General features: G+C 43.8%; 3 protein-coding genes and 2 pseudogenes across 3 annotated transcripts; 4 read left to right on the forward strand and 1 right to left on the reverse strand.

Annotated features, from left to right (window-relative positions):
• The first annotated feature begins 13,591 nt into the window (after positions 1-13,591).
• LOC145346396 (small ribosomal subunit protein uS14 pseudogene) lies at positions 13,592-21,209 on the forward strand (annotated as a pseudogene).
• A 2,404-nt stretch (positions 21,210-23,613) lies between these two features.
• Positions 23,614-54,199, forward strand: LOC145346859 (leucine-rich glioma-inactivated protein 1-like). The gene is made up of 8 exons (XM_080194703.1): positions 23,614-24,026; positions 24,311-24,382; positions 38,469-38,540; positions 38,632-38,703; positions 48,132-48,203; positions 49,956-50,125; positions 50,216-50,380; positions 53,002-54,199. The coding sequence occupies exons 1-8, from the start codon at positions 23,845-23,847 to the stop codon at positions 53,820-53,822; spliced, it is 1,626 nt and encodes a 541-aa protein (XP_080050829.1). The 5' UTR covers positions 23,614-23,844; the 3' UTR covers positions 53,823-54,199.
• Positions 54,200-60,058: 5,859 nt separating this feature from the next.
• rnmt (RNA (guanine-7-) methyltransferase) lies at positions 60,059-92,265 on the forward strand. Its single transcript, XM_080194704.1, has 10 exons — positions 60,059-60,254; positions 63,145-63,280; positions 64,664-64,789; positions 66,545-66,660; positions 70,054-70,235; positions 72,821-72,985; positions 74,192-74,309; positions 78,719-78,820; positions 87,960-87,993; positions 90,493-92,265. Exons 1-10 carry the CDS (start codon positions 60,129-60,131, stop codon positions 90,528-90,530), a joined length of 1,143 nt encoding a protein of 380 aa, XP_080050830.1. The 5' UTR covers positions 60,059-60,128; the 3' UTR covers positions 90,531-92,265.
• A 34,527-nt stretch (positions 92,266-126,792) lies between these two features.
• Positions 126,793-127,770, forward strand: LOC145347093 (melanocortin receptor 5-like). Its single transcript, XM_080195005.1, has one exon. It carries the CDS (start codon positions 126,793-126,795, stop codon positions 127,768-127,770), a length of 978 nt encoding a protein of 325 aa, XP_080051131.1.
• Positions 127,771-138,114: 10,344 nt separating this feature from the next.
• Positions 138,115-141,131, reverse strand: LOC145346398 (kelch-like protein 36 pseudogene; annotated as a pseudogene).
• Positions 141,132-144,179: the final 3,048 nt, after the last annotated feature.

Consider the following 144,179-nt stretch of genomic DNA (forward strand, 5'->3'; position numbering starts at 1 on the left):
ATGGACCCTTGGCAGTTCAAGAATTTGGCTCACCGTCAGGTCCAGTAAGAGAAATCGTGGGCCCCGGCGCTTCTCCTGTTTCTGAGACCTTTATCCCGCCGCTTGTGTTTCATAGAAAATAGCACCCCACTCCCTGCCCCACTCCTTGTCCCCACACACCCTCAGGGTGCCCAGAATTAGGAATCACAGTGATGGTAGAGTCAAGCTGTTTCTTATACATTTAACAAAATTCTTGACTTTTGCCTTCTTCTGTCTGGAAACACATCAAAAGCTCAGATTTTAGTATGATACACTTTACTTTGTCAAGCACATGACGTGGTTGTTGTATTATTCAACCAACTCTGCTTCTTTGATCCTGGCTCTGTGCAATATCCAGACAGCCACACTCAATGACTTGAACCTCACCACCATCTTCTCAAGGACAATTCGTTCACATCCATGGAGTGAATAGGAATGACAACGTTCAAAGCTGGGAAAACGGAACCTTAAATTTCTGAAGAACATTGCTTTGTTTTTATCCTTCCATTGGATGTGGATGTCACTGGCAAAGGTCAGCATTTGTTACCCACCCCTGAAACTGAGTGGCTTGCTGGGCCATTTCAGAGGGTAGATAAAATTCAACCACATTGCTGTGCACCTGGAGCCCCATGTAGGCCAGGCCAGGGACGAATGGAAGATTTCCTACCCACAAAATGATAGCTATCTTTGTCACCATCACTAAGACTAGCATTCAATTCCAGAATTTATTAATCTCATTTAATACTTTTCACTGTACGCGTATGACAAAAATAAATCAAATCAAATCAAATCTGCTGCTGTGATGGGATTTCAGGCCAGATCTCCAGGGTAATTTGAAAGCAAGTTACTACGATGCTGGAAAATCTCAGCAGGTCTGACAGCAACTGTGGAGAGAGTAACAGACCTAATGTTTCAAGTCTAGATGATTCTTGGGTCATTTGGATGGCACGGTGGCACAGTGATTAGCACTGCTGCCTCACAGCGCTAGGGACCTGGTTCAATTCCAGCCTTGGGTGACTGTCTGCGTGGAGTTTGCACTTCCTCCCCATGTCTGCATGGGCGAGTTCTGGGTTCCTCCCACAGTCCAAAGATGTGCGGGTTAGGTCGATTGGCCATGCCGGAGTATGGCGACCAGGGGATTTTCACAGCAACTTCATTGCAGTGTTAATGTAAGCCTACTTGTGACACTAATAAATAAATAAAGTAAATAAATAAATTGCCCCTTAGTATCAGGGGGATTATCAGACTAAATATGTGGGGTTATGGGGATAGGGCCTAGATGGCATTGTTTTTGGTGATGGGTCGAATGACCTCCTTCTGCACTGTAGGAATCAATGACTATGAAACAAAGGAACTCCTGGTAATTGCGAAGTTAATGCTACCACGGACATTCTCTCTTCCACATTCTTCCTTCAGGAAAAAGATACAAAAGTCTGAGGTCAAGTATCAACCGACTCAAGGACAGCTTCTTCCCTGCTTCTGTCAGACTTTTGAATGGAGTTACCTGGCATTAAGTTGATCTTTCTCTACACCCTACCTATGACTGTAACACTACATTCTATACCTTCTCCTTTCCTTCTCTATGAACGGTATATTTTGCCTGTATAGCGTGCAAGAAACAATACTTTTCAGAATATGTTAATACACCTGACAATTACCTGTGGTAATGGCCCTGTAACATTCATTTGTAAATTATCCCAGTGTCCTTTAATCTTGTAAGAACATCCTGGCATCATTAGGGTGCACTGCAGACTCCTCTGACAATACTAATATTTGTTCAATAAACCAAGCATTCTGTCCCTGCTTGTCTGTGCTATTCCGAGATAAATCCTCAGCAGTGAATGCTGTATTATTTTAGGAATTATTATTTGCCCTTCTCCCATCCATATTAAGAACATAAGAACATAAGAACTAGGGGCAGGAGTAGGTCATCTGGCCCCTCGAGCCTGCTCCGTTATTCAATAAGATCGTGGCTGATCTTTTCGTGGACTCAGCTCCACTTACCCGCCTGCCCACCGAATCCCTTAATTGTTTTGTTCAAAAATTTATCTATCCTTGCCTTGAAAACATTCAATGAGGTAGCCTCAACTGTTTCACTGGGTAGGGAATTCCACAGATTCACAACCCTTTGTGTGAAGAAGTTCCTCCTCAACTCAGTCCTAAATCTGCTCCCCCTTATTTTGACCATGCTCCCTAGTTCTAGTTTCACCCGCCAATGGAAACAACTTCCTTGTTTCTATCTTATCTATTCCCTTCATAATCTTATATGTTTCTATAAGATCTCCCCTCATTCTTCAGAATTCCAATGAATATAGCTCCAATCTACTCAGTGTCTCCTCATAAGCCAACCCTCTCAACTCCGGAATCAACCTAGTGAATCTCCTCTGCACCACCTCCAGTGCCAGTATATCCTTTCTCAAGTAAGGAGACCAAAACTGTATACAGTACTCCAAGTGTGGCTTCAACAGCACCTTATACAGCTGCAACGTAACCTCGCTGTTTTTAAACTCCATCCCTCTAGCAATAAAGGACAAAATTCCATTTGCTTTCTTAATTACTTGCTGCACCTGCAAACCAACTTTTTGTAATTCACGCACAAGGACACCCAGGTCCCTCTGCACAGTAGCATGCTGCAATTTTTAACCATTTAAATAATAGTGCATTTTGCTGTTATTCCTAACAAAATGAATGACTTCACATTTACCAACACTGTACTCCATCTGCCAGACCCTTGCCCACTCACTTAGACTATCTATATCCCTTTGCAGACTTTTAGCATCCTCTACACACTTTGCTCTGCCACTCATCTTAGTGTCATCTGCGAATTTTGACACGCCACACTTGGTCCCCAACTCTAATTCATTTATGTAAATCGTAAACAATTGTGGCCCCACACTGACCCCTGAGGCACATCACTAATCACTGATTGCCAACCAGAAAAACACCCATTTACCCCCACTCTTTGCTTTCAGTTAGTTAACCAATCCTCTATCCATGCTAATACATTACCTGTAACACTGTGCACCTTTATCTTATGCAGCAGTCTTTGGTGCGGTACCTTGTCAAATGCCTTCTGGAAATCCAGACACACCACATCCACAGGTTCCCCATTGTCCACTGCACATGTAATGTTCTCAAAGAATTCCACCAAAATTAGTCAAACATGACCTACCCTTCATGAACCAATGGGATAATTTATATCCAGTCTCGCTATTTCTTCCTTGATGATAGATTCAAGCATTCTCCCTACTACAGAAGTTACGCTAACTGGCCTGTAGCTATCTGCCTTTTGTCTACCTCCTTTTTTAAACATTGGCATCACATCTGCTGTTTTCCAACCTGCGGGAATCACCCTAGAGTCCAGCGAATTTTGGTAAATTATCACTAGTGCATTTGCTATTTTTCCGCCATCTCTTTTCGTACCCTGGGATGCATTCCATCAGGACCAGGAGACTTGTCCACCTTTAGTCCCATTAACTTGTTCAACACTACCTCTTTCATGATAATGATAGTTTCTTGGTCCTCATCTGCCTTCCTGTCATCAATTTTTGGCATGTTATTTGTGTCTTACACTGTGAAGACCGACACAAAATATCTGTTCAAATGCTTCAGCCATTTTCCCATTTCCCGTTATTACATCCCCCTTCTCATCCTCTAAAGGACCAATGTGTACTTTTGCCACTCTTTTTCGTTTTATGCATTTGTAGAAACTTTTTCTATACGTTTTTATATTCTGAGCTAATTTATTCTCATAATCCATCTTGCTTTTCATTATAGCTTTTTTGTGGCTTTCTGCTGACCTTGAAAGATTTCCCAATCCTCTAGGTTCCCACTAATCTTTGCCACTTTGTATGCATTGTCTTTCAATTTGATACCCTCCTTTATTGGAGGGAGTGCAGAGGAGGTTTACTAGGCTGATGCTGGAGTTGAGGGGGTTGAGCTACGAGGAGAGGCTGAATAAACTAGGCATGTACTCGTTAGAGTTTAGAAGAGTGAAGGGAGATCTCATTGAGACATATAAGATGATGAATGGGATGGATAGGATAGAGGTGGAGAGACTCTTCCTGCTCAGAAAGGACAGTAGGACTAGGGGGCACAGCCTCAAGATAAAGGGGGGGTGGTTTAGAATGGAGTTGAGGAGGAACTTCTTCACTCAAAGGGTGGTGAATCTCTGGAATTCTCTGCCCGTTGAAGTGGTGGATGCTGCCTCGCTAAATATTTTTAAGACGCGGGTTGATGGGTTTTTGATAAGCGAGGGGATTAAGGGTTATGGGGAGAGGGCGGGAAAGTGGAACTGAGCCACGACAGATCAGCCATGATCTTATTGAATGGCGGGGCAGGCTCAAAGGGCTAGATGGCCTACTCCTGCTCCTATTTCTTATAAGAACATAAGAACATAAGAAATAGGAGCAGGAGTAGGCCATCTGGCCCTTCGAGCCTGCCCCGCCATTCAATAACATCATGGCTGATCTGTCGTGGCTCAGTTCCACATTCCCGCCCTCTCCCCATAACTCTTAATCCCCTCTCTTATCAAAAACCCATCAACCCGTGTCTTAAAAATACTTAGCGAGGTAACCTCCACCACTTCAGCGGGCAGAGAATTCCAGAGATTCACCACCCTTTGAGTGAAGAAATTCTTCCTCAACTCCGTTCTAAACCGCCCTCCCTTTATCTTGAGGCTGTGCCCCCTAGTCCTACTGTCCTTTCAATGTTCTTATTTCCTTAGATATCCATGGCTGATTATCTCTTTTTCTACAGTCCTTCCTTATCACTGGTATATACTTTGGCTGAGCACTGTGAAAGGTCGCTTTGAAAGTCCTTCACTGTTCCTCAATTGTCCCACCATAAAGTTTTGCTCCCAGTCTACCTTAGCCAACCCTTCCCTCATCTCTTTGTAGTCTCTTTTGTTTAAGCACAAGACACTGGTATTGGATTTTACCTTTTTAGGCTCCATCTATGTTTTAAATTCAACATACTGTGATTGTTTCTTCCAAAAGGATCCCTAACTGCAAGATCTTTAATTATTCCCGTCTCATTACACAGAACCAGATCTAGGATAGCTTGCTCCCTTGTAGGTTCCATTCCGAACTGTTCAAGGAAGCTATCATGGATACATTCTATGAACTCCTCCTCAAGGTGCCTTGACCAACCTGGTTTGACGAATTGATATGTAGATTATGGTCCCCCGTGATATTTGCTGTACCATTTTTACATATATCAGTTATTTCTTTGATTATTTCTCACCCCACCATGATGTTATTATTTGGTGGCCTATAGACTACACCTATCAGTGATTTTTTCTCCTTACTATTTCTAATTTCCACCCAAATGGATTCAACCATTTTTCTGTAAAACCTATATCATCTCTCACTACTGCCCTGATGTCATCTTTAAATAGAAAGAAATCCCAGCCACCTGACAAAGGGACAGGCTGTCCTGAAAGCTTGCAGCTTTTGCTACAAATAAACCTGTTTGGACTTTAAACTGGTGTTGTGGGATTTCTTTCTGTTTTACCCCAGTCCAATGCTAGCATCTCCACGTTATCTTTAAATATCAAAGCTACACTACCTCCCTCACCTTCCTGTCTGTCCCTCCGAACAGTCTGATACTCCTGGATATTTAACTCCCAGTCACGACCATCCTGCAAACATGTCTCTTAATGGCCACCAAATCATACTTGTTTACAATGATTTGTGCAATCAGCTCATTTACCTTGTTTCGAATGCTACGAGATAAAGTGTCCTTACGCTAGTTTTTGTACCTTCTTTTTGAATTGTAACACTTCCATTAATAACATCTCCTGAGTTCTCCTTCCTTTTAACTTTTTTCCTGATTTTTTCGACGTAGTTGGAACATTCTCCCCACATTTTGTCCTTGCTGCCTCCTTCTCGGGCTCCTTAGATAGGTTCCCATCCCCCTGGCATATTAGTTTAAACCCTCCCCAACTGCTCTAGCAAACACTGTCCCTAGGATATCAGTCCCAGTCCTGCCCAGGTGTAACCTGTCTAATTTGTACAGGTCCCACCTCCCCCAGAACCTGGCCCAATGCCCCAGGAATCTGAAACCCTCCCCCGACACCATGTCTTCAGCCACGTATTTATTTAATATATCCTGTCATTTCTGCTCCGACTAGCATGTGGCACCAGTAGGAATCCTGAGATCACTACTTTTGAGGTCTGATTTCTTAACTTTCTTCCTAGTTCCTTGTATTCTGCTTTTAGGACCTCATCCTTTTTTTTATCTATGTCGTTTGTACCAATGTGTACTATGACCACTGGCTGTTCGCCCTCTCCCTTCAGAATGTCCTGCAGCCGCTCCAAGATTTCCTTGAACTTAGCACCCTGGAGTCTTGTTTGCGGAAACGCCTGTCCATTCCCCTTACAGTTGAATCCCCTATAACTATTGCACTGGCACACTTCTTTTCCCTCTCCTCTGCAGCAGAACCAACCATGGTGCAACAAGTTTGGCTGCTGCTGCTTTCCCTAGAGAGGTCATTCCCCTCAACAGTATCCAAAGCGGTATATCTGTTCTGCAAAGGAATAGTCACAGGAGATTCCTGCACTACCTGCCTATCTCTCTTGCTCTTCCCTTCCCTTCCTGCCTGCGGAGTCTGGGCCTGCGGTGTGACCACCTCTCTGTATGTACTATCAACGACACTCTCTGACTCGTGGATGCTCCACAGTGTCTCCAGCTCCTGCTCCAGCTCTGAGACTTGAGATTCCAGGAGCTGTAGCTGGAGACACTCCCTGAACACACGCTGACCCAGGGAACTGGGACTGTTCCCAGCCTGCCACATGGAGCAAGAGGAGCAAACCATGGCTTGGAGGTCTCCAGTCATGTCTTACCTCTTTAAATTAAACTTTTGAAAGATGTTTTGTTCCAGATTTTATCCAATTTCCTAGGGCCCTTTTTTCCTGCTCCTTGTTACCACCAGATATAACCTTTTCAAATTATAAACCACAGAAATTACATAGAAAACTACAGTGATGTACAACGCCAAGAGCAAAAAGAAACAATAACACTTACTCACCAATCAGTACTCTCGCTTGTAGCCTCTGCTGCCTATTTCATCTATTCCATCATAGCCTTACCGTCCTCCATGTTTTTTCCATTGTTCCTTTTCCTCTTCATTGGCTTGTTCCTGCGCTTACTCTACATCAATATCTGGATTGTCCTCAACTGCTACAGCTGCCAACCCTACAGGCTGTATCCACTCCCAATCCTGTTTTACTCAGGTCTTTGCTGCCTAGTTGGCAAAATGATTTCCTTGCTGCACTTCATTCTCAATTTTCCTGTGAGCTCGAACTTTTATCTAATATTGCTGCTTCTAAAGGAGCACTGGCTGCCCGGAATAAATTCCTGAGTATGCGGGCTGTGGAGGATCATTTTTTTTCCCATCAAGGTGAGGGGCTCTGAAACATTGACCACCCACGAGGCACAAGTGAGTGCCCTCACACACCACTGCATCCCTCTGGCAACTGAGTCTAACTGAGCAGAATAACACCCCATCAGTCTCAATCTGTCCCTGTGCTGCTGAGCACTTACAGCTGCCTACATTCCATCATGTTCCTCACCAGAAATGTGGAATGGTTTGGTGACTAAAACTGGGCCTTCACCAAAGCCTGCTTCAAATCTGAAAAAGCCTGTACTTCTGCTTCTCCCCACTCTACCTTTTCCTGACTGGCTCTTCCTCCCTTGATCAACTCCTGTAAGGGCTTTACCACTCAGGCATAATCTTCCACAAAATTCCTACAATCATTAAAGAATTTTCAATACTCATCTTACCCCTTTTCAGGTGAAAAGCCTTTGTACACAAATAACCTTCCCCCGATCCTCTTGGAAATTAGCTATTTTTTCCCCTGAATACTATAACCCATTAATATCTTTGAAACAGAGATCAAATCTTTCAATTTGATCCCAGGCCATAACTTATTTTAATTGTTTGTTCTTGTCTTAAATAACATCATTTTATTAAGGTAACTTGCTTATAGCACATTTTCTTATGTCAGAACCATCCCAAACTTGGGCTTTCAACTACCTATTACTGTCTATCGTATCTCTTTTTTTCTTTAAGAAAACTTTGTTCCTTCATCTGTAACTATCACCTAAACTGCGTTCAACTTCCTAGAAGCCCTTTAAATGCCGCTCTTGTATCCAATGAATCCCACTTTTAATTCTGTCCTCCTCTGTTTACTATCAGCTCCTCTATAGCGTATCTTATACTACCCCGTTCATTTTCCTTTCTCATTTATTCCACTGAATTATTTCCCTCCCTCATCTCTAATTATATTAATCTGTCAATTTGATGTTATAGGCAGGTCTCCCTTTTAGCCCGTCTGACAGCTAATATAGCTTTCAACCTTCCCATTTTCAAAATTTACAACAGGATGTGCTTAGTGTTCAGAACTACTCCTCCAGTTTTGTGGTTGATTCACTACTTCTGCATATCCATGTCACAGATTTTAACTGGAATGCATTATGGCAGTATAATAATTCCCATCATCAAGCCCTTATTCTATCTAATGCAACTCCCCTTTCTGTTAGATTTTTGATTTTATGTCTTAAAACTACTTCAAATCTTATAACACAAAGATCCATTCTGTCTGGGACAGAATAGGTTAAATCTCTGCTTGTGGAAGCTATTGAGAGGGTGCAGAGGAGATTTACAAGGATGTTGCCTGGATTGGGAGGCATGCCTTATGAAGATAGGTCTCTTCTCCCTGGAGAGACGAAGGTTGAGAGGCGACCTGATAGAGGTTTATAAAATGTTGAGAGGAATAGATAGGGTGGATTCTCGGAGGCTATTTCCCAGGGCTGAAATGGTCGCAATGAGAGGACACAGGTTTAAGGTGCTAGGAAGCAAGTACAGAGGAAATGTTAGGGGTAAGTTTTTCACTCAGAGGGTGGTGAGTGAGTGGAATCGGCTGCCGTCAGTGGTGGTAGAGGAGAACTCGCTGGGGTCTTTTAAAAGACTTCTGGATGAGTACATGGCATTTAATGGGATTGGGAGTTACAGATAGTTCTATGGCCTGGTAGGTATGGATATGATCGGCGCAACTTGTGGCCGAAGGGCCTGTTTGTGCTGTAGTGTTCTATGTTCTATGTTTCAGCAGGGGCAAAGTAAATTCACTCAGATTTACATTATCACTTTAGACATTCCAGAATAATTCTCTCTGTTTATCTTTCCATTGTCAGTTCAGTCAAGAATACATTTTTGAAATTAACAACAAGCCTGATCCTGATTAAATTTATTTTTATTTTTATCACTTTTAAATATCCCTACTAAATTAAAACTTCTTCATTTACAATCTTTCCAGTTTAGCTCAAAATTTGCATGATTAATTATTTCTACAACTCTGCCTCCGTAACCAATACAGATAGATATAAAATCAAATCAGCTGTGTGTCTAAATGGTTAACTCTCCTTACAACTTTTCAGACATAACATCACGCCATCATGAAATTGATTTTTCTTTCTCTACATGGCAGAACTCAAATCTCTGTTGGATTCCTATTCTTGAAAATGACCATGAATCACACAATTACATCCTCTTTGTCTCTGTGCCATACAGAGTCCATGCCTGCTTTTAACCCTTTACGTCCCTCTTTGATCTATGACGCTTTAGACCAACCAATTAAACCTGCCTCTTTCTCTCTCTCTCTCTCACAGGAGACCTGTACCCCTAGGACCTCTCCTTGCTGGTTCTCTCACACGGCCTTGTCCCTACCTCTGGAACCCCTCCTTGCGAGTTCCTTGTGCCCGAGCCAGCCGTCGTCTGTACGCATGGTCTAGCCACTTGACACTTCTCTAGCTACGCGACCTCTTTGGCTCTGTGGCATAGAAGTGTCTGAGAGTCCTTCCCTGGCCCTCTATGCTTACACAGTAAGAAGTCTCACAACACCTGGTTTACCCCAGTCCAACGCCGGCACATACACATAACCTCTATGTTTTAGCACAGCTTCTCTGCAAACTCCTCTTCTACCCATGCAGCTTTTTGCTCCACTCCATAGGAGATCCAAGGGTCTGTCCCAGCTCCTGTCCCAGTGTGTAAGCGTGGGCTCTTTACACACACGCTGTTTTCACACCACTGCCCCAGTCCAAGATACTCAACTTACGACTTCTGGCTGCCAGATGCATAGTCCCCTAGCTACTGGGTGGTATTTAAAGAAAGTACTCACCCACCTTTTGGGAACACATCTCACTGCCAGTCACCGGTGAGTATCCTGCTGTCGCAGTGCCAAATTGTAAGATGAATTTTCTGAAGGGTGTTCCCTGTGGGTGCCCTGTATTTGTTGAACCTCATTCAACCAATATATAGACTGTGAAAGACAGCATATATTTAAAGAACAAAAAGGAATTTATTTGGTAATGCATGCATCAGGAGAGAGACACTGTCATTGAGGGTTGACTGTGCTCTCTGATCTAATACTGCCTGGTAAAATTATGATATTATTCTTAACATTTCAATATCCCGCCTAGACTCATCAATCAGACTAGAGGGTCCAATCACAACATTCAACATTATTACCTTAGCCAATAACATTCCACATGTCAACAGGAATAGGTGATTATTAGCTTATTGCCCATGTAAGCTCATTCCCCTTTACCTGGGAAATCTAACCCAGTAACCAAGGGCATTATTAACATCTGTGATTTTTAATTGGTGAAAGGAGCCACTCTTTCGCTGGAACCTGGGCCTCAGCTTGAGAGACTGCTCCAGCCTCACTACCATGAACAAATCCACTCCCTTAAATAGCAGGCCTATGATTCAACTTGTTTTCGTGTATCCAAAAACAGATAAGAGAAGCAGCCTTTCTGTGCTGTATTGTATTAAAAGAATTTGGCCTGTCTACCACTGTGTTTCCCATCATGCTGCATTCAGAACAAAGTTGGCCAAGGCGCACAATACAGGGTTGAAAATACAGTTGAAGTTAATAATACTTGGTTAATTTGTGAATATACAGTTTATAATATCTTTGCAATTTGTTCTAGGCACACTGTGAATTCTTACTATATATGGAAGGCACTTTGTAATTACCTTAACCTAGTTTACTTATTATAGTATAATTAAAAGAAGGGCTTCATACTAAGCATTCTATACTACCCCACATCAGTGAGGAACGTACATTTGATGGTGTTCTCATGTAACTGCTGCCCTTGTCCTTCTAGATGGAAGTGTTTGTGGATTTGAAAGGTGCTGTCTAAGGATCTTTGATGAATTGCTGCAGTGCATTGTGGAGATGGTACATACTGCTGCTAGTGTGACAAGGGATTGAATGTTTGTAGATGTGGTGCCAATCAAGTGAGCTGCTTTGTCCTGGATGGTGTCAAACTTCTTGAGTGTTCTTGGAGCTGCACTCATCCAGGCAAGTGACTTGGAGATGGTGGATAGGGTTTGGGGAGTCAGGAGGTGAATTATCCTCTGCAGTATTCCCAGCCTCTGACCATTGTATTTATGTGGTGACTCCAGTTGAGTTTAAGGTGTATGATGCAGGAGGTCAGTTTCAGAACTAGCTCTGGATGTCTTATATTTTTGATTAACTCTGCTGTGTTGAATCATGGCAAAGTGTGCATTTGATGAATAAAAGTAATCCCCAGATGGCCCTGATCCAGATTTCCCAGAAATGGCGGTGAACATACAACACGGCATAACCACTGAAGACACATCTATGATCATTAAGATTACATTCCTTTCAGCTAACTTCACATTGAACAGAATTTAACCAAAACCACAAAAGTGGGCCTCACAGCGCCAGGGACCCGGGTTCAATTTCTGGCTTGGGTCTCTGTCTGCGCAGAGTCTGTATGTTCTCTCCACGTCTGTGTCGGTTTCCTTCGGGTTCTCCAATTTCCTCCCACAGTACAAAAGACGTGCTGGTTAGGTATGTTGGACATCCTAAATCCTCCCTCAGTATATCCGAACAGGTGCTGGAGTGTGGCGATTAGAGGATTTTCGCATAACTTCATTGCAGTGTTATTGTAAGCCTACTTGTGACAATAATAAATAAACTTAAAAACTTTAACTTAAAACTTAAACTAATAAATAAACTTTAAAAGAGGGCAGGATATCTATCAAGAAAAATGGAACAGCTGGAAATTTTATCTATACCATAGAGAAGGCTGACAGTCAACTAGCATGTCTTCAAAATTTTGAAAGGTTTTGATAGATTTGACAGAAAGAGACACTGATGTGGTCGGAGAAAGAATGGTTACGACAATGATTTAACAACAATAAGAACAATAGTGGCTTTAAAGTGGCTATTCTGGGTGAGAGCTAAGCATGCTGGGAATTTTGGTCAATTTATAGATTAAAACCAGATGCAGGTGGTAAAGAGGCTCTGGCCTTGGAGCTGTGATCTGAAGCTTCCTGTGTTGGTCAGATCAGGGAGGTTGTTCACATTAACTGAGACAGCATGGCTCTGATTTATGGATGCTGTGTATGGGACATGTAAATGAACTAAATATCATGGGTTCGTTCAAAAGTAGTTTCATTGGATGTTTGAGCCATGTGATTGATTTCTGGTTACACAATTGGCTGGATGACAGAGAATCTTCTGGAAGCAAGTGGAGAATTGTGGCTAAAAGACACGTGAGTCCTTTGTTTGGCAGCAATAATTCGGAAGAGACCAACCATCGCAACAAAGCTTGTCCCCTGAAGAATGCTTCAGAGAGAAGACTGATTCCACATCAAGGATATTTCTTGGCCAAGGTTTTCCTAACTTGGTAGTATCTATTTTCAGTTAAATAGTTAAAATTGATGTTCAGTTAGGATTAAGAATAGCACAGCATGGGAAACAGGCCCTTCGGCCCCACAATTTTTTTTATCTGCTACTGTCTAGAAGGGCAAGAGCAGCAGGTGCCTGTGAATATCACCACCTTGAGGTTCCCCTCCAAGCCACTCACTATCCTGATTTGGAAATATATCACTGTTCCTTCACTGTCCCTGGGTCAAAATCCTGGACCTCCCCCTTACAGCATTGTGGGTACACCTACACCACAGGGACTGCAGCAGTTCAAGAAAGCAGCTCACCACTACCAACACAAGGGCAAGTAGGGATGAGTAATAAATGATGATCAACCAGAGATGCCCACATCACATAAATTAATTCAAAAAATCCCAGATGTTATCCAAATGAACCTGATTAAGGTTTCAGGGAGACACGCTTCATTTTTATTTATTACATTTTAGATGTAGTATTGAGATTTAAAATATCCTTGAAGAGGTAGTGAGTTGATTGGGTGTGTTACAGCTGTGATGGGTGTGTATCATCATTCATCTTGAAGTACAATTGGAAGTGGACATTCTGAATTGCTTTTCAGGAATTGGGTGAGAAAGTAATTGTGGTTAGAAAGTTAAAGTATAATTTAAGAGTTAAAGTTCAGTTGAAAGTTGATGTTCAGAAAAGAATTAATGAGTTGCAACTGTTTATGTTTGACTGGCGGGCCTTCCCCTGGGATTAAGGACCCGGCTGGGGGGGAAGCGAGGGGGGTTAATGTCAAATGCTGATGAATCAGAGACCAACAATCTTCTGTACTCATCAGTGCCACTGGGGAGGTGGTGGCTACTGCTGGTATGACACTGGCCCAAGGCCTAGGAATTGAAGAAGGCCCACACTCAGGTAAATGATGGTGGAAGGGTCAAGGGAGGGGGACATTGAGGGGGTTTGTTAGCACATGCAGGGTGGTGACTTTCAGAGGGGCTCCCCCTCTCTCTATGCTAAGCCCCTCAATCAGGTATTGAGCGGCTTTGAATGAGGACCCATCCTGGGAGCCTGTAAGTCCTCTTGTCATGCTGCCTGTAAAGGTTAATAGCAGTGGCGGCAAAATGAGGCCTTTAAGTTGTCATTAATGGCTTCCTGCCACAGACTTAATGGGGGGAGGTGGGAAAGTGGCAGTACCCCAACCGATTAAATGCCCCAATTTAGTCCAATTAAATGCTTACATCACCAAACCCCCACCACAAGATTCCACCCAATGCTTTTACTTGTAGTGAATAATAAAACTAAGTGCCACAAATATATGATACTCACCAGTACATCTAATAGGGAATTCAGGAGCAACCTGAGAATGGTTAGAATGTCAAAATCACTACCATAAGGAGTGCTTGATACAAATTTTACAGATAAATTTAAGACAAAGTTGATTAACACATGAGGAAGTGTGATAATACTGTTCCTTTATGAAATGTATTTGTGTCTTGTGCAGATTTTTTTTAGCAGTCATATCTATGTATTGGTGCCATTTTGTCTGTACACAGTAGTCCCTATTGTTACTGCAGCAGCATAATTGATCATAATTGCTGCAATGTTTCTTTTAATCTGGACTAATGCAGGGTTATTAATTTAGTGTTTTTTTACAGTGTGGGACTTGATTAGGTTAATTGACAGGTGTGGTCATAGGGCGGGACTAGGCTTACACAAAAAAAAACAAGTCAGTGGCTGATTGGAAGCGGCAAAGAAAAGTTGCTCTTTCTCTCTCTGAGGTCTGGAGATTGGGATCTGCCAAAAACTAGATTTATTTCTCTGCAGTTATGTTGTTTGGGGATATATCCTTCTCTGAAAATTGCTGAATGGGAGTCAGAAGGCTTTTTGATGTATTCTAACTATGTTCTGAAATAAAGCTTGTTTTAATGAAAGCTTCAGTCATACCTGGAGCACTTTATGCTTGCTATAATGCCAAAATCAAATAAAGGGTTAGGCTAACTTTATAACATACATTGGAGTTTCTGATTTGGTCCCTAACAGAAGGGAGAACTAGAAAAATGTATATTTTTTGCTCATTCATGGGACATGAACGTCACTGACTGGCCAGAATTTATTGCCCATTCTGAGTTGCCTGAGGGCAGTTGGGAGTCAACCACATTGTTGTGGCTCTGGAATCACAAGTAGGCCAGACCAGATGAGGATGGCAGATTTCCTTCCCCAAAGCACATTAGCGAACCAGATGGGTTTTTCTGACAATGGCTTCATGGTCATCATTAGACTCTTAATTCCAGATATTTTTTATTGCATTCAAATTCCACCATCTGATGCAGTGGGATTCGAACCTGGGTCCCCAATATATTAGCTGAGTTTCTGGATTAACAGTTTAGTGATAACACCACTAGGCCATCGCCTCCCCTGAGAGACCGAGTGACCTGTTTCTGCGCTGTAAATTCTATCTTTATAAGGTTACCTCTCCTGTTTTGTTTTTCATAGAACAAGAAAATAATAATCTGCTCAATCGATTTTAATCAGGCATCTTTGTGCCGATGGAGTGAATTCCTTATTTTGAGCCACAGAGTTCAGTCGGATTGGCCAGTATTCATAGAACATAGAACATAGAACATTACAACGCAGTACAGGCCCTTCGGCCCTCGATGTTGCACCGACCAGTGGAACCAATCTAATGACCCTCTAACCTAAACTATTCCAATGTTATCCATATGCCTATCCACTGACCATTTGAACGCCCTTAAAGTTGGCGAGTCCACAACTGCTGCAGGCAGGGCATTTCATGACCTTACTACCCTCTGAGTAAAGAACATACCTCTGACATCCGTCCTATAATTACCACCCCTTAATTTAAAGCTATGTCCTCTTGTGTTAGCCATCACCATCCGAGGTAAAAGGCTCTCACTGTCCACCCTATCCAATCCTTTGATCATCTTGTATGCCTCAATCAGGTCACCTCGTAACCTTCTTCTCTCCAATGAAAATAACCTCAAGTCCCTCAGTCTTTCCTCATAAGACCTTCCCACCATACCAGGCAACATCCTGGTAAACCTCCTCTGCACCCTTTCCAATGCCTCAACATCTTTCTTATAATGCGGCGACCAGAACTGTACGCGATACTCCAAGTGCGGCCACACCAGAGTTTTGTACAGTTGTAACATGACCTCATGGCTCCGAAATTCAATCTCTCTACCAATAAAAGCTAACACACCGTATGCCTTCTTAACAACCTTATCAACCTGGGTGCCAACTTTCAGGGAGCTATGCACATGTACCCCGAGATCTCTCTGCTTGTCAACACTACTAAGAGTCCTTCCATTAGCCCTATATTCTGTACTCCTGTTATTCTTACCAAAGTGAATCACCTCACACTTTTCCTCATTAAACTCCATCCGCCACCTCTGCAGCTTATCTATGTCCCTCTGCAAACTGTAACATCCATCCTCACTGTCTACAACTCCTCCAACTTTGGTGTCATCAGCAAATTTACTAATCCATCTTTCTACACCCTCATCTAGGTCATTTATAAAAATGACAAACAGCAGTGGCCCCAAAACAGATCCTTGAGGTACACCACTTTAACTGCACTCCAGGTTGAATATTTCCCATCAACCACCACCCTCTGTCTTCTATCAGCTAGCCAATGCCTGATCCAAACTGCTAAATCACCCTCAATCCCATGCATCTGCATTTTCTGCAATAGCCTACCATGGGGAACCTTATCAAACGCTTTGCTAAAATCCATATACACCACGTCAACTGCCTTACCCTTATCCACCTCTTTGGTCACCTTTTCAAAAAGTTCGATAAGGTTTGTGAGGCACGACCTACCCTTCACAAAACTGTGTTGACTATCCCTAATCAATTTATTTCCCTCTAGATGATTATAAATCCTATTCCTTATAATTCTTTCCAAAACTTTGCCCACAACAGAAGTAAGGCTCACAGGTCTATAATTCCCAGGATGGTCTCTACTCCCCTTCTTGAACAAGGGGACAACATTTGTTATCCTCCAGTCTTCTGGCACTATACCTGAAGCCAATGATGACATGAAGATCAAAGCCAAAGGCTCTGCAATCTCCTCCCTAGCCTCCCAGAGAATCCTATGGTAAATCCCATCCGGCCCAGGGGACTTATCTATTTTCACACTCTCAAGAATTGCTCACATCTCCTCCTTATGTACGTCAATCCTGTCTAGTCTACTACCTGGTACCACAGTATTCTCCTCGACTACGTGAATACTGCGTGAATACTGACAAAAAATACTCATTCAGTGCCTCTCCTATCTCTTCAGGCTCCACACACAACTTCTCACTGCTGTCTCTGACTGGCCCTAATCGCGCCCTAACCAATCTTTTATTCTTGACATACCTGTAGAAAGCTTTAGGATTTTCCTTGATCCTATCTGCCAAAGTCTTCTCATGTCCCCTTCTAGCTCTTCTTAACTCTCTCTTTAGCTCCTTCCTGGCTAATTTATAACTCTCCAGTGCCCTAACTGAGCCTTCACGTCTCATCTTTACATAAGCCTCCTTCTTCCTCTTCACCAGAGATTCAACTTCCTTAGTACACCACGGTTCCCCCGCTCAACCACTTCCTCCCTGCCTGACAGGTACATATTTATCAACGGCTCGCAGTAGCTGCTCCTTGAATAAGCTCCACATTTCAGATGTTCCCAGCCCTTGCAATTTCCTACTCCACCTTATGTATCCTAAATCTCACCTAATAGCCTCATAATTACCTCTCCCCCAGCTGTAACTTCTGCCCTTCAGTATATGCCTATCCTTTTCCATCACTAAGGTAAACGTAACCGAATTGTGGTCACTATCACCAAAGTGCTCACCTACCTTCAAGTCTAACACCTGATCTGGTTCATTACCCAGTACCAAATCCAATGTAGCCTCACCTCTTGTTGGCCTATCTACATACTGTGTCATGAAACCTTCCTGCACACATTGGACAAACACTGACCCCTCTAACGTGCTTGAACTATAGCTTTTCCAACTGATATTTGTAAAGTTAAAGTCCCCCATAACAACTACCCTGTTACTTTCTCACCTATCCAGGATCATCTTTGCAATCCTTTCCTCTACATCTCTGGAACTTTTTGGAGGCCTATGAAAAACTCCCAACAGTGTGATCTCTCCTTTCCTGTTTCTAATCTCAGCCCATACTACCTCAATAGACAGGTCCACATCAAATGTCCTTTCTGCCACCGTAATACTGTCCTTGACTAATAATGCCACGCCTCCCCCTCTTCTACCACCTTCTCTGCTCTGACTGAAACATCTGAACCCTGGAACCTGCAACAACCATTCCTGTCCCTGCTCTATCCATGTCTCTGTAATGGCCACAACATCGAAGTCCCAGGCACCAATCCAGGCTGCAAGTTCGTCCACCTTATTGTGTATGCTCCTCGCATTAAAGTATACGCACTTCAAACCACCCTCCCGCCTGCCAATACACTGCTGTGACCTAGCAACCTTATCCATGACCTCCCTATTCTCATCCTCCTGTACATTGGAGCTACAGTTCAGGTTCCCATCCCCCCTCTGAATCAGTTTAAACCCACCCCCCCCTCCCGAATAGCATTGGCAAATTTTCCCCCCAAGATATTAGTTCCCCTCTGGTTCAGGTGCAGACCATCCCTCTTGTAGAGGTCCCACCTACCCCAGAATGAGACCCAATTGTCCAAGTATCTGAACCCTTCCCTCCTGCACCATCCCTTTAGCCACGAGTTCAAATGTTCTCTTTCTCTATTCTTCTCCATGCTATCCCACGGCACAGGTAACAAACCAGACATAACCACTCTGTTTGTTTTAGCCCTAAGCTTCCACCCTAACTCTCTGAATTTCTGTTTTATATCCCCGTCTCTTTTCCTACCTATGTCATGGGTGCCTACATGAACAACAACTTGGGGCTGGTTCCCCTCCCCCTTAAGGATCTCAAACACTCGATCGGAGGTATCATGGACCCTGGCACCTGGGAGGCAACATACCAACCGCGAGTCTCGCTCATTCCCACAAACTCTCCTATCTATCCCCTTAACTATGGAATCCCCAATCACTAATCCTGCTCTTTTCTTCCCCCTTCCCACCTGAGCATCAAGGACAGGCTCTACCCCTGAGACCTGTACTCCATGGCTTACCCCAGTTGAGTCTTCCTCCCCAACAACCCTTCTATTTGTACCTGCCTGACTGGCTAGCTTCTGGATGCCCGAGACCTCTGCTGGGTGTCAATTCCTCTTGGTCTTCATTGGGTATTGGATACCTGGCTACTCTCTACCTGTCAACATGGGCAGCATGGTAGCACAGTGGTTAACACTGCTGCCTCACAATGCCAGGGACCCAGGTTCGATTGCCAGCTTGGGTCACTGTCTGTATGGAGTTTGCTCCGGTTTCTTCCCACAGTCTGAAAGACATGCATTGACATGAACAGGCACCGGAATGTGGTGACTCGGGGAATTTCACAGTAACTTGATTGCAGTGTCAATGTAAGCCTTACTTGTGACTAATAAATTAACTTTAACTTTATTCAGTGGATAGCAGCTGCCTTGCCACGTGGGGTTACACTGTGTGTATGTTTGTCTGCAAAAGAACATAGTACAGGCCCTTCGGCCCTCAATGTTGCACTGACCTGTGAAATCAATCTAAAGTCCATCTAACCTACACTGTTCCAATATCATCCATATGTTTATCCTATGACCATTTAAATGCCTTTTAATGTTGGTGAATTCACTATTGTTGCAGGCAGGGCATTCCATGCCCTTACTACTCTCTGAGTAAAGAACCTACCTCTGAAATCTGTCCTATATCTATCACCCCTCAATTTAAAGCTATGTTCCCTCGTGCTAGCCATCTCTATCTGAGGAAAAAGGGTGGACAGTGTGAACCTATCTAATCGTCTTATATGCCTCTATTAAGTCACCTCTTAACCTTCTTCTCTCTAATGAAAACAGTCTCAAGTCCCTCAGACTTTCGTCATAAGACCTTCCCACCATACCAGGCAACATCCTAATAAATCTCCTCTGTATCCTTTCCAATGCTTCCACATCCTTCCTATAATGCAGCGACCAGAACTGTATGCAATACTCCAAGTGCGGCCTCGCCAGAGTTTTGTACAGCTGCAATATGACCTCATGGCTCCTAAACTCAATCCCTCTATCAATAAAAGCTAACACACCATATGCCTTCTTAACAACCTTATCAACTGGGTGCCAACTTTCAGGGATCTACGCACATGGACATCGAGATCTCTCTGCTCAACCACACTACCAAGTAACTTACCATTAGCCCAGTACTCTGTATTCCTGTTACTCCTTCCAAAGTGAATCACTTCACACTTTTCCACATTAAACTCCATTTGCCATGTCTCAGCCCAGCTCTGCAGCTTACCTATGTCCCTCTGCAAACTGTAACATCCTTCCACACTGTCCACAACTGCACCAACTTTAGTGTCATCCGTAAATTTACTAACCCATCCTTCTATGCTCTCATCCAGGTCATTTATGAAAATGACAAACAGCAGTGGCCCCAAAACAGATCCTTGCGGTACACTAGTAGTAACTGAACTCCATGATGAACATTTCCCATCAACCACCACCCTTTGTCTTCTTGCAGCTAGCCAATTTCTGATCCAAACCACAACTCACCCTCAATCCCATGCCTCCATATCTTCTGCAATAGCTTATCGTGGGGAACCTTATCAAACGCTTTACTGAAATCCATGTACACCACATCAATTGCTTTACCCTCATCCACCTCTTTGGTTACCTTCTCAAAGAACTCCAATAAGGTTTGTGAGGCACGACCTACCCTTCACAAAACCATGCTGACTATCCCTAATCAAATTATTTCTCTCGAGTTGATTATAAATCCTATCTCTTATAAGTCTTTCCAAAACTTTGCCCACAACAGAAGTAAGGATCACTGATCTATAATTACTAGGGTTGTCTCTACTCCCCGTCTTGAACAGGGGGGCAACATTTTCTATCCTCCAGTCTTCTGGCACGATTCCTGTAGACAATGATGACCTAAAGATCAAAGCCAAAGGCTCTGCAATCTCCTCCCTAGCCTCCCAGAGAATCCTAGGATAAATCCCACCCAGCCCAGGGGACTTATCTATTTTCATATTTTCCAGAATTGCTAACATCTCCTCCTTATGAACCTCAATCCTGTCTAGTCTAATAGCCTGTATCTCTGTGTATGGCTGCCATGGTCATCAGCAGCTTTATTGGTCTCACCCCAGGAAATTCGACCAGGGCTCCTGCTCATGCCGGGTGTGTGCGAACCAACACGGCCTGATCCGGAAATAGGGCCTCAACATGTGCCACCAGTTCTTCTGACAATATACTAAAGACATCGGCTTCGTCAAGCTGGACTAAATTGCAAAAGGAGCAGGAGTGCATTCTAATGCAGTACGAAATAGAAAGCAGTATTTATTGAACAACTTTTACTGTCTTCGCCTGAAAGAAGCAAACTTGTGATACTTCAGTTTTTGTAAATAAAATTTACAACTCAAAAAAAAGCCTGTATCTCAGTATTCTCCTCGACAACATTGTCTTTTTCCTATGTGAATACTGACAAAAAATATTCATTTAGTGCCTCTCCTATCTCTTCGGACTCCATGCATAACTTCCCACTACTGTCCTTGACTGGCCCCAATCTTACCCTAGTCATTCTTTTATTCCTGACATACCTATAGAAAGCTTTAGGATTTTTCTTAATCCTAGCCGCCAAAGACTTCTCATGTCCTCTCCTGGCTCTTCTTAGCTTTCTTTTTAGGTCTTTCCTGGCTAACTTGTAACTCTCAAGCGCCTTAAATGAGCCTTCACATCTCATCTTTACATAAGTCTCCTGTGTAGGTACATAATAGAAGGCATATCTTACGTGATTTGGAACTTCTGGTCAAACCAGGGTATGCGCTCGTCTGGCATACGGATGACATGACCTGCCCATTGGGTCTGTGCTTTCATCAGCAGTGTGTGGACTGATGGTAGACTTGCTCTAGAGAGAACTTCAGTGTCTGGTACTTTGTCTCGCCACCTGATGCGTAATATTCTGCGAAGACAAGTCATGTGGAAATGATTGAGTTGACTTGCATGCCTTCGATACACTGTCCATGTTTCACAGGCATGCAGGAGGATAGTGAGTACCATGGCGCTGTAGACCTTCAGTTTTGTTGCATAAAATTCCTACAGTGCAGAAGGAAGGCATTCGGCCCATCGAGTCCACATCGACAACAATCCCACCTATGCCATATCCCCATCATTCCACATATTTACCCTGCTACTTCCTCTAACCTACACACCATGGGACACTAAGGGGCAATATAGTATGGCCAATCAACCTATCCCGCACATCTTTGGAGTGTGGGGGGAAACCGGAGCACCAGGAGGAAACCCACACAGTCATTGGGAGAATGTGCAGATTCCGCACAGACAGTTACCCAAGCTAGGAATTGTACCCAATTCCCTAGAGCTGTGAGGGAGCAATGCTAACCACTGTGCCATCGTGCCACCCTATTCTAGGTAAAGTTTAAAGTTTCTTTATTAGTCACAAGTAAGGCTTACATCAACACTGCAATGAAGCTTCTGTGAAATTCCCCTAGTTGCCACACTCGGGCACTTGTTTCAGTCAATGCACCTAACCAGCATGTCTTTCAGACTGTGGGAGGAAACTGGAGCATCTGGAGGAAATGCACGCTGATACGGGGAGAACATACAAACTCCAGACAGTGACCCAAGACGGGAATCGAACCCATGGCAGCAATGACCACACTTCAAAACCCACTTCATTGCTTGTAAAGCACTTTGAGATGTCCTGAGGTTGTGAATGGAGTTTTAGAAAGAAAGACTTTGTAATTTTACAAAGAAAGACTTGTAATTTTAAACCTATTTTGTATCATATATTATCAAATCAAAATGTCTCAGAGCGCTTCGCTCAATTAGTTATCTTTGGGATGCATTGACTTAGTCGGTGTATAGCCGACAGTTACACTTCACCCAATGCTGGCCTTGAGCTGTCCCATCAGAAGCTAGCGAGAGTCTTCTCCTTGTGAGTGTCTCTGAGCTTTGCTTACCCCTCGCCTTCTGCTCACGGGTTCAAATGGGAAATCAAGGACATGAACCCTTACTCGTTCTGCTTGTGGGCACAACATTCCCTGCATCACAGTGTTAACGCTGCGGCTAAAAATAGAAATTGCTCTGTGTATGTGTTATGTAGGTGCACCTCAGGAAAATGCTGCATTAAATTTAGCTCTGCAAGCAGCAACACAGATTAACATGAGTCTGATCCTTCTCTGTTCAAAGCAAAATATAACTTTGCACGTGTAAAAAGCTGAAGCATGTAGTTGGATTTTTACAGGGATTGCAATTGTAATCGTTAAGCTTAGATTTGAAATCAAATGTTATTCCCTGGGATTGACAATATATTTTAGAAAAATATTGAAATATTGCACAATTATTTAATTGTTAGTTTATGCAATAATACATTTTCTCAGAAAGCTCTGCAAACATAAGCAGTTTTTGTCTGTTGAAAGCACTTCTGCAATAACAGTACTAACAGTGCAGTATGCTTTCCATGGTTACTGTTGTATTACAGTATGCTCTGTTTAATTTTTATAACTGCGCCTCCCCACATGCAGTGTACTGGGATTGGAGATCCATCCAACCATAATATTTCCTTTAATGAATTCCAAGAGGATTTCAGCACATACCATTTTATTCCAAAGGGTCCACAGGACATTTTCCAAAAAATGTAAAATGCAGAGAAGCAGCTGGGGTGGGGCGTGTGGGGGGAGGAAGCTGATTCAATAAAGGCAACGCGAGGTTACAAAGATTTTAGAAAAGATATCTACGAAAATAAACAACAGGGGCTGGCGGTTTTGTGTTGCCATCGGTAATAAATGATTCCTTTGGTTCACCCTCGTGTTGGTGAAATGGAGGCAGACCAGTCTATGAGGAGCACTGCTGCACTGGGGAGATATAAATCAGTTCAAGTGTTGTTGTAGGCGTTGGAGGAGCTGAGTTTGTCTTCACGGGAGCAGGTTAAAATCAGCAACCGGTTCATGATCTGGGACATTCTTTGCACCGATCGCACCAGCAGTGTATGGAAGAATGGGAAATGCCACAAAAAGATTCTGCTTGTTCTTGTGGATTATGCATCTGTTGCTCTTAATTGAAGCAAAGACATCCAAACAGACGAGATGTCCTGCAGGGTGCACTTGCTCTAAGGATAACGCTTTATGTGAAAATAGAAAATCCATTCCTCACAGTTTTCCTCCCGGCGTAGTTTCCTTGTAAGTACCATCATTTTGCGACAATATTTGTCATTTGACATTAACGGGGTAGCAGAGAAGCCAGGCTGTGTTTATTATATAATGTTGCATGAAAAGATTTCGCCTGTGTCACAAAGCATCTAAAAATAGACTAGTGTGAATGCAGATTGTCGAATTGTTAATGGTGTTGCGGGACATTTGGACGATATTGACAAACGATGGTGGACGTGTAGTCAGTCAACAATGGGTGCGATTGGGTTGATTGAAAGGGCTCAGAATTCTGACATTGTTAATTTTGTTTACAGGTCGTTTGTGAAGTCTGGTTTCAATGAAATCCCACAAGGCAGCTTTTTACACATGCCCTCTCTGCAGCTCCTGTAAGATCACAGCTCCTTGTCTCTTGTTTATTCGGTAGATTAATGAAGACTGTTTCTCCTTTCATATTCTGTGGCGTTGAAGGGGATGTCAGGAGGGGTTTAATGTTGCAGCACTAGCACCCTCTCCACCCGCCCCCCACCGAAACAATTTAACACAAACTAGCACAATAGTACCGAAATTTCCATTGGAAATTGTGGAACAATCAGCAAGACTGTTTTGAATCGTAGTGCAATTTAAAAATGAGAGATTTAGATTTTACATTCATAGATATCTGTGTTGGGAAACGCAAAAGCAATAGGTGTAAATTTTCAGTGCTAATTGTGTAAGGAACATTATGGTTTGTATCTCCAAGAAGTGTATTCAAAGAACATCATTATTGACTTAGGTCTTGGTCATGGGATTCACAAAATGTATTGGGAAAATGACACCCTTCCCAATATTTTGTATTATTTGGAGAGAAAGGGATGTTTAAGTGTCTGGGGTGCTGCATCCAACCTCCTGGGTGGCACAGTGGTTAGAGTGCCAGGGACTCTTGGGTTCAATTCTGGCCTTGGGTGACTGTGTGGAGTTTGGACTTTCTCCACTATGGCTGTGTGGGTTTCCCCCGGGTACTACGGTTTCCTCCCACAGTCCAAAGATGTGCAGGGTTAGGTGGATTGGCCATGGTAAATTGCCCCTTACAGTCAAGGGAATAGAAGATTAAATATGTGGGGTTGCGGGCATAGGGCCTGGATGGGATTGTGGTCAGTGCAGACTTGATGGGCTAAATGGCCTCCTTCTGCACTATAGGGATTCAGTGAAAAGGATCATGAATCTTCCTTAGCTCTTCAATTCTGTGAGAACTGCAGGAAGTATTCCTGCAGCAAAAATTTGTAACAGCGTGGGATTACTTTCTCTTCAGAAGAATGACCTTAGTGCTGCTGTGAGGGAGGGTTGGTTGAGTAAGGCATTGTAAAAACAGAAATTTCTTCAAAAATGGTGGGTGAGATTTTGAGCGCACTCTCTCTGTCTGCAAGACAGGAATGAGGCCTTAAAGCTTGGAGAGTTCGGAGAAGCATGATCCTCGTCAGCAAGATTGCCTTTTCTGATTTTGAACTAGCCGCGCCAGCGGAGTGGTGTGGAACATGCCAGACAAGGGCGTGAACCTAATCTGAATGCATTGGCACATCATGCCGGATATTGAACCTGCACTGAATAGTCAGTGGGCATCAGCGTGACATTGCCTTGGCACCACTTACAGTAGGTCTACGCAAGCGTGAACCTGGCGCCATCACTTCCGAGGGGGATATCGGAGGTGAACTGCTTCCCAGACAATCCAAGACTCAAGGGGTAGCAGGAGGAATGCTGAGGATGCGTACAACTACAGCTTGGGGTTGGGGGCGAGGATCATGGTGGCCATCATGAGGGGGCAGGGTCGCACAGAATCCTTATCTTCCCCATGTACCGGGTCACTCCTTGCTCTGAGGTGATGTGCTGGCTGCCAAGCTGGCATCGCTTCCAGGTTCCTCCATGAATGGCCTCCTTTCGCAGTGCAGGGATTCTATGTCTCTGCCTTTGTCTATGATGAGTTATTGTTCAAACAGTAGCTGGGTGGGTGCCCTTCCTGTTTGGAGCTGCAAACTGGGTGGGAGGCGGCCAAGGGGCAGCACTGGTAAGGCCAGAACTCTTGCTTTGGGAGAGGCTGCAAGGGCAATGTGGGGGTATCAATATTGGGGAGCTGCTCTGCCTCATGAGGCATAAAGACCCTCTCCCTTGAGAGAGGGCGAATTCAATGAAACCTGCAACCCTCACTCTGTCAATAGTATGAGACCAGAGGGGCCTATTGGACAGGTAGTTCAAATCCACTTCTCTGTAAACTCTGACTCTCGGGTCAAGCAGTGAGTGTGTGTTTATTGTTCTCATGCAAGGCTGCTTAACTACACAACATTGAAGAGCCGGAAGAATGAGGCTATCCTTGAGGGAATTGCTTCAAAAGCTAATTGCAGATCTCTCAGGGTTCAGCTGTGTCTCATCAAGATGAATGTTGTTGCCACAGCAACTAACTAATGAATCTTGGAGGAGTCCAGCAAGCCAGTTTAATATCCAGAGCTAGATCTAGTTAGATTGAGTCTGGAGATAGAGGCTGACCCTTTGGAACACTCAGCCCAAGAATGCAGAAGCATCTTTCAATCCAAACCTTAGTAGTGCACAGCTTGCACTGTGGACAACCCCCTGGCAAGATAGGATGGTGATAACAGGCATCATGTCCCTGTTCAGTATCAGGACTGGCACCATTTCTGAGGTGAGCAGACCTTGTTATCATGCATTTTTTTGGATGCGCTTTAGCAGTGTGCAGGGTCGGGGCACATCCTTTGGCATAGGTGAGTGTGGGGAGGGGTGGGGGGGGTTTAATGTGTGGGTCAGATACCATGAGATAACAGAGGCTCAACACTATACATCCTGCTGGAGTTCAGGGGAAGCTATGAGGGGATTTGACTGTAGTATCAGAGGGGGCAGTGTGAGGGAGGGCTGAAATTCACACAGGTAATGGGAAGCACTGCGGGTGGAGGTCACAGACACATCGAGCGATGAGGATCAGGGCTCTGTGCGACTCCTTCACGCTCACTGTTTCAGTGCATGATTCATCAGAATCCTGGTGTCTGTTGACTTGGCCTTTTTACTGATCAGGATTGGCCAACAGCAGAGGCAGCTGATGCACGTGGTCAGGACCAGTGGTACTGCGACTCAGACAGCAGGACCACAGATGGTGATGGCACCATCTCCTTGGACAGAAGGCAATGGGACTGTCCCAGTCAGCCTTGCACACCGAAGGGTGATGCTGCCAGCCTTCCTGATATTCTATGCCTCGTCATCTAAGTAGTGACTTAGGAGCTAAATTAAAAAGCGGAACCAAAAAGGTGGTAATCTCTGAATTACTACCTGAGCCATGAGTGAATTGGCGCAGGGTCAATAAGATTAAGGAGATAAATGCTTGGCTGAGAGATTGGTGTGGGAGGAATGGGTTTGAATTCATGGGACATTGGCACCAGTATTGGGGAAGATGGAATCTGTTCTGATGAGATAGTCTTTGTCTGAATCGTGCTGGGACCAGAGTCCTGGCAAATTGTATAATTAGGGCTGTGGACAGGGCTTTAAACTAAACGGGGGGGGGGGGGCGGTGTTCAGTGGTATGGGGAATTACAAAATCAAAGGTAAAGGACAGGGTATGAGTGCAGGTTAATGATGAGGTCATTCAACTAGTTAAAGGAGTCGAGTGCTCAGGAGAGGTTAGTAACGTTTCCAGACCACGTAATCGGACAGAGAGTATAGAAGGTGGCAGGAATCTAACCTCAGGCAGAGTAAAAAAGGTGACAAGCATGAGAAGGGAGGTCAACACAGTGCAGGGAGATGGTCTGGGGAAGAATAACCAGTCTGCGACAGGAAGGGACAGAGCGTGCCATCAAAAGAATGCACTAACAAATTGGGTCCAGATAAAGGCTAGTATAAAGACACTTTACCTGAATGCACGTAGTATTCGAAACAAAGACAATGAGTTGATGGCACAAATCAGCACAAATGGGTATGATCTAGTGGCCATTACAGAAATGTGGTTACAGGGTGACTGGGACTGGGAACTGAATATCCAGGGGTATCAGACATTTTGGAAGGATAGACAGGAAGGAAAAGGAGGCAGGATAGCTCTGTTAATTAAGGATAATATCAGGGTGGTAGTAAGAGACGATATAGGCTCCAAGGAGCAAAATGTGGAATCAATGTGGGTGGAGATAAGGAATAGTAAGGGGAAAAAGTCACTGGTGGGTGTGGTCTATAGGCCCCCAAATAATAACTTTGAGGTGAGGTGGGCGATAAACAAACAAATAAGAATGTAAGAATGGAACAGCAATAATCATGGGGATTTTAGCCTACATATTGATGGTCGACTCAAGTCGGACGCGGTGAACTTGAGGAAGAGTTCTTAGAATGCTGTTGGGATAGTTTCCTCGAACAGTATGTTACAGAACCTACGAGGGAGTGAACTATCTTGGATCTGGTCCTGTGTAATGAGACAGGTAAAATTAATCTTCTTGTGAGGGATCCTCTTGGAATGAATGATCACAATATGGTTGAATTTCTAATTTCAGGTGGAGGGTGAGAAAGTAGGATCCCAAACCAGTGTCCTCTCCTTGAACAAGGGGGAGTACAATAGGATGGGGGCGGAGTTAGCTAATGTAGACTGGGAGCACAGACTAATTGGTCGGACAGCTGAAGAACAGTGGAGGATTTTTAAGATTTTTCTCAGCACTCAGCAAAAGTATATTCCAGTGAAAAAGAAGGAATGTAAGAAAAGAGATAACCAGCGTGGATAACTAAGGAAATAAAGGAGAGTATCAAATTAAAAACCAGTGTGTACAGAGTGGCCAAAATTAGTAGGGAACTACAAGATTGGGAAAGCTTTAAAAAACAACAAAGAACTACGAAGAAAGTGATAAAGAAAGGAAAGATAAATTATGAAACTAAACTAGCACAGAATATAAAAACTGATAGTAAAAGTTTTTACAAATATATAAAATGGAAAAGAGTGGCTAAAGTAAATGTTGGACCCTTAGAAGATGAGAAGGGGGATTTAATAATGGGAAACGAGGAAATGGCTGAGGCCTTAAATAAGTTTTTTGTGTCGGTCTTCATGGTAGAGGACACAAATAGCTTACTGATAATTGACGTGGGACTGTAGGGGGTGAGGACCTTAAAAAGATTACTATTACTAAAGAGGTAGTGCTTGGTAGGCTAATGGGACGAAAGGGAGACAAGTCCCCGGGTCCGGACGGAATGTATCCCAGGGTACTAAAAGAAACGGCAGAAGTAATAGCAGATGTGTTAGTTGTAATTTATCAAAATTCTCTGGACTCTGGGGAGGTGCCAGCTGATTGAAAACAGCTAATGTTATGCCGCTGTTTGAAAAAGGAGATAGACAAAAGGCGGGTAAATACAGCCTGGTTAGCTTAACGTCTATAGTTGGGAAAGTGCTGGAATCCATTATTAAGGAAGAAATAGCAGAACACCTGGAAAAGAATGGTTCGATCAAGCAGACGCAGCATGGATTCATGAAGGGAAAGTTGTGTTTGATGAATTTACTGGATTTTTATAAAGATGTGACTACTGCAGTTGACAGAGGGAAACCGGTGGATGTGGTGTTTTTAGATTTCCAGAAGGCGTTTGATAAGGTGCCTCACAAAAGGTTGCTGCAGAAGATAAAGGTACACGGAGTTGGGGGTAAAGTGTTAGCATGGATTGAGGATTGGCTATCTAACAGGAAGGAGAGAGTTGGAATAAATGGGTGCTTTTCCGGTTGGCAGTTGGTGACTAGTGGCGTGCCGCAGGGCTCGATGCTGGGGCCTCAACTATTTACCATATACATAGACGATCTGGAGGAGGGGACTGAGTGTAGAGTAACAAAGTTTGCGGATGACACAAAGCTGAGTGGGAAAGCAAATTGCGCGGAGACGCAGAAAGTCTGCAGAGAGATTTGGATAGGCTAAGTGAGTGGGCGAGGATTTGGCAGATGGAGTATAATGTTGGCAAGTGTGAGGTTATCCACTTTGGAAGGAATAATAGTAAAATGGACTATTATTTAAATGGTGAAAAATTACAACATGCTACTGTGCAGAGGGTCCTGGGGGTCCTTGTGCATGAATCGCAAAAACTCAGTTTGCAGGTGCAACAGGTGATCAAGAAGGCAAATGGAATGTTGACCTTTATCGCGAGAGGGATGGAGTATAAAAACAGGGAGGTCTAGCTGCAATTGTACAAGGTACTGGTGAGGCCGCAATTAGAGTACTGTGTGCAATTTTGGTCCCCCTATTTGCGAAAGGATATATTGGCTTTGGAGGGAGTACAGAGAAGGTTCAGCAGGTTGATTCTGGAGATGAGGGGGGTTAGCATATGAGGAGAGATTGAGTAGACTGGGTCTGTACTCGTTGGAGTTTAGAAGGCTGAGGGGGGATCTTATAGAGACATATAAGATAATGAAGGGGCTAGATAGGGTAGAGGTAGAGAGATTCTTTCCACTTAGAAAGGAAACGAGAATTAGAGGGCACAGCCTCAAGATAAGGGGGAGTCAATTTAGAACAGAGTTGAGGAGGAACTTCTCCCAGAAGGTGGTGAATCTTTGGAATTCTCTGCCTATTGAAGCAGTGGAGGTTACCTCGTTAAATGTGTTTAAGTCACAGGTAGATAGCTTTTTGACCAATAAGGGAATTAAGGGTTTTGGGGAGCAGGCGGGTAAGTGGAACTGAACCACTATCAGATCAGCCATGATCTTATTGAATGGCAGGGCAGGCTCGAGGGCAGGCTAAATGGCCGACTCCTGCTCCTATTTCTTATGTTCTTATGAATGGATGAATGAGACTCCCACTGTCCCTACCTACTGTCTAGCAAAACCACAGCCAAGGGAATGGCTCTGCCTTTGCAGCTCCATCAACTGTGGGATGACTGGACCCAGAGGCACATCATTGGGCAGGGTGCCAGCAGAATCCTGGGGTTCGGCATCCATCCGGTTCCCTAAGATGTGCCTTCCTCCCCCTGCTGCGGATTTCAGCTATGAGGTGCTCACCAGTGAGTGACCCAGAAACCAATAAATTTAGTGATTCCACTGAGGTGTGAGTATCTGCACTGGTGCCGGGTGACAGCTGTGATATATCTTCCATGGTGGGGTTGGAGAAGTTCCTCTCGGAGTTGCCTGAGTCCAGTGTGGCCGGAGGATGCAAGGATGATCTGGCCTACTTAGATGCTTTGCTTGAAAGAGAAGGGAAGGTGGCATTAATGCATTACAGAGAATGAAGGAGGGAATACTGATGGGACTTAAGGAATGATAGTGTGTCTTGAGGATTCTCGTTTTATTTGCTGCCCCCACTTCAGCATCAGCGTGGTTGCTACTCTTCCTCCTCCCCACCAGCTCGAGGGCTATCTCCTCAAATTGTGTGAGTATTCTGAGCTCCGGCGTGACTCAGGCTCGGCGTGACTCAGGCTGGGCGTGCTGACTGATGCTTGTTGTGGTTGAGTTTGTCTTGCAATGACACAGATAGGGAGAGTGTAGGCAGGAGTGTTGACATTTAGGATGGTGATGAGGTGTGGCCAGCGTGGGTCTTGAGTGGGAGCTGGAGTGTGAGGAGCATAGTGTGGGGGTAGAGTGCATCCTGCTTCTGCTCCACTCCATCAGGAAGTCTGATCAGGGTCCCTCTGAGAATTGAGGGGCAGGTGTCCTGGGTAGCATCCGCTGCAGTTGCTTGAGTGAGATTCACTCCACCAGAATGACATTCTCTCTATTTGACATATTTTAATTGGTCTACTGCCTCCTTCATGTCTCCATAATAAAGCATGTGGCACAGTGGTTAACACTGCTGCCTCACAGTGTCAGGGACCTGGGTTCAATTCCAGCCTTGAGTGACTGTCTGTGCGGAGTCTGCACATTCTCCCCATGTCTGCATGGGTTTCCTCCGGGTGCTCCGGTTTTCTCCCACAGTCCAACGATGTGCAGGCTAGGTTGATTGGCCATGCTAAGTTGACCCTTAGTGTCAGGGGGATTAACAGGGTAGGTATGAGTGAGTGGGTGAGGACCTGGCAGATGGAGTATAATGTTAGCAAGTGTGAGGTTATCCACTTTGGCAGAAATAATAGTAGGAGGGATTATTATTTAAAAGGCGAAAAGCTGCAGCATGCTACGGTGCAGAGGGACCTGGGGGTCCTTGTGCATGAGTCGCAAAAACCCAGTCTGCAGGTGCAGCAGGTGATCAAGAAGGCAAATGGAATGTTGGCCTGTATAGCGAGAGGGATAGAATATAGAAGTAGGGGGGTCTTGCTGCAATTGTACAGGGTACTGCTGACGCCGCAGCTGGAGTACTGTGTGCAGTTTTGGTCACTGCACTTGCGGAAGGATATATTGGCCTTGGAGGGAGTGCAGAGGAGGTTCACCAGGCTGATACCGGAGATGAGGGTGCTGGACTATGAAGAGAGACTAAATAGACTGGGTCTGTGCTCGTTGGAGTTTAAAAGGATGAGGGGGGAATCTTCTTGAGACATAAGATAATGAAGGGGATGGATAGGGTAGAGGTAGAGAGATTCTTCCCACTTAGAAAGGATAGCAGGACTAGAGGACACAGCCTCAAGATAAGGCGGGGGGGCAGTTTAGATCAGAGTTGAGGAGAAACTTCTTCTCTCAAAGGGTGGTGAATCTCTGGAATTCTCTGCCCATTGAAGTGTGGAGGCTGCCTCGCTAAATACATTTAAGTCACGGGTAGATAGGTTTCTGATAAACAGGGGAATTAAAGGTTATGGGGAGAAAGCGGGAAAGTGAAACTGATCCATTTCAGATCAGCCATGATCTTATTGAATGGCGGGGCAGGCTCGAAGGGCTCGATGGCCTACTCCTGCTCCTATTTCTTATGTTCTTATGTTCTTATCTCCTTCCTTGAAGTTACTTGGGCAGTCGTGGCTGTCCCAGCAGGATTCCTCCTGTTAAGAAGCCGCTATCGCAATCTACCAGTCAGCCGTTTAACGATGTTCAGTTAGCACAAACAGATGAGGTTTGCAATGTTTGCAAAATAACATTCACATTTGACTATCTGTCTTTATGGAAATGAAAATTAAAGAATGAAAGACATGAACAAGTAAGGAAAACATGAATAAATAATTTATATTGATACCAGGAGCGGTATAAGCTTAAGGAGATCAGCCATGAGGAAAGGTTATGTTAGTGATATATGCTCGATACAAAATGCATTAAATTCATTAACCCTTTCCCTACTTCAGTAATGTTGCTCCTTGCCCCATTTCTTTAAGAAGCTTCTTTTGACTTTCTGTTTTTTTTTTCCTTCCATGGTCATCTAGCAGCTTACTAAGTGGGTGTTCATCGGGTCTGTTGAGAAAACTGGACTGGAATTCTCCAGTCGTTCATACTCTGCCGCCACTACCAGCGCACATGGAGAATTTGGCACTCAGCCAAATCTCTGCTCACTGCAACGGGACAGGAGAATCCCACTGCAAGCGAGGTCAGTGGCTGTGGCTCCTGCTGTGCTACTTTCAAAGGAGATCCTCCCACCTCTGTGTGTGACCATGTTCTCATTGACTGCACACATGAATAAATGCCCAATGTGAATTATTGTACAACCATCAGCAGCAGAGATCCTCATTACTTTTTCTACTCCTTAAGGATTTTCCGGTCGTGCCCATCCTGAGACCAGAAATTCCCGCCCAAGGTCAATGAACCTTTAAATGTAAGTCAGGTTATTTGTCCCACCAGTGACAATTTCTAAAGGATTTGTCGTATGAGGAGCAGTTGCGGTGTCTGGGTCTGTACTCAATGGAGTTTAGAAGGATGAGGGGGGTGGGGATCTAATTGAAACTTACAGAATACTGAGAGGCCCATATAGACTGGACTTGGAGAGGATTTTTCCACTATTGGGAGAGACTAGAACTTGAGGGCACAACCTCAGAGTGAAGGGATGCTCCTTTAAAACTGAGATGAGGAGGAATTTCTTCAGCCAGAGGATGGTGAATCTGTGGAACTCATTGCCACAGAGGGCTGCAGAGGCCAGGTCATTGAGTGTCTTTAAGATAGAGATAGATAGGTTCTTGATTAATAAGCAGATGAAGGGTTATGGGGAGAAGGCAAGAGAATGGGGATGAGAATCATATCAGCCATGATTGAATGGTGGAACAGACGCGATGGGTCAAATGGCCTAATTCTGTTTCAATATCTTATGGTCTTTTGGAAAGGGCCAGAAAATTTGTCCCATAGGTGTTCTTGTTTTCTTGTGAACTAAGCTAAAATGGTACAGATCAGCATGCAACCCTGGGGATCTCCTGATCTGACTGGGTCACTGCCAGAACATTCAGTACAGCTATTAAGCTATTACACAAATTAGCTTTAATTGATGGACAAATCTTACTGGAAATGAAAATCAGCACATTTAAGATCTTCAAGAAAAGTCTGCACATTGGATTGGGGTCTAATATATGACATAGGGTTTAACGTTTTGCCAGGCGACATGGTGGCACGGTGGGCTGGCATATTAGTACAGTAGTTAGCACTGCTGCCTCACAGCGCCAGGGATCCAGGTTCAATCCCGGCCTCGGGTGACTGTCTTTGTGGAGTTTTTGTGTTCTCCCTGTGTCTGTGTGGGTTTCCTCTGGGTGCCCCGGTTTCTTCCCATACTCCAAAGATGCGCAGGTTAGGTTGATTGGTCAGGCTAAGGTGCCCCTCAATATCAGGGGGATTAACAGGGTAAATATCTGGGTTTACAGGGATAAGGCCTGGGTGGGAATGTTGTCAGTGCTGGCTTGATGGGCTGAATGGCCTCCTTCTGCACTGTAGGATTCTATACTATTCTATTCATTCTAAATCACAGAGTCTTTAAGTAGAGAGGGCTGAGAAGATGACTGTTCATCATGGTAAAAAGTATAACACCCAAATCTAACCCCCTGACTCCATGTTAATAAGTCTAGAAACTGGTACATTTGTTCAAGTCCATCAAATACATGTTGACTTGTAAAACTCAAATGTATTTACTGACAACATTCAGGAAAAGGACCTGCCACATCTCATGGGCCTGGCTTATATGTGACTCCAGTCCCACGTTGTAAGATTTACTCATTATGTTCTCGGGCTGGGGAGGCAGGATGAGAATCCTCAGCACTTCTTTTTTGGTTGAAAGAGTCCCCCTCTCTCACCTACCCTGTCAGCCTTCTTTGCTGTCGCTTTCTATCTGTAACAACAATACAGATTTTGCCATGACAGAGAGGCTCTCTGTCATGGCAAAAATAATGGAAGTGTCACAACATCTTAGGTCCTGCCCCCAAGTACAACATTTGCTGTTTTTGTGGGGGCAAAAATGGAGTAGGGCTGGGATTTGCCTGTGTGTGTTTTACGGAGGTTGCTGGCAACTTAAATCATTAGCTGCCTCCGCTGAAGTGGCATTTTGATAGGCCAAGAGCGTGAATTTTGGCACGTGCAAATTAGACCAAGTAAGAGAAGGTCTGAACTTGACGGTTTCATTTGGATAGCCCTTTGGAGAAGGAAAGTACCACGGTGATATGGTCCAGGAGAATTGTGGGAGAGGTAAGCCACCCTTTGGAATAGGTAAGACACATTTTAGTAGATCAAGGGATTGTTAAAAGTAACATGATTGTGCGTTAAAAACTGCATATACTCATTGGAACTGTCAACACTGTCAAGCAACTGTCAAAGCTGTGACTGGATTTTACTCTTCTGGGATTTAAATCTTAAAAACCATCTGGCATTTTTAAAAATTATGTTTGGCTGTTGACATAAGCCTAAGGGTTATCATTATAGGATTAATGGCATGCATTGGACCTGGGGTGAGGGGTGAGGACTGTAGGGCTTTTATTTTTGTTTCAATCATTTTTTTTATTGAATTCTATAAAGGGCTGGAGCACAAAGGCAGGCCTTCCCCACAGCCCGCTCCTGCACCCAGCAGCCTCCACGCTTGTTTGGGAGGTGGCGGGCCAGACTTCTACTCCACACTACAGCACCTCCCAAAATATAATTGAAACTGCGGGCCATCATTTTTAAATTGGGTGGGCAGGGCCTGGAATTCTCCCATCTCCATGCGCACAACCGGGGAGTGAAATTCTGGGCCAGAGAGTCCAAATTCCAACATACCTTTGTAGGCCTCAGCTGTGCCTCAGTTTCTTTACATCATTAATCATTAATAATCTTTTCAAATTTGCTGTGTATTAACTTTGGATCTTCCAGTCTGATTTATTTTGAACTATTATTTGAGGCAATTAGACAATGTATTTATAGACCCAGAGGACAGAACCATAGGGCATTCGATTAGGAGCAACTCATGCCTCTCAATGCCATTCTTAATTAGATATAAAGTGATCTGCTTTTTAATTGGCATAGCATTAGCTTTTGTGGGGAGTTTAATCTGCTGTTGTTTGCTTTTCTGTAGGAAAGTTATTTAAAACCTTTAATGTTTGAGGCTTTCTAATTCTAAGTGCTCCAATCCAAAGTTCTGTCAGTATTCTTTCAGTACTGAACTGCAGTGTCAGCCTAGACTTTTGTGTTCAAGTCCCTGGACGGGAACTTAAGCCAAGGTTAACACTGCTACACAACACTACACAACAGCAATAACTGCAAATGCTTTTATTCATGTAGCACTTTTAACATAATAAAACATCCTAAGGTTCTTCACCAAGGCCCGATAAAACAAAATACAACTCCTAGCTACATAAGGAGCTGGACAAAAGCCTCGTCGAAGAAGCAAGTTTTAAGGAATGTGTTGAAGGGGGAAAGTGAGGTAGAGAGGTAAGTAGTTTAGGGAGGGAATTCAAGAGTGAAGGCCTGTGGCCACCAATGGTTTGAAGTTTTATTTATGGGTGTCACCAGTAGGCTTACATTAACACTGCAATGAAGTTACCGTGAAAATCCCCTAGTCGCCATACTCTGGTACCTGTTCGGGTACACTGAGGGAGAATTTAGCATGGCCGATGCATCTAACCAGCATGTTTTTTGGACTGTGAGAGGAAACCGGAGCACCTGGAGGAAGCCCACTGGGAGAACATGCAGACTCCGCACAGACTGTGATGTAGCAATTCAAATTGTGGAACGCACAGGAGGCCAGAATGAGATGAATGCAGCTGTCTCAAAGGGGTATAAGGTTGGAGAAGATGTCAGAGAGAGGAAGGATTTGAAAAGAAGGTAGAGAATTTTAAAACCAAGGCATTATCAACTTGGATACTATGTAGGTCAGTGGGCACAGGGATAGTGGGTGATCAGCAATTGCCCTTATTTGCTAACACCATTATCATTTGCTTTTACCTTCAAGCATTCAATCATTTTTCTTTTGGAAGTTGCTTTTGAATTTGCTTCCACCTTCCTTTCAGGCAGTGCATTCCAGGACATTACTCACTGGGTGAAAAAAAAGGTTTCTCACACTGCCTTTGGTTATTTTGTCAATCGCTTTGAATCTCTGTCCTCTGATTACAGGCCCTTTAGCCATTGGAAGTAGTTACTCCTCATTTGCTGTATCAAAACTGTTGATTTTTAACACCTCCAGCTGCAAGAAGAACAGTCCCTGATTCATTAGACTCTCCACATAACTGAAATCCCTCATTCCTGGTACCACTCTGCTAAATCTCTTCTGTCCCGTCTGTGAGGCCTTGACTTCCTGCCTAAAGTAAGATGCCAAGAATTGAACACAGCACTCCTGCTGAAGAATGAAAGTGTGTTTTAGTATACAGTAAATGTTTGAGCGTAACCTCCTTGATCTCATTTTCGATTAACTATGCCTTTTTTAATAGTGTACGTTAATAGAAATGCATTTGAGGGCAATGTGGGGAGGGATGGGGGGGCATGGGGGGCTGGTGGGGTGGTTGTGGTGAGTTGGAGGGAGCAATTACCCTGTACATAATTACAAACAGGTTACCAGCTTTGACAAAGGGTCATCTGGACTCAAAATGTCAACTCTTTTCTCTCCTTAAAGATGCTGCCAGACCTGCTGAGATTTTCCAGCATTTTCTCTTTTGGTTACCATTTGCAAGTTCATATCAGGCTGCCATCACTTCTGAAGGAAATTTATGAATGCAGTGCTAACCATTGGCACGGTGGCACAATGGTTAGCACTGCTGCTCACAGCTTTTCAGGGACCTGGGTTTTATTCCTGGCCTGGGTCACTGACTATGTGGAGTTTGCACGTTCTCTGCGTGGGTTTCCCCCGGGTGCTCAGGTTTCCTCCCACAGTCCAAAGGTTGAGTGGTCACGATAAATAACTTAGTGTCAGGAGGATTTGCAAGGTAAATATGTGGGATTATGGGTTTAAGACCGAGGTGGGATTGTTGTTGGTGCAGGCTTGAAGGGCCGAATGGCCTCATTCTGCTTCAAGTTTCTATGTTTCTATGCAAGTTGCTAATTGCATCTTACTCCACTACACCCCTCCCTCCCAACAGATAGGGTCAACTAGCAAAATACACCCATCTTACAGTGTGTGATTGAGAATTGCAGAAATTTTGTCAGTATCAATCATAATGTCAGATATTTTCTGAAAATAAAAAATATTCTTGTTCTGATTGTTACTTCTCTAACAGCTTGTTCACTTCAAACTCTTTTGACACTGTTGGGGATGATGCCTTCCTTGGTCTTTCTCAACTCGAGTATCTGTGAGTAGATGACAAATCTGGACGTGTTTGTGTTTCGGAATAATTGAGTATGATTGATATGAGAGCACTGAAATGCTAATCTTCCCCCTAGGTTTGTAGAAAACAACAAAATCCAGTCCATCTCCAGGTATGCTTTTCGAGGACTCAAGTCTCTAATTCACTTGTAAGTATAACCTTTCTCACTCCATGTAACCTATGCATTTGACATAGCATATGACCCTTATACCTTAATTACAAATGCTCTTGAGGAAAATTAGTGAACAATTCTAAAACTGTAATGAATGTCAATAATATTATTGTGTTGTGCTGAAATCAATGTGTTTGATATCATCTGATCTAATTAGTTCCACCTCCTCTTTGATCATGCCTGTTGTTTATTACCTAAACCCTTCTACTCTCATACGTGCTCTTGGTATTTCTAATTTCCCCTTTTGCTTCACCTTCAATGTTATTATGTTTCAGTTCTTTGCAACCTTTTATCTAGCACATGCCTTTTTAATGTCTGCAAGATGTGGGATATACAATAAGTCTTCGGAAGAAGAAGTCCCTTCACCAAAACCCCCTTTATTTACAATTCCAACAGCAGTACACAGAGTGCTCGCAGTGAGCAGTCTACCTCCGGGAGTGTCAGAGGAACTGACACACCCAATTAAATACAAAGAACAGACTCCCTGATTGGCCCATCAATTGACTTCTTAATCAGGGAGTTCATAATCCAGTAGGCCAACCTCAATGGCCTGATTGAAGTCATTACAGGATAGATGAATGATTTCAAAAGGAAATTGGATGGGCACTTGAGGAAAATAAACCTACAGGGTTACAGTGGCAGTGGGGGGGGGGGGGGGGGGGGGGAGGGGCGGGGGGGAGAGATGGGACTGATTTGTCTTCTCTATGGACAGCTGGCACTGAATGGCCTCCTTCAGTTCTGTGATGATTCTATAATATGCAGGTTATTGTATAAGCTGTAGTGCTGCAGGATATATTATAGAAACTTAATGCTGACTACAATGTAAAATGTTAACTAAGTTATTTAAATGTTATGTGGATCTATAGAAGTTATAGTGCAGAAACAGGCCATTTGAGCCATCCATTCTATTCCAGTGTTTATATCCAAATAGCTTCTTGAGGTGGATTAGTTCAGTTGGTTGGATGGCTAGGATGTGGTGCAGAATGGCGCAGGAAGTCCAAAGGTGTGCAGGTTAGGCGGATTGGCCGTACTGAATTGCTCCTTAGTGTCAGGGGGGCTAGCTAGGATAAATGCATAGAGTTATGGGGATAGGGCCTGGATAGGATTGTGGTCAGTGTGGACTTGATGAGCCGAATGGCCTCCTTCTGCACTGTAGGATTCTATGACACCAATGGTGCTGGTTAAATCCCTGTGCTGGCTGGAGTAATTTATGGACATTGTCCTCCCTGCTTTGCCCATACTTGAGTTATTTATTTGGAGAGTCAGTGCATGATGGGCCAAATGATCTCCTTTGGCGCTGTAATGATTCTGTGTTATAACCAATTGTGTCTCATGGGTGAATATTAAAAAGCCTGTTTGCCTCATTCAACTCTCCTTGGTTTGGAATTCAACCCAGAGCAATAGCATGAAACTCCGATCTTGGCTCAGTCTGGAATTCTGCAGGTTTCCTGACATAATTTGATTTGGACATCAGTGAAAAACATGCGCAAAATGATGATGAACATCACTTAGACTATTCCCCCTGGGATTTGTGCCATTGTTTTATTGGAATTACTGCGGTAAATGCACAAGATTTCTGGGTCATTATTTCATTTGACTGCAGAAGTCCTAAAGTTCTCTTTGAGAGCTTAAAACACAATTCCAGTCAGTGGTATATGATCTAAGACTGCTGACAGTTTGGTGGTTTTATTCAAGGGCTTACAAAGCAAAGTGGCATTGGAAATCGAGAAAAATTGAGTATCATAATGGAAATGGAGGGTTGGGGAGTGGGGATGGTAGAGAGATGATCTGCACAGAAAATTTCAATGTAGGACTGTGCTGTTTTAAAAAATTAATCTACATTTCTCAAATGGATAGTTTGGTGGCTTGATTGTTTTCTTGAGAATCGTTTCTCTATCAAGCATTTCTTTACCAGCGTGGCACAGTGGTTAGCATTGCTGCCTCACATTTCCAAGGATCCAGGTTCGATTCCCAGCTTGGGTCACTGTCTGTGTGGAGTTTGCACGTTCTCACCATGGGTTTCCTTCGGGCGCCCCAGTTTCCTCCCACACTCCCAAAGATGTGTGGGTTAGGTGCGTTGGACATGCTAAATTCTTTCTCAGTATACCCGAACAGGTGCTGGATTGTGGCGACTAGGGAATTTTCACAGTACTTCATTGCAGTGTTAATGTCACTACTTGTGACACTAATAAAGAAACTTAAAAAAAAATCTTTTATACATTGATTAATCATTTTGACTTCAAGTGATATCTCTTAAGTTGGAAGTATAGATTCCTAGTGCAGAAGGTGGTGCTCTATCTCTGGGCTTCCTGTCCTATCTGTCTTGGATTTATCAACCGAGTTGAAAAAAAGAGTAACAGCAGGAATCAAGGCCAAGGTTACTTTGTAATACCAGTCCTCGAGGCTTCTCGATGGGGATAGCAGAGCTCTGTCTCAGTCAAAGGAAATAAACCAGCAATTTGATGCAACTGAGCTTTCCTGAACCCTCTTAGGGACAGTCACAAGTCATGTAGCTTTTGCTCTCTTACCAGTATGTTGGCTGCCATCACATTATGCAGTGGATATTCTTAGCAATTCCAAGGCACTAATCCAATCAAGAGTTTTAAATAGCGTTATAAACTAGAAGGGTTATATGTAAGTAGATTATAATTGTCATCTAATTGTAATTGGATCACTGCCTTATTGAGTGCTATCTATATTTTTTTAATCGGGCAATCTTGATGTCAGACCAAGATACAAAATGTAAAATAGTCTTTTACCAAGGTTGAAAAGAATTAGATAGAAAGTGAGTTGAATTTAATTGTTATAATTGGATGATGTTAAGATTGTTGTTTATAATTTATTGGATGATAAGACTCAGTAGTAAATGATTGTTGTGTATTATTGAGGTGCTGGGGAACATGTTTTTTCATTTCCTCATGGATTGTGAGTGTCGCTGGCTACGCCAGCATTTACTGCTGATCCCTAATTGCCCTTGAAGATTTGACCAAGTGACAGTAAAGAAATGACAATATATTTCCAAGTCAGGATTGTGGTGGTGTTCCTATCTCTCCGCTGTTCATGTCCTTCTAGATGGTAGAGGTTATGGATTTGTAAGATGTTGTCGAAGGAGCCTTGATGAGTTGCTGCAGGACATTTTGTAGATGGCACACACAGTTGCTACTGTGTGTCAGTATCATAGAGTCATAGACGTTTATAGCATGGAAACAGGCCCTTTGGCCCAACTTGTCCATGCTGCCTTTTTTTTAAAACCCCTAGGCTAAATGCAATGGCCCGCATTTGGCCCATATTCCCCATACCCATCTTATCCATGTAACTATCTAAATGCTTTTTAAAAGACAAAATTGTACCTGCTTCTACTACTACCTCTGGCAGCTTGTTCAAACACTCACCACCCTCTGTGTGAAAAAATTGCCCCTCTGGACACTTCTGTATCTCCCCCTCTCACCTTAATCCTATGTCCTCTAGTTTTAGACTGCCTTACCTTTGGGAAAAGATATTGACTATCTAGCTGATCTATGCCCCTCATTATTTTATAGACCTCAATAAGGTCACCCCTCAGCCTCCTATGTTCCAGAGAAAATAGTCCCAGTCTATCCAGCCTCTCCTTTATAACTCAAACCATCAAGTCCTAGGATCCTAGTAAATCTTTTCTGCACTCTTTCTAGTTTAATAACATCCTTTCTATAATAGGGTCACCAGAATTGTGTGGCCTTACCAATGTCTTGTACAGCTTCAATGTTCTGACCAATGAAACCAAGCATACTGACTGCCTTCTTCACCACTCTGTCCACCTGTGACTCCACTTTCAAGGAACTAGGAACATGTACTCCTAGATCTCTTTGTTCTCTAACTCTCCCCAACACCCTACCATGTAGGGTGTTAGAACAAAGAACAAAAACAGCCCGGGAAACAGGCTCTTCGGTCCAACGAGCCCGCACCGCCATTTTAACATTACCAGTCCCCCCTCCACCCATGACCCTTATCTATGATTATGGCATTCCACATTGAAGGAAACTAATTTAGGGACAATTTATTACCTCCAATCAGCCTAAAAGCACATCTTTGGGGAGAGTAAGTCCTGCCCTGGTTCGATTTACCAAAATGCATCCCTTGCATTTGTCTAAATTAAACTCCATCTGCTATTTGTCAGCCCACTGGCCCAATTGATCAAGATCCCATTGCAATCGGAGATAACTTTCCGAATTAAGTGGTTCTGAGTTGAGGGTTAAGTGGTGGAGGGAGTGAATGTTTGTGGATGGGGATCCAGTCAAACAGGCTGTTTTGTTCTGGATTGTTAGGAGCTTCCTGAGTATTTTTGGAGCTGCACTCATCCTGACAAGTGGAGAGTATTCCTCACAGGCCTCACTTGTAGATGGTGGACAGGGTTTGGGGAGTCAAGAGGTGAGTTACTTGCCTCACGATTCCTAGCCTTTGACCCGTTCTTGTGGTCATAATATCGACTTGGTTATTCCAGCTTAGTTTCTAGTCAATGATAACTCCCAGGATGTTGGTAGGTTGTGGAAATAGACATGTGTTTTCATTTCAATACAGTGAGAGTGTAGGTTGGGGGAAGAGAATTATGAAGCTGGTTCTGCAATCGGAAGGCAGTGACAGACATTGCTATTCCAGTGTGCCATTGATAGATTGGGTCTGATTTTGTCTCAGTTTGAGAGGTCAGGTTGCTTGACTGATCAGAAGATGCACAAGTAGCAAGTAGCAACCTGATGAGTGAAGAGGATGGGAAATCTGGCTCAACACACAGTCCTTTAAGGGTTGATAAAAGCGAAATATTGTGTATGATGGCGATCTGAAATAAAAACAGAATGCTGGAAAAACTTAGTGAGTCTGGCAGCGTCTGTGGAGAGAGAAATGGAGTTCATGTTTTGGGTCCATTGCTCCTTTGGAACTGAAAAGAGGCAGAACTGTGATGGGTTTTGTGCTGTTGGAAAAAGGTCAGATGGAGAAAAAAGAAAAGATCAGGGATAGGTTGGAGGACGGGGGAAGTTAAATTACAAAGATGTCATGAAACAAAAGAACTTAAATCCTTTATGGGTTGCATGGAAAATTTCGTGGAAAGTAACTACATGAGGACAAGCTGTGTTTTTGGCATATGATGGGGCTGGAGGTGAATCAAAAAGCAAGTAAAGGCGTGGCAATAAAGCAAAGGAGAGGATGTGGGTTTGTGATAGAGTAACATAACTTTGTCTTGTGGCTGAAGAAGTGAATGTGTGGGAAGGGCTTGACCTCTTTAGCATTCGAAATTTCATAAAACAGGAGATAGAACCTGACGTGGAAGAAGATGGCACACATTAAGAAACCTGGCACTTTAATTATCCAACAACGTCCAATGAATATATCTTGATTTAGCATGGCACATAAGCAAGTTGAAAAACGTGCTCACTAAACTATCGAGATGCTTGTATACTTTGCAAATTGGTGAGCACCACTCTGAGATAATTGGAATTAAAAGCTGTCTGCGGTCATTCAACCTTTGGAGCAGAATTTTCCGGCCACGCTTGTCCCATGACCGGAAAATCCTGTCTGAGGTCAACAGACCTCTACATGCTCCTGTCCCACCTGCTGAGATTTTTGTGGTGGGTGGGACGGGAAAACTCCATCCTAGATGTGTGATATTAACACGAGATGAATTTAAAATACTACATAAAAGCAACTATATTTGCTTCAATCATTTAGTACTCTGAGTCTTCTCATTCTCCAATAAATTAAAAACAACAATCTTGAAGTCATCCAATTGTAACTATTAAATTCAACTTGCTTTCTGTCCAATTTTTTTCAACCTTGGTAGTACTTTACATTTTGTACCTTGGGTCTTACATCAAGGTTGCCCAATAAAAATACAAATTTAGATGCTCGAAATCTGAACTAAAAAAAAGAATGCAAGTCAGGCAGCATCTATGGAGTGAGAAACAGAGTTAATTTTCTAGATTGCTGACCTTTTACCAGAGTGGAAGTCATATTTGTGGGGCTTTGCTGTGTAGAAAATGGGTGCCTCACTTGCCGATATGACAACAGTGACTGTATTTCAAAGTAACGTGAAACACTCTTGGACGTTACTGAAAGGTACAGTGCTGTCTGTATTGATCAGCGTTCTTTATTTCTAGCTTGGTATGGAGACTTCTCCAGTGATTGATTTTCATAAGCAAACAGCCAGTTAATGAACCTGCCCTATGGTCTAAATGGAGTAGCGTAAGCAGCAGGAAGGAAGAATTCAATGCTAATGAAAGGAACAGCTTATATGTACTCAGCACAATGCACAAATTCAGATGTGGCAAAGTGCTTTGCAGCCAATAATGTACTTTTAATTGAAACTGTGGTCAATGCTGTAAGGAATTATGGAATTGAATTTGAACATAGCAAGGTCAACAAACAATTAATTTTTTTTTAATGATGTTGTTTGAGGGATGAATGGTGGTGAAAGCACTGGGACAATTCCCTTGTTTTTCTACTTTTATTCTTTCACCTGATGTGGTATTGCTGGCTGGGCCAGAATTCTGATTGCCCAATCCAGAATGAGGTGGTGATATTGACCTGCAGTTGATGTAGTGCAGGTACATCCACTGTGCTTTTAGGGAGGAAGTTCCAAGATTTTGACCCAGCAACAATGAAGGAACGGCGATATATGTACAAGTCAGTGTGGCGTATGGCTTGGACGGGGACTTCCAATTGGTGATGTTCCCATGCATTTGCTGCCCTTGACCTTCTTAATGGTACAGGTCATAGTTTAGGAAGGTGCTGTTGAAGGAGCCTCAGTGAATTACTGCAGTGCATCTTGTAGATGGTAGATGCTGCTGCCACTGTGAATGGTGGTGGAGGATGTTGGAGTTCGTGGATGAGTTGCCAAGTAAGTGGGCTGCTTTGTCCTGGATGGTGTTGAGCTTTTTGAGTCTTGATGGACATGAAAATTTACTCATGGGATATGGACATAGCTGGTCAGGCCAACACTTATTGCCCATCCCTAGTTGCTTTTCAGAAGATGGTGGTAAGCTGCCATCTTGAATCACTGCAGTGCTGTTAGGGAGGGAGTTTCAGGATTTTGACCCAGCAACAGTGACAAAAAGGTGATATATTTCCAAGTAAGGAATGGTGACTTTATAAGGAAACCTCCAGGCGGTGGCGTTCCCAGGTATCTGCTGCTTTTGTCCTTCTAGATGGCAGCGGACCTGGGTTTGGAAGGTGCTGCCAAAGGAACTTTGGTGAGTTCCTGCTATGCATCTTGTAGATAGTACACACCGCTGCCACTGTTCATCAGTGATGGAGGGATTGAATGTTTGTGGAGAGGATAGCAATTGAGCAGGCTACTTGTCCTGGATGGTGTTGAGCTTCTTGAGTGTTGTTGGAGTTGCACTTTTCCAGGCAAGCGAAGAATTTTCATCACACCTTTGACTTGTGCTTTGTAGATGGTGGAAAGGGCTTGGCAGGGGGAGGGGAGGGGAGGGTTGGTCAGGAGAAGAATTCCACACCACGCCCCCCCCCCCATGTTTCTCATCCATGTGACTCTTCTTCAGAGCTAAGAAGAGGGGGAAATGTGTTGGATTGGAAGTTGGGCATGATAGAGGAGTGGATCAGGGTGTCACAGAGGAAGCAGTCCCTGCAGAATACTAACAGAGGGAGTGAGGAGAAGATGTATTTTGTTGTGGCATCATTCTGGAGTTGGTGGAAATGGTGGAGTATGTGAAGGATGGTGGGGTGGCTAGTGAGGACAAGGGGAACCCTAGCCTTAGGCGCTGGAATCTGAAACTAAAAGAGAAAATGCTGGAAAATCTCAGCAGGTTTGGCCACATCTGTAAGGAGAGAAAAGAGTTGATGTTTCAAGTCCAGACAACCCTTGGGTCATCTGGACTCGAAACATCAACTCTATTCTCTCCTTACAGATGCTCCCAGACCTGCTGAGATTTTCCAGCATTTTCTCTATTGGGGATCCTATCTCTGTTCTTGGAGGGAGAGGACGGTGTAAGGGCAAGGTTGCAGGAAATGTGTAGAACACAGTTGCGTGCCCTGTCAACCACGTGCGGGAAGAGTGGGTGCATGGGAGAGGGAAACCTGCAGAAGCTGAACGCCAATTCTCAGACACTTCTTCTTACCTCCCCCAGACCATGACCCTACCACTGAGCATCAAATCATTATTTTCAGGATTGTCACTGATTCCACCATGTCTAGTGATCTCCCCTACACCACACAATCCCATAATCCTGCACAGTCTGCTTGTACCTCCTTCCCAAAATCCACAAACAGGACAGTCTAGGTAGACCCATCGTGTCAGTCTGTTGCTGCCCCACTGAGTTAATTCCTTCTTATGTTGGCTCCATCCTGTCTCCACTTGTCTAGTCGCTTCCCACCTATATTCATGATTCTTTTGCTGTCATAGAAACATAGAAAACCTACAGCACAATACAGGCCCTTCGGCCCACAAAGTTGTGCCGAACATCTCCCTACCTTAGAGATTAAGGTGTGTCCTACGTCACATCGACAATTCCCAGTTATCTGGCTGTAATGACTTCCTCTTCGCTGTGGATGTCCAATCCCTCTGCACCGCCATCCTCCACCAGGATAGGTCTGGGGGCATTCTCTGCTTCTTCCTACATTAAAGTTATAAGTATGTCAGAAGTAATATTTACAATTAAGTACAATATATTTATTATGTTACCTGTATTTTAAAATCGAGTGTCTCTTGATTTGCATCCATGAAATTCATATCCATACAATGATGTGGTTAACAGATAAGTAGGGCAGTAGGATTGAAACCAAAGTGACCACGGATTAAAATCTGGTCAATGCATCTTCATTTGGAGCAGGTTGGCTTCTCGGTCTTTTGGCCAAGATCAAGCGTTAGGTCAAGCCTAAGATGGGGTGCAATGCCTTATCTTGTCAGCTTGGATCTCATTTGTCTCTCTTGTATGGATCATTAGAAGTATTTAGAGTGCAGATGGATCAATATTTGATAGATCAGGAATAGAGGGCTAGGGGGAAATGGCACAGAAAACGAGCTGAGGCCAGCATAGATCAGCCAAGGTCATATTGAATGGCAGGGCAGGCTTGTAGGACCTGGTGGCCTAGTTCTGATTCTGTTTCTTGTGTATTCTCCTGTGGGAACCATGAATTGGTTGGATTTTGAAATTAGTTTTTGAAGCTATCAAGGAATGGATTTGAGTTGACCCAGTCCGGTCTGAGTATTGACTTTGTAACTTTGAGGATAGAGTAAAAAATTTAAAAAAAAGGATCAGCTCGTATATGAGGGTGTTTTGAAGTTGGCTCCTTTGTCATGTATATAAAATTGGGATCCTAGCTGTTGACCAGTCTCGAACTTGTCAGATAATACACCACAGCTTATCACTGTGTATGTTGTTAAAGTAACATAATTTCTCCATTTTTTGTTTTGACAGAAGCTTGGCAAATAACAACCTTAAGACACTTCCAAAGGATGTATTCAAAGGGCTGGATGCCTTGACCAATGTGTAAGAATGATCTGTAATTATAATCTTGTGCTGCTGATCTAATGGCGTGGCAAGCATTTATGTTAATTAATACACCGTCATACTTTAAAAGGCTAGATGATGTCTTAGAATTTCTGATACAATGGTGGGTGTTGGGGATGAGGGTAGCACAAAATGGCTTTTCCAATTGTCTGTCCATGTTATACCCTAGCTGATGTTCTGTTCCATTGTGTAAAACCAACTGCCAATTCACCGTTACCTGTACTGTAACCATCTCAATGGTCAATTTTCACTGCCCTGCTTCCCATGTGAAAGCTGGTATTGCAAATAAATCCATGAAATTGTGAGTTTTCAGCATTTTAAGAGGCGGGCAGTATTCTGGGACTGAAAACAGGGCGGCAAATGATTAATACTATCTCACTGGAACTCTGATAGTTTTGCACCAAAGATTGTAATTAAAGATCAGGAGAACCATTGTGGAGTTCTAGACATGTTATAGATATGTTTAAGTTTTGTTTCCACTGAGCACTCATTTCCTCTTAACTCTGTTCTCCTATTAACACATTCTGCTCTCACATCTTTGCCACTATTAGCCCCCTTCAATCCCTAAAAGCACCATTTAACAACCTCCTTGTCTCATGTCCATGACATCTCTGTCAATCTCTCTTTAACTCCGACCTATCACTGACTTTCCATTTTGCCCCATCCCCTTCTCCAAGGATATAATCCTTCACATTTCTATCCCTTTTCAGTTTTGTAGAAGAGTCGTATAGACTTGAAACATTAACTCTGTTTCTCTCTTCACAGAAGTTGCCAGACCTGTTGAGTTTATACAGCACTTTCTATTTTCATTTATGTTTTAGAGAAATCTGACTCTAAAATATAAAAGATCGAGATGCGGTGTGTGAATAAAAATGACATAGTAAATGCAATGAGCATACAGCCCCAGCACAAAGCCTCATTAGACAGTGGAATATTCATGAAGTTTTACCAATCTACCACTGTATGTTCAATGCATGATTAGTAAAAAATCAGGCAGGAATTGAATAAGTATCCATTTATGCCATTTTCTGTGTCTGTGCCAATCTCCTGTTGGAGATTGGGAGAAGTGTCACAGTATCCCTTCACAAAAACTTAATTACTGCTAATGCTCATTCAAAAAAAAAGAAATGGTTCAATAGGTTAAACATGACATGAAAAAGATACTTTGGAATTGCTTTTTTGACTTTCCAATATTTTTAATGGATGTCGCAAGTTAACGGTCAAAAAGCTTAGAAAAGTGGGTTACGTTTTTTAAAAAAAATTGGCATGCAGAGATACAAAGGCGGCACTGTGACACAGTGGTTAGCACTGTTGCCTCACAGCACCAGGGACCAGGGTTCAGTGCCTCTGGTGACTGTCTGAGTGGAGTTTGCACATTCTCCTCGTGTCTCTGCGGGTTTCGTCCGGGTGCTCCGGTTTCCTCCCACACTCGAAAGATGTGTGGATGAGGTTCATTGGCCATGCTAAATTACCCCTTGGTGTCAAAGGGATTAGCAGGGTAAATACCCGAGATAATAGGGATAGGACCTGGGTGGAATTGTTGTTAGGTGCTGTCTTGATGGGCTGAAAGGTCTTCTTCTGTACTGTAGGGATTCTGTGACACTGCAGCTCTGAAATTCTAAGTCTTGAATTTTTGAGTTGCCCTATTCCAAGGACAGGAAAAATGATGTTCCTCCATCAGCTGTGAATCACCAAAGATAATTTTTCAGTTGGAATTATGTTTCTTTGCAGAGATCTTAGAGGGAATTCTTTTCATTGTGATTGCAAACTGAAATGGCTGGTGGAATGGTTAAGCAGCACAAATGCTACAGTTGATCAGATTGACTGTGCCAGTCCAGTGGAGTATCAGAATGATAAAATTAACAATCTCTCACTGAAAGAATTCGACTGCATAACTACAGGTGATGCAAATCTCTTTATCAAGATTACAATGGGAAGATCTAAATCACAGCTTTATTAATTCAATTTCCTTTCTCTTTTCCATCTTTCAGAATTTGTCCTTGATCAATCTTTACAGTTTCAGTCCCTATCAATCGAAGCCTTCACCTTCATGAATGATGCCAACGTTGTTATCGCTCAGCCTATCATGGGGAAATGCAGCTTTTTTGAATGGGATCATGTGGAGATGGTTTTCAGAAACTATGACAACATTATTGGTATGGATAGTCAGTTCCCTGAAACAATAATCGGTGTTGACATTGAAATGAGTTGTCTGGGTTCCCTCAACTTTTTTCCCAATAAACTGCTGACCACTTGCAGGTGCCTATGTTAAGTGACAACATGTTAACATGTTGTCTTTGATCCACGTGGCAAACTCCATTTTGAGTAATTGACTCTATTCCTCTCCCAAGCAATAGTTGCAAGCTTGGTGTCATGCAATTCCGAGCTTCCGACTGCATATCCATGCCATCACCAAGACTGCTTATTTCCGGCTCCTTACCATCGTCTGACTCAATCTGTTCCTGCCAGCTCATTTGGTGCTGAAAATCTCATTCATACCTAAATTACTTCCAGACTGTCTATTCTAAAACTCCTAGCAGGCCTCCCACCTTCTGTAAACTTGTGACCATCCAAAACATAAGAATATAAGAAATAGGAGATGGAGTAGGTAATTTTGCCCTTGGAGATAACTCTGCCATTCAGTAAGGTCCTGGCCAAATTGCTACTTGAACTTTACCTTCCTTCACTAGCTGCATGTCCCTTAATTCCCTTAGTAGCAAAAAATCTACCACCCTCTGTCTTGAATGTTGTCACTGCTCTCCAGGGTAGAGAATTCCAAAGATTCATAATCCTTTGAGTAAAGAAATTGGATTCATAGAATGTTTACAGCACAGAAAGAGGCCACTTGGCCCATCATACTGCTGAAAAATAAGCCAGCCTGCCTAATCCTAATTTCCAGCATGTGGTCCATAGCTCTGCAGGTGACGGCATTTTTGGCCCATATCAAGATACCTTTAAATAGGTTGAGGTTCTGCCTCAACTATTTCTTCAATAGTGAGTTACAGACCCCTACAACTCTTTGGGTGAAAAATATTTTCCTCATCTCCCTGTAATTCTTCTAGTAACCATATTAAACCAATGCCTCCTAGTCACTGACCTCTCTGCTGAAGTAATTAGGCCCATTCCCATCCACTTTATTCAGGCCCTGTACAAATTTGTACATCTCAATCAAATTTCCCCTCAGCGTCCTCTGTTCCAAAGAGAACAACCCCAGCCTATCCAATCTTTCCTCATAGCTGCAATTTTCTGATCTTGACAAGATCCCTGTAAATCTCCTCTTTTTTTCTCAACTTAATCCTCAATGGTCAAAGTTCTCGATTTCCCCTGGCAACAGAAACATTTTCTCAGCTTCTATCCTGTCAAATGCCAGAAAGATTTTACATTTTACAGAGATCACCTCTCACTCTTCTTATCTTCAGGGAATAGAGGTCTAATCTACCATTCTCCATATAAGGCAATCTCTCATCCAAGGAACAAGTCTAGGGAACTTCTGTTGCACTCTTTTTAGGGCAAGCACCAGTATCTCCTTCCATAAATGAGAAGACCAAATTTACACGCAGTACTCCAGGTGTGTGACGTTGCCAATGCCCTGTATAATTGCACTGATATTGCTTTACTCTTACACATTAATATGTTTGTAACAAAAGTTGACATGCGATTTGCCTTCTTAATTGCTTGCGGTACTAGCATGTTAAATTATCTTGATTCATGCGCAAGGAAATGTATAAACTTCTTACTCATTTAATCTCTTTCACCCATTACCTCTGTGCTCTTCCATTAACCAAAGCTGCCATTAACTAAAACGTCCATTTTAAAATTCTCATCCTTGTTTTTGAATCCTGCCGCGGCCTCACACCTTTCTATCTCCTCTGTGCCCTCTAACATACTTGCGTTCATCTAACTCTGGGCTCCTAAGTATCCCCAGTTTTAATTGTTCCACTGTTGGTGGCTGTGACTACACCTGCCTGGGCCCCAAGTTTTGGAATTCTCCTCCTAAACATCTCTGCCTCTGTTCTTCCTTTGAGACATTCTTCAACATCCATCTTTTTGACAAAACGTTTGGTTAACTGCCTCAATATTTGTTTAGGCAGTTCAAGCTTTGTGTTATAGTACTCTACATTTGCATTATAATGCTCCATATTGATAAAGAGGGCGGGAAAGTGGAACTGAGCCACGACAGATCAGCCATGATCTTATTGAATGGCGGGGCAGGCTCGAAGGGCTGGATGGCCTACTCCTGCTCCTATTTCTTATGTTCTTATGTTCTTATATTTTATTACACTAGAAGAGGGATATATCAATACAAGTTGTTGTTGCAACCAGGCCAGTTTTTAGCCCTGAGGGTCTGAGATCACCAGCTTTGCCCTCTCGCCCATTTCTGTTTTTCATTTCTTCACAATTAGGGGTCATGACCTAAATTTTAAAAGCTCCTCCTTCCTTCTCCTTTACTCTTCAGATGCTCTTAAAGCCTGCCTGTTTGATCAAGCTTTTGGTCATCTGTCCCAAAATCTCCTAATGTGGCTTGGCACTAAATTTCATTTTAACAGCCTTGGGAAATTTTACTGCTTTTAAAGGTGTTAATATAATTATTAAAATGTTTTCCCTCAAGCACTCCCCCACCCCCCCCAAATCCCAGCTCCCTCACCCTAGAACCCTACTCCAGTAATCTTATTCCAACTTTGGACCTGACAAAAGATAATGTCCATAACCATGATAAACAACGTCAGGTTCTGTTTTCTCTGCACATTAATAACTAACATTCCTTCTCCTGCTGTAGGTAGCTCGATTGTGTTCTGCAAGCCCCTGATCATTGATGCTCAGCTATTTGTTATTGTGGCCCAGCTGTTTGGCGGCTCCCACATCTACAAAAGGGATGGTTTCTCCAACAAGTTCATCAAGATGCAAGATGTGGACAACTTTAAGATCAGAAAACCCAATGACATTGAGACATTTGAAATAGAAGGCGAGCGGTACTTTGTAATTGCAGACACATCCAAGGCTGGATCGACCACTGTGTACAAATGGAATGGCAATGGATTCTATTCCCATCAGAGCCTGCATTCCTGGTTCAGGGACACCGATGTGGAGTACCTCGAAATAGCAAACAAGCCACATTTGATCCTGTCAAGTAGCTCCCAACGTCCTGTTATCTTCCAATGGAGTAAAAGCCAGAAGGAGTTTGTGTGGCGCACCGATATCCCAGATATGGAGGACGTGTATGCAGTGAAACATTTTGTCATCAGTGGCGATCTCTACATTTGCCTGACCAGATTCATAGGTGACTCCAAAATGATGAAATGGGAGAACTCCAGGTTTGTAGTCAAACAGTCCTTTCCGTCCCGTGGTGCCATGGTATTCCAGCCTCTACGAGTGAACGACTGGCAGTACGCCATTCTCGGGAGTGACTACTCCTTCACCCAGATCTACCGCTGGGAAAACAGCAAAGAGAAGTTTGTAAAATTCCAAGAACTAAACATCCAGGCTCCGCGATCATTTACGTTTGTGGTGACAGACCATCGCGAGTTCATGTTCAGCTCAAGTTTCAAAGGAAATACTCAAATATACAAACATATCACCATTGATTTGAGCACAATATGAGAAAACATTCAAATGTGGTTAAGGATCAGTAAAACAACATCTTAAAAGTAGCTTTGGGTAATAATATTTACATGGACGTGATAATGAAACGTATGCATGATTTATCATTGTTCTGCGATGAATGCTATCAGGTTCTGGTGTTCTGGGAAAAATATTTCAATTCCCAGTGTTCATTTTCCCTATTTATGATCACATCACACATAGTGGTTTCCGAACTCTTACCATGACAAGGTGAGCAATTAACTGTTGTATTTTGCCGATGCAAGCTGCAAATATTTGTGTAATCACATCTGTTACTGGAGCAAATATTAAGGTGTACATTTCCATTTATTTATTCTACTCGATGAACAATCTTCCAAATAAAATCTTTACATTTTTGTGCGGTTTTTAACAAAGATTATTTCATAACAGTTAATTCTTAAAGGAATATTTCCTCTTTGCTAATGTGAGAACTACTTAGTGCAAGATTTTGATTGTTCTTGTTTATATTCAAATAAATATGCATCTTTCCCAAGAAATACTTTTATGACTTTGCTGTAAGCAGCATTTTATAATGAGCATATCTGCCATTATCTATATAAACATCTCCCTCTTTAATTTATATTAAAGAAGTTAAAGTTTATTTATTACTGTCACAGTAGACTTACTAACACTGCAATGAAGTTCCTGTGAAAATCCTCTAGTCGCCACACTCCAGTGCCTGTTCTGGTACACTGAGGGAGGATTTAGTGTGGACAATGCATCTAACCAGCGCGTCTTTCAGACAGTGGGAGGAAACTGGAGCACCTGAAGGAAACCCACGCAAACATGGGGAGACTCCACACCGACAGTGACCTAAGTCGGGAATCAAACCTGGGTCTCTGGCGCTGTGAGGCAGCAGTGCTAACCACTGTGGAATTGTTTGTTTAAATTTTTGTTACAATCGGTTTTGGTTATGCTCTGTACAATTAAATAATCACAATTAACACCTTAAATAGTATGCTCTTACCTATTCAGTTTTAGCCAGGGAATCTTCAGTGCTTCATCATTGATCTTCCCTCCATCATAAAGTCAGAAATGGTTTCTCTTTGTTTCCTTTATCTTTGAAATCACTCGAGGGTGACCAAAGCCATTGGCTTCAGCTCAGCCACAGATTTGTGTTTTCTCATCACCCAGTCCATTCCTCTCTCTGACCGCTGTCTCATGACGACCCAGTCTGCTTGTAACCGATGTGGATTTGAGCTGAGCTTCCTACTCATTATCCTCTCCATCAGAAACCTGCCTATAGCCCACCTCCATGAATTGCTGATGTCTGTCACAGTCCATCCACTGTCAGAATTCTCATTCCTTCTTATTTCTAGTCTATTCCAAGGCTTAGACTGATCACCATTTACTTTCCAGACACCCAAACTTCTCCAAAGCGATTTCCCATATTTTAACCATCTTTGAATAGCGCTGATGCCTGTTGATTTACACTGGCTCCTGATACACCTCAAAGCTAAAATTGTTATCCTTGTATTGAAATCTCTCCATTGCCTTGAACTCCACCTCCTCTGATCACTACAAGTTTCCAACAGCTCTGCATTTCACTCATTCTAACATGATGACTCCCTGTGTCCCCCTTTTGTGTTGTGGCCTCACAAGTTGAGCATCAGGAATGAAGAGAAAGCTGACCCATCAAAGGACTCATCCAGAGACTCTTCAGCTCCTGGCATGGAAACTTTCACTTTGCGGAATCAGATAGAATGTCCGAGGGAACAGCTGATGAGGACTAAGAGCCACAAATTGATAGATGAAGAGTTAAACATTTTTTCTTGGAGATTTGTACCTTTTGGAACTTCATATGGAACATTTTAGGAAGGAAGAATACTCAATAATTTAACTTACTTCATTGCAGGTTGCAGACACTGAAGGGATGTAGTTTTGACACCTGTATGGACATGTGCGAAGGATTTGAAACTCTGTAGCCTACAGAAGTTTTGGAGAAGGTACAGAAAATATTTACCAGGATGCTGCCTGGTATGGAGAGATTGGAGAAAATTGGTTTGTTCTCACTGGAATAATGGAGGTTGAGGGATGACCTAATAGAAATCTACAAGATTATGAGGGGCCTGGACAGAGTGTACAGTCAGAAGCTTTTTCCTAGGATGGAAGAGTCAAACACTAGGGGACATAGGTTTAAGGTGCGACGGGCAAGGTTTAAAGAAGATGGACAAGGCAAGTTTTTTACACAGAGGCTGGTGGGTGCCTGGAATTTTCTGCTAGAGGACATAGTGGAAGCAGATACAATAGTGTCTTGACGAATACATGAATAGGATGGGAATAGAAGTACTCTGAGGGTGGGAGATCCAGGATTTTGACACAGTGATGCAGAAAGGACAATATAATTCCAAATCAGGATGATGCGTGACTTGGAGCAGGGCTTGCAGATGTTCCAATGCGCCTTTTGTCCTCTTTTGTCCAGGTTTGGTCCAAGGCAAGATAATGAGGTCAGGAGCTGAGCATTATAAATGAAAATGCACACCATTTCCACGCTCTAAATTAAGCTAACTAAGATACCATGCTTGAAGGACAGGATTCTTGTCTGGTTCAGAAATGCAAACAATTTTCCAATGTGATCCCATTTTAACGCATCACCACCTTCTCAAGGGCAATTAGGGAAGGGCGACAAATGCTGGCCTAGGCAGTAATGCCCACATCCCACGAAAGAAAATATTAAAAAAAGTCTTGAAAATTAACAGGTCCCCAGATGTCAGCAAGAACGAGCAGCATAGTAACATTCAATATATAATCAATAAAGTTTACATCTTATAGGTCAACATATGTAATCCGTCACATAAAAATTAAAATCTTTGTTTTTAAAGTGGGTTTGATTTCAGCTAAGCTCTCCATATTTTATCCAGTGAAGAACGAGTGTCCTGTCATTGTCTGAAAAATATGGGACATGTCGGGCGCAATTTTCCTGGCCCGCTGCATTGCTCAAGTAGCGCACTGAGCTGGGAAATGTCAACGGTTGGGGGAGGGGGCGGTGTCTTTAGTGGGAGTTGCAACTGGCGTCCAGCTGATCATGACTTTCCTGTGCCCTTTTTTTTAATGTAATCAACCTCACGCTGGAATTCAGCACGAGGCTAATTACAATATGGAAATGGCCATTTCCACATAATTAGTAAGCCCGGGACGGTGTCCTCCACGCTCAGTAATGCTTCCCCGCCCCCCACTGCTGAAAGAGGTTCCCAACAACAAGGATTAAAGCTTGTCCCTATCAACGGGCACAAAGCGTGATCACCCCGGTGGTGGGGACAGAGGCCATTGAGGACCCCAGGAAATCAGGGGCAGGGGTTGCCCCATGGGCCATGTCAGCCTGGCACCCTGGCAGTGCCAGTCTAGCACCCTGGCACTGCCCACCAGGCACTGAGAGGAATAGGCCTACTGGGGGTGTTGGGGGGGGGTAGCTGATCGGTGGTGGTAAAGGAAGAACACGCTGCGTGCTCTGCATTAGGGATTGCTGGGGTCGGGAGAGAAGAGGGCATTTTGGGCTGGTCATTGGGGGGAGGAACTGGGACTGGCCATTGGGAATGGGTGTCAGGGCTGGCCTTGGGGGCAGGACGTCAGGGCTGTCTATGGGAGGAAGGGGTTCAGGGAAGCTGGGGATGGGGGTTTGGGATCAGTCACAGAGGTTGGTATTCGGGTGGGAGGGTCAGGGCTTGCCATGGGGGCAGACAATTGGGGTTGGCCGAGAGACGGCATTCCAGGAAGTCTGGGGGGGGGATGGTGGTGGAGGTGGTGGTGGGGCGGTCACAGACGCCAGTATTTACAGAGAGTGATATAAAGGCTATCATACTCCATGACTCCAGATTCTGAAATGGCAAGAAAAACCCATGTTGAGATCCAGAACTCGCGCACTCTGGCCCGATTGGCTGAACGGGTCACACGACCCTTTGAGGCCTTGCACTACCACAGGACAAATGGCCTCCCAAGGACCGGACAACTGGGGCGTGGAACAAAATGTAAGATTATGGGGATGATCCCTTAAAACAAAGGACAGCTGGTCACTGTCATAATGTCACTTTTTAACTGATCTCTTCATCTCTCAACTTCTACGATTTTGGAAGAGTTGACTTCCAACTGTATGCATTGCCTAGACAGAGCTTAGCAGTGGATTAATTCCACCTTGCGATGATACAGGGATAAGGAACAGAAGTTCTCGTTGAGGAAGAAATTCCATCTTTCGAGATATTTGTAGGTGGCAGGAGATCGTGTGTGGGTTATGCTCGGACAACCTAATGATACAGCTGGTTGAGGGGAGGAAGGAGTTAAGATTGGGGGAGACGGGGTAAAGGGATGATGCGAACTTACTCACACTTTTCTCTGTGTGAGACAAATGCTCCCCCTCCAGTGGATTTATTCCCCAAATTATTAAAATAATCACAGATTGATATGGCAGGGAGGCCATTCAGCCCATTGTGTTTGTGCTTGCTTTATAAAAGTGAGATCCAATCAGTCCACCCTCTTCCACTTGCACAGTAACCCAGCAACTTTATTCTTCAATCTTTCGCGGTATTTATGCAATTACCTCTGAAAGGTTGCCATTGAACGTGCCAATTTTCAGTCATCAGGTTGCGCATCACAACAAAAAAAATCTGCTCTGGTGAAGCGTCATCCAGACTCGAAACATCGACTCTATTCTCCCTCCACAGATACTGTCAAACTGGATGAGTTTTTCCAGCATTTTCTACTTTTCTTTGACATTCCAGCATAGAATCATACAGTTCAGAAGAGGCCCTTCGGCCCATCAAGTCCACGCTGACACATTAGTATTACGTCACATTGACATTATCACATCTGTAGTAACATAGAAGCTTAGAAAATAGAAGCAGAATTAGGCCATTTGAGCCTGCTGTGCCATTTATTATGATCATGGCTGATCTTCAATACCACTTTTCTCACGAAACTCATCTCCAAACTATGTAGCCTGGGGCTCAGCTCCTCTCTCTGCGTCTGGATCCTAAACTTCCTAACCTTCAGACTGCAGTTAATTAGTAACATTAGGCAACAACACCTCCTCCATGATCATCCTAAACATGTGGCCCACAAGGCTGTGTCCTCAGCCTTATTATACTTCTTGTACACCTATGAATGTGTGGCCAAATTCCTCTCCAACTTGATTTTCAAGTTTGCTGATGACACCACTGTAGTGGGTTGAATCTCAAACAATGATGAGACAGAGTACAGAAATGAGATAGAGAATCTGGTGAATTGGCACGACAACAATAATCTCTCCCTCAATGTCAATAAAACAAAGCAGATGGTCATTGACTTCAGGAAGTGTAGTTGATGACATGCCCCTCTCTACATCAATGGCGATGAAGTAGAAATGGTCAACAGCTTCATGTTTTTAGATGACCAGATCACTAACAACCTGTCCAGGTCTCCACATCGATGCTATAGTTATGAAAGCCCACCAACACCGTTACTTTCTCAGAAAACTAAGGAAATTTGGCAAATTCATTATGACTCTCTTTCGCCTTCTTCCATCGGGAAAAAGATGCAAAAGTCTGATGGCAAGTACTCAAGAACAGCTTCTTCCCTGCTGCTGTCAGACTTTTGAATGGACTTACCTTCATTAAGTTGATCTTTCTTTACACCCTAGCTATGACTGTAACATTACATTCTGCACTCACTCTTTTCCTTCTCTATGAACGGTATGCTTTGTCTGTATAGCACGCAAGATACAATAGTTTTCATGTATGCTGATACATATGACAATAATAAATCAAATCAAATCAAATTTTGCTTTTAAAAGAATCCACGCACCCACTCTGAGCTCTTTTAAAACATATTGAGGCCATCACACTTTTCTCCCTGTGGATCTTCCTTGATCGAACGCGCTTGCTTGTGGGATCTTTTCATAGAAGTGTTTGTTTCTTAATTTCTATTTTCATAGAAACCCTGCAGTATGGATCTTGCTGTGTTGTGGACGGGCGGGGGGGGGTTGGTGGTTGGTGTGTTTTTTCACATGACGACGGGGATCAGATTATTTTGGAGAAGAAGAAGCTGTTTCATAGCCTGTGAATTGATTTGGGATGACCTGTGGCTGTGAAAGGTGCTATACAAATGCAGAGCCTTGCTTGTTGTACCGGTCTCCTGCTGCAGATGGAGAGGGAAGCAGTTCCCATGGTAACCGCAGCCATGGGGATGAACCGGAAGGGGAATGGGGAATGGTGGTGGAGTGGGTCAGAGGTCAACCGCCAGCCGGAAGTAGTGGCGCCGAGCCTCGTCCAGGCTGTTCCCTCCTCCCCCTTTCCCGTGGATGCAACAAGCGGGAAGATGAGCAGCTCGGCCCAGCAGGAGAGCCCGTCCCCGGGGCAGAGCGGCCCCGGCAGGCAGCCCGAGAAGCGGAAGCGGCAGGAGGAGGGGGAAGAGGAGGCGGAGGGGAGAGGAGGAAAATTCCAGGTAGGGGCCGGGGGAATGATTATCAGCGCGCACGGAGCCCTCTGAATGGACAGCACCCTGTGCTCATAAAGGGGAGGAGGGGGTTTGCACCCTGTGTGTACAAAGGGAGGGGGGGAGGTTTGCACCCTTTGCGTACAAAGGGGGGGAGGGGGGGGGAGGTTTGCACCCTTTGCGTACAAAGGGGGGGAGGGGGGGGGAGGTTTGCACCCTTTGCGTACAAAGGGGGGGAGGGGAGGGGAGGGGGGGGAGGTTTGCACCCTTTGCGTACAAAGGGGGGGAGGGGGGGGAGGTTTGCACCCTTTGCGTACAAAGGGGGGGAGGGGGGGGAGGTTTGCACCCTTTGCGTACAAAGGGGGGAAGGGGGGGGAGGTTTGCACCCTTTGCGTACAAAGGGGGGGAGGGGAGGGGAGGGGGGGGGAGGTTTGCACCCTTTGCGTACAAAGGGGGGGAGGTTTGCACCCTTTGCGTACAAAGGGGGGGAGGGGGGGAGGTTTGCACCCTTTGCGTACAAAGGGGGGGAGGGGGGGAGGTTTGCACCCTTTGCGTACAAAGGGGGGGAGGGGGGGAGGTTTGCACCCTTTGCGTACAAAGGGGGGGAGGGGGGGAGGTTTGCACCCTTTGCGTACAAAGGGGGGGGGGGAGGTTTGCACCCTTTGCGTACAAAGGGGGGGAGGGGGGGGAGGTTTGCACCCTTTGCGTACAAAGGGGGGGAGGGGGGGGGAGGTTTGCACTCTTTGCGTACAAAGGGGGGGAGGGGGGGGGAGTTTTGCACCCTTTGCGTACAAAGGGGGGGAGGTTTGCACCCTGTGCGTACAAAGGGGAGGAGTGGGGGGGGAGGTTTGCACCCTGTGCTTATAAAGGGGAGGGGTGGTGGTTGGACCCCCCCCCACCTGTATATAAGGGGCTGTAGGGCTGTTTGCGCCCCCTCGCCCCCGTATATAAGGGGCAGTAGGGGTGTTTGCGTCCCCCATATATATAAGGGGTGGTATGGATGTACAAGGGGGGCGTAGGGGGTTTGCTGTTTCTGTTCGTAAAAAGTTAATATAGTAATTGTGCCCTCTGTTTATAAAGGGGAAGAAGGATGAGTGCTCCCTCTGTTTATAATGGTCTTTGAGTTTTACAGCACAGAAAGAGGTCTTTTGGTCATCAAGCTCTTATCTATTCTAATTCCATTTTCCAGAGCTTGGTCCAGACCCTGTATGCTCATCTAAATGCATAGAGTCATTGAATCCCTACAGTTCAGGATTAGGCCATTCGGCCCATTGAGCTTGCACTAACATTAACCCCATGCAGGCCCTTTCCCCGTAACTCCACATATTTACCCTTCAAATCTCACTGACACTAAGAGGCAATTTAGCATAGCCAAACAACCTAACCTGCACATTTTTCAGTGTGTGAGGAAACTGGAGCACCTGGAGGAAACCCATGCAGACATGGGGAGAACATGCAAACTCCACACAGTTACCTAAGTCTGCAATTGAACCCAGGTCCCTGGCATTATGAGGCAGTAATGCATTGTGCCGCTTAAATGTTTTGAGCGTTCCTGCCTCTTCCACCCTTTCAGGCAGTGAGTTACAGATTCTCACCACCCTCTGGGTGGAAAAGGTTTTTCTCAAATCCCCTTTAATTCTCCTGCACCTTACCTTAAATTGATGCCCCTTGGTTATTGACCCCTCTACTAAGGGCAAGTAAAATTGGATTTCAAAGTCTAGAAACAGCCAACTGTTTTAAAATACATCTGTATAACTTTTGTGCTCGTCAGTTTGTGTTTTTCACTTGAACATACACTTTTGGTTATTTGGCTGCTTTCTCTTTCTTTCTGCTTCATTTCCTGAAGATAGCTGTTGACGCTGAAGGGTGACGTTCCCCACTCTTGTCTCTTTCCCTTTTGATTTTTGACAAAGTGTCAGAGACTTATTTGGCTTTGGAAACCATCAAATCTGAGCTAGCAGAAATTGTAGGAAAATGAAGAAGATGCCTAGCTAGAGTGATTAATAGAGGTTTGATGGTATACTGCTGGACTAATGTTCCAGGGACTCAACAACTTAACACCTAAGCAATAGTGTGTGCTTCCTGGATTGTGAAAACACCAGGCAGGCAAAACTTTTTACAGATGCACCATAGAAAGCATTCTTTCTGGTTGTCTCACAGCTTGGTATGGCTTCTGCTCTGCCCAAGGCCACAAGGAACAACAAAAGATCGTGAATGTAGCCCAATCCATCACACAAACCAGCCTCCTATCCGTTGACTCTGTCTACACTTCCCGCTGCCTTGGCAAAGCAGTCAGCATAATTAAGAACTTGACGCACTCCCGACATTCTCTCTTCCACCTCCTTTCGGGAAAAAGATACAAAAGTCTGAGGTTACGTACCAACCGACTGATGAACAGCTTCTTCCCTGCTGCTGTCAGACTCTTGAATGGACTTACCTTGCATTAAGTTGACCTTTCTCTGCACCCTAGCTGTGACTATAACACTACATTCTGCACTCTGTTGTTTCCTTCTCGATACATGGTATGCTTTGTCTGTATAGTGCGCAAGAAACAATACTTTTCGCTATGTTAGTACAAGTGACAATAACAATCAGTTCAAATCTACTTGCATTTTGACGGTAAACACTAATTGAAATTTAACTCTTTTGTAAGTCCTAATTGTCGCACGTCAGTCTTACACTGATGAGAACGTTGGTTGAATGGTTACTTTTGCAAAGAAAATTCTGTCAATCTATTGGTAGGAAACCAATGGATTCATGGCAAAAATGTTTTCTGTTCTCCATTTGCTGTTTAATTTCTTTGCCCATGTCATCAAATTTTTTTTCAAATTAAGATCTAAGTTATGCAAAGGAAATTTTTGTCATAATTTTAAAAGCTTTTCTATTTTTTTTGAATCAGAAAATAGATGAAGGACACTGCAGTAAAGTGGCTGCACACTACAACGAGCTTCAGGAATGTGGTTTGGCAGTTCGTAATCAGAGTCCCATCTTTTACTTGCGCAACTTCAACAACTGGATCAAGAGTGTCCTTATTGGTACGTATGTAACAATCTGATTTAGACTCAATGGCCACAATCCAATTACAACCGATGTAGCATGGTAATGTAAGAAAAGTGGCAGCCAATTTGCTCAGAGCAAGTTCTCTCAAAAGGCAATGGCAGCTAGATAATTTGTTTTCAGTTGTTGGTTGAGGGATGAATATTGGCCAGGACACCAGGGGGATCCCCTGGCAGTTTTCAAAACAGTGCTGTGGGATCATTGGCGTCCACCTAGAGGGTTTCAAATTTCAGTTGACGTAGAGCAATTTAAAATTTGGGCTGAATATGATAGAATAGACTGCCAAATCTGTGTTTCAACTGATGCTATCATATTTGTATTTTATCACCCTACAGTTCGACAGATGTGCTGTTTAGGTGCTTTGGCCATGCTAAATTCTCCCTCAGTGTATCCGAACAGGTGCTGGAATGCGGCAGTTGGGGGATTTTCACAGTAACTTCATTGCAGTGTTAATGCAAGCCTACTTGTGACACAAATAGATAAACTTAAGTTGAATCTCTAGAATTGGCAGAAGTTCAATTTTATGTGCATATCTCAGTGGTAACCTGGCAAGGTTCAGAAGATGGCTTAAATCACGGGAATGAAGATTAATCAATTTTCTTCCATTGCCTGAACATAGATATCCCAGGCCATCGTTGCTGTATATCAACTCCATATCTTTTCCACAATCTTGTGTTCTTTGGGAATAGGGTTTAATATTCTGGACATAATGATGGCATTGGAGGGAGAGTGGTTGGGTTACAAAACTTAATCATTGAAGTACAAATACTACACTTTAAGTGGTCTGTATTAATCTAAAATGTCTGACAACACCAGGTTTAAGTCCAACCGATTTATTTGATAGTAAACTCACAAGCTTTCGGGGTTTGTCCCTTTGTCAGGTGAATGGAAAATCCGTTCACCTGACGAAGGGACAAACCCCGAAAGCTTGAGTCCAAATAAATCGGTTGGACTTAAACCTGGTGTTGTCAGACTTTTTACTGTGTTTACCCCAGTCCAATGCCGGCATATCCACATCTTCATCTAAAATAGCTAGGCTATTCTATTATATTCTTGTAAAGTTGTCATCAAGGAGGTCACTTTACATTGTCGAAAGACAAGAAATCTAAAACTAAAACATGCAGTCGGAAGGCAAGCATCCAAAAGAGAAACATAGGTTCACAATTTGGATATAACTGTTCATCTGAAAGGGATTGCAAAGTAACCTTGATCTCTAGCTGTGCAGTTCTAACAATTTCTGCTTTCATTTTATGGCTCTCTACAGACCACACTGACCTTCAGGTAAAAACTTGGTTAAAGTTCATAAAGGGCAGACTCTGAGGTTCAAGGAACTTTTGGGATAAATTTATTTTTTGTTGCAGGAGAATATCTTGAAAAGGTGAAGCAGACGAACAGGCACAACATCTCTGTCTTGGACCTAGGGTGTGGAAAAGGTGGCGATTTACTGAAGTGGAAAAAAGGACAGATTAACAAACTGGTTTGCGTTGGTAAGTAAATTGCAAGAGAGACGAGAGAAGGTTGATTTGTTTTGGAAATAGTGCCGTAATGAGGTAGTTTATAAAATATTTGTATTAGGTGCTTTGATTTTATCTTTGAGTTGATCCTTTGAATCGATAAATGTAATTAAGATATAACTTAATTTTACAAATCAGATAACGTTCAAATTCTAGTTTTTTAAAAAAGTAAAATTTGGAATGAAATCCCAAAACATGTTTTTGCTGTTTGTTTTAAACTGAATTATTAGCTCTTAAGCTTTAAATGGTGAGAACTGTTTAGCAGTTAGTCATAGAATCACTACAGCGCAAAAGGAGGCCTTTTGACCCATCGAGTCTGCACTGATCACAATCCCACCCAGGCCTTATCCCCATAGCTCTACTTATTTATCCTACTAACCCCCTGATACTAAGGGTTAATTTAGCATGGCCATTCAACCTAACCCACACATCTTTGGAGCATGGGAGGAAACTGGAGCACCTGGAGGAAACCTGCGCAGATACGGGGAGAATGTGCAAATTCCACACAGTGACCCGAGGCTGGAATTGAACCTCAGTTTCTGGCGCTGTGAGCCAGCAGCATTAACCACTGTGCCACAATTTATTTAGCTACCGAAGAATAGTTTTCTGATTTCGTTCTGTTTCTTTTGTTTTTAGGTCCTTTTAGGTCAGTTCTTTTCCAATGAGATTAATTGTGATCACGTAATCTCTCTATGTATTAACTTCTTTGTGAAATGAAGCTTGTGTTTTTTTTTTGATCACAAAGGAATCTGTTTTACTGTTTAAATTGTTAAATAAGATTTTCGTAGTATTTTACCTTATTCATTCCTGGGATTATAGGTGTTGCCAAGGCCAGCAGTTATTGTCCATTATTAGTTGTTCCTGAGAACCTGGCGGTGAACCACTCTAGATACTGTGAGGGAAAGAGTTTCTTGATCCTGATCCAATATTTCCAAGTCAGGATGGTGTCTGACATGAAGGAGAACTTGCAGGGGGTAGTGTTCCAATCCACCTACCACCTATATCTACCTAGTTGGCAAAAGTTGAATGTTTGGGGTGTGCTGTTGAAGAAGCACTAGCAGTGCATCTTGTAGATGGTACACAATGCTTAAAGTTTATTTATTAGTGTCACAAGTAGCCTTCACACTATGGTGAAGTTACAGTGAAAATCCCTGAGGCACCACACTCCAGCACCTGTTCGGGTACACTGAGGGAGAATTTAGTACGGCCAGTGCACCTAACCAGCATGTCTTTTGGATGATGGGAGAAAACTGCAGCACCCGGAGGAAACCCTCGCAGACACGGGGAGAACCTGCAGACTCCACACAACAGTGACCCAAACCAGGATTCGAACCCGGGTCCCTTGTACTGTTAGCAGAGCTAACCACTGATAACTAATGGTGCAGGGGGGACATAGTGTTATGGTGGATGGAGTCAATGTTTAAGATGATGGATGGAGTGCCAATCAAACAGGATGTCTTGGATGGTGTGGAGCTTCTTGAGTTTCTTGGAAAGGTGACTTTTTTTGTGTTAAGTGTTCCCTGATTGCCTTTCCTGTCTTAAATTAGGTTCAGGATCTGCCCCTTGCCATTTCAGGCTGATTTGGGCATTGTCTATCTGTTCCAGAGACAGCATCTCGTAAAATTTACTTAGGAATTGGGAGAGGAAGTAAATGATGATGAAGCACAAAGTTTGTTTTTTTAAAAATTCACGAGGATAATTGCTTAAGTTATTTTTCTCCTCTAACAGACATTGCTGATGTTTCTGTGGAACAGTGCATTCAGCGGTATGGTGACATGAAAAGCAGATGTTACTCTAACGAACATCTTTTTGCTGCGGAGTTTATAAGAGCAGACTGCACCAAGGTAAAATCCTTCAGATTTAGGAAGCAATACAGTTCTATAATCCACATAATACTTGGACGTGGAGGCTTTGGAAGGAGGACAGAAAAGGTTTGCCAGGTTGTTGCCGGGTATGGAGGGTATTGGCTATGAGAAGAGATTGAATAAACTGGGATTGTTCTCCCTGGAAAGACGGAGGCTGAGAGGGCGACCTGATAGAAGTTTATAAAATTATGTGGGTCGTAGATAAGGTGAACAGTTGGAAGCTTTTTTCCAGGGCAGAAATGACAATTACAAGGGGGCCCAAGTTTAAAGCAGGGTTCAGTGGAGATGTGCGGGGAAGTCTTTGCACAAAGGGTGGTGGGGGCCTGGAATGCACTGCCAAGTGAGGTGGTTGAGGCAGGTATGTTAGCCACATTTAAGACTTATCTGGATAGACACGTGAGCAGACGGGGAATGGAGGAATACAGGTGGTTGGCCTAGATAGGATAATGTGATCGGCACAGACTTGGTGAGACGAAGAGCCTGGCCCTGTGTTGTCCTGTTCTTTGTTGTTTTGTAATACATGAAAATCTGAATAAATGTAGGTACTTTGCAACAGTTAGAAGCATATTTTAGCAGTAATGATCCAATAATGTTTGTAAATTCAGGAAAACATTTTGTTTAGAAAATGTTTTCCTTCATAATTCTGAAGGACAGAATTAATCAACACTTGGAAAGGCAAGGATTGATTAGAGATAGTCAGCATGGGTTTGTTGGTGGGAGATCCTGTCTGACTAATTTAATTTTTTTGAAAAGGCAACTAAATATATTGAGAGTAGCAGTCTTGATGTGGTTTACATGGACTTCAGTGGGACCTTTGACAAGGTCTCACATGAAGGCTGGTGCAAAAGTTAGAGCCCATGGAGTCTGTGGCAAATTTGGCAAAGTGGATCCAACATTGGCTTGTTAGGAGGCAAAGGGTGGCGGGTCATTTTTGTGATTGGAAATCTGACCAGTGCTGTATCACAGCAATTGGTGCCAGGCCCTTGCTGTTTGTTATGTACATTAATGAACAGATGTGAATGTAGGATGTATAGTTAGTAAGTTTACAAGTGACGCAAAAATTGGTGCTATTGTTGTTAGTGAAGAGGATAGTCTTAGGCTACAGACTGATATTGCTCAGCTAGTAAGTTGGGTAGAGCGATGGCATTTAATTCTGATAAATGTGAGGTGATGTATTTTGGGAACTCTAAGGGTAGGATATACACAATGAATGATAGCTCCCCAGGGAGTATTGCAGAACAAAGGGAGCTTGGTATACAAGTCCATAGATCCCTGAAGATGGCAGCACGGCTACATAAGGTGGTGAAGAAGGCATACGGAATGCATATCTTTATTAGGCAGGGCATAGAATATTGGAACAGAGAGATTTTGGTACAACTTTACAAAAAATTGGTTCGATCACAGATGGAATATTGTGTGCCGTTCTAGTTGCAACATTATTCAAAGGACTTATTGCATTGGAGAAGGTGCAGAGGAGATTCATACAAGATTCACAAATGGAAAGTTCTGGCTATGAGGAGAGACTGGGTAGGCTGTGTTTGTTTTCTTTGCAGCAAAGGAGGCTGAGGGGGAATCTGATAGAGGTGCACAAAACTGAGAGACACAGGTAGTGTAGATCATTATTTTTTCCCCATGGCAGAGGTATCTAAGACCAGAGGGCATTGGTTTAAGGTGAGGTGTAAGCAGTTTGAGGGAATCTGTGGAGATGAAAATCACCTGAGGGGGGTGGAAATATGGAGTATGCTGCCTGAGTGTGGTGGAGCCTCTCAGTATTTAAGAAGCATCACAATAAGTATTTAAATCACCAGACATAGTAGGTGTTGATCCAAGTGCTGGTAAATGGGATTAGCATAGATTGGTATTTGATGGCTGGCTGAAGGGCCTGCTGTGCTGTATGACTCTAACTCTCTAATCAGACTACTGGTGACAACCTTTTTGTTTATAAATGCCTGTACTTTTACAAAAATCTCCCAATTTAAAAAGTTTGCGTTTCTTTTATTTTATCCAACAATTAGGAACTTAGAAATTGGTATTTGAGAATTGTATTAGCAGATAATTTGTCTTTAGCAACTTTAAACTGAATGCAGTAAGCTGTGCACAGACGTCAGTAATTTGGACTTTTTGCTGCTTAGTAATGACTGGAGAAAGATGTAGGGTGGGAAAAAGGGGGTTAGTTTTGGACTATTCTTGCAAAGAACTAGTATAAAGGTAATGAACTGAATGGTCTGCTTGGATGCTGTAGACTTCAATAGTTCCACAATCCTCTGCAGTACAGAAATTGGTCGCCACCTCAATTCTTTTTCATAACTATTTACTGAGCTGTTAAACATTTACTTAAAGATGTATAAGCTGTCACCAAAATCATTTAGCTTTCATCCAAGGAAGTAGAGTTAGTTAGCCACAGCATTGCATTCTGTCTGATCTGGAGATTGAGGGAGAATGGATGTGGGTGATGTGTATGCTAACTAATTAGGTGGAATCCCTAAGTATGAAGTGACTGTAACAAAATCTGAAATAAAAAATTTAAATTAAAAAAATTCTTTCATGGGACAAGGATGTTGCTGGCTAGACCCGCACTTATTGCCCATCCCCACTTGTCATTGAGAGGGTTTGGTATCAACAATAGTTAGAACCATAGAACAAAATAGCACAGGAGGAGGCTATTTGGCCCATAATGCCTGTACCAGCTCTGAAAAAGCAATCCAAATTAGTTCCATTGTCCTGCATCTTTAATCTCCTTCCACTATTTACCTAGTTTCCTTTTGAAGGTTGTTATTGAATCTACTTCCCTCACTTTTTCCTGCATTCCAGATGATTGCAACTTGCTGCATAGGCTTTTTTCTCCTTGTCGTGTCGTGCCCTTTTTGCCAATTTTCTTAAACCTCCCTCTTCTCTGTCCTCTACTTACTGATTCTTTTGCTATTGGAAGCAGTCTCTCCTTGCTTACTGCACCAAAAACCATCATGACTTTCAAAGCCTGTAATAAATCTACCCATAAGCTTCTCTGCTACTTGAAGAGCGATCTGAGTTTCTCCAACCTATCCGTCCATGTTTGATGTGGAAATCTCCTCTGCACCCTCTGTCAGCCCTTGGCATCCTTTGACACTGTTGCCCATTTAAAAAAAATTTGGAAACTTACCCCTTGTCATCACAATTGTAGCTAAAGTGGTAAAAATAAATCAGCTTTTTGCTAAACAAAAATAACTGATCACAGTGATGTATGACGCAATTAGAAAGGCATTCAGTGGAAAGTAAGAGAGATAAGTGTTTAAGAGCTATATATTTTTATTTTTAATGTGTGTTCTTAAAATGTTTGGTTTTGGTTTTAACCTTGGTGTGTAATTAATGCAATACCTTTACTTTCATTTTCAGGATTTACTGACTGAGAAATATGAGCATCCTAACATAGTTTTTGATATCTGTAGCTGTCAGTTTGTCTACCACTATTCCTTTGAGACGTTGCAACAGGCAGACACGATGCTGAAGAATGCCTGTGATCGTTTGCGCCCTGGAGGGTACTTCATTGGCACGACACCAAATGCTTTTGAACTTGTGTGAGTCTGAATTTATTTGGGAGATGACGACTTCATCATTGCCACGTTGCAACATGGGCGTGGGAGGAAATAACTGGCAGGAACACTGAATGACAAAACCCTAAATTCGACCAAAACTTCCAGAAATGCATTCAGTTGTGTCCAACATATACATTCTGCCTCAAGGGCCTTTCTTGGTAACTCATTGGGGGTTGGTGATGTTATACCTTGTTTCCTTTCTTGCTGACATTTAACTTGGTATTTGAATATTTTGCTGTAGGGACCTGTGTTGTTTTGAAAATTTATTTCATAACCATATATCGCCTTGAAGTTACTGACAAAACATGCTCAGCTAACTCTGTGTTCCTCATTGAAATCGTCTTTTTGTTAAACACCCCTGCATCTTCCGCTGGTCATACTATCCTTAGATTAGGTGATCGAAGAATGAGAGGTGATCTCATTGAAACCTACAAAATACTTGAATAGTAGCAGGATAGATGTGGGTCAGATGTTTCCATTGATTGGGGAAGCTAGAATGAGGGGGCACAATTTCAAATAAGGAGGTTGTCACATGGGATCGAGATGAGGAGAAACGCTTTTGTACTGAGGGTTGTGGTTCTTTGAAATTCTCTACCCCAGAAAGCGGTGGAAGTTCAGTCATTGTATATGGTTAAAGCAGGGATTGATAGATTTCTGATTGACAATAACGAAAAGGATTATGGGAATCGTGGGTATAAAGTGTCCAATTGGCCATGATCAGATGTTTATTTATTTGTCACAGCTAGGCTAACTTCACACTGCAGTGAAGTTACTGTGAAAATCATATTAAATAACAGCAGGCTCGGTGGGCTGATTGGTCTACTTCTGTTCCAGGTGGAAGAGTGGAGAAACCTCTTCAGTCCAGAATGGCCAACCCCAAATTCTGAAGCTGTGACCCCCTAGTTCTAGAATCCTGAACCAGGGGAAATGCCCCTGCAGTATCTACCCTGCCTGACCACTTAATTTCATATGTTTCAATTAGCTCACCTCTCATTCTTCTAAACTTCAGGAAATATATCCCTCATCTACTGTCTGTCCTAATAGGACAATTTATTCATCTGAGGAATCAGTCTAGTGAACCTTTGTTGCACTTCCTCTAAGCTAAGTGTACCCTTCCTTAGATAAAGAGACCAAAACTAACAGTACTCCAGGTGCAGTTTCACCAAAGCCCTAAGATATTGCAATTTTTACTCCCCATTCTTTTGTAATAAAAGCTAACGTACCATTTGCTTACTGTAACTTTAAGAATCCTACAAGGATACCTCGGTACTGTTGCTTACCAGTCTATCACTTTCTTAAAAAATATTTTACTTTTTTTGACTTCCATTTGCCATGTTCTTGCCCATGAAGCTATCTATTAATATTCCTCTTTGCTTATAGCTTAGTTCCCAACCTAACTTTTTATCCTCAGCAAACTTGAATACATTGCCCTCAATCCCCCACATTGATAGAGATTGGGAATAACTGAGACTTGAGCACTTGGCAAATGGGTGGAAAGGATATTTGCAGAATAATGATCTAACTGAACTTTGCTTATTATTAGCCCTAGTTCATATTTTTATAACCACCTGTTTTGAGGTCTTATTTGAAATAAGAACGTAACACAAGAACTAAAAGCAGGAGTAGACCATCTGGCCCCTCAAGCCGCCTCTGCCATTCAATAAGGTCTGTTCATCTGAGGAATGGGTCTATTGAATCTTTGTTGCACTCCCTCTAAGCTAAGTGTATCCTTTCTTAAATAAGGAGACTGAAGGGCTAATCTTTTTGTGGATTCAGCTCCACTTATTCACCTGCTGACCATAACCCTTAATTCCTTTACTGATCAAAAATTTATATATCCTTGCCTTAAAAACATTCAATGAGGTAGCCTCAACTGCTTCACTGGGCAGGGAATTCCAAAGATTCACAACCCTTTGTGTGAAGAAGTTCCTGCTCAACTCAGACCTAAATCTGCTCCCCCTTATTTTGAGGCCACTGAGAAATCAGAAATGCCATCCAAGTTGATGCTGTGTTTTGGAGGTAGCTGGGTTAGCAAGACATACCCCCAATGGGGCCTGTTCTGTAATCTTCGCCAATGTTGTATTTTATGTTTTATCCTTGTTTTCCTATCCTTCAGTCTTTCTTCTGTGAAACACTAAACTCTCAATTCTGTGAAACTCTCTTAATTCTGAGCCCTTGTGTTTGTTTCTGAAGTGCTATATGTTTGTTTATATTGGTGGTATCTTTAAAATTAGAAGCCTTGCCTTAATCCATTTTGACTCTTCTTTCACAAATTATACTTTCCCAAGTGTTTATCCACTTGACCTCTCACAATTTAGCTGTTCTCCCACTAACATGTGTTTCAAATTTCTAACCATGCCTCTTGATCCTTTGCTATTCTGTTAGCTACTTTCCTATCTTGAATTTTGTAAGATAGCTGGCCTTGTCTCTGAGTACAATGCAAATTGTGTCATCATCTAGGTTTTTGTGTATTTTAACAGGATCTGGGCATTTTTATGACTGTTGCTCATGATGCTGCTTTTAAGTGACATTGGCCTCACTTCAGTTTCTCTCTCTGTCCTCTTCAGAAAACGCCTGGAAGCGTCAGAAACCAACTCGTTTGGAAATAAATTGTACAGCGTAACATTTCAGAAGAAGGGTGAATACCCACTCTTTGGCTGCCAATATGACTTTAACTTGGAAGGAGTAGTTAATGTCCCTGAATTCCTTGTTTATTTTCCACTGTTTGAAGAGTAAGTTATCTGTTGAGCCAGTAGCTCTGATTCAGAATTAGTGACCCCAGACTTCCAAGGCTGCTTTGCTTGACTTTTTGCTTTGGAACTTTAGGATCAATTGGTGCAAGGAGGAAGAAGGTGTCCAGTGTTCAAAATCAGCATCTCAAAAAAAAATTAAGCCTGAATTTTAGACAACTGCGTTGTCTTAATTGTTAAAATACGACCTGCCACAGCCAGCCATGAATGGTGGTGGACAATTAAACAGCTCACTGGAAGAGCAGGGCTCCATGCATATCCCCATAGTCAATGATGGAGGAGCCCGGCATATCAGTGCAAAATATAAGGCTGAAAAATTTGTAATAATCATCAGCCAGAAATGATGAGTGGATGATCCAGCTCAGCCTCCCCTGGAGGCCCTCAGTATCTCAGATGTCACCTTCAGCAAATTTGATTCACTCCGTCAAGAACCGGCTGAAGGCACTGGATACTGCAAAGGCTATGGGTCCTGACAGGAAGCTTTAGATCATAGCTCCTAGATCGGAAGCTCTTTACGACCTGCATCTGGTTTTAATCTGTAAATTGATCGAAAATTCCTAGCGTGCTTAGCTATCAGCCAGAATAGCCACTTTAAACCCACTATCGCCATTACTGTTGTTAAATCATTGTTGTAGCCATTCTTTCTCTGTCCACATTCCTCTTGATCCTGGAGCATATAATGAAATGGACCACATACCATGATCAAAACTCTTTCCCAACCAGGTAGTATCAAAATCCAACCAAACTATTAATACAAATGTTATATTTACAATTAACAGAATTTTTGTTTTGTACCAATGTTTCCCATCACCTCCCCAGGCAGCGCATTCCAGACATTCACCACCCCTGTACAAAAATATTTGCCTCGCACATCTCCTCTAAACTGTTCCCCATGCACCTTAAACCTGTCCCCTAGTACTTGACTTTTCCACCCTAGCAAAGAACATCTGACTATCCGCTAATCATCCATTTATTGCAATAAACATCAAAGTGGACATTTTAATGCGTTAGTAAATGTATTTGTGAGATAATTGAACTGTAACAATTTAATTCATTGTGGAAATAGAAAAACCTTTCACTGCCTTTTGCCCTCTCAGCCAATTGCCTAGCCCCTTTCTGGTATAATTTCTTCTAGTATGGAGTTCAGTGTAATTTGGCAAACTATATCTTTGCTGTTTGTGCTTCTAGGATGGCTAAAAAGTACAAGATGAAGCTTGTTTTAAAAAAGACTTTCGCTGAATTTTTCAAAGAGAAAGTCCAGAATTCAGAACACAAACTGCTGTTGAAGAAAATGAAGTCATTAGAGGTAACGTGAAATTGTAGCCAGTGAAGGTTCTGGCCACGTCTCATTGGCTGAGCACCATTGGCTTTCTGATGTTGACTTACTTTGTCCTTTGTTCATGTCAAAATATAAAGAACAAAGAACAACACAGCATGGGAAACAGGCGTTTTGGCCCAACAAGCCCGCACCGCCATTTTAACATTGAGTGCCCTCCTCTACCCATGACTGTTGTCTACCCCTATTGGGAAAGATTGAGGGAAGGCTAATTTAGGGACAATTTGTTACACCAATCAGCCTAAGAGCACGTTTTTTGGGATGTGGGAGGAAACCGGAGCACCCGGGGAAAACCCACGCAATCACGGGGAGAACGTGCAAACTCCTGCAGACACCGGCCCAAATCCATGTATCTGCACAGCAAACAGTGATAGTCAGTGAGCTGTCATGTTGATATAGGAAATATCAAGTTTGTGGCACAAAATCCAGTGTGTTCTGGAATGACTGAAATCGAGACTTGTAATTGGAGCGTTTTTTTCCAACATCTGGGGTGAATGGCTCAGTTTCTGAGTTTGGGAGGACATTTGCACAGCATGTTGGCACTGTTGTTAGCACTGCTGCCTCTCAGCGCCAGGGACCTGGGTTCAATTCTGGCTTCAGGCCGTTGTGCAGAATTTGCATATTCTCCCCGTGTCTGCATAGGTCTCCTTCAGGTGCTCCGGTTTCCTCCCACAGTCCAAAGATGTGTAGGTTAGGTTGATTGGGCATGCTAAATTGACTAGTGTCAGGGGGATTATGGGAATGGAGCTTGGGTGGGACTTGATGTGGTCGGTACTGACACGATGGGCCGAACGGCTTCCTGTACTGTAGAGACTCTGTGTTAATACAGAAAGTTTCACAGTCTCGTTTTGCAGTAATCAGAACTTTATGGAATTCACAGACTCCTGCGGATCCACCGATTCCTGTTGTTACCCTCCTTCGTGGATAATCTCAGCCGGTACAGGAATTGAACCCTCACTGTTGGCATTGTTCTGCCTCATGAACCAGCTGTCCAGCTGCTGCGCTAAACTGCAGTGATAAATACAAAAAAACTGGATGCACCACCTGGCAGTGACCTATTAGAGGCATGTCAAAGGTGTGCACTGATCAGTTGACCCTGTAAAGATTTCCTCGCCTAACATCTGGGAATGTACCCCAATATTGGGGAAGCTGCCTTGCAAACTGGTCAAAGAACAGCCTGACACACTCGTACAGAATGATATTTTCAGCTAGTTACAGATCAATAAGTAACAGTGATAAAACTTGCTGCTCCTAAAGGCTGAGCTGAACAGCAAGTGAATGAAACTGAATGTGTTTTACAGTGCCCGCTTTATATGAAAGTGTTTTGCAGATGTTTTTGCTTAATATGTGACTGTTACAGAGATAACACATTGCTGGAACAGAGAGATTTGCAATACAGTTAGAGCATTTAATTGTTGAATATCAATGTTGATTGTATGAGTTTAGGAAACACCACAGAATCAGAAGTTTTTTTTACTGAGGCCAAGGAAGAAGGTGAAGTCATCAGAAAATATTTAAAAGGGGTGGGAAAGAAATCAAATTCTCAGTGGAAATACTTGCAGATGAGTAGAGGTGTTTGAATTGAAGGTGCAGCGTCAAGAACTGTGTTCAGATAGACCAGTTCCAAGTGGGAGAATTCCAAGTTCCTCATGAGAACCAATACAGTAGACTGTGTGGGGAGTCACTTCTGAACACACAGAACAACACACTGAAGCAACATAGGAAGAATAACATGGGAGCAACATAGGAGTAGGCTCATGTAGGTCGTGTGGCACAGTAGTTAGCACTGCTGCCTCGCAGTGCCTGGGACCTGGGTTCGATTCCCAGTGTGGATCACTGTCTGTGTGGAGTTTGCACATTCTCCCTGTGTCTGTGTGGGTTTCCTCCGGGTGCTCTGGTTTCCTCCCTTAGTCCAAAGAGGTGCAGGTTAGGTGCATTGGCTGTGATAAATTGCCCCTTAGTGTTGGAGGTTAGATGGATAAATAAGTAGGGTTATGGGGGTAGAGCCTGGGAAAGGATTGTGGTCAGTGCAAACTCGGTCGAATAGCCTCCTTCTGCACTGTAGGGATTCTGTGCTATTGGAAATATTGTACAGGAACTTTAGTGGGGGGGGCCGCTGGGAAGAGGAAAAGTCTTAAATGAAACAAACCCCAAATTTCACACCCCCCCCCCCCTCCACACACACACACATATAAACACAAATGATATTTTAAAATTTGTTCTACAGTTCATCGTCATTATAATTTAAAATGAGACTGAATTTATAAAGTACTTTACTGACATCTTGTGACGGAAATTACATATTACCACTTCTATGTCAATGAAGTGGATTGCTTCTCTACTTTACTATTTTGGATATTACGTTTGCTTGACCCTGTTTTTGCTGGTCTTCCCCAAAAAAATTATCCTAAATCTTTTGGAGTTAAGGAGCTGAGAAAACCTTACAAATGCCTTACTAAAATCCATGTATATGACGTCAACTGCTGACCTTTATCTACACGCTTAGTTACCTCCTCAAAAAATTCAGTCATCACTGCAGAATTCCCTCAAGATGGTGTCCTCAGCCCAACCATCGTGAGATCAGAGCTGAAATTGTTTTTGGATAATTCCACAATGTTTGGCATTATTTGCAACCCAGACACTGAAGAACTCTAACTATATAAGACCTAGACAGCATTTGGGCTTGGGCTGACAGCATTTGTGCCACATGAATGCTAGGTAATATCTCTAATGTGAATCCAACCACCTCCCCATGATAGCATTGGGGGCACAGTCGGGGGGGGGGGGGGGGAGTCTACACCCTAACTGGACCAGCTATATAAATACTGTGTCTACAAGAGCAGATCAGAGACTGTGAATTCTGTGGTGACTAATCCCTCTCCTGACTCCCAAAAGCCTGTCAACAATCTACAAGACATAAACCAAGAGTGTGATAGAATGCTTTCCATATGCCTGGATAGGGAAACTCCAACAACACAGTCCAGGATAGAACACTACAGCACAAACAGGCCCTTCGGCCCACGAGTTGCGCCGATCACATCAACACCTACCAACCTACAGACCTATCTATAACCCTCAATCTCATTAAACCCCATATACTCATCCAGAAGTCTTTTAAAAGACCCCAGCGAGTTCGCCTCCACCACCACTGACGGCAGCCGATTCCATTCACTCACCACCCTCTGAGTGAAAAACTTACCCCTAACATCACTTCTGAACGTCCCTCCTTGCACCTTAAATCTGTGTCCTCTCGTAGCAACCATTTCAACCCGGGGAAATAGCCTCTGAGAGTCCACCCTATCTATTCCTCTCAACGTTTTGTAAACTTCTATCAGGTCGCCTCTCAACCTTCGTCTCTCCAGGGAAAAGAGTCCCAGCTCCCTCAACCTAACTTCATAAGGCATGCCTCCCAGTCCAGGCAACATCCTTGTAAATCTCCTCTGTACCCTCTCAATAGCTTCTACATCTTTCCTATAGTGAGGCGACCAGAACTGCGCACAATACTCTAAATGAGGCCTGACAAGGGTCTTATAAAGTTGCAGCATTACCTCCCGACTCCTAAACTCAATCCCTCGATTAATGAAGGCCAGTACACCATACACCTTCTTGACGACCACCTCCACCTGCGAGGCCGATTTAAGAGTCCTGTGGACCCGGACCCCTAGATCCTTCTGCTCTTCAACACTACTCAGACTTCTGCCCTTGATAGTGTACTTGATACTGCCCTTGATAGTGTACTTGATAGTGTACTTGATGAAGCAGCCCGCTTGATTAGCACCCCACCCACCATATTCACTCCCTCCACGTGCGCAGTGGCAGCAGTGCTTACAAAGTGCACTGTCATGGAACAAGGTTACTTCCCAATCTCTGATCTCTATCAATTAGAAGGAAAAGAACAGATGCATGGGAACACTACCACCTGCAATTCCCCTCCAAGCTGCTCGCCAGCTGGAGTAAAGATCTATTTTGCTGCTCCCTTGTCGCTGGGTCAAAATCCTGAAAATTCTTCCCTACTAGCACTGGCTGTACCTACACCACATGGACTGCAGTGATTCAATAGAGTGGCTCATTCCCACCTTCTCGAGGGCCATTGGGGATGGGCAATGAATGCTGGCCTTGGTAGTGGCACACAAATCCTGTGAATGAATTAAAAAAAGCTTTGTGTGTGAAATCTGTGGTGATGATCTCTGCTAAACGGTTAAAATTCACTCGCTTCCCCAATGAATTTGTTTTCTGACCCGGTTTTCTATATTTCTTGAATAACACGAGTGTAAAGAGGAAACCTGAATGCGTTGATGAATAGAGTATGTTTTTAACTTGGATCATGTATTTTAAAGCTCTACTTATATTATTTAAACTATTTTGTGTGTATTTTGCAGCAATATCCTAGTGCAGAGAATAGTGGTAGCATCAGGCCTAATAAGGAGGATTATTTGCATGCGGAAGATTATCTGAAGAATTCACAAGCAAGACTGCCACTGGTGAGTTGAATAGCTCCTTTTTTTTAATCAGGAGCAATTAAATGAACATGTTGCCACTTTAATGATTTCTAATTAATTGTCCCAGGCTCACCTTTGCGCTGATAAGTTACTTGCATTTTTTTTCCAAAGCCCCATTTTATTTCCTGCTAATCGAATGACCAATTGGTTGCACTGTAAGAAGTCTCACAACACCAGGTTTATTTGGAATTACAAGCTTTCGAAGTGCTGCTCTTTCATCAGGTGAGTGGATCTTAGTTTGTCCACTCCCCTGATGAAGGCACAGTGCTCTGAAAGCTCATGATACCAAATAAAACTGTTGGACACTAACCTGGTGTTGAGACTTCTTACTGTGCCCGCCCCAGTCCAATGCCAGCATCTCCACCAAATAATATACAATAAAATTGTATTTTATAGATACAATAAAATTATAAGGGAAGGCTGCTGGCAAATTAGTTTTTGGCTAGTCCCAAAAAGAAGAATGCAATTGGATGAGTTACGCCTCACTTTAGGTTAGAAAGGCATTGGGCTGAATACTTCCTATCAAATGTGAAAGACTTGCTGCATTCATAACATATCAATGTTCGACCTGAAGTGAAACTGACATTGTACAAAGTTGCTGAATGATCCATTGAGGCGACAATCTTACTAAATACAAGGCATTTGCTAAGAGGAATACCGCTGTGCACAGAGTGCTGGGAAATAGCGCAAGAGTAGGGGATAGTAAGTTATTAGGTGGACTCAGAGTAAGGGAGAAAGTAAAGTCTAAATGACGGCTAGTGCACGTTTTTGAATGCCCAGTGTGTGTGGTATACAAGATTGGTGAATTACAGGTGCAGATTGATATGTGGAAAATAAATGATGTGGCTAAAGAAAGGCTGGATTGGTTGTTAAATATTCGATACAAGGGTATTCAGGAAAAATGAAGAAAGAAAAGTGGTGGGGAGGTGGTTTTGATGAAGAGGGTTGTAGTACTGGAGAGAGGAATCCTAGAGGGGTCAAGAACAGATCTATTTGGCTAGAGCCAGGGAACAAAAAGGTGCAATTATATTGCTGGGTGTAGTCTATAAGCTAATGAATGGAAAGGAAGTTAGGGAGATGCAAAAATTATAGGAGTGGTTATAATGGGACACTTTAGCTATCCAAGTAGGGTAGTAGCAGTGTAAAGGACAAAGAGGAGTAAGTGTTCCTTGTGTTGAGGAAACATTTCTACAGAATGAGAGGGGAGGTACTGCTAAAGAGGGGAGGGAGTGCAGAGGAGGTTTACTAGGCTGATACCGGAGTTGAGGGGATTGAACTATGAGGAGAGGCTGAATAAACTAGGCTTGTACTCGTTAGAGTTTAGAAGAATGAGGGGAGATCTCATTGAGACGTATAAGATGATGAATGGGATGGATAGGATAGAGGTGGAGAGACTCTTCCCGCTCAAAAAAGACAGTAGGACTAGGGGGCACAGCCTCAAGATAAAGGGGAGGCGGTTTAGAACGGAGTTGAGGAGGAACTTCTTCACTCAAAGGGTGGTGAATCTCTGGAATTCTCTGCCCGTTGAAGTGGTGGAGGCTGCCTCGCTAAATATTTTTAAGAAGCGGGTTGATGGGTTTTTGATAAGAGAAGGGATTAAGGGTTATGGGGAGAGGGCGGGAAAGTGGAACTGAGCCACGACAGATCAGCCATGATCTTATTGAATGGCGGGGCAGGCTCGAAGGGCTAGATGGCCTACTCCTGCTCCTATTTCTTATGTTCTTATGTTCTAAACCTGGTTCTTAGGAATAAGGTTGGCCAAGTGGATCAGATATCAGGAGAACACTAATGGGACAGTGGAAAAGAACAAAGGAAACTAGAATAAGAATAATGAACTTAAGTCAACTTCAAGATAATGGGCTGATATCTAAGAAGAGAGTTTGAGCACAGGCCAGGTACGTTCCTTCGAGAGGGGTCAGGTAGAGCATACAAAGCTCAAGCTCCCTGGAAGACAAGAGATGAAGGCGAAGAAGGAAGAGTGTGCTTATGATATTTGTCAGGTGGGTAGTATAACGGAGAACCAGGTTGCATAAAGAAGGTTCAGGCAGTAAACATAAAGGGGAATCCCAGAGTCTTCCATAGGCACATAAGTAGTAAAAGGAAGAGTAGGACAGATTAGGGCTGATTAGCAGGTTAGACATGGTAGATGTTGGGATGCTGTTTCCAGGGGCGCATAGTCACAGAATAAGGGGGTGCTCAGTTAAGATGGATTTAAGGAAGAATTTCTTTCTCTGAACGAGTGGTGAATCTTCGGAATTCTTTAACCCGGGAAGCTGGAGGCTGAGTCGTTGAACATTTTCAAGGCTGAGATCGTAGGTTTTCAATCAGTAGGCGAGATAAGGCAGGAAAGTAAAATTGGTAAGGGTTAGACCAGCCATGATCTTAAATGGCAAAGCAGGCTTGAAGAGCTGAATGGCCGACTCCTGTTTTTTCTCATGGAACCAAAAAGGGGATTTGCGCATGGAGGCAGGGGAAATAGCTGAGGTATTAAATGAATACTTTGCATCATACCTGGACCATAGTGAAAGTGGAGGTAATTCAAATGCTGGAAGGATTTAAGAGTGGTAAGCTGGAGGTATTGGCCAGCTGTCTGTTCATTGTTGATAAGGCACCACGACCAGGTGAAGTGCATCCAAGGATACTGAGGAAAGTGGAAATTGTGGAGCTACTGACCATAATTTTACAGCCTTCATAAACCCTGGGCTGGTGCCAGAGGATTGGAGAGTTGCAAATGTTACAGCTTTGTTCAAAAAAGCGTGAAAAGATAAGCATTGCAACTGCAGGCCAGAAATTTAATATCTGTGGTTGGAAAATGTTCTGAAACGGTTTAAAGTTTATTTGTTAGTGTCACAAGTGGGCTTTTATTAACATTGCAATTAAGTTACTGGAAAATTCCCCCACTGCCCCACTCTGGTGCCTGTTCAGGTATGCTGAGGGAGAATTTATCATGGCCAATTCACCGAACCAACATGTCTTTTGGACTGTGGGAGGAAACTGGAGCACCTGGAAGAAAACCATGCAGACACGGAGAATGTGCAGACTCCATACAGACAGTGACCCAAAATTGGTTGTGTGACAGGAAACAGAAGAGTTGTGGTTACTGGATATATTTTGAGCTGGAGGAAGGTTTGTAGTGCAGTTTCCCAGTGGTCAGTGTTGGGATCTTTACTCTTCCTGACAAATAGACCATGATGTTGAGGGCACAAAATTTGTGGATCGTATGAAACTTGGAAGCATCGTGAACTGTGAGAACTACATAGAACCATCTCTCCTCCCCTTTTCTTTCTCAGCTTTCTTGAACACCCTTGAATCAAACATTTAACAAAAAGATATTGACAAATTGATGGATTGGGCATACAAGCAGCAGATGAAATTCAATGTGGAATAATGTGAAGTGACTCGTGTTGATAGGAAGAACCTGGAGAAACAGTATAATATAAAGGCTGCAATTCTAATGGGGATGTGGGACAGATGTGGCACTTGGGTGTCTGTGTAGAAGCCATTGAAAGGTGGCACAGCGGATTGTTCAATTAACAAAGCGTACAGTATCCTAGGTTTTATTGATAGGGTCATAGAGTACAAGAGCAAGCAGCTTTTGTGTTTAAGACATTGGTTTGGCCTCAACTTGGGGTACTGCATTCAGTCCTGCGTCCCACATGTGTGGGATGCAGGACTGTGTGAAGGATTTGGAGGTGATGCACAAAAGATTCATGAAAATTGTTCCTTGGATGAGCAACTTAAATTATGAAAATAAATTGGAGAAAGAATAATATAGCAGAGGAATAGGCCCGTTGACCCACTAAGTCCGCCCCGATATGCGGTTTCTATCCCTCTGTTCACCTCCAGTTCATGTGTCTATCAAGATACATCTTGAACATTGCTAATGTACCTCTTCCATCACCTGCACCGGCAGTGCGTTCCAGGCACCCACCACCCTCTGTGTGAAAAACATTCCATGCACATCTCCCCTAAACTTAGCCCCTCTTACCTTAAACCTTTTGTAGTTGACACTTCCACCCTGGGGAAAAAGCTTCTGACTATCCACCCTGTCTGTGCCTTTCATAATTTTATAGACTTACGTCAGGCCTCCCCTCAGTCTCCATCTTTCCAGTGAAAACAATTCAAGTTATTGCAACCTTTCCTCATACCTAAAACCCTCAAGACCAGGCAGCATCTTGGTAAACCTTATTTGCACACTCTCCAAAGCATTCACATCCTTTTGGTAGTGTGGTGATCAGAACTGCACACAATATTCCAAATATGACCTTAATTAAAGTTTTATATAGCTGTAACATACCTTGACAACTTTTATACTCGATGCCCTGGTAAGCCGCCTGAACCACCTTTGATTTGATTTATTATTGTCACGTGTATTAACACACAGTGAAAAGTAGTGTTTCTTGCCCTCGATACAGACAAAATGTACCATTCATAGAGAAGGAAATGAGAGAGTGCAGAATGTAGTGTTACAGTCATAGCTAGGGTGGAGGGAAAGATCAACTTATTGTGAGGTAGATCCATCCAAAAGTCTGACAGCAGCAGGGAAAAAGCTGTTCTTGAGTCAATTGGGTACGTGACCTCAGACTTTTGTATCTTTTTCCTGACGGAAAGGTGGAAGAAAGTGTGTCTGGAGTGCGTGGGGTCCTTAATTATGCTGGCTGCTTTGCCGAGGCAGTGGGAAGTGTAGACAGAGTCAATGGATGGGAGGCTGGTTCTCTACCTGTTTTGCCACTTTCAGGTATTTGTGGATGTGTAAGCCCAGATCCCTCTGTCAGTGCTCTGAAAGGTTCTGCCATTTACTGTTAAAATTCACACGGGAATTTGATTTTCCAAAATGTATTACCTCACATTTGACTGGATTAAATGCCATCTGCCATTTCTTTACCCAAGTCTACAATCTATCTCTGTCCTGCTGTATCCTTTGACAATCCTTGTCATTATATGCAACTCTGCCAATTTGTGTCATCCACGAACTTACTTATCAGACCACCTACATTTTCTCCAGATCTTTTATATATAGTACAAACAACAAAGGTCCCAGCACTGACCCCTGTGAAACCGTTTCTTTATCTCCATTCTGACAACAGCCTTCCATTGCTATTCTGTCTTCAATGACCAAGCCAGTTCTGCATCCATCCAACCAGCACACTCTGGTTCCCATGAGACTTTACTTTTTGCACCAGCCTGCCATGAGGAACCTTGTTTTCCTTGGAGAAGAGAAAGATGAGAGGAGATCTGATAGACATGCACAATTATGAAGCGTCTAGACAGAATAGATCGGGAGAAACTGATCCTATTCTTGACATGGTCAAGAACAAGTAATTGGCAAAAGCAACTTGATGAAAATCTTATTTGCACAGCGAGTGTTTTAAGGTCTGGAATGCGCTGCCTGAAGCAAGTTCATTCAAAGTACTTAAAAGGATATTAGACTGTTTCCTGAAAAGGAAGAAAGTGCAGGGTTACTGGAAAAAGGCAGGTGCAGACATGATGGGCTGAATGGCCTCCTTCATTGCTGTAATGATTGTGATTTCAAATCCATTGTATGAATGCCTAACCATTAATGTAAATTGCTGTGCTGAATGCCACACGTGTGTGTGGTGACTTGTTTGGTATATTGATAGTTTAGGACAAAGTGCTTGTGCTGTTCAGACCTCTTAAGGTAATCCCATGTGCTTTTAATACTGCTTGGGTTGTTCTAGTTTAGCTTCTCCCTCTGCCCCCTTCTACCATCCCTACCATAATCTGACTCCACATCAGACTGACAGCAGCACCTTGAAGGTTGGTTACCTTGTGCCGTTCACAACAGCCAAAAAGAGTCCTGTCAAAGTGTTGTACTGTTGCAGCATTAGTAATCGTTTTAGGTTAGAAAAAGTTAATTAAATTATCTGCAGAGAAAGACAAGCTAGATGAACTTAAAGCTGGACTCACTTTCCAAAGAGAACTGGGAGACTGCTCTGTGCTCTGTTTCACGGAGACATGGCCCACTCCTTCACTGAACCGCTCCCTACAGAGGGGCTTCTCAATCCATGGAATGGACCGTACAGCTGCCTCAGGCAAGACTAGGGGAGATGGGGCCTGCTTCTGAATCAACACCTCATGGTGCCTATATGTAGCAACAATGGTGAGTTTCTGCTCCCCAGACCTTGAATACCTGACACTAAAATGCAGCCCTACTACCTTCCGCGGGGGTTCACCTCCGTTATCCTGATGGTAGTTTACATCCCACCTCATGCGGATGTGAAGATTGTGCTGGACGAAATATACACCACTACGAATAGCCTTCAGATGAAACAACCTGAGGCCTTGTTCATCATAGCCGGGGACTTCAATCAGGCCAAGCTCAAGAGCGTACTACCAAGTTACCACCAACATGTCTTCTGTTCCACCAGAGGCCCAAACATCCTAGACCATTGCTACACAAATATCCAACATGCCTACTGTTCTATCACTTGCCACCCTTTGGCAAATCAGGCCACAAGGCCATGCTCCTGTTCCCAATTTATAAGCAAAAACTGAAGTGGAAGAATTCGTCAGAGAAAGCTGTGCAGTGTTGATTTGAAGAATCAGATAATCTGCTACGCTTAGAGTCAGTGGACTGGTCAGTATTTAAAAACTCTGCGACCAGCCTGAACGAGTACTCCACTACAGTGACTGACTTCTTAAGTAAGTGTGTAGAAGACTGTGTGGCAAAGAAGCAAATCTGCGTGTTTCTGGATCGGAAACTGTGGATGAACAGGGATATCCACGGCTTGCTGAAATCCAGGTCTCAGGTGTTCAAGTCAGGTGACCCTGACCTATACAAGAAAGCTAGATACGATCCAAGGAGACCAATCAGAGATGCCAAAGGATAGTACCGGACCAAGCTAGAGTTCCAGGCTAGCCACACTGACCCCCACCGACTATGGCAAGGTCTGCAAGACACAACAAGCTACAAGATGAAGGCATATAAAATTGCTGGTTCCAACACATCTCTCCCTGATGAGCTCAATACATTCTAAGTCCATTTTGAGCAAGAGCATGCCCTTCAGCCTGGAAGCTCTGGATGAGCCTGTAACTGGGGTTACCATTATAGATGTCAGAGCCGCTTTCCCGAAGGTGAACCCACGGAAAACCACTGGCCCAGTTACGGTATCCGGTCAAGCACTCGGGTTCTGTGCGGATCAGCCGACGGGGTATTCGCAGACATCTTCAACCTCTCTTTACAACAATCTGAAGTCCCTATCATTTTACGAAGATGACCATCATCCTGATACTTAAGAAAAGCCAAGCAGCATTCCTCAATGACTATTGTCCAGTGGCTCTGATATCCATCATTATGAAGTTCTTCGAATGGCTAGTCATAGCAGGAATCAATTCCAGCCTCCTGGACTACCTGGAAGCGCTACAGTTTGCCTATTGATGCAACAAGTCCACAGCAGACGCCATCTCCCTGGCCCTGCACTCAACCCTGGAACACCAAGTTAATAAAGACACCTATGTCAGACTCCTATTTATTGACTACAGCTCAGCCTTCAACACCATTATTCCCATGAAATTCATAACCAGACTCCCTGGCCTGGGCCTCAGCTCCTCCCTCTGCGACTGGATCCTGAACTTCCTAACTCTCAGACCATAATCAGTAAGGATGGGCAACAACACCTCCTCTGCAATCATCTTCAACACTGGTGCCCCACAAGGATGTGTTTTCAGCCCCTACTATACTCCTTATACATCAATGACTATGTGGCCAAATTCTCCAATTCGATTTTTGAGTTTGCTGATGACACCACCGTAGTGGGTCAAATCTCAAACAATGATGAGACAGAGTATAGGAATGAGATAGAGAATCTGGTGAATTAGTGCGGCGACAATAATCTCTCCCTAATGTCAGCAAAACAAAGGAGATTGTCATCGACTTCAGGAAGTGTAGAGGGGAACATGCTTCTGTCTACGTCAATGGGGACGAAGTAGAAAGGGTCGAGAGCTTCAAATTTTTAGGTGCCTAGATCACCAACAACCTGTCCTGGTCCCCCCATGCTGACACTATAGTTAGGAAAGCCCACCAACGCTGCTTCATTCTCAGAAGACTAAGAAAATTTGGCATGTCAGCTACAACTCTCTCCAACTTTTACAGATGCACCATAGAAAGCATTCTTTCTGGTTGTATTACAACTTGGTGTGGCTCCTGCTCTGCTCAAGACCGCAAGAAACTACAAAAGGTTGTGAATGTAGCCCAATCCATCTCTCAAACCAGCTTCCCGTCCCTTAACTCATACTACACTTCTCGCTGCCTTGGCAATGCAGTCAGCATAATTAAAGACCCCACGCACCCTGGACCTCCTTCCGTCGGGAAAAAGATACAAAAGTCTGAGGTCGCATACCAGTCGACTTGAGAACAGTTTCTTCCCTGCTGCCATCAGACTTTTGAACTGCCCTACCTTGCATTAAGTTGATCTTTCTCTCCATCCTATCAATGACTGCAACACTACATTCTGTACTCTTTTCTTCTCTATAAATGGTATGATTTGGTATGTATAAGATGATGAATGGGATGGATAGGATAGAGGTGGAGAGGCTCTTCCCGCTCAGGACAATAGGACTAGAGGGCATAGCCTCAAGATAAGGCGGAGGGGGCAGTTTAGAACGTAGTTGAGGAGGAACTTCTTCACTCAAAGGGTGGTGAATTTCTGGAACTCTCTGCCCGTTGAAGTGGTGGAGGCTGCCTCGCTAAATATATTTAAGACGCGGGTTGATAGGTTTTTGATAGGCAAGGGGATTAAGGGTTATGGGGAGAAGGTGGGAAAGTGGAACTGAGCCACTTCAGATCAGCCATGATCTTATTGAATGGCGGGGCAGGCTCGAAGGGCTAGATGGCCTACTCCTGCTCCTATTTCTTATGTTCTTATGATTTGTCTGTATGGCACGCAGAATACAATACTTTTCATTGTATGTTAATACATGTGGCACTAAATCAAATCAAATTTTAGAATCCCACCTCGGGGGAGCAGAAAATGTATGTTTGTGTTTTCTGAAAATGAGCCAATGAGTGTTTAAACTGTTGAGGAATGATATTCAAGATACATTTCTATATTTTTCTATGGAGTCGCTGCAAACTATTATCTTTGTAATGTTTGTTTTGCAGGGAACGTTAAGCAAATCAGAGTGGGAGGCTACAAGTAAGTATAACTTTCAAACACCATTCTGATAGCACCATATTTATGTAGCACCTTGACCGTCGTAACACATTCCATGTGCTTCAGAGGAGCATAGTAAAACAAAGCATATTTCTGAGCTGCAAAAGGAGATGTTATGTTAGATGACCAAAAGCTTTGTGAAAGAAATAAATTTTAAGTGTGTGTGGGGGGATGAGTGTATTGCAAAGCTTTGGGCCATGGCTACTAAAGATGTGCCAACTGCTAGTGGATGGTTAAAATCAGGGTTGCTCAAAAGACCAGATTAGATGATGTAGATATCTGAGGTTTGTGAAGTTAGAAGAATTAAAGAGATGGTGAGGGATTTAAAAACAAGGATGAGATTTCTGGATAAAACATTTAGCCTCCGGACTCATCAGGACACTGCCAGAATTGCAATGTGAGAGGGAAAACAATGTACGCTACATGAGAAAAGAGTGGTGATTAGCAAGTGGACTCTGGTAGAAGCGTTGCCATAGTGAATGTACCACTTAATACTGGCTGACATAAGGTGCAGTTCATTTACTGTAGATGCTCAGTTTCAGGGTCATTGCAACACCAGGATCGTGAGTAGTTTTGTCTAGTTGACAGTTGTCAGGGAGAGGGATGGAGTTGGTATCTAGGGAGCAGAATTTGGATTGAGACTGGAAACAGTGGCTTCAGTCTTAACATTTATTTGAAGGAAATTTCTGCTCGTTGGATCATCAAATTGTAAGTAAATGTTTGTTCAGCATGTGATGTTAAACAAGCCCTGATTAACATTGATATCAACTCCTCCAAAAATACAGCCAGGGCATTGAGTATAAGAGTTGGGAAATCATGTTGAAGTGATATAAAGCCTTGATTAGGCTGCATTTGGAGTATTGTGTACCGTTCTGGTCATCACACTTCCGGAATGATGTGGAAGCTTTAGAGAGCAAAGGAGGTTCACTAGGATGTTGCCTGGTCTCGAGGGTGTTGGCTATGAGGAGAGGTTGATTAAACTAGGATTGTTTTCACTGGAAAGTTGGAGGCTGAGGAGAGGGTGGACAGTGAGAGGCTTTTTCTTAAGGTGGCAGTGTCAATTACAAGGGGGCACAGGTTCGAGGCGAGGGGGGGGCGGGGGGGATGTTTGAGAGATGTGCGGGGGATGTTTTTCAGAGTGGTGTGTGCCTGGAATGTGCTGCCAGAGGAGGTGGTGGAAGCAGGCGCATATTAGTAAATTTAAAAGGCATCTGGATGGGTACATGAATAGGAAGGGAATAGAGGGATACGGACTGAATAAGGACACAAGGTTTTCCTTTAGTTTTAGTTGGGGCATGTTCAGCACAGGCTTGGAGGGCAGAAGGGCCTGTTCCTGTGTGGTACTGTTCTTTGTTCTGACATTGAGCGTTACCACGTCTTGGATAGCCCGCTCCCTGTTTGACCAAAGAATGTACTGCTGTAAGAAATTGTTCCGAATACACTGAATTAATTTTCTAAGATGCCTTTGCCAATCTGATTTGCCAAACTAATTTTGCCATATTGAATATTCTGTTTTAAAGGAATCTGATTTGTCACCAAATGTTAACCAAAATCGTTGAATTGTGGATGGACCATTTTAATAATCCTTAAATTTTAGAAACCATTATCCTGTCGTAGATCCTTGATTTTGATTTGCAAGTGTGAATGAAAATGTAATATAACTTGCTGTCAATAGATGGTGTAGATATAACGTGCACTGTAATAGAAAGCTGTTGTGCCTTGAATAAGAAATATATTTTCCAATTCTTTATATTCTATGACGTGCTTTCGAGCTTTTCAATATCCTTATGATTGCTTTGTTTGTAAAATGCAGTCATCGTGTCTTTTCTCCTCCTTCCTCTTTCTCCACATTTCCAACTGAACCCTGTGTTGAGCCTGGCAGGGCAGACTCATGGCAAATGAAATTTAACCTAGAGAAGTGTTGGAAGACATTGTGCTAGGAAGAATGAGGAGAGGCAGTGTAAAGGATGCAGTTCCAAACAGGAGAGGCGATGGGATCTGTGGCACAAATGTTGAAAGTGGTGCATTGTAATGGTGACTGCACTCCAGAAGTTGGCTTTGAGAAGTCTAGTTGTGAAAATTGTGGTATAAATACAAGTCTGTCTGTCTTACACACTCATTACCCCTGAGCTTTCCATTGTCCTGGAACACACTGCCAGAGGAGGTGGTGGAAGCAGGCACGTTGGCAACATTTAAGAGGTATCTGGATGGGTACATGAATAGGGAGGGAAGAGAGGGATATGGTCTGAGTAAGGACAGAAGGGATTTTTTAAACTTAGGGCATCATGATTGACACATGTTTGGAATGCTGACGGGTTTGTTGCCAAACTGTACTTTGTTCTTGATTAATATATTTAGCCATGTCAAGCACGAGGAACCATAAAATAAGCTATTTGTAAAAATCTTGGCATCATTGACAGTGCATTTGTATTGAAAAATGAGCGCAGCAATAATCATTCCTTTTGCATATTTTCTTCTCAGGCATATACTTAGTTTTTGCGTTTGAAAAGCTGCCGTAAAGAAGCGAGTAAACCTCCATTTTTCACTGGAAACTTCTTTGGTACCTGAAGCTCCAGTACTAGAGGACTTAATCGCAGCAGTTAATCCTCTGAAGACTGCTTTGACGTACAGTATTTTAAGACTGATATTTATGACATTTAAGTCTACAAGATATTTTGGATGAATTTGTGGATTCAAGCTGAAGTCCTGGGTTTCCCAGGTTGTTAGATGTACAAGAAGCGATGTCTTGCTGGAATGTTGTTTTTTTTCTATTAATTTTTCTTTGTTCAATACTTGTTTCTGTTTTACTTGCAAGTATATATTTTCGTTTGAAAAAAAAACAAATCTTTTTGGATACTGAGCTTTTTATTTTTTAGGACGAACGGTTCAAGAAACGATGTTAGAAAGTTGAAATGGCTGTTAAATATATTATGAAAAAGAAATCTTACAAGAAGGGTTTGTTGGTTTCGCTGCCTCTGATTTGAGTTTCTGAGCATGGGCCAAAACCGTGTAACCAAAGCTTTGTGTTTGTGCATTTTCTGAAGTAGTATAATCTGGCCATCTTTTGAACTCGTCTTCTCGTTAGTTCAGTCATTTTCTCTAGTAATGTAACCTGTTTTCTTGTGAACGAGATCAGTGTCCATCTCCTCTTTGTTATTTTGCTAGTGGTTGAACTTTTTATTCCCCCCATCCCCCTGTGTGAACAATTTATCTGGATCAGCTTTATCAGTCTTTCTTTCAGAAGTTTGAAAACTGAATTTGAGCTGCCTTCTATTTTTATTTTCCTCCCCCAGTAAGAAGTCGTCCAACATTTAACCCTTCCCTCAAAATTTACACTGTACCTTCAGACAGTGTTCTTGTGGTACAGTGACCTTGAATGTACAAGGTACTGAAATCTAATGTTCTATGTTGCAGTAATTATACTGTTATTACTGGCCAAATTTCATAACTCAGCTAATTTTTCATGAGTTACTTGGCTTTTTATTTTCTTGATTTAATAAGGGGATCAGGGGCTATGGGGGAAAAAGGCAGGCGAATGGGGATGAGAAAAATATCAGCCGTGATTGAATGATGGCGTATACTCAATGGGCCGAGTGGCCTAATTCTGTTCCAATGTCTTATGGTCGTCTTATTTGATGGGATGTAGGTGGCGGTGGCACTGGCAAGACCAGCACTTGTTGCCCACCTCTATTTGCCCTTGAACGGAGTGGCTTGCTAGGTCAGCTCAGAGGCAGTTAAGAGTCAAAACCACATTGGTGAGAGCCTGGAGTTGCATGTAAGCATGGCAGATTTCCTTGCCCAGATAGAGGACATTAATGAACCTGGTGGATTTTTCCAACCAGCAACGATAAGTATCATGGTCAGAGACTGGCTTTTTATTTCAGTTCTATTAACTGAATTTAAATTCCACAAGCTGCCGTGTTCCCAGAACATTAGGCTGGGTCTCTGGATTACAAGTCCAGTGACATTACCACAATGCCAGTGACGACTCATTCTAATTTTAGTATCTGTTGATTTAGGTGATCTTAATTTTGATGCACTTATTTGTGGTCCTAGGCCAACCCACTGCATCTCATTCACCAGTAAATGATATTTGCTGGGCTAAATCCAGAGTCTGGGCTACCAGTCTGGGAACATGAGTTCAAATCCCATGATGATAATTTGTGAATTGAGAATGAGCAATAAATCCTGCTCTTGCCAGTGACACATCCTGTGAACGAATGGATGAAATAAAGTGAAACTTGTTTATGGCCACCCTGTTTTCTGAACAGGATTTTGCATTTTGCCCATACCATGTGTCTCTTGCTGTCTCTCCGAATCTCAAACCAATTCTTGTTAAATACGTTGCAAATCTAATTGAAAGTATCCTCTACTTCACTGTGCAATTCAAAACTAGTATGATATCTGTTTTTAAAAAATCCAATAAGTTAATTCTTTATATATTCTTTCACTGAGTACTGCAAAAGCATTTTGGATTTTCTTCAAGTACAAATTAAGATGATTAGTCCATACTTTCTGGAAAACTTGACTTTTTTAACTTGTGAATTTTCTAAGGGCCCCCACCCTGCCTCCGAAAGTATTATTTTTCCTTGAGGGAGGTGCATTTGGTGACTCTGATACCCCAAATGGCCATTATTCATGCTCTACGCCGTAGACATGATGTGGGTATGCCGGCGTTGGACTGGCGTAAACACAGTAAAAAGTCTGACAACACCAGGTTTTAGTCCAACCTATTTATTTGATAATATACTCACTAGCTTTCGGGGTTACCCCCTTCGTCAGGTGAATGGAGAGTTCTGGCCTCAGACAGAGCATATACAAAACCTCACTTACTGTACTGTCTGGAGACAATACACATCTCTTTAAACTGTGATCAGTGCTCCTTCCACTCACATTATCAGCCACTTCAGGTCTTGAACAGCAGGTTAGGTGTAAGGATTCGCATTTTAATCAGTAATCTCTAAACTGCTTTATATGCTCTGTCTGAGGCCAGAACTCTCCATTCACCTGACGAAGGGGGTAACCCCGAAAGCTAGTGAGTATATTATCAAATAAATAGGTTGGACTAAAACCTGGTGTTGTCAGACTTTTTACTGTGTCTACGCCGTAGAATCATAGAATACCTACAAAGGAGGCCATTTGGCCCATTGAGCCTGCACCACCAGCAATCCCACCTAAGCCCTATCCGCAAGACTCCACATATTTACTCTACCGATCACCCTGATGTCCCCCTAAGTAAGGAGCATGGCCAATCAACCTAACCTGCACATTTTTGGATTGTGGGAGGAAATCGGAGTACCCGGAGGAAACCCACGCAGACACGGAGAACGTCCAAACTCCACACAGACAGTCACCCGAGCTGGGAATCGAACTCGGGTCCCTGGAGCTATGAGGCAGCAGTGCTAACCACTGTGCCACCTACTTTGCTGGTGAAGGTTAGCTGTTTGTTTAAATGTAGAGAGCCTGATCACTGAAGTAAGTGCCATGGGGGTTCTTTTGATAATCAGGAGCAGTGATCCTGTTTTTTGCTTCATGTAAGATTAAGCAGCATGTGCACTGCTTCTGTGACCGATCCGATTATTTAGCAGAGACTGGGATCAAATCCAGACTGAATCGATAGCTGGAGTTGAATAGAGAAGGCTAAGTGGACACCTGAGTGCAGTATAAGTATTGGCATGGACCTGTTGAGAGGAATTGTCTGCAATGTGTTCCATGTAATGTTAGCATTAGCAAATGAAAGTGACCTTTACTTAATCTCTTACAAAAGAGTTTGTGAAATAATCTTCTTCTCTTCTAAGGTATTTTGCACTCTAATTCTAAATTATTGGGGTTAATAAAGTCACTCCATAATAAGGTCAAGCTTGGATTTAGTGATCCAACCAAAGATATGCTTCAGCTGGGATTATTGATTCCATGGTAGTTTTGATTCTGATCGACTGAAATTTGACTTGGATGAGAGTAGCACAGTGGTTACCCCTGCTGCCTCACAATACTAGGGATCCAGGTTCAGTTCTGCCCTCGGGTGACTATCTGTGCGGAGTTCGCACATTCTCCCTGTGTCTGTGTGGGTTTTCTTCGGGTGCTCCGGTTTCCTCCCACAGGCCAAAGAAGTGCTAACTCTGCACTGCAAACAGAAATACTGATCTGCTTGCATATCTCGCTTCCTTTGCCCCTGCATGAATTTCAGTCACACGAACTCCGATCTTTTTTTCCCCCTCAACCTCTGATTCCCTCACCAACTGTTTCCCACAAATTAAATAGTTCAAGTGCTTTGTCAGTCAACCATCTTGTCACTCCCAGCCCCAACTCCAATATTTTTAAGTAATCAAAGGGTACAGATGCTTCAATTTGGACAACCAATTTAGGTTTTCTGGTGTTGCCCACCATCACAGCAAGACTGCTCACATGAGGTATGGACTCTCAGGTGTAGAAAGACTCAGGTTAGGCACCAAAAGGCACTACAGTTGACTCAACATTTAGATGGTTGGAGTGATTCAGCTGCACACTTCCCCAAATCCTGTTACAAAGTCACTTACAAGACATAAATCAGGAATGTGATGGCAAGCAGTCTGCTTTAATGGTACGTCATTAACTCCTGCCATCAATGCAATGAGTTGCAGGATGTTGAAAATGGGTCACTGGGTAAGGTCTTGCTGCAGCAACTCACCAAGCTTTCTTTGAAAACACTTCCTAAACCTGTTACCTCCGCCACCTTGATGGGTTAGGGCGTCAGCTGAATGACTATCACTGCTATACAGTAACAGGGACCTGGGTCAGATCTCTGGCTTGGATCAATGTCTGCTCGAGTTTGCACATTCTCCCTGTGCTTGTGTGGGTTTCCTCCCACGTCCCAAAAACATGCTTTTTAGGCTGATTGCTGTCCATAAATTGGATCTCTCTTAATCTAGCGTACATATAATTCCCTAAATTTCCACCCCCCTTTATTGTGGAGTCCACTAGAGGTAGACAAAAATGTTGACGAGTGACGAAAGACTTGAATAAGGCACTCACTGAGTGTTAAAATGGGCGGCGGGGTCTTGTGGGGCCGAAGGGCCTGTTTCCTGTCCTGTGCTGTTCTTTGTTCTTGTTGGAACACTATCACTTACACTCCAACTCACCCTAACTTGGGACTATATTGCTGTTCCTGCACTATCACTGGATCAAAATCCTAGAGCTCCCTATGCAGTGTAGAGATACCTACATCATATGGACTGGTGAAAGAAGGCAGACTACCACCACCACCTCCAAGACGAGTATGGATGTGTAACAAATGCTGACTTTGATTTGATTTATTATTGTCACGTGTATTAACACAGCACACAAGAAACAGTAGTTTTCACTATACAGGCAAAGCATACCATTCATAGAGAAGGAAACAAAGTGAGTAGAGAAAGATCAACTTAATGCAAGGTAGGTCCATTCAAAAGCAGCAGGGAAGAAGCTGTTCTTGTGTCAGTTGGTATGTGACCTCAGACTTTTGTATCTTTTTCCTGATGGAAGAAGGTGGAAGAGCTTACCAATGCTGTGGAAGAACAAATAAGGAAAATGGGGATAAAGTTGGAGAATAAAAATTATTTGAATGAATTTGCAGACAATTTCAGTTGATCTGCTAGTAAGCATCAATTGTAACAGTTTCTGAATGTATAGTTTATTTGTTAATGTCACAAGTAGGCTTAATTAACACTGTGATGAAGTTAGTGAAAATCTCCTAGTTGCCACACCCTGGCACCTGTTTGGGTACACTGAGGGAGAATTTAGCATAGCCAATGCACCTAACCAGCATGTCATTCAGACTGTGGGTGGAAACTGGAGCGCCCAAAGAAACCCACGGAGACACAGGGAGAATGTGCCAACTCCATACCACAGGCAATAACTTCAGCCAAGAATTGAAGCTGGGTCCCTGGTGCTGTGAGACAGCAGTGCTAATCACTGTGCCAAATGTTGACATATTCTGCTCTTCCTCCATGAAGAAAGCAGCTCCGTAGCAGCCACAAATTGTCTTGCTGCTTCTTCATTTGTTTGCCAATCACAACAGCATGAATAACAAAAATGGACCAAAGAATTAATGCTGAAACAGAGTTGGTATACATGTGGTCAGGACTGCCATTGGCTGATTTCAATGATTGTGGTATACATGAACACTGGCCTGAATGTTATTGTGGATTTATTCTGGAATTTGTTGGCTCCGTACTCTGGAAGAGATCTATGGAGGCGATGATCTTTTGATAAAACCATTTACAAGGCTAAATAAGGCCGCAACATAAGCTGGAGCTACTCCCTGAGATGCTTCATACTCATGCTGCACTATTCTATGTTCTACGAAACTGAATACTCCTGTCAATCAAAGCAATTCAAAGAAACTTCAGGACAGCAGGGGTTTCTAAGAGAAAGCAGGGGAATCTGCCCCCTCCTCCCAGTGAAACTGACATCGCCTGTCAGTCAAAGTACTTCAGTGGGATCTTGTCAGACCTGGGGTTTCTGAAATCAACCAAGGGCAATCCTTTCCATAGAATAGAATGCTGCTGCGATTCTGCAGCTTTTCGATGTTCAGTGGACATGGATGTTAATGTGACCAGGCCACTTCAAAAATTTTACAGAACACGGGCAATAAAGAGTTTTGACAGGAAGTTACCTGAAGTCGCCATGCTCAGAGTAATCGCCAGGTTTCCCAGGGCATGAAGGGGAAGTCCAGTCCTGAGATTCCCATCCCATGGGAGAGCCCAGAGGTCAACGTCTTTTCCCCACCCAACTCCCAAGACCCTTGGAGAACAATCCCTCTGCAGCCTGGCAGCAGCAGAAGGGCACATGGGCATGTATCTACCTCCTTGCCCTCCTCATGGAGTCCAAGGTGCCAGGCCTAGGCTTGTCAGAACCTGTACCAAGCTGCAGGTTGGGCTTCCAGCTTGCGGGGAGCGGGATGGCAGAAGCAAAACTTGCGGCTGGAACTTCTAGCCTCAAACCCATGAATTATATTCCAGTGATATTAAAGCAGTTTTCATCAGATTCTAGAATGCTCTGGGCAGGAGCATGAGTGGGGCCAGCACAGCAGGAGGGAGAATCGCAATGGGTTTGATGCCTGGTGAGGCTCCATGCTCACTGACTTCCAATGCCACAAAACTTCTGACATTCTGGTTGTGTTAAAATCCCTCTGTAGTATAGGATTTGGTGAGGCCATACCTAGAGTATTGTATGCAGTTTTGGTGTCCTCATCTGAGGGAGGATGTCCTTGCTATACAGGGAGTACAGTGAAGGTTTACCAGGCTGATTCCTGGGATGGCAGGTCTGCCATATGAAGAGAGACTAAACTGGTTAGGGTTATATTCATTGGAGTTTAGAAGAGTGAGAGGGGATCTCATAGAAACTTATAAAATTCCAGTAGAGTTAGACAGGGTAGATTCAGAAAGAATGTTCCTGATGATGGGGGAGTCCAAAACTAGGGGTCATAGTTAGAAGATAAGGGGTAAACCTTTTAGGACTGAGGTGAGGAGAAATTTCTTCACCCAGAGAGTGGTGAATGTGTGGAACTCACTAGCACAAAATGTAGTTGAGGCCAAAACATTGTCTGATTTTAAGAAGAAATTAGATATGGCTCTTGGGGCTAAAGGGGTCAAGGGATATGCGGGGGGAGGGAGGGCCAGGATATTGAATTTGATGATCAGCCATGATTATAATTAATGGCAGATCAAGCTCAACAGGCTGAATGGTCTCCTCCTCCTCCTATTTTCTATGTATGTTTCTGTGTATTGGTTCCTCCCTGTCCGTAATCCCCTCAGTCATGCAACCCCCACTCCCATCGATATCTCTGCACTTCTCTAATTTTGGCCTCTTACGGATTCCCAGATTTAATCATGCCACCCTTGCTGGTTGTACATTCAGCTGCCTTGGTTCTAAGCTCTGGAATTTCTTCTCCCAAACACTTTCCCCTGATGCACTTCCTTAAGATATTCCTACCAATTGTGGCTACCTATCCTGGGAACTCTTTTGGTGCATGATCTGAAGGGCTTAAGAAGGTAAGACAATAGATAAGTCAAAGCTGTTGATGATTGGAAGATTACCTATATGGACCAGTTATCCTTCCCTGGCTTTCAAAGAAATTCCTTGTTAAGGAAAAAAAATTGTCTCAATTTTTTTGAGATGAAGCAAAGGAGTGAAAAGTGGGATGGTATTTTTGGCACATATTTCTGACATTCATGTAAGACTTGACTGTTCTATACGTTGGTCTGATTCCCCATGATTAAATTGTGTAGTCCTGTTTTTATAACAGATGCTTCCTTCAAGATAAGGCTGTAATCTGGTGAGTGGAGCCACAGGGATGAGATTCTTGGAGCTGGATTAAAGTGTATCGAAATGTTAATGGAAGACTTTCAAACTGGCTTCGTGTGAAGACAAATTGCCTGCAGCAGTTTGGGGAAGTGCCCGAAATTTAATCTTGAAAAGACGTGCGTTATTGTTAGGTCATGATTAATGGTGCAGGGGAAAGGGTGTAAGCTCTTAATGTTTGACCCAAATTCATTGAGGAATATTAGTGGATGTGTACCAATTTCCAATTTCAAACTAATGCCTTAAGGTAATATGGTAATTCATTCTATTAAATTGTTAAATTGACTTTTTATGGAGCACAAGGTATTTGCAACGCACCCTGCACTCCAGTTTCCTTCCGTGGCTATAGGGACATGTTGTGAACCATTTGGATCATTTGAGTCATGGAATCATGAGAATTATGGGGTGAATTGAGATGGTGTTCTAAAATTATGAAGGAATGGGATAGAAAAGCTAGAAACAAGATTGTTGCCAGAGGTTGAGGGACCATAGATGGTAGAGCAAAGTTTTTTTAACGCGTGGGCCATGAATCCGCTACTGATATTAATGATGGGTCACATCATGTTGACCATGTCAACATTAAAGACTGAAGCTTTAATTTTCACTCCTGAGTCAAGGAAGTTTCCCAGCTCTGAAAGCCCGATTTGGGAGATTTTCAATTCAGGGTGCTAACGAGAGTCCAATTTGTTGTTCCTGGAAGGAGTCTGGCGGCGGCCACAGGGATTACCGGGGAGTGGAGACAGGCTGTCTGAAAGGCCAGACTTGGTGCTCCATGACTTTGTCCCAGTTGTGGAATGAAAACAAAAAACTAAACAGCTGTCCAGCCCTTCCCCTCACTCGCACCTCCTCACTCCTCCTCATTCATTCCCCATGCTCCAGCCATGCAAAACCATGCTGCCTCATGCCCTCCACCCATCCCCCGTTGGTTGTTCATACTTTCTAATGTCAACTTATGCCCTGTTCCCATCCGTATGGACCTTCATAGCTCCATGTCAAGTTAGTTCCAATTCATGCCAACTAATGCCCCATACCCATGACCTTTCAGCTCTTACACCCTCCATTCTAACTCACGTAGTTTCCATGATGGGCTGTCTGGAAGAAACATTCTAAGATGAAATAAAATGAAGCTCTAAGTATCATGAAGACTTTATTTTTGTTAGAAAAGCCCTCATTCTTAAAAACCCATTCACTACATTTACATTCCTTCAACTTCACAATTTCTTATAGAAACAAACATTTTATTCAAGTGTTTAATCCCTTATAAGAACAAGTATTTGTATTCATGGCCTCATGACTTTACAATCATTTGAACTTGTCAACTAATAAGTAACCCATTGTAAGGATAGGTTGTGAAATCAGTCAAGCTGCACAAATTTTATAATGATAATCTTCAGGATTATATCAATAGACAGAATGAAGAAGCAATCGCCTTTTAAAAAAATCCCCAGTTTAACAGTTCTCTTGCCAGCTTAAGAGTTTCAATGCGTTTATTTAATTTATACATACATTCATGTCTAATTTTAACAATCAGGTGTGCAATCTTATAGTGGTCTATAAAATAATGAGGGGCATAGATCAACTAGATAGTTAAAATTTAATATTTTCCAAAGGTAGGGGAGTCTTATTGTTCCTTGGGAGCACATCTCAGAGAGGCAGCGATTGGTGAGAGGAGAGCTTGTGGGTAAGCTACTGTGTTTTTTTTTAACTAACGTCTTTAGTTTTTTAAAAATTTTAAACCGGATACCGGAAGTAGTCACAAGGAGGCCTGGGTAGTAGATTTTTTTTCTCGACCCCCATAAATTGGAATAGTGAGGGATCCCGATACTCTACACATATAGAGTATCCCACCCTCCCCCCTCCTCTAACCTAAAAAAAAGGAGAGTGACTCGGAGTGAGAGCAGGTAAGTTTTTTTTGTTGCTTCTTGGTAAGGGACGTAATAGGAATGGCAGTGCAGGCAGTGCGATGTTTCTCCTGTGGGATCTTTGAGGTGAGGGATACCGGTAGTGTCCCAGCTGATTACACCTGCAGGAAGTGCATCCATTTCCAGCTCCTTGAGGACCGTGTTAGGGACCTGGAGCTGGAACTGGAGGAACTAAGAATCATTCGGGAAGCAGAGGCAGCTATTGACAAAAGTTACAGGGAGATAGTTACTCCTAAAAGTGATACATGGGTGACTGCTAGAAGGGGCAAGAAACAGTCAGAGCAGCGATCCCCCGGGGCTGTTCCTCTCCAAAATAAGTACTCTGTTTTGGATGCTGTTGGGGAGGAAGACTTAACTGGGGTAAGCCATGGGATACAGGTCTCAGGGGTAGAGCCTGTCCCTGATGCTCAGGTGGGAAGGGGGAAGAAAAGAACAAGATTAGTGATTGGGGATTCCATAGTTAAGGGGACAGATAGGAGAGTCTGTGGGAATGAGCGAGACTCGCGGTTGGTATGTTGCCTCCCTGGTGCCAGGGTCTGTGATGTCTCCGATTGAGTGTTCGAGATCCTTAAGGGGGAGGGGAACTAGCCCCAAGACATGGTTCATGTAGGCACCCATGACATAGGTAGGAAAAGGGTCAGGGATGTAAGGCAGAAATTCAGGGAGTTAGGGTGGAAGCTTAGGGCTAAAACAAACAGAGTGGTTATCTCTGGTTTGTTACCTGTGCCGCGGGATAGCATGGAGAAGAATAGAGAGAGAGAAGATTTGAACTCGTGGCTAAAGGGATGGTGCAGGAGGGAAGGGTTCAGATACTTGGACAATTGGGGCTCATTCTGGGGTAGGTGGGACCTCTACAAGAGGGATGGTCTGCACCTGAACCAGAGGGGAACTAATATCTTGGGGGGAAAATTTGCCAATGCTATTCAGGAGGGGGGTGGGGGTGGGTTTAAACTGATTCAGAGGGGGGATGGGAACCTGAATTGTAGCTCCAATGTACAGGAAGATGAGAATAAGGAGGTCATGGATAAGGTTTCTAGGTCACAGCAGTGTATTGGCAGGCAGGAGGGTGGTTTGAAGTGCGTATACTTTAATGCGAGGAGCATACGCAATAAGGTGGACGAACTTGCAGCCTGGATTGGTGCCTGGGACTTCGATGTTGTGGCCATTACAGAGACATGGATAGTGCAGGGACAGGAATGGTTGTTGCAGGTTCCAGGGTTCAGATGTTTCAGTCAGAGCAGAGAAGGTGGTAGAAGAGGGGGAGGCGTGGCATTATTAGTCAAGGACAGTATTACGGTGGCAGAAAGGACATTTGATGTGGACCTGTCTATTGAGGTAGTATGGGCTGAGATTAGAAACAGGAAAGGAGAGATCACACTGTTGGGAGTTTACTGTTGGGAGTTTTTCATAGGCCTCCAAAAAGTTCCAGAGATGTAGAGGAAAGGATTGCAAAGATGATCCTGGATAGGTGCGAAAGTAACAGGGTAGTTGTTATATCGATTGGAAAAGCTATAGTTCAAGCATGTTAGAGGGGTCAGTGTTTGTCCAATGTGTGCAGGAAAGTTTCCTGACACAATATGTAGATAGGCCAACAAGAGGTGAAGCTACGTTGGATTTGGTACTGGGAAATGAACCAGACCAGGTGTTAGACTTGGAGGTAGGTGAGCACTTTGGTGATAGTGACTACAATTCGGTTACCTTTGCCTTAGTGATGGAAAGGGATAGGTATATACCGAAGGGCAGAAGTTACAGCTGGGGGAAAGGTAATTATGAGGCTATTAGGCGAGATTTAGGATACATAGGGTGGAGTAGGGTGGGGCTGGGAACAACTGAAATGTGGAGCTTATTCAAGGAGCAGCTACTGCGAGTCCTTGATAAATATGTACCTGTCAGAAGGAAGTGGTCGAGCGAGGGAACCGTGGTGTACAAAAGAAGTTGAATCTCTGGTGAAGAGGAAGAAGGAGGCTTATGTAAAAATGAGACATGAAGGCTCAGTTAGGGCACTGGAGAGTTATAAATTAGCCAGGAAGGAGCTAAAGAGAGTGTTAAGAAGAGCTAGAAGAGGACATGAGAAGACTTTGGCAGTTAGGATCAAGGAGAACCGTAAAGCTTTCTATAGGTATGTCAAGAATAAAAGATTGGTTAGGGCAAGATTAGGGCCAGTCAGAGACAGTTGTGGGAAGTTGTGCGTGGAGCCTGAAGAGATAGGAGAGGCACTAAATGAATATTTGCCGTCAGTATTCACGCAGGAAAAAGTCAATGTAGTCGAGGAGAATACTGAGATACAGGCTTTTAGACTAGACGGGATTGAGGTACATAAAGAGGAGGTGTGAGCAATTCTTGAGAGTATGAAAATAGATAAGTCCCCTGGGCCGGATGGGATTTACCCTAGGATTCTCTGAGAGGCTAGGGAGGAGATTGCAGAGCCTTTGGCTTTGATCTTCATGTTGTCATTGGCTACAGGTATAGTGCCAGAAGACTGGAGGATAGCAAATATTGTCCCCTTGTTCAAGAAGGGGAGTAGAGACCATCCTGGGAATTATAGACTGGTGAGCCTTACTTCTATTGTGGGCAAAGTTTTGGAAAGAATTATAAGGGATAGGATTTATAATCATCTAGAGAGAAATAAATTGATTAGGGATAGTCAACACGGTTTTGTGAAGGGTAGGTTGTGCCTCACAAACCTGATCGAGTTTTTTGAAAAGGTGACCAAAGAGGTGGATAAGGGTAAGGCAGTTGACGTGGTGTATATGGATTTTAGCAAAGCATTTGATAAGGTTCTCCATGGTAGGCTATTGTAGAAAATGCAGATGCATGGGATTGAGGGTGATTTAGCAGTTTGGATCAGGAATTGGCTAGCTGATAGAAGACAGGAGGTGGTGGTTGATGGGAAATATTCAACCTGGAGTGCAGTTACTAGTGGTGTACCTCAAGGATCTGTTTTGGGGCCACTGCTGTTTGTCATTTTTATAAATGACCTAGATGAGGGTCTAGAAGGATAGATTAGTAAATCTGATGATGACACCAAAGTCAGAGGAGTTGTAGACAGTGAGGACGGATGTTACAGTTTGCAGAGGGACATAGATAAGCTGCAGAGCTGGGCCGAGAGGTGGCAAATGGAGTTTAATGAGGAAAAGTGTGAGGTGATTCACTTTAGAACATAGAACATAGAACACTACAGCACAAACAGGCCCTTCGGCCCACGAGTTGCGCCGATCACATCAACACCTATCTATAACCCCCAATCCCATAAAACCCCATATACTCATCCAGAAGTCTTTTAAAAGACCCCAGCGAGTTCGCCTCCACCACCACTGACGGCAGCCGATTCCACTCACTCACCACCCTCTGAGTGAAAAACTTACCCCTAACATCACTCCTGTACTTTCCTCCCCGCACCTTAAATCTGTGTCCTCTCGTAGCGACCATTTCAACCTGGAGAAATAGCCTCTGAGAATCCACCCTATCCATTCCTCTCAACATTTTATAAACCTCTATCAGGTCGCCTCTCAACCTTCGTCTCTCCAGGGAAAAGAGACCCAGCTCCCTCAACCTAACTTCATAAGGCATGCCTCCCAGTCCAGGCAACATCCTTGTAAATCTCCTCTGTACCCTTTCAATAGCTTCTACGTCTTTCCTATAGTGAGGCGACCAGAACTGCGCACAGTACTCCAAATGAGGCCTGACAAGGGTCTTATAAAGTTGCAGCATTACCTCCCGACTCCTAAACTCAATCCCTCGATTAATGAAGGCCAGTACACCATACGCCTTCTTGACCACCTCTTCCACCTGTGAGGCCGATTTAAGAGTCCTGTGGACCCGGACCCCAAGATCCTTCTGCTCTTCAACACTACTAAGACTCCTGCCCTTGATAGTGTACTCGTTCATCCCATTGGTTCTGCCAAAATGGACGACTACGCATTTATCCGCGTTGAAGTCCATCTGCCACTTCTCCGCCCAGTCCTGCATCCTATTTATGTCCTGCTGCAACTTTTGACATCCTTCCAGACCATCCACAACACCACCGACCTTCGTGTCATCAGCGAACTTACTTACCCATCCCTCCACTTCCTCATCCGGGTCATTTATGAAAATGACAAACAGCAAGGGTCCTAGAACAGATCCCTGGGGCACTCCACTGGTGACTTTGGAAAGAGTAACAGGAGTACAGAATATAGGGCTAATGGAAGGACTCTTAGTAGTGTCGACGAGCAGAGAAATCTTGGTGTACAGGTGCATAGATCCCTGAAAGTTGGCACCCAGGTTGATAAGGTTGTTAAGAAGGCGTACGGTGTGTTAGCTTTTATTGGTAGAGGGATTGAATTTTGGAGCCGTGAGGTCATGTTGCAACTGTACAAAACTCTGGTGCGGCCGCACTTGGAATATTGCGTACAGTTCTGGTCACCGCATTATAAGAAAGATGTGGAGGCATTGGAAAGGGTGCAGAGGAGGTTTACCAGGATGTTGCCTGGTATGGTGGGAAGGTCTTATGAGGAAAGGCTGAGGGACTTGAGGTTATTTTTGTTAGAAAGAAGAAGGTTAAGACGTGACCTGATTGAGGCATACAAGATAATCAGAGGGTTAGATAGGGTGAATAGTGAAAGCCTTTTTCCTCGGATGGTGATGGCATACATGAGGGGACATAGCTTTAAATTGAGGGGTGATAATTATAGGATGGATGTCAGAGGTAGATTCTTTACTCAGAGGGCAGTAAGGGCGTGGAATGCCCTGCCTGCAGCAGTTGTGGACTTGCCAACTTTAAGGGCATTCAAATCGTCATTGGATAGGCATATGGATAACATTAGAATAGTTTAGGTTAGAGGGTCACTAGATTGGTTCCACTGGTCAGTGCAACATCGAGGGCCGAAGGGCCTGTACTGCGCTGTAATGTTCTATGTTCTGTCAGGTTTGTGAGACACGACCTCTTCACAAAACCATGTGGTCTATTGTTAATAAGCCTATTCTCTTCCAGATGTGAGTGCAACTTTCACTAAGAATCTTAGAGTCATACAGTCGTAGAGGTTTACAACATGGAAACAAGCCCTTCTGCCCAACTTGTCCATGCCACCTTTTTTTTAAGAACACTAAGCTAGTCCCAATTGCCCACCTTTGGCCCATATCCCTCTATACTCATCTTACCCATGTAACTATCTAAATGCTTTTTAAAAGACAAAATTGTACCCGCCTCTACTACTACATCTGGCAATTTGTTCCAGACACCACCCTCTGAGTGAAAAGATTGCACCTCTGGACCCTTTTGTATCTCTCCCCTCTCACCTTAAACCTATGCCCTCTAGTTTTAGACTCCCCTACCTTTGGGAAACAATGTTAATTATCTAACTTATCTATTCCCCTCATTATTTTATAGATCACAATAAGATCACCCCTAAACCTTTTCCAATAATTTCCCTACCACTGGTGTAGGGTTCACAGGCCTATAATTTCCCGGATTGTCTCTTCTGCCCTTCTTAAACAGGATGTGGGTATGCCGGCGTTGGACTGGCGTAAACACAGTAAAAAGTCCGACAACACCAGGTTTTAGTCCAACCTATTAATAAATAGGTTGGACTAAAACCTGGTGTTGTCAGACTTTTTACTTCTTAAACAGGGAAGAGCTTTATTGTGTAGTTTAAAGAGGAAATATAACGTTGTGCTTGGGGGGAAAGATATTAAATTGTTCCAATCAAAAAGTGATACCATTGAATCCATTAGAAATTTAGAATGCGCAAAATAACTCATAACTTATATACACCTATGACTGTGTGGCCAAATTCCCCTCCAACTTGATTTTCAAGTTTACTGATGACGACACTGTAGCGGGTGGGATCTCAAATAATAACAAGACACGGTACAGGAATGAGATAGAGAATCTGGTGAACTGGTGCGGCAACAATAATCTCTCCCTCAAAGTCAGCAAAATGAAGAGATAGTCATTGACTTCAGGAAGCGTGGTGGTTGACAAGCCCCTGTTAACATCAATGGGAATGAAATAAAAATGGTTGAGAGCTTCAAGTTTTTAGGTGTCCAGATCACCAGCAACCTGTCCTGCTCCTCCCCATGCCGACACTATAGTTAAGAAAGCCCACCAATGCCTCTACTTTCTCAGAAGACAAAGGAAATTTGGCATGTCTGCTATGACTCTCATCAACTTTCACAGATGCACCATAGAAATCATTCTTTCTGGTCGTAACACAGCTTGGTATGGCTCCTGCTCTGCCTAAGGCCACAAGAAACTACGAAAGGTCGTGAATGTAGCTCAATCCATCACGCAAACCAGCCTCCCATCCATTGACTGTCTGGACTCCCCGCTGCCTCGGAAAAGCAGCCAGCATAATTAAGGGCCCCGCGCACCTCAGACATTCTCTCTTCCACCTTCTCCCATCAGGAAAAAGATATAAAAGTCTGGGGTCACGAACTGACCGACTCAAGAAGTGCTTCTTCCCTGCTGCCATCAGACTTTTGAACCTTACATGAAGTTGATCTTTCTCTACACCCTAGCTATGACTGTAGCACCACATTCTGCACTCTCTCGTTTCCTTCTCCAAGTAAGATATCACATGCACAAAACAATACTTTTCACTGTACACTAATACATGCGACAATAATAAATCAAATCAAATAATTATTGCTTTTAATTTTTCTGTGTGGACTAGAGTTACCAGAATTTATATTTAGGAGTAGTGTTATGTTTCTTTAGGAATTAACGAGGGGACACTGCATGGAACTGAAATGACTTGCAGACATGTGTATTGACTGGCAGATACCTCGCATCATCCTGTTACTTAGCAACCTGCAATGAGTCACTGTCCTTAAGTAAGAGGCATTCATTTTATAATGAATTATAAAACACAATTACCATATTTTTCCATGCTGATGTGCAAATTAAAATGAAAGCGTAAGTGTTTCCATAGCTAGCGACTCCCAGAGCGAAACAGAAAGTTCTGGAAAACTTATTTTATGTCCCTTCTGTCAAAAAATGTGAAATAAAACTCAGTTTATTTGAAATATTGAATTTAAGTGTAATGAAATTTAGAAACGATTCCTCGGAATCATTAGATGTCCTGATTCTGTCGTGCTTCTTTATGGCGGTGTAGACTTGTTCCCGCACTTGGCATTCAATTAGATAATTTAACTGATTAAATGTTTGAGATTAATCACCCTCTGCAGAAATATTAAATGCTTTGCTACATCCTCCTCTTAGAATAATGGACTCGCAACAAGAATTAACAGAAGCCCCAGCGCTCCTTGTTTACATACAGGAGATTTGCTGGATGGCACACACTAATTTTTCCTCTGACTATTCCAATTAGTGCTTGCTAATTATCATCCTCTGTATTTAAATATACATTAATGAGTGAAAGCCTGTCAAGCAACAACTGAAGAAACAATTAATTTGTTGCGATAATTCATTGAATAGTACAAGAATATCACCTGTTAAACAGGCTTCACTACCATTGGACAGTGCTGATCTAGTGGGCTGTTTTGTCCTACATGGTGTCGCACAGTGGCACAGTGGTTAGCGCTGCTGCCTCACAGCACCAGGGACCCAGGTTTGATTCCCGGCTTGGGTCACTGCATGTGTGGAGTCTGCATGTTCTCCCCGTGTCTGCATGGGTTTCCTCCAGGTGCTCTGGTTTCCTCCCACAGTCTGAAAGATGTGCTGGTTAGGTGCATTAGTCATGCTAAATTCTCCCTTAGTGCACCCGAACAGGCATCAGAGTGTGGCGACTAGGAGAATTTCATAGTAACTTCATTGCAGTCTTAATGTAAGCAGGTATTGCTGAGCTGCAAAAGCATGCGGGCATTCTTATTGTCTGTGCTAAACCTGGGACAGGTGTTTGTTTTATAGGATTTGCTTGGTTGGAACAGTATTTAGCTGTTAGCATTTATACAAGTTCATGGTTTTGTTTTTGTTTACAATTGGGAAAAGGTATTGATAATTTTCTTTCTGTACATGTTAACTATATTCTTAAATAAACTTTGTTTGATAAAAGCTCCCCAGTGGGTCATTTGAATCATACCCAAAGTGAAACCTTACCTTAGCCAACTTCAAATTGACCCTGAATTGTTGGAGGAAGAATGATGGATGGGTCAGGTGCCTTTGGATAGTTTTAAGTTTTACTTTCAACAGGGGGAGTGAGATCAGCTTTTGGCAGATTTGTGTTGGGCTGAATGGTCTACTACTATCTTTCGACATTGATATATCATGGAATTCTTGGGGAAGCAGGCATTAATCTTTTGATTATGTCCCCATTGGATACAATCTTGTGGATAGATTCCAAAATGGCAACATGAGTGAAATCAATTGCCTTTTATATTCCTGGAAAGCCAACAGTGCAACAAAGTGTCCCAACCTTCTCAATCTTCTGTGTTTACTCGAAGTTTCGAAAGTGCTGGTCTTTCAAATGAAAGCACCACTCACAGTCTTAATATAACCGTGAGCAGCCAACTGGGTAACATTGCAGATGTGCCCCCCCACCCTGGCCCCGCCCCCACTCCATCAGCTAGGAGGATGATCCTTGCTGCATTGCAAGGCTAATGGCCAATGTTGCTCAGAGTTATTCTTGTGGGATTAAGAGCGCTGCTCACTAATCTCAGTCGCTAGGTTAAGTGAATGAGTAAAAACAGATTGAGTATAATGTGAAAAAATATGAACTCTTCCACTTTCAGGAATAATATAAAAGCAGCATATTATTTATCTGGAGAGAGATTGCAGAACTTGGTAATACAAAGGGATTTGGGTGTCCTAGTGCCTGAATCATAAAACATTAGTATGCAGGTACAACAAGTGATTAGGAAGATAAGTGGAACATTATTGTTTATTGCAAGGGGAATAGAATATTTAAGCAAGGATGTTTTGCTATAATTGTACTGGGCTTTGGTAAGACCACCGCGTGATTTTCCAACCGCGCTCACCCCAAGATCAGAAAATTATATCCGAGATTAACAAACCTTTGCAGGGTCTGTGTCCCGCCTGCTACGATTCCAGTGGAGGACGGATGGGAAAATTCCACCCTACATCTGGAGTATTGTGTGCAGTATCGTAGAATCATCGAATCCCTACAGTGCAGAAGGAGGCCATTCGGCCCATCGAGCCTGCACCAACAACAATCCCACCAAGGCCCTATCCCCGTAACCCCATACATTTACCTCGCTAATCCCTCTAACATACACATCCTGGGACACTAAGGGGCAATTTAGCATGGCCAATCCACTTAACGTGCACATTTTTGGACTGTGGGAGGAAAACAGTCGAAGCACTTCACAATGATGGATGTCAGAGCCACCGGCCAGTAGTCATTAAGGCACGCTGCTTGGCTTTTCTTTGGTACTGGGATGGTGGTCGTCTTCTTCAAGCAGATAAGGAACTTAGATTGTTGTAAAGAGAGGTTGAAGAATACCCCCGCCAGCTGATCCACGCAGGATCTGAGTGCTCGAACGGGTACCCCCTCCGGACTAGTTGCTTTCCGTGGGTTGACCTTCAAGAAAGCTGCTCTGACATCTGCAACGGTGACCCCAGATACAGCTTCATCCAGGGCTTTCAGGGTGGAGGGCATGGTCTCACTGACCTCTTGCTCAAAACGGGTGTAGAATGTATTGAGCCCATCAGGGAGGGGTGTGTTTGTGCCAGCAATTTTACATGCCTTCATCTTGTAGCCTGTTATGTCTTGTAGACTTTGCCACAGTTGGTGGGGGTCGGTGTGATAGCCTGGGACCCTAGCTCGGTCCGGTATTGTCTTTTGGCATCTTTGATGGATCTCCTCAGATCGTATCTGGTTTTCTTGTATAGATCAGTGTCGTCTGACTTGAATGCCTCAGACCTAGACTAACCGCTGTGTGCTAACCACTGTGCCACTGTGCTGCCCGAAATGACTTGATTAAGATCACAACTATCTTATTGTGGCTTCTACCTTTCTTCCATTTCCTTTGATTCCCTTGTCAATCAAGATTCTATCTAACTTAACAATATTCAACAACCCAGCTCCACTCTCTCTAGTGAAGAGGACTCCACAGACTTCCCACTTGAGCCGTGCTAAATTCTCCCTCAGTGTATCCGAACAGGTGCCGGAGTGTGGCGACTAGGGAATTTTCACAGGAACTTCATTGCAGTTACTGCCAAACGCATCACCAAACTCTGTGGCCTGGGGCTTGGTTCCTCCCTCTGTGACTGGATCCTGAACTTCCGAACTCACAGTCCACTATCAGTAAGGATAGGCAACAACACCTCCTCCACGATCATGCATAGGGTTACGGGGGTATGGCCTTGGGTGGGATTGTGATCAGTGTAGACTCAATGGGCCAAATGACCTCCTTTGTATGTTCGAACGTATCTATTGAATCTGTAAGATCCACTGATCAGTTCATTCTGGGATTGTCCTCACCTTCACCCCCTTTTAAGTTCACAGGATACAGACTTGATCAGCTTCTGGATAAATGTGAGGTAATGCATTTTGGAAGGTCTAATACAAATAGGAAATATACAGTAAATGGCAGAACCATTGATGGGCAAAGGGATCTGGGTGTACAGGTCACTGAAAGTGGCAATGCAGATGGAGAAGGTTGTCAAGAAGGCATACGGCATGCTTGCCTTCATCAGCTAGAGCATTGAGTTTAAAAATTGGCAAGCCATGTTGCAACTTTATAGAACCTTGGTAAGACCGCACTTGGAATCTAGTGTTCAATTCTGGTTGCCACACTACCAGAAGGATGTGGAGGCTTTGGAGAGGGTACAGAAAAGATTTAGCAGGATGTTGCCTGACATGGAGGGTATTAGCTATGAGGGGTTTGTCCTCACTAGAATGACGGAGGTTGACGGGCGACCTGATAGAAGTCTACAAGATTATGAGAGGCATGGACAGAATGGATAGTCAGAAGCTTCTTTCCAGGGTGGACGAGTCAATTACTAGGGGTATAAATTTAAGGTGCAAGGGGCAAGACTTAAAGGAGATGTATGAGGCAAGTTTTTTACACAGAGGCTGATGGGTGCCTGGAACGCGTTGCCGGGGGAGGTAGTGGAAGCAGATGGGGTAGTGACTTTTAAGGGGTGTCTTGACAAATATATGAATAGGCTGGGAACAGAGAGATATGATCCCTGGAAGGGTAGGGGGTTTTAGTTAAGTCAGCCAGCATGGTCAGTGCAGACTTGGAGGGGCAAAGGGCCTGTTCCTGTGCTATAATTTTCTTTGTTCTTTGACATCACTGGTGATATTTTCTGATTTTCTTTTCAAAGTGTTGGCCTAGATGAGAAAAGCAGTAGCTCACCAGCTGCGCTGCTGGGATTTTCCCACCATACTCCAAAACACTGGGAATGCTGGAGGCATGGCTCATCCCATTACACCAACGTGGCAGAACCAGGAAAAGCCAGCAGCTGGGAATCCCAAGATTGGGAGTGCCTTTCCTTAAAGAAGGAATCCCTCATCACATGCATGCAGGGGAAACCCTGTGATCACTGACAGTGTTACTGGGGCCACACACTGCTATTCCATCTCTAGCAGCGAGCTGGATGCGGTGATGGGCATTGCTGTTGTCAGCACGTACAGACTCAATAAAATATCATCAATCCCATGGGAATGCTGGTGGACCCTCCAGATTAACTTTACCTAACGAGTCACCAATGAATAGTTCAAGTGGTAATATTTCCGATTTCCATGTCGTTAACACCCCTGTAACTGCAGGACAAGTGACAAAGTATACCAGGAGTGATCCACTATTGTTAGAGGTTATGGACATGGTATTTTGTGGCAAAATCATGGGGAGCAAACCCAGAGTCGAAGCCATATGTCACCCGAAGACTCAAACGATCCAAACAGGCTGATTGTCTCCTCTGGGCAATGAGAGTCACCATTCCACCAGTGTTGCGGAAATATGTCCCAAACCAACTTCACGGAGGTCCCTGCAGTAGAATAAAGATGAAGAATGAGGGGAGATCTCATTGAGACATATAAGATGATGAATGGGATGGATAGGATAGAGGTGGAGAGACTCTTCCCGCTCAGAAAGGACAGTAGGACTAGGGGGCACAGCCTCAAGATAAAGGGGGGGCGGTTTAGAACGGAGTTGAGGAGGAACTTCTTCACTCAAAGGGTGGTGAATCTCTGGAATTCTCTGCCCGTTGAAGTGGTGGAGGCTACCTCACTAAATGTTTTTAAGACGCGGGTTGATGGGTTTTTGATAAGCGAGGGGATTAAGGGTTATGGGGAGAGGGCGGGAATGTGGAACTGAGCCACGACAGATCAGCCATGATCTTATTGAATGGCGGGGCAGGCTCGAGGGGCCAGATGGCCTACTCCTGCTCCTATTTCTTATGAAGGAGATAACCAGATCTTTGGTGTCCAGGGCTTGAACACAAAATTGAGGATTATGTGTTCAGCTTGTCCAATCCCGCCACCGTACGCCCACCGTAGCATCCGTACGCCCACGGAAATCCACATTTTTTTAATCCACAGGTGATTCGATCCAACAAGGGGCAGACACGAGGTGGGTCGTGCGAGGACTGCTCTTGGATGTTGCTTTGAGAGTTGCCTAGTGCTTCACGTCGTTAGTGTACGCTTAAACTGGACCAGCTGACGGGCAACATGACAGCTCAGTGACTATCACTGTTTGCTGTGCAGATACATGGATTCGGGCCAGTGTCTGTGGGAGTTTGCACATTCTCCCCGTGCTTGCGTGGGTTTTCTCCGGGTGCTCCGGTTTCCTCCCACACCCCAAAAACGTGCTCTTAGGCTGATTGGTGTTAACAAATTGTCCCTAAATTAGGCGTCCCTCATTCTGGTTATAATTCCTTTATTGTGGAGTCCAATAGGCGTAGACAAAGGTCATAGGTAGAAGAGGGCACTCACAACGTTAAAGTGGCGTGGGCTTGTTGGGCCGAAGGGCCTGTTTCCTGTGCTGTGTCGTTCTTTGTTCTTTGAAATGGCCAGAAAGGCCACGGCAAAGAGTTCACATTGATTATGCCAAAACTTTCAAAGGGTGTATGTTTCTCATTATGGTAGATGCACACTCGAAATCTCCTGGAGTCACCCTTAGGAAGACTACATCCTCAGAGAGAACAACAGAAAGACTGGGCGAGATTTTTTTTGCAACATTTGGTTGCCCTGAACAACTTATGAGCGACAATGGGCCACAGTTCATTTTGCAAGAATTCACAAATCATCTAAAGGAGAACAGAATCTAACACATCAGATCCACCTGCCACTAATGGGCTGGCTGAAAGGTTTGTTCAAAGAGGTAACTCATGAACAAGGATCACTGCCTAAATGACCAAACTAATTCCTGATGACATATAGGAATACAACATATTCGATAACCCAAGGTTCTCCATTATTATAGAGTCACAGAGTCATAGAAGTTTACAGCATGGAAACAGGCCTTTTGGCCCAATTTGTCCACACTGCCCCTTTCTTGTAACCACTAAGCTAGTCCCAATTGCCCGCATTTGGCCCATATCCCTCTATACCCATTGTACTCATGTAACTGTCTAAATGCTTTTTAAAAGACAAAATTGTACCTGCCTCTGCTATTGCCTCTGGCAGCTTGTTCCAGACACTCACCACCCTCTGTGTGAAAAAATTGGATTCTTTTATATCTCTCCCCTCTCACCTTAAACCTATGCCCTCTAATTTTTGACTCCCTACCTTTGAGAAAAGATGTTGTCTATTTAGATGACATATGCCCCTCATGATAAACCGTCAGTAATACACAGCATTTGATTTGCTGAAGCCACCTAAGGCAAGAGAAATTGCAGAGAGGAAACAGCAAAATCAGGTTTTGTGATGTGAGACCAGGGCTAAACACCATGTTTTCCAGAAAGGTCACAAAGTATTGGCAAGGAACTAGACCACCAGTGGGTACCTGCCATTGTATTAGCATAGACAGGACCAATCCTCTACACTGTTCAAAGTCAGCACAATGTAGTGTGGAGAAGACACACTGATCAATTTTTAACTACTAGAACCAACTTGCCCAAGGCAGAGCCAACCAAGAGTTTGCAACGAACTGTGCCAAGAGAAGACCGAGATATTGCTGAGAACCTGACAACATCACCAATGGTGAAAGACAGTCCCTCAGCTGAGGACACTTCAACACCGAGTAAATCCTATATCAACTCTGCTTGAGACAACTACTCCAAACTCAACCAAAGACACCAGAGATTGCAGTTAACACAGAAAAGCCGACACCTAAGGTTTGCTGACAACTGCACAGGAATCCATATCCTCCAAAACTTTAACTTATTGGCTGTTGTATTTACTAATTGTTCATATTGTAAACTTTGATTGTTAACCTACAATCGTACAACCCTTATGGTGCAGAAGGAGGCCATTCAGCCCATTGAGTCTGCACTGACCATCCATAACCCCACATATTTATCCTGCTAATCTCCCTGACACTAAGGAGCGATTTAGAATCACCAATCAACCTAACCCGCACATCTTTGGAGCGGGTTACATTGTGTTTCATTGCAGGAACACATGATGTAAAGAGAAGGTGTTGTGAGTTCATGTTTGTTCCTAGTTGGAACAAGATCACTTTAAGAGTCTAATCATGTGACACATTGCTGATTTGTCAACCGTTTGTGTGGACAGTCTATCCTAACAGCCTGTGGAGTAAACAATATATCTCGTGTTTGTTTGTTGCTTCTTGGTCTGCAGGCCCACCTTTTAAAAATATCACGCCGCTGTCTGGTCTCGAGTGTCGAAATTTGCTGAAGACACCAAGATTGGGGGAACGGCAAATTGTGTGGAGGGTGTGGAGAGTCTGCAGAAGGATCTAGATAGGCTGGGCGAATGGGCCAGGAACTGGCAAATGGAATTTAATGTTGGCAAGTGCGAGGTGGTCCACTTTGGTAGGAATAATGGTAGGAAGGACTATTTCTTACGTGGCGAAAAACTGCAGCAGGCGACAGTTCAGAGGGACCTCGGGGTCCTTGTGCATGAGTCGCAAAAACCCAGCTTGCAGGTGCAGCAGGTGGTCAGGAAGGCGAATGGGATGCTGGCCTTCATAGCGAGGGGGATTGAATATAAAAGTAGGGAGGTCTTGCTGCGGCTGTATAGGGCATTGGTGAGGCCGCAGCTGGAGTACTGTGTGCAGTTTTGGTCGCCGTACTTACGCAAGGATATTTTGGCCTTGGAGGGAGTGCAGAGGAGGTTTACTAGGCTGATACTGGAGTTGAGGGGGTTGAGCTATGAGGAGAGGCTGAATAAACTAGGCTTGTACTCGTTAGAGTTTAGAAGAATGAGGGGAGATCTCATTGAGACGTATAAGATGATGAATGGGATGGATAGGATAGAGGTGGAGAGACTCTTCCCGCTCAGAAAGGACAGTAGGACTAGGGGGCACAGCCTCAAGATAAAGGGGGGGCAGTTTAGAACGGAGTTGAGGAAGAACTTCTTCACTCAAGGGGTGGTGAATCTCTGGAATTCTCTGCCCGTTGAGGTGGTGGAGGCTGCCTCGCTAAATATTTTTAAGATGCGGGTTGATGGGTTTTTGATAAGCGAGGGGATTAAGGATTATGGGGAGAGGGCGGGAAAGTGGAACTGAGCCACGACAGATCAGCCATGATCTTATTGAATGGCGGGGCAGGCTCGAAGGGCTAGATGGCCTACTCCTGCTTCTATTTCTTATGTTCTTATGTCTCAGTAGCGCCACTGGAGTGGTGGCGACTCCTGGGACTACAGTGAGTCCTGGAGAGCTGTGACAGAGACATACTTTGAGCAAAGTCTGGGAGTCACCGTGAGAAACGGAAGTGGGGAAGGGAGGGGAAGAGAGGGGAAGGGCGGGGAAGGGGCAGTGGAAATGGGGGAGGGGAAACGTATACAGAAGGAGCCTGAAACTGAAGTATTTCCCCATGCCTGGCCATCAGTTTCGATCAGTGGGCTGGGCACTTGGTGCCAACCTTCCCACCCCATGACCACCCTCCGCCGCCTCCTTCCGACCCACCATTTGCTGTGCGTAAATTAACTGCCACTTCCCCTGCATTAGAGCAGTGACTGCACTTTATAAAGGACTTAATTGGCTGGAAGATGCTTTGAGACGTCGGGGGTGGGGGCAGTGAAAATATGATCTCACCACATGCCTTTCACGTTAAGCTGTGCAGAGGACACATACACACCGTTTCATTTAAAAAGAGGTGGTAAAGCTGGTCGATTGGCAAGCATTTGCTGGCTGCACTGCTGGGAAAACATTAAACTTGAGTGTTGGGGGTACTCAGTGGAAAGGTCCATCAATCAGCCGTGTACTAGACTCTGATTCTGATAGCCTTGCAATGCTTTACAAATGAAGATAAAGCATCTCCAGAGAATGGACGTCACACCAGTGCCCAGCTACAAAGGAAACGCAGATGGGGAGGTATGGAGCTGGGGTCGGCCTCCCTACTTTCAAGGTTTTGGCCCTGGGTCTGACAGATTTAATGATGTGATTCACGCGTTACGGCCACGGTTTTATCTCAGGGCACGTTTCTTGGGGGTTGGGACCCAGAGCTGGGAGGAAAATCTCCACGGATGCTCCAGCCTGCCCTCTGGCCCATCTTAAATTCTCTCGCCTTGTTTGTATTTGTCTGCAGCATCTACTCGAGGTGTTTAAGATGGATAAGTGACTTGATAGGGCCTGGAGGCAAGAAGCTCTTTCATCAAGTTGGGGGCGGGGGTGGTCCAGGGCAAAAGGGCAAAAGGGCAGAGAGTCAGGCTGCTCAGGGATGATACGAAGGGGACATAAATGTCTCAATCCTGTTAAGTGCAATAAAATATGAATTTTGCAAAACGTTTTACTGCTGCATTCCATCCCGGGGATCACAAGGGCATTGGAAAAACAAAACAATTCTGTTATTTACTATCTGGTGAAATTGTAACCCTTGGTGTTTAGTCTTGATTAAACTGCCACTCGATAAAAGCCGCTCAAGTAGGTTTGATTGCAACTGCGCAGCACTATCAATAACCAGCTTCCACACAAATCTGGCATAGCTTCCTGGGAAAGAAAGGCCTGCATTTATATATCACCTGTAACATCCCCACAAACCTCCAATATTGTGCTCCTCTAATCCTGGCTCCTTAAGCACCCACAACTTTAATTGCTCCATGATGGGTGACCACAACTTCAATTGCCTGGGCCCTGAGTGCCCACCCTATACCTCTCCGCTTCTCTTTATGACACTCCTTTCATTCTCTATTTGACCAAGTCTTTGGTTACTTTATCTCCTCCGTGTCAAATTCTGTGAAGAGCCTCAATGTATTTTGTTACGTTAATGGTGCTATATAACTATAAGGTGGCACGGTGACACAGTGGTTAGCATTGCTGCCTCATAGTGCCTGGGATCTGGGTTTGATTCCCAGATCGGGTCATTGCCTATGTGGAGTTTACACATTCTCCCCGTGTCTACGTGGGTTTCCTCCGAGTGCTCCGGTTTCCTCCCACAGTCCAAAGATGTGCGGGTTAGGTTGATTAGCCTTGATAAATTGCCCCTTAAGGTCAGGGGAATTAGCAGGGTAAGTATGTGGGGTTATAAAAGATGGTGAGGGAGAGTGCCTGGGTAGGATGCTCTATCAGAGAGCCGAAGGAGACTCAATGGGCCAAATAGAACAACAAATAAAGCTGAGATCCAAGAATGTGATCTTCGTCATAATCCCCTCAACCCCCTTAGCTCAGCCTGGATGGTGTAGATCCATCATGTTATCTTCCAGTCACAGAAACAATTACAGCAACCTGATATGTTCCTATTCGCTGCTTCTGGATCTAGCACCTGCCTTTTTCAGCTGCCTGTACTGCACCACTGGACTCATCACTTACTACTACTGAGCTTGGATCACTCTCTGTCCTTTTGTATGATGGAAAGTGGCTGTCTGTCTTTGTTCAGCTCCACAAGCAGGTTCTAGCAGCTTGGGAAAGTGGCATCACATTGCATAACTTCTACTCCTTCCCCTTGGTTTGGACAAAGGATATGCATGCCAAGTCCAGATTCTGGAGGTAATTAATGTTTCATCCATTAGTCAGAATATCAGAGGCTTCAAAGCTTTTTGTCCATTTCGACATATTGACCAGGACTTTCTGGCTGTTCACACTAGTGGGATTGTCCAGTGCCTCCAACAACACACTCCCGCCATGGGTTTCCTGGCAGCACGGGGCAGACACAATGGGAATTTCCATTGACAATGTTGGGACCAGATGATCCCACCACCAGCGATTGGCACACTGCCTCTCGCATGCAGCAGGGAGGCCCAAAAATCTCACCCATTGTCTTTTTTGGCCAGAGCTCTGCCCTCGAAATGCAAAAGGTGCTGGTGCATTTCTCTGGAATTTGATTACTTGTAATCACAAGAGGATGTTAGTGCCTCTTTAAAGATAACGAGGTCCCTGCTGGTTTCTGAAGGCTAGAAAGTCCTTTCGTAGGCGGTCAGGCTTCAGACAGTTTGTTTGTCCATTTAAAGAAATACGTTCATATAGTAGTTTTCGTTTTACAGATACACTATAGAAAGCATCCTTTCTGGATATATCGCAGTCAAGACCGCAAGAAACTACAAAGGCTCTGAAGGAAGCCCAGACCATCACGCAAACCAGCCTTCCATCCATTGACTCTGTCTACGCTTCCTGATGTCTCGGAAAAGCAGCCGGCATAATCAAGCACCCCACTCACCCCAGACATTCTCTCGTCCACCTGCTTCCATTGGGAAAAAGATACGAAGGTCTGAGGGCACACACCAAATGATTCAAAAACAGCTTCTTCCCTGCTGTTGTCAGACTTTTAAATGGACCTATTTTATATCAAGCTGATTTTTCTCTACACCCCAGCAATGACTGAAACATTAAATTCTGCACTCTCTCCTTTCCTTCTCCCCTATGTACTCTACAAACTGTATGTTTTGTCTGTGTAGTGTGCAAGAAACAATATTTTTCACCGTATCTCAGTGCATGTGACAATAATAAACCAAATCAAATCAAAGTAACCAGGATGATGTAAAGAACAAAGAAAATTACAGCACAGGAACAGGCCCTTCAGCCCTCCAAGCCTGCACCGACCATGCTGCCCAACCGAACTAAAACCCATTACCCTTCCGAGGACCATTTCCCTCCATTCTCATCCTATTCATGTACTTGTTATGATTCCCCCTAAAAAGTCACTATCATATCTGCATCCACTACCTCCCCCAGCCGCGAAATCCAGGCACCCACCACCCTCTGAGTAAAAAAACTTGCCTCGTACATCTAATATAGAGAATTATCCGTCATAAAAGTAAAATACTGCGGGTGCTGGAATCTGAAACAAAAACGGAAAAAGCTGGAAAATCTCAGCAGGTCTGACAGCATCTGTGGCGAGAGAACAGAGCCAACATTTCGAGTCTGGATGACCCTTGGTCAGAGCTGAAAGAGAATCTGTAGAGCTTTGTGCTATGGAAAGTGGAATGGGGTATAGAATTGGACAATGGGGATACAGAAGGCTAAGAACATAGACAGAACATAGAACATTACAGCGCAGTACAGGCCCTTCGGCCCTCAATGTTGCGCCGACCAGTGGAACCAATCTAATGACCCTCTAACCTAAACTATTCCCATGTTATCCATTTGCCTATCCACTGACCATTTGAACACCCTTAAAGTTGGCGAGTCCACAACTGCTGCAGGCAGGGCATTCCACACCCTTACTACCCTCTGAGTAAAGAACCTACCTCTGACATCTGTACTATAATTACCCCCCTCAATTTAAAGCTATGTCCCCTAGCAGGTGCTAACAGTGTCCATTAGCTGACCACTGAATTCAGTGAATTATCCAAATACATTCTGATCGCGACATAAACAGAAAAATGTAATTATTGATAAAATCCTTGGGACAACACAGCTTGGAAATGTAAGTATTCAGAGAATGCGGATTAATTATCAAATTTTTCATTAATTGGAATGGGGGCTACTTGTAGTGATAGCAAGTGTTCTAAATCAATGTACTGGAAATGTTCCAGTTCAAAGGTTTGATATAATCTTACACCAGGCTAGAACTAATTAGTTGCCTCTCCCTTGAGTGACGCCGCATGACAGAAATGTTCTGAAAAAGATAAATTGCCTTTTATGCTTTGAGATGACTGCTTGGCTGATGAAATGACTGGGGTCCGGGCTTATCATTGGAGCTTTTAAGTATTTCTAGCGCCAGAAGATGGCCCTGCGGGTGCCTGAAGATGCATCCACCGCCGGCTTTTTAAAGTAAGGAAGGCTGGGCCATGTGTCCTGTGGCTCAGAGACGAGCTGGTGCTTTAGAGTGAGGGGACCTGCACGTCTGCCCAGCCAAAGTTATTGGTGTCCACACAAACCACAGCAACAGAAAGAACCGGATTTGCAACTCCATCGCCTGAACAGCAGCAGAGGAATTTGCTTAACAATTCTGCTAAGAACTGTCTTGATACTCAGGAGCTGGAGGGGAGAGAGAGCGAGAGGAGCAGAGGATGTACGCTTCTCAATGAATGAACCCGGTGACAGGCGGGTGATAACGAGCAGATCTCAGACCAGTAAGTAACTTTTAGAATTGTTTGCGTGCCTTTTGATTAAAATAAAAAAAACTGACATCAATATTGCGACTGAAAATAAAGATTTCGACTGTCAAAATATTATTTATATCATATTTACATTTATATAACACAAGCACAGCAATGGTGTAAATGTGCAATTGTCCCAGACGCTAAAAGGATCGCTATTAACTTAATTGGGACAAGGTCTCAGAATTTGGGAAGCGTTATTTTTGTGCCAGGGTTAACAAACAGGAGAGGCAAGCGCCGCGTTACTAAGTTTCAGAGGCAGCACTGACCTTCACTAAGGTGCTGTCCACATTTTCTATTCCGGTGGATAACTGAAATATATTCGCACTTTTACTGAGCGATTTCACTTCTATAGCGCCGCATTTCCATTGCAGTGTTACCTGTGGGTGGTCTGTACTTGCGGATATTACACCAGCTCTGAATTTTCACTTGGCATTTCCCAGTAGCCTTATCTCTATGCCAGAGGCAGAATTATAAAGTCCTGCACAGCAGAAGGAGGCCATTCGGCCCATTCAGGGTGCACCTACCACAATCCCCACCCAGACCCTATCCCCACAACTGCATGCATTTACCCTACCTAGTCTCCCTGACACTAAGGGGGCAATTTAGCATGGTCTATCCACCAAACCTGCACATCTTTCAGACTGTGGGAGGAAACCGGAGCACCCGGAGGAAACCCATGCAGACACGGAGGGGATGTGCAAACTCCACACAGGCAGTGACCCAAGCCAGGAATCGAACCTGGGTCCCTGGTGCTGTGAGGCTGCCGTGCTAACCACTGTGCCGCCGTGCTGCAGAGGTTATGGAAACTGTGCTCCTCTGCGGGGATGAGTTCAGCACAGGCTGGCTTGCAGATCCAAACTCATGCCTGAATGTCTGATGGGGAAGCGTGAGTCAATTTGGTGTTGCTACGCTTCATCTGGTTTAGTCTGGCAAGCTACCATCATTATGCCAGCTCGCCCCATATAAAATTTTAAGTGTCACAAGTAGGCTTACATTAACACTGCAAAGAAGTTACTGTGAAAATCCCCTAAGGCCACACTCCGGTGCCTGTTCGGGTTACACTGAGGGAGAATTTAACATGGCCAATGCACCTAACCAGCATGTCTTTCAGCCTGTGGGAGGAAACCAGAGCACCCAGAGGAAAGCCACGGGGAGAATGTGCAAATTCCGCGCAGACAGTGACCCAAGCCAGGAATCAAAACCAGCTCTCTGATGCTGTGCCCCCGTGCCACCCTTGAGTCAGTTTCTTAAAGGGGAAGTACACTTTGGCTGCTGCCACCTGAATTAAAGCCGGGGAAGCGATAGCCGAGTGATATTATTGCTAGACTATTAATCCAGAAACTCAGTAAATGTTCTGGTGACCCGGGTTCAAAACCTGTCACGGCAGATGGTGGAATTTGAATTCCATAAAAAATATCTGGAATTAAGAATCTACTGATGACCCTGAAAACTTTATCAGTTGCAGTAAAAACCCATCTGGTTCACTCATGTCCTTTAGGGAAGGAAACCTACCGTCCTGAACCAGCCTGGCCTACATGTGACTCCAGAGCCTCAGCAAAAAGAACATAGAACATAGAACATTACAGCGCAGTACAGGCCCTTCGGCCCTCGATGTTGCGCCGACCTGTGGAACCAATCTAATGACCCTCTAACCTAAACTATTCCAAAGTTATCTATATGCCTATCCATTGACCATTTGAATGCCCTTAAAGTTGGCGAGTCCACAACTGCTGCAGGCAGGGCATTCCACGATCTTACTACCCTCTGAGTAAAGAACCTACCTCTGACATCCGTCCTATGATTACCACCCCTCAATTTAAAGCTATGTCCATATGGTTGACTCACAACTGCCCTCGGACAACTAGGGATGGGCAATAAATGCTGGCCAGCCAGTGACGCCCATGTCCCATGAATGAATAAAAAATAGTTGAAAAGCCAGGGAGGAAAGGCCTCTCTCTCACCTCCCCCCAATTTTTCTGATGCATATTTGGAAGTGTTGGCAAGGATGGTGATAAGAACATAACATAAGAACATAAGAACTAGGAGCAGGAATAGGCCATCTGGCTCCTCGAGCCTGCTCCGTCATTCAATAAGATCATGGCTGATCTTTTTGTGAACTCAGCTCCACTTATCCACCCACTCACCGTAACCCTTAATTCCTTTACTGATCAAAAATTTATATATCCTTGCCTTAAAAACATTCAATGAGGTAGCCTCAACTGCTTCACTGGGCAGGGAATTCCAAAGATTCACAACCCTTTGTGTGAAGAAGTTCCTCCTCAACTCAGTCCTAAATCTGCTTCCCCTTATTTTGAGGCTATGCCCCCTATTTCTAGTTTCACCTGCCAGTGGAAATAATTTCCCTGCTTCTATTTTATCTATTCCCTTCATAATCTTATATGATTCTATAAGATCTCCCTTCATTCTTCTGAATTCCAATGAGTATGGCCCCAGTCTACTCAGTCTCTCCTCATAAACCAGCCCTCTCAACTCTGGAATCAATCTTGTGAATCTCCTCTGCACCCCCTCCAGTGCCAGTATATCCTTTCTCAAGTAAGGGGACCAAAACCATACACAGTACTCCAGGTGTGGCCTCACCAGCATCTTATACATAATCTCACTGTTTTTAAACTCCATCCCTCTAGCAATGAGGGACAAAATTCCATTTGCCTTCTTAATTATGTGTTGCACCTGCAAACCAACTCCTTGAGATTCCTGCAGAAGGACACCCAAGTCCTTCTGCACAGCAGCATGCTGCAATTTTTTTACCATTTAAATAATGGTCCATTTTACTGTTATTCCTACCAAAATGGATGATCTCACATTTACCAACATTGTACTCCATCTGCCAGAGTCTCGCCCACTCACTTAGACTATCTCTATCCCTTTGCAGACTTTCAGCGTTCTCTGCACACTTTGCTCTTCCACCCATCTTAGTGTCATCTGCGAATTTTGACACGCTACACTGGGTCCCCAACTCCAAATCATCTATGTTAATTTGTAAACAATTGCGGTTGCAACACTGATCCCTGAGGCACGCATTAGTCACTGATCACCAACTAGAAAAACACCCATTTACCCCCAATCCTCTATCCATGCTAATACATTATGCGTGACACTGTGCACCTTTATCTTATGTCCTGTGATGTCCTGCTCAAATGTTAGGAATAGTCACATTTCTTCACATGATTGGAGGAAGCAGTCATGGACACACAGAGACCCATTTCCACCCATCTCATCCTCCCCATTTGTGGAGACAGTGAACCCAGTGGGACCACGGTGGGTGGTCTGGGTCTGCCCCGTAAATGTGGCGGAGGGAGATTCAGTTGAAACTTTCAAGAGGGAAATAGATGATTATTTGCATGGAAACAATGTGCAGAGGTTACAGGGAAAAGGCAGGAGAATGACACAAATTGTTGAAGCTCATTCGGAGAGCTAGTGTAGACATGATGGACTGAATGGCCTTCTTCTGCAGTGTAATTTGGTGATTCTGAAGTCATTTCAGACAGTGTTAAGTATCAACCACATTGGAGTCACATGTGGACCAGAGTGGATGGAAATTTCCTTCCCTGAAGGGCATTAGTGAACCTGATGGATTTTTACAGCAATCCAGTTGTTCCATGAGGAATTATTAATGACACTAGCATTTTATTCCAGATTTATTAACTAATGGAATTTAAATTTCCCCAGTTGCTGTGGCAGGATTGGAGCCCATGTCTGGGAGACACTAGTCTGGTATTACTGGCCCTTTATTTTAGTGAAGCAATGTTCTTTGGAGCTACCCCTCCTCTGTCTCGCCCTCTCATGCCCGCTGAGCACTAACTCTTGTCCCACTCTCTCCTTTCCCTAGTTCACCATGAGTCAGGGGTCTAACTGGAGCAGACGCAGAGAAGGAGGTGGAGAACCCTTCAGAGCACTCAGCACTTAATCTGCCAGGTAATAACTTAGAAATTTGGTACCCCATGCATCTCGGAGGCTCAACGAGAGGAGATCGGTCTGGTAAATTTATCCAGCACTGGTGTGCAGGAGCAAGGGCAGAGAGATAGGAGAACCCAGGAGCCTAATGGAGGGGAAACCATTACCCTGGCCTTGATACAAAGTGGGACGGCACAGTCGTACAGCGGTTAACTCTGCTGCCTCACAACGCCAGGGACCTGGGTTCGACTCCCGACTTGGGTCACCGTCTGTGTGTCATTTGCACACTCTCTTCATGTCTGTGTGGGTTTCCTCCGGGTGCTCCGGTTTCCTCTCACTGCCCAAACGATGTGTTGGTCAGGCCCTGTTCCACCATTTTGATTCTAACTGCTGAGCGGACTTGAAACTGGGAGTGTTTCATACCTGACTTTTAGACCCATTCTCAGGCGCCCCCATACACAGAAAGCCTTAAAATCTGTCGGCAATTCCGAATCGCGCTGCAGAAGCCAGTGGGCGGGGCTAAACACCCCCAAAATCCTGCAGTTCAGATTGGTGTCTCCCAACTGCACATGTGCAGGAAAAAAATGTGGAATGCGGCTCCCTTGCCACACCGCTCCTGGGCTGGAAAATGCCTCTCCCGGCCCCCACAGATATTGCCCCCACTTTCCACCTCACTGATCAGAGACAGAATGGCAGCGGACACCCCCTTTTCCGCTCACTGATCAGAGACAGGATGGCAGCGGACACCCCCTTTTCCACCTCACTGATCAGAGACAGAATGGCAGCGGACACCCCCTTTTCCGCTCACTGATCAGAGACAGGATGGCAGCGGACACCCCCTTTTCCGCTCACTGATCAGAGACAGGATGGCAGCGGACACCCCCTTTTCCCCTCACTGACCACAGACAGAATGGCAGTGGACACCCCCTTTTCCCCTCACTGACCACAGACAGAATGGCAGTGGACACCCCCTTTTCCCCTCACTGGCCACAGACAGAATGGCACTGGACCCCCTCCTCTCCTTTCCCCTCACTGATCACAGGCAGAGTGGCAATGGACCCCCCCCCCCCCCTCCTCAGGCAGAGTGGCAGCAGACCCCCCCCCCCCCCCCCCCGCCACCTCGATCTCAAGCAGAGAACCGTCGGACACTCGGCACCTACCTCCTCATTAACTGGAGCGCCGGAATGGGACTGTTGCGGAGCATGTCTGTTTCACACCGGTCCTGGATGGGTGAATGCGGTGGTAAAGGGGGAGGTGCCGGTAAGGTTGGACACCCAGCCCATTAAGTCAATTTAAATGCACGCAAATGTATTCAAATGGCCGTCGCGCCCGTTTCCAGTGCAGTCCCAATGGTGGCCATTTTCAGACCTTGATCAAGTGGGAACGGGCTTGGAAGCAGGTGCAGATCGCTCTACTCACCTCACGTCCGACTTTACCAAGTTTTCGCACCCAAATGGGCAACTTGATAGTAAAATCGTGCCCTTAGTGTCCAAAGCTGTGTGGGTTAGGTGGATTGGCCATGCTAAATTGCCCCTTAGGGTCAGGGGGATTAGCAGGGTGGGGGTTACAGGATGGGGCCTGGGTGGGATTGTTGTCGGTGCGGTCTTGATGGGCTGAATGGCCTCCTTCTGCACTGTAGGGAAGCTATCCCTGGTGTCCTGGCCAATATGCACCTCTCACAAAGAATCTCATTATCTGCTCTAACTGGAATCTTGCTGTGCACATTTCTGACCGTACGAGAGTGGCTCCACAAAAGTACTCGATTGCTTGTAAAGTGCTTTATATAGAAATTGAAAATTAGGAGCAGGAGTAGGCCCCTTGGCCCCTCGAGCCTGCTCCGCAACAGCTTGAGGTTGTGAAAGATGACGTGTTAAGTGCAAGACCTTTCTGTCTTTCCATAACAACAGCTGCTCGGAGCAAAGAGAGAGTTATCGGTTACAGTCTCTTAAGGTTTAAAACCAGACTTGAGCGAAATTTCAATTAGAAACGTCGCAGTGCTCAGTTTAACTCTTTTCCTTTTCTCACTTAGGGAAGAGATGCACCTTTCTCAATAAGTGTTTCACATCGAAAGCGTCAGAAGGACTATTCCTCCCCCTGATGGGCAGACGTTAAACATGAACGTAACAGATTTACACTCGCATGCACCATGGCTGCAGAATCTAACCCCCACCGATGATGCCACACACAAGATGAAAAGGACTTCTGCTTTATGTGAACAAGTCAGTGTAGCCATTGAGGTGTTCCTAACACTGGGCATTATGAGCCTGCTGGAAAATATTTTGGTCATTACGGCAGTTATTAAGAACAAGAACCTCCATTCCCCAATGTATTTGTTTGTCTGCAGCCTAGCTGTTGCAGACATGCTGGTGAGTGTGTCTAATGCATGGGAGACCGTTGTAATAGCCTTGCTCAAACACAGGCATTTGATTGTTGAGGACAGTTTTGCCAAGCAGGTTGACAACGTGTTCGATTCGTTGATCTGCATTTCTGTTGTGGCATCCATGTGCAGCCTCTTGGCCATCGCCGTTGATAGGTACGTCACCATATTTTACGCTTTACGCTACCACCACATTATGACAGTGAAACGAGCTGCTTTTATCATTGCAGGTATCTGGATGTTCTGCACTGGCTGTGGTATCATCTTCATCGTCTACTCCGAAAGCCCAACCGTCGTCATCTGTCTCATCACCATGTTCTTCATCATGTTGGTCCTCATGGCGTCCCTCTACAGCCACATGTTTCTGCTGGCTCGCTCCCACGCTAAGCGGATTGCAGCTCTGTCCGGCTACAACTCCATTCACCAGAGAGCGAGCATGAAGGGGGCCATCACCTTAACAATCCTACTGGGCATTTTCATCATCTGTTGGGCTCCATTCTTCCTGCACCTCATCCTCATGATCTCCTGTCCCGGGAATCTGTACTGTGTCTGTTTCATGTCGCATTTCAATTTGTACTTGATCCTCATCATGTGTAACTCAATCATTGACCCACTCATCTACGCCTTCCGTAGCCAAGAAATGCGGAAGACATTCAGGGAGATAATCTGCTGCTACAATTTAAGGGCAGTTTGTGTTGGATTTTCTGACAAGTAAGACTCTAATGAATGAAGACAGCTCTGTATCAACCTCCCCTTGTGGCTAAAAGTGAATGATCCAATATCTGACAGTCAATAAGTTACTAATTGAACTTTAAGAGTATTACTCACAATCAAACAAAATTATTTCCAATATCTCCACTTGCCAGATTGGGGAAATTCAGTGGCGACTCTGAGATTACTTTCACTCATTTTGTAGAACCATAGAACCATACAATGCAGAAGAGGCCCTTTGGCCTACCAAGTCCACACTGACACACCTGAACTCCCACCTAATCCCAGCTGCCAGCACTTAGCCCTGAATGTCACGGCGTGCCAAATGTTTCTCCAGGTGCTTTTTAAAGGCTGTAAGGCATTCCCCCCCCTCTCCTCCACCATCCTCCCAGGCAGCACATTCCAGACAGTCACCACCCGCTGAGCACAAACATTGCCCTGTACGTTCTTTTCCTTTCAAATATTTGTTGTAATATGCCTTTAAGGATAGTAGCATGCCATCTCTGTGTCATGTGGGGGAAGTGTGTGGAAGTGGGGCGGCACAGTGGTTAGCACTGCTGCTTCACCGTGCCAGGGACCCCGGTTCAGTTCCTGGCTTGCGTCACTGCCTGAGTTTGCATGTTGTCTGCGTGGGTTTCCTCGGGGTACTCTGGTTTCCTTCCACATTCTGAAAGATGTGCTGGTTAGGGTGCATGGACCCAAACAGGCGCCAGACTGTGGCGACTAGGGGAACTTCACAGTGACTTAATTGCAGTGTTAATGTAAGTCCTACTTGTGACTGATAAATAAACTTTACTTTTACTTTACTTTTCATGTGGGCAGGAGGTTTTCTTTAGTTTAATTAGGACATCATGATTGGCACAGCTTGGGGGGCCAAAGGGCCTGTTTCCTGTGCTGTACTTTTCTTTTTTATTTGTTCTTTGTGATCCAGGCCAAAGTGAAACTGAGACTGGATCACATGGCAAACTTCCCTTAAAGTGATGACATGCTGCAATCCCTTATGTTGTAATATACCTTTAAGTGAGAGCAGAAAAACATTTTTCCTCACAACCACCCCCCAAACCTCCTACCCATCACCTTGAACCTATGGAACAATTTTGTCAACATTGGAGTACCTCATGAATAAAGGGAAGAGGAAGGAGAATCTCAGAAAAGGAGATTTAATAAAACTGTTCAAAATTACGAGGAGGGTTGATAGGATTAATGGAGAGAGGAAGTAGGCGGGTTAGTAACCAGAGAAAACAGATTTATTTTGAGTTGATTTGATTTGTTATTGTCACATCTATTAGCATACGGTGAAAAGTATTGCTTCTTGTGTGCTATACAAAACATACTTTTCATAGAGAAGGAAATGAGAGAGTGCAGAATGTAGTGTTGCTCTCATAGCTAGGGTGTAGAGAAAGATCAACTTAGTACGAGACAGGTCCATTCAAACGTCTGACAGCAGCAGGGAAGAAGCTGTTCTTGAGTCGGTTGGGACGTGACCTCAGATTTTTGCACTTTTTACCTGATGGAAGAAGGTGGAAGAGAGAATGCCCAGGGTGCGTGGGGTCCTTAGTTATGTTGGCTGCTTTGCCGAGGCAGCTGGAAGTGTAGACAGAGTCAATGAATGGGAGGCTGGTTTGAGTGATGGATTGGGCTACATTCATGACCTTTTGTAGTTCCTTGCGATCTTGTGCAGAGCAGGAGCAGGATTTATGCAATAGGCAAAACGACCAAGAGGAAATGAGCAGAAATGTTTTCAGTGTGGTGAGTGGTTACGATCAGGAATCCACTTTCTGAAAGGATAGTGGTATCAAACAAAATTGAACCTTCAAAATTCAATTGGATAAATACTGTTGTAACATGCCTTGACAGCGCTATTACTTATCTGAACGAATGGAAGTTTGAGGTAAATGAAGCAACATGCCTTTCATAAATCTTAAAGCAATCAGAAATAAAAACAGAAAGTTCTGGAAATATACAGCAGATCTGGCAGTATCTGTGGAGAAAGAAACATGGTTCAGGTCTGTATAGTTCTTTCTGAACCTTACCTCAGTTATGATGAAAGGTCATCGACCTTCAACATGAACTCTATTTCTCGCTCCAAAGATGCGGATGTTCCTCAGGGTAGTGTCCTAGACTCAACCATCTTCATCAATGACCTTCCTTCCATCATAAAGTCAGGAGTGGGGACATTTGCTGATGATTGTCCAATATTCAGCACCATTCACAACTCCTCAGATACTGAAGCAGTCCATGTTCAGATGCAATATGATCTGGACAATATCCAGGCTTGGGCTGACAAGTGGCAAGCAACATTTGCGTGACAAAAGTGCCAGGCAATGACCATCCCCAACAACAGAGGATCCAACCATCACACCTTGACATTCAACGGCATTGCCTTTGCTGAATCCCCCACTATCAAATCCTGCAGACTGACCAGAAACGGAACTGGACTAATCATATAAATACTGGTGGCAAGGGCAGGTCGGAGGCTGGGAGTTCTGAAGTCAGTAACTCTGCTCCTGACTTTGCTGAAAGCCTGCCCACCACCCACAAGGCACAGGTCGGGTGTGTGAAGGAATACTCTCCATTGCCTAGATGAGTGCGGCTCCCAACAACACTGAAGAAACTCAGCAGGATTCATTACAAAACATTACAAAAATTCATTTCTAACAAGCTTGTTAGATTAGCACCCCCCTGCACAAACATTCACTCCCTGTGCTACCAAAACAATGGATGCGGTGGCACTGTGGTATTGTCACCGGATGAGTAATCTAGAGACATGGGTTGGAACCCCACCACAGTAGATGGTGAAATTTGAATCTAAAGATTCAATTAACGGAATTAGAATAGTAGAGAAGGAAATCTGCCTTCCTTACTTTGTCTGGCCTGTCTTACAAGTGACACCAGATCCACAGCTAGGTGGTTGACCCTTAAAATTGGGGATGGGCAATAAATACTGATACAGCCAGCGCCACTCAAATGAATATAACAAATGCACAGTAGCATTTGTGTGTGTACTATCTTGTAGATGTGTACTATCTACAAGATGTACTGCAGCAACTCCACAAGGCTCTTTAGACAGCACCTTCCAAACCCAAAACTCCTATCATCTAGAAGGACAGGGGCAGCAGATGCATGAAAGCGCCACTACCTGGAGGTTTCTCTCCAACTCGCTCGCCACCCTGACTTGGAAATATGTTGCCGTTCACTGGGTCAAAATCCTGGAACTCCCTCCTTATGGGCACAGTGGGTGTACCTGCACCACATAGGCTGCAGTGGTTAAAGAAGGCAGCTCACCACCACCATCTCCAGACCTTCTCCTAGCCAGCGACACCCATGAATTAAACAAAGAAAAGCTGCTGTGAGGCCTGTTGCACATGTGTCAGATTTTCTGATTTAATCACAGATTGGTCTGCAGACCAGTCTCCTGATCTGTAAGTACATCGCTCAGTATAGCACTGTATTTTAAGGCCATGGAAGTCTCCAAATTTAGCGCCAGTCTCTGATATTGTAACCGGCTGCAACAGGTTTCATAATGAGAAGGAGCTGCAGTTGCTTTGAACCATGGGCTGAGGAGAAAGGTGAATAGTTTAGAGGTCTTTGCCCTTCATCACTAGGCAACCACGTACTGAAAGTCTGAACACATGGGAATGGGGTGAGGGCAGCTCTGGACTTGATTCAATTGATTTGCCATTTGGACAAATCACTGTCCTTCATTATCTCGGCCAACTGCGGCTGGTAGTGCATCTCATGCCGTGTAGGCTGCCTGCTTCAACGGATAAAAGTGAAGAGAAGGAGAAGAGAAACCTCAGGAGGAGTGGAAAATAATTGCGATTTTCAGCCTAATGGTACCTCTTGAGGGCAGCTGTTGAGTGGCAATCTTTGATGTGCAAAGAAAGAAGTTGAAAGTATATATTAAATATGGAAGATTCAGTGCGTCAAATTTTGCATTCATCTCTATTAAAACAAATGTTCACAGTTGAACATTGCTTAAAGCAAGGTTTGCTTAAGCTGAAATCTATTTAATGTGTGTTCCCTTTTCAAATAATCTCAGAAGTTCAGTTTATAATGCAGTAATTACAAACTTGTTCTTTGTCCAATTAAGATCATCTGACTTTTGTCATTTATGGCTTAAATAGTGCTGAGGTGTTTTATAGTCATTGAGTTTAATTGGAAATCTACTGAGACAGAACCCATTCTTTGTCCAGATAACACCATATACTGAAGCAAACATTCACCCTTTCTGATATAGCATAGAATTATAGAACTCCCACAGCACAGGACTCCATTCATCAGAACATAAAAACATAAGAAAGTAAGAACTAAGAGCTGGAGTAGGCTATCGGGCCCCTCGAGTCTGCTCCATTATTCAGTAACATCATGGCTGATCTTTTTGTGGACTCAGCTCCACTTACCTGTCCTTAACTTCTTTACAGTTCAAAAATTTATCTATCCTTGCTTTAAAAAATATTCAATGAGGTAGCCTCAACTGCTTCTCTGGGCAGGGGATTCCACAGATTCACAACCCTTTGTGTGAAGAAGTTCCTCCTCAACTCAGTCCTAAATCTGCTCCCCCTTATTTTGAGGCTATGCCTCCTAGTTCTAGTTTCACCCACCAGTGGAAACAACTTCCCTTCTTCTATCTTATGTGCTCCCTTCATAATCTTATATGCTTTTATAAGATCTCTCCTCATTTTTCTGAATTCCAATGAATATAGCCCCTATCTACTCAGTCTGTCCTCATAAGCCAACCCTCTCAACTCCAGAATCAACCTAGTGCCAGTATATCCTTTCTCAAGTAAGGAGTCCGTTATGTTCTCTGGCTCTCTGCAGTGACAACTCAGCTGGTCCCATTCGCCTGCCTTTTCCCCATAGTCTCACAAAGCTTTCTCTCTTTAGGTGATTAGTAAATCTGCTTTTGAAAAACCACGATTGAATCTGCCTCCACCACACTCTGAGGCAATCCATGTCCTAACTAAGTGCTGTGTGAAAAGAGGTTTCCTCATGTCACCTTCTGCCAAGTGCTTTAAACTGACATCGTTTTGTTCTCCACCCTCCCGTCAATGGCAGCAGTTTCCCCCTAACTGCCCTGCTCAGATCCCTTGTGATTTTGAACACCTTTCTCAGATGGCCTCTCATCCTCCCCTTCTGCAAGGCAATTAGTTCCGGTTTCTCCAATCTACACAAATCCTCATCCATTGAACATGGTAAGTAAAAGCAGAAGTTGGCAATTCAGGTCTTTGAGCCTGCTCCGCCATTCAATCAGATCATGGTTGATTGCTTCCTGGTCTCAAATCCACCCCCTCACCTGTTCCCCATATCCCTTTAACCTGTTTTTAAAATCAGAAATACATCCATCTCCTTCTTGAAACCAATTAATGATTTGGACTGCACCGCGCTATGGGACAGCCAGTTCCACAAATTCACCACCCTCTGTGAGAAGTAATTGCTCCTCATCTCAGTTTTAAATCTACTGCCTCTCAACCTGTACCTGTGACCTCTTGTTCTAGACTGCTTCACAGGACGCTATTTAATTCTTCACCCTCTTTAATGCCCCCCAATGTGTGGTGTCCAAAATTGGACACAATATTCCAGATGGGATGGAAACCAATATTTTCAAAGGTTCACCATAGCTATTCTATTTTATATGGGGCCTCTATTTAAAGAGCCCAGGATACTGTATGCCTTGGTAACTGCTTTCTCAACCTATCCTGCCACCTCCAATACTTTGTACATATGCCCCCAGGACCTTCTGCTCCTGCATTTCCTTTAGAATTGTCCCCTTTATTTTGTATTGTTTTTTCTCATTCATCATCCCAGATGTAGCCCAGACTGGGGAAGTGCTGGTGTAGTGGTTTTGCGGACTAATAACCCAGAGGCACATGATAGTGCTCTGCGGACCCAGGTTCAAATCCCTCCAAGGCAAATGGTGGAATGTGAGTTCATTAGAAATCTGGAATCAGAAGTCTAATGATTGTCATAAAAACTCATCTGGTTCATTTCCTTAAAGGTAGGAGATCTGTTGCCCTAATCTGGCCTGATTACACGTGACTTCAGACTCATAGTAATCTGGTTGATTCTTAACTGCTCTCTGAAACAGCCTAGCAAGCCATTCAGTTCAAGGGCATTTAGGGATGGACAATGAATGCTGGCCTTGCCAGTGATGCCCACTCCTCTGAACGAATAAATAAAAATAAAATTTCACACTTCTCTGCATTGAATTTCATCTGCCACGTGTTGTCCATTCTACCAGCCTGTCTGTGTTACCTTGGAGTCTATCGCTGTTCTCTTGTTCACAATGTGTTATGTCATTCATTAATTTTGAAATGATCCAAGTCACTTATTAAGATGAAGAAAAGCTGTGGTCTTCGGGGAACCACCATATACCTGCCTGCAATCCAAAAACCAACCTTTCAGCACACTCAGTCTAGTCTGTATCCATGCTGTGACTACCTATTTCAAGGGCATTAACTTTGCTGACAAGCCTGTTATATAGCACTTTATAGAACATAGACAAACAGGCCCTTCGGCCCACAAGTTGCGCTGATCACATTGCTACCTCCTAGGCTTACCTATAACCCTCAATCCTATTAAGTCCCGTGAACACATCCAGAAGGCTCTTAAAATACCCTATCGAATTTGCCTCCACCACCACCGACGGCAGCCAATTCCACTCACACCACCCTCTGAGTGAAAAACTTACCCCTGACATCTCCTCTGTATCTACACCCCAGCGCCTTAAACCTGTGTCCTCTCGTAGCAACCATTCCAGCCCTGGGAAAAAGCCTCTGAGAATCCACCTGATCAATACCTCTCAACATCCTATACACCTCTACCAGGTCGAGAAGATCATTAGATATTAGACTTCTATATCTTTGCTTTGTGGATATCGCAGGCATGTGATGCGCTCTCTTCAAGCTGCGGCCATGTAACAGTAATGAAGACCTTCTGAACTCAGACAATGTCTTAGCTATAATTTGTTGTCTGTAATAAAGTTATATTGTACATTACACGGTCGGAAGAATCTTAAATATATACAGAGCGGTAAATCAACAAGAGGCTTTTATTTGTACAAAATGAATGACTTGTAAAATGCCTTGAAGATTCCTAGTTAAACGTAACTAAGAATAATCATCGAAAGATGCTTAATAGTCTTATTGAACCTACGATGATTGTAGTGGGCTATGGGAATTACAGCACAGAAAAAACTAATTACCCTATTGTCCCCATGCCAATGTGAGGGTTTCAGCTGGAGCTAGAACTTGAATCACTTTTCCGCCCCCTTTCTTCATTGCTCTTCAAATACTTGTTCAATTTCCTTTCAAGGTCTTCGTCTTAACAGCTACTTGTGGTAGAAGATGACACGTTGAGTGTTTCCAGAATTTTCTGTTGCCATTTAGGAAATGTTGTTCCTCAGATAATGCCCACGTGCAGCATGACCTGGACAACATTCGGCATGTTGGCACAATGGTTAGCACTGCCGCCTCGCAGCGCCAGGGTCCTGGGTTCGATTCCTGGTAATACAACACTTGGGGGCCAATGATACCACAGCATCTTTCACATTAATGTTCTGCATGTTAATGACACAATGGCTTCAGTGCCTGAGATGTACTGAGGATTGTGATCTGCTTCAGAAACAGGGAAAGATTGACCCTTGCCACAGCGGCATGGTAACTCAAGGGTTAGCACTGCTGCCTCACAGCACCAGGGACCCGGGTTCAATACCCGGTTTGGGTCACTGTCTGCGTGGAGTCTCCCTGTGTCTGTGTGAGTTTACTCTGGGTGCACTGATTTGCTCCCATAGTCCGAAAGACATGCTGGTTAGGTGCATTAGCTGTGCTAAATTCTCCCTCAGTGTACCCGAACAGGCACCGGACTGTGGTGACTAGGGGACTTTCACAGTGACTTCATTGCCATGTTAATGTAAGCCTACTTGTGACATGAATAAATAAACTTTAAAAACTTTAAGATTCAGGCTTGGGCTGATAAGTGGCAAGTAACAATCATTCTTCAAAAGGGGCAAGGTGTGGGAATGATGGTTCATACTACCAGTGTACTTCATTATCCTGTTTGAGGGATCGGCATTGTTGAAACAACTTTCCTTTGAATGCAGGACGGATTTTGGAAATAGTCCCAAGGCAAAGGATGAAGAACTGATGGAATTTGTGAAATTCATGTCACATAGTCTCTAACTTGTTGGCTTTGTTGCTCTGCTGATGTTAATCAAATTAGGTCGGCTTAGTAAACATGGTAACGAACGATTAGGAGAGATTGAAAAGTGCATCTTGTTGTCTCCCTGTTGTTACATTGCTCTTACTTTTATGTATCGTTGATGGGCTGTGATTTAGTGGTAGTATGTATAGAACGTAAAGATCAAAGATAGAATTAGTACGAGAGTGAGAGTGAATCATTGTATCTGAGTATTCATGAGGGATGTGATGTACCTGAGTCCTCATATTGAATTGTGAGCTCAATAAAGATCCATATGGGAATTGTCTCGTATAATGTTTTATTAAAGACTTGATTCTGCAATTGTTTCTGATGCCTGTGTCCTCCTGTGTTTAAAGCAACAAAATGTTAAGACACTGGGGTGAAAGGAAGAACAAAATCAAGATTAAAAATGAAATTGGGATAAAATAAAGCCAAAGAACTGGATAAAAGCGGAACTGATGAGTGCAGCTGTCTGAAAGGTTGTTTTTGAGATGCAAACTAGCGTAGTAAGAAATAAAGTTTAGCCAGGTGGCCAGGAAAAACAATGGTTACATATAAACAGATGTTAGAGTGATAGAAGGGGTGAGTTCAAAGTGGAGAGAGAAGAATATAACTTTCATCTTCCTGCTAAAAGCTTGGTCTGCGGTGTTATTAAGATAGCATTACATCAAAGTGAAAGGACAGTATAACCATAGGAGGATATCTGTCTACAGCAGGAGAGAAGCAGTTAGCACCACAGCTATACCCAGTTGGAGAAAGAGAGCTCTCTTGGAAACAAGATGCTGTTTTACAAAAATGCTAATCGAGATGAACAGCTCCACCAAACTGAAGATGGTTTTCCCGAACTTGGAAAATAAACTGTGTGTTGCAAATATATGTTATTTGGGGAAAAGGAGCATTTTTTCAGAATTCAGGAAACATAAGTATTTGGAAACAAGGACTAATTTCATGCACTATTCTGTGTGTGTACAATTATTGTAGTTAATGCACTGTAGTAGTGTATTATCATCTTTCTTGTGTGATTTCTGTTAAGTTAATAAATGTTCTTTACTACTTGATTACACCAAGGCTTGTCTATTCCTCGCTGGTTTGTGTATCTTTTGTCATATTGTACCAAATTGAAAATGTACACTATTAAGAATGGATGTTTCAAGTTACCCTTCTGGGTTTTGGAATACCGTTGCATTTAACATCAGTGGGATTCTTAACAATGAAAGCTCGAAATATTCCTGCCTCAGGCGATATCTATCTTCAGTAAGAAAGAATCTAGCCAAATCTCTTCGCTATTCTATGACCTTGCCATTGCTGGGGGGTTACCATTGACCAGAAACTGAACAGGACCAGGCACATAAATACTGTGGCCACAACAGCAGATCACTGGCTGTGGCGAGTAACTCACCTCCCGACTCCCTAAAGCCTTAGGATAGTCTTTTTAAAAATTCATTCATGGGACATGGACATCACTGCCTGGCCAGCATTTATTGCCTATCCCTAATTGCCCCGGAGAACAGTTGAGAATCAACCCCATTGCTGTGGCTCTGGGGTCATATAAAGGCCAGGTCAGGTAAGGATGACAGATAGAACATAGAATATAGAACATTATAGCACAGTATAGGCCCTTCAGCCCTCGATATTGCACCGACCAGTGAAACCAGTCTAAAGCCCATCTAACCTACAGTATTCCAATATCATCCATATGCTTATCCAATGACCATTTAAATACCATTAATGTTGGCCAGTCCACTACTGTTGCAGGCAGGGCATTCCACGCCCACACTACTCTCTGAGTAAAGAACCAACCTCTGACATCTGTCCTATATCTATCACCCTTCAATTTAAAGCTATGTCCCCTCATGCTAGGCATCTCCATCCGAGGAAAAAGGCTCCCACTGTCCACCCTATCTAATCCGCTGATCATCTTATATGCCTCAATTAAGTCACTTCTTAATCTTCCTCTCTCTAACGAAAACAGCCTCAAGTCCCTCGGCCTTTCCTCATAAGACCTTCCCACCATACCAGGCAACATCCTGGTAAATCTCCTCTGCATCCTTTCCAATGCTTCCACGTCCTTCCTATAATGCGGCGACCAGAACGGTACGCAATACTCCAAGTGCGGCCGCACCAGAGTTCTGTACAGCTGCTAACTACCTCAGTCCTGGTGTTTAGCCTTCAGCTTCACCTCTGGAGATTGAGGCTGTAGCACACAACTACAAGCTGACACTCCTGCAATTAGATTTGGGAGGTGTGGACCACGGTGCCACTTATTCTCAACTCTGTTATATATCTGTACGGATTTTGAAAACACTGCATTCTTCCAGCTGTAGCCACCGAGAATGTAAGTCTTTCCACTCAGAACTCCTGACTCACTGTTGGCCTGCAATAGAGGGGAAACAGGGGTCTATTGGTTATACTGAGGGCTGTAACATTCCACACTTAAGATATCAAATCTGTCCATAGACTCAATGTAATCACCACTGCCACCTATAGCATAGATATGGTCCTGTAATGTGCACATATAGTGCCATTCTTGCGCAGTTATCATTGGTCTTTTTTTCTTCCCAAACATCAGTTCGATAGTCATAGCAAAGAAGGTTCTTTCTGTAGGGTCCGATTTGGTACTCATGACCTCCTGAGATATACTTTAATTCTTCATATATTGAACCAGCATGGCCATACCTAAACCTTGGTAAAACAGCCACATAGGACCAGGAATCATTATTGGGGTCATACATTTCAACAGAGGATAAAGCACCATTTTCATTCCTTCCTCCAATAGCTATCAGAAAATTTGCAAAGGCATCCAAGTAAAAATCCACTCGTCTCTGATTCATGGGAGCAACCTTGAACCATTGAGCACATCTAGGATCATATCTACAAAGGATGTTTGAAGCTGCTTCACCTCCATTGTCACGAGACGAGCTTCTGCCTGCCGTAAAGATAAATCCTCCAAACACAGTTACACCGTTACACAGTTACAAGGCTGTGTCTCACCGGCAGTATTGTTTCGGAAAACCATTGCTCTTTTGCTGCATCAAAGAAGCACCTATCATCGCTTTGCTCTTCCCCATGTTCTGGCCCTTCCCCACCAATAAGTAACAGCCTCTCAATACCTTAGCGAAGGGAGGAACGCTCGTTCTGAAGATTTCATTCCCTAAAGTACATTACTGAACCAGATGGGTTTTTCCAACAATCAACATTAGTTTCATGGTCATCAGTAGATTCTTAGTGCCAGATTATTTTTATTGAATTCAAATTCCACCATCTGCCGTGGTGGGACTTGAACCCAGGTTCCCAGAACATTAGCTGAGTTTCTGGATTAATAGTCTGGCGATAATACCAGTAGACCATTGTCTCCCTGGAGTTTCATAAAGGAGGAGAGATCAGTCGTGAACGAGAGGGGTTTAAGGAAGGAGTTTACGGCCTAGTTAACTGAAGATGCGGCACCAATGATGGAGTGATCAAAATCGGGAGGCTAAAACTGGAGAAGCACAGAGCTTTTGGAGGATTGGAGGGGTGGAAGAGGTTACAAGGGAATAGAGGTGGATGGGTGTGTTGACGCAATGTTACATGGAGCGTTGAGTTTTCTACCAACTTTTGGAATTGTTCATGCCCTGGATTCCACCTGAACTCTGAAAATAAACAAAAAACAAAGAAATTTACAGCACAGGAACAGGCCCTTCGGCCCTCCAAACCTGCACTGACCATGCTGCCCGACTGAACTAAAACTTCCTACCCTTCCGGGGACCATATCCCCCTATTCCCATCCTATTCATGCATTTGTCAAGATGCCTCTTAAAGGTCACGATCGTATTTGCTTTCACTACATCCCCCTGCAATGAGTTCCAGGCACCCACCCCCCTCTGTGTAAAATTGTACATCTCCTTTAAATAGAACATAGAATATAGAACATTACAGCGCAGAACAGGCCCTTCGGCCCACGACGTTGCGCCGACCAGTTAAAAAGCAATGACCCTCTAACCTAAACCAATCCCTTTCCATCCATAAACCTATCCACGGATCTCTTAAACGCCCCCAAACTAGGCACATCTGCAACTGCAGCAGGCAGGGCATTCCAATCCCTCACCACCCTAAATGTTGCCCCTCGCACCTTAAACCTGTGCCCCCTGGTAATTGATTCTTCCACCCTGGGAAAAAGCTTCTGACTCTTCACTCTGTCCATGCCTCTCATAATTTTGTAGACTTCTATCAGATCTTGATTGCTATAATTAAAAACAGAAAGTGCTGGGTACACTCAGCAGGCCTAGAAGTATCTATGGAGAGAGAAAATTGCATTAATGTTTTGCGTCTGTAGATATGGGGATTGGAGAGGTTGGGTTTGTTTTCCTTGGAGCTAAGAAGGCCGAGAGAGGAGATTTGATAGAGGTATTCGAGATCCTGAGGGATACGGACAGGGTGAATAGTGAGAAACTGCTCCCACTCAAGAGAGCATCAAGAACTAGATGGCACAGATTCAAAATCATGAGTGAGATTTTCCTCCCCTCTCTGGTGTGGTAGTGGGAGGGGGTGCGCCACTCGCTGGCGATGGGATCTTACGTTCCCGCCAGTGTCAACAGGGTTTCCTGTTGAAAGCACCCCTCGCCATGGCGGGGGTGCACGCCATTGATGGGACCATAAGATGGGTAAAAGGAACAGAAGTAAGGACAAATGTTGGTTGGAGTCTGGAATGATCTTCCTGAAGGGGTCACTGAGATTAGGTAGAATGCTCTTTCAGTGAGCCAGTGCTGCCTTGATGGGCTAAATAGCCTCCTTCTGCACTGTGATTCTGTCCAATGACTCACCTTCAGAACCCTCTGGGTTCTGGTATAGTGAAAATGCCACTTCCCCACCGTCTTTCCCAGAATGCCAGAGTTTAGGATTCAGGCAGCCCAAGTCACAGCCGTTATATGGTGGGGTGGGTCATCTGTTTGCCATTCCAATTTATGGCCACATATGTCAAAGTAATTTGCCTTCCCCTGCTGTTTTAAGAAGCCTTTAGTATTCGACATTGATCAGTGACGCATTAAAGATGTAAGGCAGGAAATATAATAAGTGACTGGTGAATCATGCCTCATGATGTCGGAAGAAATCTATTTTCTTCTTGAAACTTGATGAAGATGCATTGTTATGAACTTCTGTGGCACTTGCCTGCTTTTTGTCATCCAGCATGCTCAGTAAGATTGGAGCAGGGATGGATTATTTGTTCAGCTGGGTCCATGCTCTTTATATGATAGCACCCTGCTAATCTTACACCAATGAATAAATTCCATTTCCGAATTATTTATTGCTTGATTCAGTCTGCGTGCAATCTCTGTTGGACATGTAAGAACTGGGGAAAATAGCAAAACTTTGAAGCTTTTTGAATCAGTGCAACAATCGCTAAAGTCTTCATTATTTTTTGCCTCCCTTTTTGTTTGGGCAGCACGGTGGCGCAGTAGTTATCACTCCTATCTCACAGCGACAGGGACTCCATATAATTCCAGCCTTGGGTCACTGTCTGTGTGGATTCTGCACGTCCTCCCTGTGTCTGTGTGGGTTTGTTCCGGGTGCTCCGGTTTCCTCCCACAGCCCAAAGATGTGCAGGTTAGGTGGGTTGGCCATGGTAATTGGCCCCTTACTGTCTGGTGGATTAGCAGGGTAAGTACATGGGATTGCAGTGATGTAATTGCACTGGAGGGGGTGCAGAGGGGATTTACCAGGATGCTGTCTGGGATGGAATATTTAAGTTATGAAGAGGAGGTTGGATAGGCTTGGGTTGTTTTCGTTGGAGCAGAGAAGACTGAGGGGCGACCTGGTTGAGGTGTTCAAGATTATGAGAGACTTGGACAGGATGGATAGGGAGCAATAATTCCTCTTGGTTGAAGGGTCAATCACGAGGGAACATAGGTTCAAAGTGAGGGGCAGGAGGTTTAGGGGGAATGTGAGAAATTTTTTTTTTTACCCAGAGGGTGGTGACGGTCTGGAATGTGCTCCCTGGGAGGGTGGTGGAGGCGGGATGCCTCACGCCCTTTAAAAAGTACCTGGATGAGCATTTGGCACATCATAACATTCAGGGCCATGGGCCAAGTGCTGGCAGATGGGATTAGGTGTTCATGTGGACTTGATGGGCCGAAGGGCCCTTTCTGCACTGTGTGAAACTGCACACCATTGGAATCTCAAAACTGAGTTATCTGCTGAAGCCAATGCTACTGGAATCTCAAATCACAACAGCACAACAGTTAACCATCTACACCTCACTTATTAAACCTTTTTTTTACTGACTTTCATCTCAGTTGTCCTTTCTGATTTGTACGAATGTTTATTGTATGTTTTATCATTTTCTTGTCTTTAGTAGTTAATAAATGAAATCTATCTTTACATAGAAACTAGGAGTAGGTCATTTGGCCCTTCGAGCCTGCTCCACCATTCATCTTGACCATGGCTGATCATCAAATTCAGTACCCTAATCCCCTCTTCCCCCCACATCCCTGGATCCCTTTAGCCTCAAGAGCTATATCTAATTTCTTCTTGAAATCACTCAATGTTTTGGCCTCAACTACTTTCTGTGGTCGTGAATTCCACATATTTATCACCCTCTGGGTGAAGAAATTTCTCCTCACCCTTATCCTCAAACTTTAACTCAAGCAAGCCTGGTTAAATTGCCTTCTTTCAAAACATAAGTATTGAGATTGGGATAAAGTATCCACGAAGAGAGGGACCTTTTAGAAACATAGAAACATAGAAAAACTACAGCACAATACAGGCCCTTCGGCCCACAAAGTTGTGCTGAACATGTCCCTACGTTAGAGATTACTAGGCTTACCTATAGCTCTCGATCTTACTAAGTTCCATGTACTTATCTAAAAGCCTCTTAAAAGACCCTACTGAATCCGCCTTCACCACCGTTGCTGGCAGCCCATTCCACGCACCCACGGTTTTTGATGAATCTATTTGCGACCGGCAGAGAGAGTTGAATAACCAAAGGGAGCCAATTTATCCCTCCTAACTCAGGGCACGACCATTGGAGAGTATTCCAGCCAAACTGTAACAAGCTGAGGGATCTCGCCCAGGTTGACAAGTTTGGGGAACCGAACTCTAAGGGTGTTTGTAACGCCTACCACTCAGGAAAACCTGGCTGAAGCTTCTTATCACCAAATTACAGCAAAAAAAAGTTCCTGTTTCAAAATAAATTAGTAGAATCCCTACAGTAGAGAAGAAGGCCATTCGGCCCATCAAGTCTGCTGACCACAATCGCCATGACCTAGTGACTATTAATACAGAAACTCAGGTAATGTTCTGAGGGTGAATCCCACCACGGCTGATGGTGAAATTTGAATTTAATTAAAAAATATATCTGGAATTAGGAATCTGGTGATGACCATGAAACTATCGTTGATTGTTGTAAAAACCCATCTGGTTCACTAATGTCCTTTAGGGAAGGAAATCTACCGTCTTTACCTGGTCTGGCCTACATGTTACTCCAGACAATGTTGTTGACTCTCAACTGCTGTTGGGCAACTGGGGATGGGCAATACATGCGGGCCAGCCAGCAACGCCCATGTCCCACAAATGAATAAAACAATCCCACCCAGGCCCATAACCCCATGCAATTACCCTAGCTGGTTCCCCCCGATACTAAGGGGCAAGTTAGCAGGGCCAATCTACCTAACCTGTACGTACATCTTTGGACTGTGGGAGGAAACCAGAGCAAGCCCTCGCAGACACAGGTAGAATATGCAGACTCCCCACTCCTCACCCAAGCCGGGAATGGAACCCAGGTCCCTAGCTCTGTGAGGCAGCAGAGCTAACCACTGTGCCATCATTGAAAAGTATTCTTTTGCTGATATTTCTTCAAACTGGGGAAAGTTTGACATGTAAAGTAAAAGTGATTACTACGCTACAGAAAAAGTACATGGACTGAATGTAGGGGTGGCACGGTGGCACAATGGTTAGCACTGCTGCCTCACAGCACAAGGGACACAGGATCAATTCTGGTCTTGGGCGATTGTCTGTGTGGAGTCTGCACATTCTCCCTGTGTCTGCTTGGGTTTCCTCTGGGAGCTCCAGTTTTCTCCACAATCTGAAAGATGTGAGGGTTAGGTGGATTGTCCATGCTAAATGGCCCCTTAATGTCAGGAGCATTAGTGGGATACATATGTGGAGCAGCAGTGTGAATATTTTTTTCAGCCAGACACGAGAGGCACACAGAGGAAGAAATTTCTGAGTGGGTTAATGAAC

This window comes from Carcharhinus amblyrhynchos, chromosome 8, assembly GCF_965287045.1.
Source record: "Carcharhinus amblyrhynchos chromosome 8, sCarAmb.v2.hapA, whole genome shotgun sequence".
NCBI lineage: Eukaryota > Metazoa > Chordata > Chondrichthyes > Carcharhiniformes > Carcharhinidae > Carcharhinus > Carcharhinus amblyrhynchos.

Excerpts from the sequence above, each read along its gene's own strand:
- rnmt (XM_080194704.1), top strand. The coding sequence starts at position 60,129 with ATGAGCAGCTCGGCCCAGCAGGAGAGCCCGTCCCCGGGGCAGAGCGGC. Across the intron at positions 64,790-66,544 it reads TAACAAACTGGTTTGCGTTG|ACATTGCTGATGTTTCTGTG; the intron begins GTAAGTAAATTG and ends CTCCTCTAACAG. Across the intron at positions 66,661-70,053 it reads TAAGAGCAGACTGCACCAAG|GATTTACTGACTGAGAAATA; the intron begins GTAAAATCCTTC and ends TTTCATTTTCAG.
- LOC145346859 (XM_080194703.1), top strand. The coding sequence starts at position 23,845 with ATGGGAAATGCCACAAAAAGATTCTGCTTGTTCTTGTGGATTATGCAT. Across the intron at positions 24,383-38,468 it reads ATGCCCTCTCTGCAGCTCCT|CTTGTTCACTTCAAACTCTT; the intron begins GTAAGATCACAG and ends CTTCTCTAACAG. Across the intron at positions 50,126-50,215 it reads ATTCGACTGCATAACTACAG|AATTTGTCCTTGATCAATCT; the intron begins GTGATGCAAATC and ends TCCATCTTTCAG.
- LOC145347093 (XM_080195005.1), top strand. The coding sequence starts at position 126,793 with ATGAACGTAACAGATTTACACTCGCATGCACCATGGCTGCAGAATCTA.